Genomic DNA, 144,179 nt, shown 5'->3' with positions numbered 1-144,179 from the left:
GCACTACTTTTTGTTGTTTGAGCATCTCAACAAGCTCAGTCAATTGCGCGCTCATGAATGCTACATTCTCCTCCATCCTTGGAGAATTTGTGGCTTCAATCACAGGTGAAGAAGTTGTTGTTGTCGTTGAAGCTTTTTTGTTTCGGGTGCTCACCATAACAAAGATCCATGAACTATGGATCCTTTTATCCTAGAGAATATATGTTTCCCACAGACAACAACATTGTTATGGTGTAGGACAAAGTGCGATTTGGTTTATGCAGTGTGAACTCGGTTGAGAGAGAGAGAAAGTTAGAGAGATAAACTAGAGAGAGTTTTGGAGAGAAAGATCTTAGAATTCTTGTAGTATTGAGTTATGACGTCTCCTTCATTTATGATTATAGAATGTCAAGCTATTTATAGTGTTTGCATGCATGACGTTATCGGCCACATGTCTTATTACAAGTATGTGCGTTAATTGTCCTATTCTGAAGGTTACGTCAAACTTGTCCAAAGTTGGTTTGCCACTAGGGTACTTCTTACTTGAGTCAGCTTCTTGAGTTTGTAGCCTGCTTATAATCTTTAGGTTGATCTTGATCATATGTCTATATTTTGTGCCACATGTTCATAACATATAAAGGTTGATATTTATTGATTGTTGTTCTCGAGTTGTCTCCGAATTGATATTGTCTCAAAGAGACAATGTTGACTTATCGAGTGTAAAGTTGATATTTATTTTAAAATAACATACTTTGTATTAATATCATGGTCAATAAAAAAAACTCTCGAAAGGACTAGCCTTAATTTGAAATTAACAAAAAATATTTTAAAGGGTTATGACTCACTAATTTCACCCATTAAATAATTTAATTTTAATGCTAATTATATCAACGGTTTGAGTTATTTGTGCATCAATAAATTTTAACGAGTAAACATTGTCCGATGAATAAAAAGGTATTTAATGACGTTGCTAGCTAAAGTCTTACCAGGAAGAATGTGTATTAAGTATATCCTTCAATATAAGCCTCTGTATATTAGCTACAAGATAGTTCTCTAGAGCTGAATCCTCAATCAACAAAGACATTGGTTGGAGAAAGTGACAGCAACACAAAAGAGTGAAAAGACAAAGATCACCAGTAAGGATGCAAATTGAAAGTTGGCTTGAGAATCTTGCAAGGAATGGAGCCTCAACATAAGTAACATAACTTACTAATAAGGTAGGTTTTTAATTTTATGATATATTATTTATTTTAACCATTACACTATTTATATTTTTATTTTAACATTATATACTTCAATATATTTTAACTATTGCACAAAATATAATAAAAAATATGACATATACTTAAGTAAGTATATTTTATTTTTACAACCAACAACAATTAGTAACAATTAGTATAAGTAGTAACGATGTGTATCCCTTTATCAAAAGGCACAAATACGTTATTTTAAACTTGATTTAAAATATTTTAAGATATAATATAAATAAGTTAGCAGTAGAATACACAATACGAAATAACAAAATAAAATTAAAATAATTAATTTAAAATAAAAAATTGTAAGAGTTTAAAATTAATTTAAAAGGTAAAATTATAAATACTTTGAACATATATTTATTAATAAAATTAAATTAAAATTTATAAACAATTTTTACATAAACGTGTTTATTCTATTTTATATTTATTAATAACTCTAACAAATAAATTTACCAAAATACTTAATAATCAATAACTATCAACTACATTCTCTAACTCTAATAAAAAAAAAAGCTATTTTTTCAAATTTCAATTAGTTTTTCGTGTTTTTGTAAGGGTGAGAGGCGGTTAAATACTGTTGTACGTAAAAAGTTCCATTGATTTGTGAGTCTTTTTACCCAAAAATACAAAAAAAAAAAAAAAAAAGTTACATAACTAATACATATACTAAAATATTTACATACAAATCAATATTCTACGAGAGAAATCGGTCATCCCCAAATTCGTGTTTGCTTTCAATGAAAAATCGGTTTTGCATGCACCGATTTTTCAACATATTTTTTTTTTCATTTCATTTTTTTAATTCTATATTTTTTTTATTTTAATTTTTTTTTACATTAGTTTTCCAACGTGCCATTTATATTTTTTTTATTTTTTTAATTTAATTGTATATATTTTATTTTTTTCATTTTTTCTCATTATTTTCTAGAGTGGATTTTCATATTTTAAAAATATTTTAATATTTCTCTAAAAAATTAAAATTAATTTGTTAATAAAATTTGTATTTAATTCACAACTTTAATTCAGATTAAAAAAGATTTGCTGTTGTGTTTGTGCAATGACTCTGTTAGCTATCAGAAAGATTTGTTGTTGTGTTTGCATAATGACTAACTTTTTAAGTGTCTTATAAACAAATATACAATCTCAGCTCTTAGTCTATTTTCTCAAAATGTTTAACGTGTTTTGAGAGTTTTCTAAGATTTACAAAATTTTACAGATAATTCTTTACATAAAGAATTTCAATAAATGTGTGTAAGGTTTGTGACTCATTTTTTCAAAGCTTATGATATTTATAGGCCTTCATCTTAAAGTGTTCATTGTCTTACAACAAATGAATTTCTTTACTTAAGCATTTGTCTGATATGTATGGTCATTGGAGTATTTAAATGCATGTTCTTCCTCATGTAGTGAAACCACTCTGATTGATTTTTGTGTAGAACACTTCAAAAGAAAATCACTTCCCTTTAACCAAACCAGGTCTGCACAGCAAAGCGCGCCTATTGATGACAATGGGCAACTTTCAAATCTTGAATTTCATTTATTTTTCATAGAATTCGACATATCTTAAGAGAATGTCTCTTCAAAACAAATCTTAACACAAAGTATTAAATAAAGTCTTAATTGTCATCTTTTAAATGTTGTATCAAATAATGTCTTTAACTAACTATTATCTGATACCTGAGACGCAGACTCACGAAACATGTTATGATATCACTTAAAACATAACTTTTAACATTTGTACATATATATTTACATTTAATCAAAATATTAGTAGTACTAGTTCGTCTTAAGATATAAATATCTTTTGACTTAATAATGTTGTTGGTTTGAGCTTGCGTTTTTAACAAGGTAGGACATTTGTTTTTAGAATGGCATGGATTGTGCGACATATGAAACATCTTTTTGGCTAATCTAGTTCCTTCATATTCATTTCGATGAATATATAGGATGATCTTTAGTTTTTTTTTTTTTTTTTGCATTTTTAAACATAATTTTGAAGCATTAATATTTTGATTCAATATGTTAAACTTGTACCATCGGATTCATGTACTTGAAATTTATGGGACTAAACTATTGTTTGACCCATAAAACATCATAAACATAGATAAAATGACACAAATAGTCACCGGCCTCCATGAAAAGTTTAAAGGAATTAACTAATTTCTAAAATTAATATTTTTTTAAAAGAAAATTAAATCATAAAATTGGAAATTAAAAAGAAATAAAAAGCTCTGAAAAGAAGAAAAAAATTTCAAAAACAAAATAAAGAAATATACAATTAAAAAAAATGCAATGGCACATTGAAAAATCAGTTTGTAGGTAATCGGTTTTTTCCAATGTTGTGAAGCAAAAAGTTAAAGGTGGGACAATGAGAAATGCGATTGGGGGGGCACTGAATTTTCAAAGGCAACACTAATTTGTATATCACTTTGATAAATAATTCGATGCTTATATTATTTGTGTAATTTTTTTATTTGTTTTGTATTTTTGGGATAAAAAACTCTTGATTTGTTAGCTAGCTCATGCATATCTTATGCAGGGTTGATATATATTAATAAATTGTATCTTTGTAGATAACGAAAAAACTAAACATATATATTGCTTACATCTAGAACTTTAGAGAACTAAATTGAGGTTTTCTACCATTTTCAATTTTACATGATATCACTATCATCTGGTATGATCGGATTCTTCACATTACTCTAATTTTGGTTAGGACATCTGCAAATTTTAACCTTGTTAAATTAATCAAAAGACTTTGAACAATGAAACTAACTTTACTAAAATGTTATAGGAATATCATTGCTGGCTACTCATTATTTTTATAAAAATAATAATGACTGAAATATTCATTGATCGATAATTGAAATAAATATGTTTTTGTTATGAAATGAATATTCAAGTTTTGTTCTAAAAAAAAATATATTCAAGTTTTGTAGTTTTCTTAATATTAATTTCAGAAAGGCATTACTTGAAAAATATTTTAATTTAATCAAATACATGACTTGGTATTCATAATTATTTATTTCAAATGCAGAAAAAAATGCTTAAAGAATCCACTAACTCAATTTTATATAAGTAATATTGGGTCTATGTATTAAAAGGGTCTTAGTTAGTTGATTACTTAATTAGTTGAGTTGTGTCCAGTGTATGAATTATTGTAGTTACTTTGTATTGAAATTTTGAATTAAAAAAAATATTAGGTATATGTGAAAATGTAATCTATTAACCCAATTTCTCAATTGGGTGTATCTTTATATATATATACCCAATTGATTAGCTAGTTATGTTAATTATGCCAAGAAAAAAAAATCCTCCTAATTTGCCTATATATGCTGTGTCACTCAATTAGCATTATAAATTGAGAATTTCTTACTTATATATTCGGGGAAGTTTTTCCCTCCGAGAAATACATCATATTATTCAATTTCATATTTAGCTTTTAAAAATTGTATAAATCCCGTATATGTACATCTAATGGTAATCATGATTCTTAGGAGAATAAATTCTTCCTCTAAAAAAATACAAAAAGAATTTATTAGAATTGAATCAATGAGCCAGGAATAAAGACTTTTGGGAATTGATTTGTAAATTGCTTGTGTACATAGTGTTTTTTCCATTTTTTTTCAAAATTATCCTTGGGCAAATTTATGGATCCGTAATCTGTATGGACCCATTACGAATTCGTAATTCATATGGACCCATACGGATTGATAAAGCAGGATTCAAACCTGAAAGTCACATGTTCAAATCTTGCATGCATGGATTATTAATTTTAAATTAATTCGTAACACATATTTTTTTAATTCACATATAACCTGAAAAATTAATTCATGTTAATAACCTAAAAGTCACTAGTTGGAATCCTGTTTTTTCAATCTATATGGGTTCATAGGGACTGTGAATCCATAATGGGTTCATACAGATTACGGATCCATAAATTTGTTAGGGGTAATTTTGGAAAAACTCAAAACGTGTTAGGTGCACAAACAATTTGTTAGGTGTGCAAAGCAATTTTCAAGACTTTTTTGCTCCCCTGGCATGTGCCTGAGTTCACTCACCGGGCTTTAATTTTGGGCATATCATTTGTCTCGTCAATCAATCAAAACTAGGAATTTTCTTCCTTATGCCTAAGACCCATATTCTGCATTCAATTAAAATATATTTTATAAGATAATTTAAAATTAATAATTCATGTAAACTTTTGTGTTATTAATACCATATTGTAGTCAATCAAACTAATAAGTTAATTGTATTAAAAAATAATTAATATTATTATATATAACACTAAAATTTCTAATATATATATATAAGTTTACATAATAAATTTTGATATAATAATATATTTTTTATATATATAAATTTTAAATTTTATAAAAATTTATATATATATAAAATATATTATTAAATTAAAATTAATTATTATAAAATTTATTATATAAATTTATATGTATACATTAAAAAAATTTAATGTTATATATGTAAAAAGAAAATCTCTGAAAACTAAAGTGACCAAGTCATTGTGATGGAAGGGTGGCCCATTAGTTTTTGAGAGTGAATGAACATCATTTCCACACATTTTGTCGCCCAGTGAACAATGCTTTGGATTTGTTGTGTTCGTGTGTGATTCAAAGATACTCCTCTAATATAAGAAAAAACACAGTTTTGATAATTGATTTATAAATATTCTCAAATGAAATAATTTTTTGTTGGAAGTCATGTAAATTTTGAAATAAAATAATTCATACGTACTTTTTGTTAGAAAACCTTGAATGTATTTTTCATACTTACAAAACATTTACTTTTTATTTTAGTTAATTTTTATACAACTTTTTACTTAGGGATATATTGGTTTATATTATAAGAATTTAAAGGATTTGAAATAATTTTATAGATTTATAAGATGGGAAAGGACTCTATGAATTTTTAAAAATACATTAAAATTACATTAGTTAGTAAAAAAATAAAAAAAAAATGATGAGATTTAAATGAAAAAAGTAAAATCAATATAATTTTTTTAATTTTTTAATAGCTATATTGATCCTAGTTTTATGTCTTCTTATACTAACCTTTCTTTCAATAACATCTTCTCATTCTCACTTTTGATTTTTTTAATTACTAAAACTATTTCATGATAAATCTAATGACATGTTTAAATGGGCTGAAATAATAAACATATACTAGAAGGGAGTAATAAGGGTGAAAATTGGTATAAGAATTACAAAGTTACGTGAATAACGAAATTAAGGGTGATAATCGGCAAAAACACCAAAAAGGGTCACTTTTACATTTTATTTACCAAATAGGGGCTGTTTTGCAATTATTTACCTGGGGGGTCTATTTTTTTATTACAAAGCGCACCCCAGGAAGGCGCTTCCATGGAGCACGCGACACGTGGCACAGCGCGGCGCACGAGGCAGCAGCAGGGTAGCGCCCCTGACGCGGGCGCGTCTGGTAGCGCCCTGCCGCTGGGCGCGACTAGTAGTGCCCAGCGCGTGGGCGCGACTGGTAGTGCCCCTGACGCGGGCACGACCCAGACGCCTATGTATTTTTAAAATATATTTTAATAAATTAAGCTGATTAACGATTAAATAATTTAAAAAAATATTTGACATGTACATAATAAATAAATAGTTATCACTTAAGGTTTATAGAATACTTATGTCCACATTTAAAATTGATCACAAAAATTAAAATTGTTGATTTTTTAAAAGTAAAAAATAAAATATCTCCATTAAAAAATAATGGGACTAAAAGTACAAATATAAGAGAATAGAGGAACAAAAATTGTATTTTAACAAAATTAAACATTTAAATTAAAAAAAAAAATACACGCCCCCCTTCCCAGTTCCGTTGAGTCTGGGAGAAAATGTATTTTTTTAGTGTGTCTAAATCTAATTTCTTTTTTTTTTAATGTTAAGAGACGTTTAAACTCAACCAACGTACTGAATCAGTGTTTTACTTATCAATTCAATGAGTCATCTGTTATATGCTATAAAGTTCCAAAAGATCATAACTTTTTTTTTTTTTGAAGAAACAAAAGATCATAACCTGGAAATTTCATATTTTATAAAGTTATAAAATTCATATTATACCATAGAAAACTTAATTAAATGACAATTTAATTGAGTTTCGTCGTAAATTAGAAAACTTAATTAAATGACAAATATTTTTTAAAATTATTTAATCGTTAATCAGCTTAATTTATTAAAATATATTTAAAAAATACATAGGCGTCTGGGTCGTGCCCGCGTCAGGGGCACTACCAGTCGCGCCCACGCGCTGGGCACTACCAGTCGCGCCCAGCGGCAGGGCACTACCAGACGTGCCCGCGTCAGGGTCGCTACCCTGCCGCTGCCTCGTGCGCCGCACTGTGCCACGTGTCGCGTGCTCCATGGAAGCGCCTTCCTGGGGGGCGCTTTGTAATAAAAAAACAGACCCCCAGGTAAATAATTGCAAAACAGCCCCTATTTGATAAATAAAATGTAAAAGTGACCCTTTTTGGTGTTTTTGCCGGTGATAATCAGGAAAATATTGCATTGAACAGGTGATGGACATAGTCAGTATAAAGAAAACATGATTAAATTTAATACATAAGACAAATATTAACTTAATTTAGAAAACATATGGAAAAGTGCATAGGGGAAGAGTACATTTGACATTTTTTTTTATTCTAAAAGGATAAGAGAAATATATATGACACACACATCTTAAAGATTATTAAAGAGAAAAGAGAATATGCGTGATGAGAAAAAAGAAAATCTCATAACCAATAGAAAAAGAAAGAAAAAAATATAGTAAGATCTCAGGACTTGAGTGAAATTTTGATTAAATATCATTTTTTATATATAAAATAAATATTTTAAGATCCTAATCCAATTCGCCTTGTTAAATAATTCTCTTTGAAGGAACTTTTTACTTAAATTCTTAATTTTGTTGAAATTTATTTTTTAGTTTTTAGCATTAAATTTATTCTGCTAAGTAATCTCAGGATAATAAAATTATATGCCAATGACATTAAATTAACGGAACTTATCTATCAACAGGATTTAAAATTGCGTATTTCATTAAAATTAGTGATCAAATGGAAAAATTAAAGGACTAAAATAAAAATATTTTTTTAAGGATTATTTTTTTTTAATTTTATGCCTTCTAAAAAAAATACAAGTATATATATAAGAGTTAATCAATGAAATACTAAATGTAAATTTGAACAGATATTAATGTCACAAACAAGTGAATCAATCTACAAATGCACTATTTTACAAATTAAGCGCATAAATTTAGTTGGAATTAATTCAAGAAAAATAGTCACTTCTTTTTAGGAAGTTGATAAAAATACTATTTCTCCGAAACAAGATTAATCATACACGTACCAAACTAATTAAAACCTATTATGGAAATTTAGTACGCGTGCTCAGTTTTGCATGAGAAAGGGAAACATTTGGTATCTTTTCCATGTCAATATGTTGCCTATTCTTTACTTCTCTAGTCCCTCTCTCCCAAACTCTTCTCCTGTTTTCTTTCCCCGTGTATTTCTACCGCCAATTCTACCCGATAGACAAATAATTCTCCTCAATTTTTCAAGGGTCTTACTCAATCAATTAAGTAGGATGTATGAGTGTTAACTCCTAATATCATATTCAATTTCTATAAATAAAAAAATTCCAAACATAATTCTCAAAGGCAAGATAGATACCTATTGTAAATTCCAAAGTAATCCCACGAATATAGAAATAGAACCAAGCGTTTGTATCAAATCTAAATTCCTATGCAACTGAGAAGATTTAACTCATCATAATGTGAGAGTTATTATAAATTTTTCGTTATTTATCTTCAATTTCTATATATATATATATAAAATTCAACAAAAGTGTAACCTTAGTTTATTGATAACAGTTGGGGTGAAATTAATGATAAAATGTTCTTGTAGAACAAAAAGATTAATGTCAAATTAATTATGATGTGAGGGAATACCCAAAGGAAGTAAATATGAGACATGAGCACATTGTCATCATAGTTCTATTGGGTCAAGAGAGATCAATTTGTGGTGGGGGAAAATGAGTTGAAGAGAAAGGACAAGTATAATCCTTCAAAGGCGAATTCTCAGGCATGCATAAAGCTTAACTTTCTCTTCTTGTTCCCTAATTTAAATCAATGCATTTTGGAGACATGTGCAAAACTAAAAGGTTTTGAGTATGCAGTTACCGCTTTCTCTTTAATTGACAGTAAAAGTTGACATGAATCATTTTTCCTTTTCTTATTTTAAGAAATAAATAGGGAAAAGTGGATGCATGTCGTGCTTAATTTATTTTAAACATTTACAAAGCACAGCACTTACATTTATCTTGTCTCAATAAATATTTAAAGCCTGAAACTTCCAACCTATCAGGGGGTGTGATCATATCTTTTTATGTTCTGCTAATTCGGAATAATAATTTTGAAGATAGAAAAAAAAAGATGACTTTATAAACTGTAATACATTCCTGGCGAAAAATATAATATATGTTTTCAAAAATGGATATCTATCTACTTATATCAGAAACAAGTGCAGTAAAATTCATTATATTTAACAAACTTTCATGAATATAAAATCTCACTAGTTTAACTGTTAGATGAAAAGTTTTTATTAAATAAATTAAGTCTAAAATTTAAAAATAATTAATACTTCATCACAATTTATTTTAATAAATACTATATTTTTAAAATATTAGTAAATGTTAGTGTTAGTTATAAAATTATAAAAATAAACAATTGTTTTTAATTTTAAACAAAAATGTGAAAATTTTCTTCATTGTTATAAGGTGACTAAATGTTACTATAGGCACCAAAAATATTACTAAATGCTAATATATATATATATATATATATATATATATATATATATATATATATATATATATATATATATACTATTTTAACAAAATGCAAATAAAAGGAAAAATTACTAATTAACTTCTAGGCAATTAAAATTAGGAGTAAACATTTTCTTTGTAAAAAGTAGGTATGTCATATCATTCTCCCTCCTAATATAATTAATGTAGCTACGTGCCTTTTTTAATCTTTTACTGGTGATGTTTTCTGTCCTTTTATAATCCTATTTAAAATACATTTTTTGTCTTTTTTATATTATACATGTTGGAACAGACTAAAGCCATGCATGCATATTGATAAGTTAGATTTAATTTAAGAATTGAAAGTTGTAATACAAGTCACTACTACAAAAAGTCATATACTAAGACGTACTAACAAGGACGGTCTATAGAAAACGGCATAGAATCTTTAGATTGGAAGTTCAAGGATGGTTATTTTGAAAATCGATCTTTGAATTGTTATATTTTTTTATCTCTCTTATCTTATCTTCTCGGATACACTGCTGACCCTTCATTTTTCACTGACCTTTCATTTTCCTCTCTCATTGTTGCCTTGTATTTCCCTTTCTTTTTGTCATTTTCTCTCTTTGGCAGAGGACGACATGGGTGGATGTGGACCACGAGCTTTACTCCAATGACCTCACCACCTCACGTGCCATCGTCTGAGTGTCATCTCTCTCATCTTCGTGAGCAGCTCTGGGTGCAATTCGAGCAACACCACCGCCCACACAAGCGACGAAGTGGATGCGTCCTGCGCCGTGAAGAGGAAGTCGAAGAGGTAGCCACTGATCTCGGCGTCAGTGGAGATCGGCTGCGGCGTGTCTCCGACGAGCTTGGCCTCCTTGATTTCACTGAGCGTGTCTTGCTCCCCAGGCAGTCGAGCCTCCAATTCTCCAATGAAGCGAGACACTGGTGCCGGCGGCGACGATTCCTCCCCTCTCATTCCCGACAACCACCTCGCCGACGACGAAGAGCACGATCGACACTCATCCAATGAGAGAGGAATCGTCGTCGACGAGGTGGTTGTTGGGAATGAGAGGGGAGGAATCGTCGCCGCCGGCACCAGTGTCTCGCTTCATTGGAGAATTGGAGGCTCGACTGCCTAGGGAGCAAGACACGCTCAGTGAAATCAAGGAGGCCAAGCTCGCCGGAGACACGCCGCAGCCGATCTCCATCGACGCCGAGATCAGTGGCTACCTCTTTGACTTCCTCTTCGCGACGCAGGACGCATCCACTTCGTCGCTTGTGTGGGCGGTGGTGTTGCTCGAATTGCACCCAGAGCTGCTCGCGAAGATGAGGGAGATGACACTCAGACGGTGGCACGTGAGGTGGTGAGGTCATTGGAGTGAAGCTCGTGGTCCACATCCACCCATGTCGTCCTCTGCCAAAGAGAGAAAATGACAAAAAGAAAGGGAAATACAAGGCAACAATGAGAGAGGAAAATGAAGGGTCAATGAAAAATGAAGGGTCAACAGTGTATCCGAGAAGATAAGATAAAAGAGATAAAAAAATATAACAATTCAAAGACGGATTTTCAAAATAACCGTCCTTGAACTTCCAATCTAAAGATTCTATGCCGTTTTCTGTGGACCGTCCTTGTTAGCACGTCGTAGTATATAACTTTTGTAGTAGTGTCAACATTCAATTACCTAACTTCGTATAATGTTATATGGAATTTTCATTGTATTATTTCATTCCAGCACTGGTGACCTACTTTTGACTAAATAATAGAAGAATTAGTATATATGTGTCCGAACATATTGATCCTAACCACAGAAGGTTGCAAACACATTCACAAAATTAAAATTAAAGACAAAGGTACAGAACACAAAAGCCATTATTAATTAGAATTTAGAACGAGATAATAAAGGCCCCAGAAAACCCACCAAAAGGATAGTGAATCTCAATCTTTACTTTTAATTTATTTATTTTTTGTATTTATATGAATGCATATCTTAATATCAGGAAGCTAGCTAGTATATATAGAAAGATGAAGATATATGCATTCATTTGTTAAAGTAATTAATAATGCTACGTACCTCCATATATATAATTAGTATAGTTTCTGCTACCAATGAATTGAACCTATCACTTATAAGTTATTAAACTTGATTAGCAAATGGGGTGGTGAATTGCAATCCACAAGTTCGTATATATAACTGCACAAGAATGAATGGTTGAAGGGAATTATTAACACAAAGGTGTTATATATATAGTTTAGGCTATAGAGCAGAAGAATGAATAGGGTTATTAATGTGATCCAGAAGACTGAGCAATAACTAGAATATTATTATTCGCATGGCTCAGCGCGAGAGAAGGGGGTGAAGAAAATGCCCCGTTTTATCCGCATCATGCATATTTACTTGTCTAAAGGTTCAATGTATTATGTACCCTTATGATCACATGTCATTGAACAGAACAATCCCTTTGGTGTGGGAATATATATCCTCCATCCCTAGGCACCAGTACCAGTACCACTTATGCTTGATACTCATCATAATCATAATGTTCTAATGAAGAGAGGACATGGAAATGCAATCACGGAAACATCACAAATAATAATAATATTTTAATGTCTATGGATAGTTTAAAACAGTTTTATATTATTATTTAATCATAAATCATCTTTAAATTATTTTAAAATAATTATTTAAAAGTTAATAAATTTATCATATATAATGAATTATAATTATATATAACTGCATAAAACTTTCCCCTATCAGTGTATATCTCATTTTCTCTAATAATAATATATATTCTTTCTTCATGTAACAAATACAATAATCAATCAAAATGCATAAACCATAAAGTCAACAAATTAACAGTTTCCAGTCCTCTTCCTATGACCATCATCACATATGTTGGAGGGAGAATTATACGCTGAAAAAAATGCCATAGCCCTCTCCCATTTGCTCACATTAATAAGGCTTTTTTTAACTTATGATGAATTGAAAAAGTGAAGCACACCGGGATAAGAGGTAATCTGTCTTCTCTTTTTGGCGATTTGAACTGCGTGCTATTATTACACAGCTATTATAAATAGATAATTGAACATCAAAAGTAACGCGTTACGTATGTTTGTGAAGATAGCTTGGTGTTTTGCAAAGGCCGTTCTCAGATCATGGCCTTCTCAACTCTCAAGTCCTTATGCACCGAGTAATATATATTACTCCATAATATCTAAGTGATAGTACATAGAAAGAGGAAGTTCATGCGAAAAGGTAGGTTCCAACTAGTTTTTTTTATTATTATTATATATAGAAGATCCAAATGAATAGTTTTTTTTGTTTTTGTTTTCTACAGTATTAATCTTCTTCGAAATTAAGCATGTTTGAAATATGGTCGGAAAATAAAAATGAATATTTTTCAAACGAAAATTTAATTAAATTTGATTTATCATATTATAAAGGGGTTAATTTCTTCTGTTAGACCCTACCCAGTTGGTATCAAAATACTTGACTAATTTTAGTAAAAAAAAAATAGACCAATAATATGATTTTGTTTAGCTACCAATTTCTTACAATTTATAATGATAGTCAGTTTGGAGTGCTATACGTGGGGGCCACTTCGAATATCTTTATTAGTTAGGTTTCTTATCAAAAAGAAAAGGGAAAAAATATAGTGGGAATTTGGTGGTCTCAAAGATGAGCATATATATAATTAATATATGTGTTGCAAAGTAATTCGGAATTCGGAAATAGTAAAACATTTTAATCGTTTATTTCTTTTTTCTATTTGGATGTTACAGGGTAAATTTTATGTTGTCTTGATTCGAGCATATTGTTTTTATAGTATTTGTATGGAGATTGATCCAATATTTGTAAGAATGACTTATTATTATTGTTAGAGCTTAAGGAGTAGTACGTGTAACACAATATTATATATAAGTATGTTATATGTTTGTGACATGAGAAAATCATTTATTAATATGAACAAATACAATTTCCCTTCCTACGAGAAATCACCAGACAATTGAGTTTTGTTATGAAACGAAATTTTCATTTATGAGACTGCTAATTAGAGACGTACAAGTTCAGTTACATTTATAACAAGAGACACTTCATTTTATGAAATATGAAGGGCACCCTCACAATTACTACACACAATATTTATTCACATCCCCCCCGACCCACCACACTATGACTATACCACCCCTTCATCTCAAATACTATACAATAATTAAGAAACCCTAAAGGGATATATTTATAACTCCTTAACTAATAGTAGGATAAATTTCATTTCATACTTAACAAGGTTGAAATTAAAATCACATATATACTATATTATATATTGTCACCTCTGTGATAACCATCTCCAAGTGTATCATTGTTCCAAGGAGAAGGGTAATAGTAACCAGAAGATTGACCAAGAGAAGAACCACCCCCTTCACCAATAATCCTTCTACCATCTTGAGTAGTAGTTGGCATTTCATTGCAAGTATAACGAATCAAATCAGCACTTGTGGCATCAAGTTCCTTCTGGAGCCTAATCACTTGCCTTTGGAGCACTGAGATTGCCCCAACACACCCATAAACTGGATCCTTTATCCTTGCCTCGGCTTCATAGGCCAGAGAATTCACTGCATCCTCTCTCTGATGAGGCTGCACCTCATTCAGAAGCTTGCTCACGTTGCTTGCACCGAATATCTTGTGCACATTGGCGAATTTCTGAGGCTCTTCTGGTGGGAAATATGGCGCGAAAATGCAATCCGGCATGCATTTCCTTCTCAGGAACTTGCAGGCAGCACAGGGAGAGTTAGAGTAGCTAGATGAGGCCATGATCTTCACTGCAGTAATGCCAATTAAGAATCAAACACGTACAACTAAAATAAGTATTTTTTTTCAATAAATATTTAAATAAATTGACGCGATACTCTCAGAAACGTTGGAATAAGTACTTATGATTGATTATAGTCTTTAATTTTTATAGCAGCAACTAGGAAATAATTCATTGGATCGAGAGTTAGAGTAGCTAGATGAGGCCATGATCTTCACTGCACTTATACCAATTAAGAATCAAACACGTACAATAAAATCAAAAGTGGCCTCTTTTATTAAAATAAATATTTTTTTTTCAACAAATAAGTTTAAACAAATTGGTGAGATACTCTCAGATATTGGAATAAGTACTTATGATTGATTATAGTCTTTAATTTTTGTATCAGCAACAAGGAAATAATTCATTGAAGAGAGTACGAAAGTTACTTTAATTAGTTCATGAGTACAAAATGTTTAAGCTAACATGTAAATCAAGATACAGTACAATATAATTGATTACGTTCTGAATATTGTAAAAAAGAGAATCCTGTAGATATTATGCACCTCATGAATATAAGTTTAAATTGGAAGTAAATAAAACTATGAAGAAAAAACACCAAAAGACCAGTATATCCATTTCTTGAGAATGGTTTAAAGCTAAGCGGGCTTAATTAATTGTATAGTGGTCATATGGAATCTGAATTTAATCTCCAGACTAGGATGAACATTTATAAAAACTAGGGTTAGGGAGACTTTAGTTGCCTAAAACACATCCTGCTACTTCCTTTTTTGGTAACAACATTTTCTACCACTGTTCAAACTTCTCTAACTTTTTTATCCCTAAGCCGTCTTTATGTTGAATCAAAGTCCACTATTGAACGAGTGGATCGGGAAAATAAAGAAAAGAAGAGCTCCTATTTATAGATTTTTCTGACTATACTACCCAGAACCCTTTTTTTTCTCAATTTTATTTTCCTGACACAGAAGGATGGGGGAGAAAATAAAGCAAAATATATAAATATAGCATATGTTTCTACATGTGAAACGACAGTATTATTAATTGTGGTATATGCTTGATTTCTTGATCATCTCAGACTAATAAATTTCTTCCCTGAATTTCTCTCCCTGTCTCTCATCTCTCCTTAGGTCTAGCCTTCTGTGATTTTCAGTTGGAGGGGGCTAAAAGAAAAGGTGCACACCTACCAGGAATCTTTTTGAGTTTATTGGTGGATATGACATGTGGAAAATTTTTCTCAATTTTCAACTCTTTCAGTAGCACGATACATCATTCACACCCAGAATTTCATTCCAAAAACAACCAAAACCCTGGATCAAGCCTTATGAACATAAATTTATTAGGCAAACAAACATGCAAACACTACCAATCAAAAAGAAGAAAAAGAAACACATAATTGTGGGAAAAAAAAACTCACTATACCTTGTACAGCTAGCTAGGTTTAATTGAACAAACGATATTGTAATTTAGATCAATACCTTTTATTTTATTTTTTCCTCTCTTGCAGAAGGGTCTTTCAAGATCTATTCTTTAATAATGGTGGTGAAAAAGAAGTCTACAAGCACCGGGATAGAAGTCTTGGGAATTCACTATTGGATGTGAGAGTTCAGAGAGAAAACGGAAAACCCTAGTTACTTGCAGGACAAGTTGAGAAAAACCCGCAAATACAATGACAACTAGATAAGCAACAACAAAGAGTAGTATAGGAGGAAAAAGAGCATTTTCCAGTGAGAGAGTGGAAAAGAAAGCGAAAGACAAGTGCAATAAATGGGGCTACAAGTGAAAAGGATTGACTATGACACAACCTTTACAATAATATACCCAACACTGTAGCCAAGGTTAACTGTAATAATCTGTCCCGCTAACAAGTCTATAAATTCTTGGATATCATATATAGCTATGTATTTAGAACCAGTTTATTTGTGGCAGTTGAATGCAAACCAGATTCTCCCTCTCCTTAAGCAACGGTTTATGTTTTGATCACCGCATTAATTTAAGTAGTTCCTCATATATATTTATTTGCCATTAAAGTTGAGGAATCGGAGAGAAAGTGAGCCACCGTATAAAAGAAAAGAGTAGTAGCAGGATTTGTTACGCAGGTGTAATATACAATAGAAGGTTAGTTTTATTTTGATCTCTTCAATATTCTACTTTGTTGTTTTTGGTTGTATTTTAAATAAAGCATAAAAAACGCATATCTTACCTTACTTTTCATTCTAGTATGTCTGTTAAATATTAATTTAACTCGGCTTTTGTATTCCCTTAATTAATATTGAAAAATGAATAGTTTGTTTCTCCATACATCCTTTAAAAAAATATAATTAAGAAGCATATATATATAAATTGTGTGCCTTATGAGTTATGACCAATAATATGCCACATATATTGTTCAAATTAAGGATTATCATGACCAAAAGTTGTTATAATAAAGAAGCCTAAACCTAAACAAAATAAAACTATAAATAGTACATCTTAGAAACTAAAATCTTAAAAAAAAGAATATTAGGTTAAAAATAATTTTTTTAAATATAAAAACTAAACTTAATTATATTTAAATCTTAATATATATATATATATAATAATGTATATATGGGTATATACGTAAAATCCATCTTATTCATATAAAATTCAAAGTCATAAAACTCAGGCGTACACATTAGTACGTAATTGAGAAAATTGACAAAGCTTTTACTTAAAAGTGTAACATAGTACGAGGGAGTGAATTAAAATCGCATGTCTCTTTTCTAATTCTTTTAAATTAGAAATATAATTTCGGAAAAAAAGTATTTTTTTCCCTCCTTTACAGGAGAATGTTTTTATTGTAATTGTTAATTCTTTGTTGATGTATTGTTTTTAATTAAAAACGAAAAAAATGGCTAAATTATTGGTATAAATTGTATGTGAGGTTTTGGATGCCATCAATATCAAATGGAGGTGTCAAATCAATGCATATGAAATACTCGAAAAACTCATTTAGTTAAATATTTAGAAATACACAGAAACCCATTTCATTTAGTAGTAGATGTCGCATTAAAAATGACCTTACAATAGTAATTATTAAATATCATGGCAAAAGATTAGAAGAAAATAAAATTACTCATAATTTTCATTTCTTACAAGATTATTTGGTTACTTTCTTCGTGATTAAAAATGTTTGCATACATTGGGGCCTAGCCCCTTTTGTTCACAAAAAAAAAAAGTTTGGATACCAACTTTTACTTTATCAAGACTTTGTCAATTGTTTATCGAACTCTTCCTTTTTATTACTTTCTTATGATTTTTTTTAATGAATTAAGCATAAAGCTTTTAATGAAGTGCATTTACAATTTATTTAACCTATGAGGTAGTGTTATATTACAGATTTAACTTCCTAAATTGCATGAAATAATGTTTAAAATATGAAATTGAAGGTATATTTACCACTAATTTTAAGGAAATTAAGTTTGTAAGATATTTTAATTTAGACTAATGATAAATATATCGCTGTTTTTATTTTATATATATCGATTCCTTGTTTTAGAAGGGTCACACACACATATATATATATATATATTAAATGCAATTATTTTTTGTCTTAACAATTATTGCTCAAATTTAGGCCAATGAAAGGTTTGTAAGAAAAATAATTCCAAAAATAGCATACTTTTATATGAATTTACAACACCGATTAAAGTTACTTGTTGAAGACAATTGTATGTACATAATTGTTTGCATTGTACGGATCCTTGAAATGGAAAATTAAGGGGGAGTTTGGTTTGATTTTTTTTTGTTTTCATTTTCAGTGAAAACAAAAAATAGTGATAAAAATGTGTTTGGTTGGATTTTTGAAAACATTTTCAATGAAAATAAAAACAGGATACAATCAGAAAATAAAAATAATAAAATTTCGTTTTCAGTTCAAAACAAAAACTTCATTTTGAGTAAAATGAAAATGCGATGACAAGGAATGTAATTTTAAGCAAATCTAAAAATATAAAAAAGACAAAAAGTTAATATATCATAAATTTTTAGTATTTTTATTTCCTAGAAACAGAAAACAAGAAGTCAAACCAAATTTGTTTTCAGAATTCTAATCTTTTGAAAATGAAAATAGTTTTCAGAAAATGAAAATGCAAATCAAATACACCCTAAATTTTTCTTCACCTAATCACATGATCTAGATATTAGGGTTTTCAATGGACGAAACCCTAAAGAGCAATTGAAATATTATGATGGCAAAGGAAATCTAGCTAATCAGGTTATTTATTAATCCTACACACCTCCCATTATGAGTTTAATAGCTAGATCCATGTTGTCTCCTACACTAACTAGTATTAATTGTCTAAAGCTCATTATCATTAATTATATTATTAGTAGACTTAAATATCATCAAATGAATCATCATATTATCCCTTTTTTATAAAATAAAATATATTAATTAATTATAGGCCACAAGAATTTATAGAAAAATTCTAGGTTAAATTAATTTTTTAATCCTCTAATTTATTTTTTATACTTAATTTGGTCCTTTGATTTTTTTTTTTTTAAATTTAGTCCTCTAAATTTTTAAATCGATTCAATTTAGACTTTTCATCTAAATTGTAAGAAATCGCATTTTGTGGTAATTCAAAACTGTCACTAAGTGATTTTAAATCATCACAAAATGCACATTTCTCAGAAAAATAAATCGATTTTAAAAATTAGAGGACCAAAATGAATAAAAAAATTGAGGACTAAACTAAACCTAAATAATAAATTAGATGACTAAAAAATAATTTAACCAAAATTCTATCATATTTGACTTTGCAATCATTCTTTTAAGCAAATTCATTAAATAAAGTACAAGAAATACTCTAACATATTTATATTAAACCTTCAACATGAATGGTACAAAGAAGCACAACTTAGATATAAGAAGACAACTCTTCCTTTGGACAACATCCTAAAAACTAGCTGGCTAACACACACACACCTGCACACACACACGGATTGCATAGGCCCATACAGGGGTCAAACTTGTGATCTTTGCACTATTAGTACAACGCTCTAACTAACAGAACTAAATAATAAATGAATTATATTAAAAAATAATTAATGTCACTATATGTAACACTAAAAATAATTTTTTTACATAGTTAATTTTGTAATAATTAATTTTGATCTAATAATGTATTTTTTTACATAATTTTTTTATTAAAAATATGATTTTTATTTAAACATATCATTTTTATTTAAAATTTATATATATAAAAAAATACATTATTAAATTAAAATTAATTGTTAACAAATTTATTATGTAAATTTATATGTGTTTTAAATTTACATTAGAAATTTTGGTATTACATATAACGACGTTAATTATTTGTTAACATAATTGACCTATTAACTCGGTAAATATTATGCTACTAATGGGAAGATCACATATTTGATACCTCTAGAAACTGAGAGATGAAGAAATAAAGTCTCTATAATAAATCAAAGCCAAATTAGAAAAAACTATAAAAAAATTTCAGATTATATTATTTGAGAAAATATATTGTACTTTTATTTTTTATTTCTATTTTAATTATAAAACAGAAAATAATTAAAATATATCTATAGTGTAAATGTTTTTTGCACTGTCATTGTCCAATCATAAGTTTGGTAGTTTAATTATAATAAATTATAATTTAAAAGATTTATGTATTAAATATTTTTTAATTTATAAATTTTGATCATTTTAAAAAAATAATAACTATTGACTAATGATACATAGAAAATAATGTTAATATAATTAACTAAATTAAGCAAGTTGATTGGTAATTTATTATCTTGTCTATAAATAAAGGGTCATGAATTTTATTTTTATTAAGACACTTTTTATTTTTAAGTTTATTTAATATTTTTTCAGATAAGAATTATGTCAATAGTCTACATAAGTTTTGCGTCAGCATCAATATGACACATCATAATCATTGCTTGATTATTCTGAAAAATAAAAGGATTAAATGTCTTGATTTAGAAATAGGGTAACCAAAATTGTAATTTAATATTGTCTTTATTAATAGTTATAGATGATAATTATTTTAAAAAGTATTTGTAGAGTGATTTATAATTAATTGATAGTAGAGAAAATAAACTTTTATAAAAATGCCACGTTGTTTTTAACTTATTTATGGTTCTTTTTAAAGTTTGGACATAAAATAGTAAAAATATTTTTTTTTTCATTTTGCAGTTTATAGTTTTCAATATAAGCTTTTAAAAAAATAGAATATAAAGTAAAAATAAGGGTAAGTAGCCACTTTTGTCCTTGAATGTGTAATTCGTTGATAAATATGTCTCTGAAAGATGAAAATACAAAATTTAGTTCACAATAATGTAAAAAGTACGATAAATATATCCGGCTGTTAATAAAAATGAATTGTCACTGAAATGATTGTTAATGTGATCATTTCTAATTGTCAACATAGGGGCATATTTGTCATATAGTATTTTCTTGACTTTTCGTCTTCTCACTTCATTGACAAATACGTCCATGACAGATAAAAATACAAAATTTAGTTTCCGAAAGTATAAAAAGTGCAACAAATATATCCAGACGTTAACTTTTGTTCATCACCGTTAATAAAATAGTCAAGATTCGAAGAAGTGAAATATAAGATATATTTATCTTTTATTTATAGTAGATTGTGACTAATTATTATAATTTGAAAAAATTTGTAATAATTAGTGCATTGTTACAATGTTTATTTTGATAAACTGATACAATATTTATTTTGGATATTTTTTATTGTGATAGACAAATTATGGTTAATAATTAATATTATCATTATATATTATTATGTTTGTTTTAAATTATGTTTGTCAATATATTTTTTTAAGTGATTAATGTAATGTTATGTTAGTAAGGATAAAAAAAATGGCAAAATTTTGTCTTAAAATTATATTTTACCCTTCAATGAAATGAAATTTTGGGTCTAACAAATTGGTTCAATAGAAACATACTAATATTTAGGTTCAATAAAAAATGACTGACATTTTCGTCCAATAATGATAACTTATTGACATTTTGATTCAATGGAACGTATTGACATTTAGGTCCAAAATAAATTACTGATATTTTTTTCCAATAAAAAATATTGACATTTTTTTATCCAACAAAAATTACTTACATTTATGTCCAAAAATGATATCTTACTAATATTTTCATCCAATCTAATCAGCATGAGTTGTCAATCATTTCAGTAATAAATTCGTCCATCTGTGTCACGTAGATTATTTTATTAATGATAACCAACGAAAGTTAGCAGCCAAATATATTTATTGTGCTTTCTACATTTTCGGGGATTAAATTTTATATTTTTATCTTTCAGGGATGCATTTATCAATAATTACACATTAAGGGATAAAAATGACTATTTTTTTTTAAAAAATAAGGTGAAACTTTCGTAATTAAAAGTAAAAGTAAAAAATAATAATATAAACGGTTTTGTAAAATTTAAAAATGTTCTGACATTTTAAAAGAATTACTATGATTATATTAGTACTAATAATGAGAGTATAAGTAATTTACATGCAGTATTTGGCTCAAATTAAACTTCATTGTCATCATTGTAAAAAAATACCGAGACTTGATGCCTTACGTAATGCTCTTATGTGCCCGAATTCGATTTATTCTCTCATATTTGCTTTCATAATCATGCACGGGACCCATCGATAAGGCCGGAGTTATCATGAGAATCTATGGTAAGCAACTTTATATATCTATAAGTTAGTCCAAATTTATTTAAGATATATTTCGGTAAATAGTTAATTAAACAACTATATTTAATAAGAGTTTATCATCAAGGAGCATATGTCATAAATACTTAGAATCCGTTTGGAGTGATTAAGAGTTTTTTTTTTTCGTTTTGAAATGTAATTTTCAAAATTTAAATTAATTTTAATAGGATAGGAAAGTTTTAAAACAATTTTATTTTAAAACTAAAAATTAGTGAAAAATTAAAACTAATTTTTAAAAATTAATTGTTGTTTTTAAAAGTTTTGAAATTTACTTCTAAAAATCATCCCAAAAAGGACCTTAATATAACAAGTTTATTTTGATAAAATAAGCTGAAAAGGGAAATATCATATAGATAATTAATTTTATAAGTTTATTTTTATATAAAATAATCAAAGATATTATAAGTTAGCCACTGTAGTTAGTTTCATAAATTTAACTAAACACTTAATTTTTTAAAGTAGTAGTGTTTATATATTAAGATAGGTTTAAATTAGTTTTGAACTCCTAAAAATATTAAAACTAAACCCTATATATGCAAATTTTATTTCTTTGTAGTCTTTTTAAAATTACAACAATTACGTACTGTTTTGTTATATTTATGTACAAAAATAAATTAAATTTAAATACGAACTAAATTAAAAATAACATTTTTATAAATTAAAAATATATTCAAGTTAATAAGATAAGGCCAAATAAATTTTGAAAAATTTCTCGTAAACTCTATTTAAACGACAGACTTTACCTTAAGGAAGTTACAAAATAACAAACAAATCATCACTACTTCAATTAAAAAGTAAATACAGTCTCTTGGGATATAAAATCATTGGCTAAAACATGTTACATATATGAGTAATGGGATCATTAGGATATCATTAAACTCTCGGGTTAATTTTAAAACTTTTAAGATTTTGTGAGTTTACTTAGATAAAATGACTCAATTCTCTAATAATATTTTTTTGGATAAACTCAATAAATTCTCATGAACTCACATAAATTCTCAAGTCAAGTCAAGTGAGGTTAAAGAGTTTAAAATCAACTATAATTTTTATTCTTGATAGATCTCACGATAATATTCTATTATGACTCAAAAATTTGAAAAAATCAATTCATTTTTAAAATATTTTCATTTTAATAACTTATATGTTATTACTAATTTATGTCTAATTTAATCATTTATATATTTTGATCTTATTTTTAGTATTAATGTGTTATTACATTTTATTATTGTGATTTACCATTTGGTTTTATTATAAGTTAAAATATTAAATTATTGTTGTGTTAAGAGTATTTTGTTGATGGTGTACATAATTAATAAGTTTTTTAATATTTTTTTATTATGTAACAAATTTATGTAATTTTTTGAGTTTGATAATCTTTTATTAGTGAAACAAAATAGAAATTATTTGTAACATATGTGTATATAATGGTACGAGTCTTGCATTCCCATTGTACATACCTACTATGCAAAACATGAAGCCATAGTTCTCCACTGCAACCATAACAAGGACTGATGGAAATCCAAGCAAACATGACATGCAAAACATGACAGAAGAAGAATAAAGAACAATTATAATTATTTTATGAGATTGTAGCTAGCGTGGCAGATACTCGATTAGGTTTTCACCTTCTCCGTTCCATCTTTTTGTAGGGCACGCATTTAAGGATTCATATTCATTTCGTAAAGATATGATAAGATATCCCATGCAAATAAATCTCCGTCCTTACTGTTAACCTCAATAATTGAGTTGAATTGGTGAACTTATTAAAGAAAGCTTTACTGTTTGGTTTCTATTATTGATGATCACTTGCTCATTTATTGGCAAGCAGAATCCTTGACACAACACCGACGCAATAATATATTTAGGTTTAAAGTAAACTTTGATATATGTATTTTTTTAAATAATTAAAACTATTTAAAATTATTATAATTTTACTTAAAACTAATTTTATAGCTTATTAAGTTGTAAAATAATTGATGAAGTTATTATAGTTGATTTTAGTTAATACTTATTTAATACTAATTTTTAATACTAATACTAATTTTAGTTAATACTTATTTAATACTAATTTTTAAGTGATAATAAAATCAACTTAATTATTTAATTTTTATTGAGATATTATTTATTTTAAGCAATATTTTATTAATTTAGTTTTAGATATCTTTTTATCCCTGAAGCAACATAAATCATGCCACCACCCTGATCACCATCACCATCGATTGCCACCACCTTCGTCGTTATTATCGTTGCTATGATCATCACCACCATGTTGTGTCTAAATAATCTTTAATTTTCTTCATTGTGAGCTTACATATGAAGATGTATCTGGTGGTGCATTCAATGCGAGTATTAGATGCACATCCAATCCATGTTAAAATACCACTCTTTTTAGCTTTCTTGAGTCACACACTTTAGCAAAGGTCAAGCTGATTTTTCTCAAAGTAGGTTTTGCCCACAAGTGTAACATGCATGTCTTTTAAGAAAGAGAAAAAGGTTGATCTTTTGATTGTTTTCTTACTTCTTTGGCCTTAGACATATCATATGAGACAATCCAAGACATTCTCTGCAAAATAAATCTCAAACATAAAACATTAAACAAAGTTGTAAATGCTTACCAAAACTTAGCATATGTTTGCTTCCATTTAAACTATCATATACAAATACAAATTTGATGACATATAAGATACAACTTTTAAACTTTGTAATTATTTTCATTTAATCAATATTATTGAAGGTTTTAATTCATCTTATGACTCAACATCCTCAAACCCAATGAATATTGTACAAAAATAAGACCAGGGAATTATCAAGAAAAACTTAATGAATAACTCAAGAGAAACGGAAAAAGGGAAAGCACTCATACTTGGAGTCTTGGATCTAAACTTCAAACATTAGGTCTCTCATCTCTACTTTATTTCTCTCATCTTCCTCTTCTTCCTTCTTCCCCTCCTTCTTCCTATCTTCCTTTCTATCTTCCTTTCTTTCTTGTTCTCTCTCTCTATCATATAATCATATTCTTGTCAAATCTTAATAAAAGACAACTTTTTATTAATAATGCAACATGATATCCTTTAACCATTGAATATAAAGACTATTCCCTAAAATGAGTCTCTGTATTATTTATTACAATGTCCATAAATTTGGAATATTACATCTTCAACATAAAGAATTATCAATAAACTCATCAAATAATTAATTTTACATAAAATATAAATACATGACATCAATCAAGTCTTCCAAAAAATATTCATTCCTAACTATCAAATAGCCAATTTTTCCTCATCAAAACAAGATAAAAAATTTCTAATGTTTTTCCAAAAAAAAAAAAAAGCAATCAAATATACATTAACCATAGTACATTTAAGGTCAAAATGAACTGTACTAGAAATGGATGACAGGTGTTGAATTTTGGCGATCACAGTGGCAAAGGCAATGGCGGTGAGGGAGAAGCCTTCAAACCGAGACTGAAAAATAAGAGAATTAAAAAGAACAAAATGACCAAGAAAATGAAAAAATAAAAATGGCACACGTGGTTGAATTGTATGTACCACTTTTGGCTTTGTTTTTTAAAAGTTGCTTTACCCCCTATACGAAGGTCCCTACCTTTAGCTACCTCTGGATTTTTTCCATTCAAGTTACGCACACGTGGTTGAATTGCATGCACCACTTTTGGGTCATCTTTGGCCACGTTGGATGGATGCTTCGATGTCCCCATATCCTTCTTAGGATAATCTTTTCCAATTCCATTCCCATATATTATTTACATGAGGTCCCCCACGTTCTTTATGCTCAAACTTGGATCCAATATTTGTTCCAATGAGAGTATTTTTGTCTGATATCGTAACATAAATACTATTATTGATTTTCATTTTATTTGCTGCAGATATATCCTCCTTAACTTTGCCAGTAACTGCCTTTTTCCCCCTATTGTTATGTTGGACAATCATCCACCTACCATAATGGTCATGATCATCATTATTCCCATTATTGTGGCTTTTCGTAATTGATGGTGCATTAATTGTATGGCTAAACTAACATCAGCCCTTGATCCAATATTGGCCTCTAGTTGAACTGTCTCCGTTGCTACTACGGTTGTCGGCAATAACTCCCCCTATGCATCCTTTGGAATGCTCATAAGTTTTGAGCATTGATCTCGCTTGTGACCAACTCTGCCACATCTAAAGGAAATAGAATGGAGCCCTTCATACTCCATGTTCAACTTGTAACTCCTCACATAGGTATGAGATATAAGAGGCTTTTCTAGTTCTATTTCAACACATATCCTGACAAATTTTCCACTAGAGTGAATAGATGTCAGCTTATCCACCTTAAGGAATATTCTTTATAAGAAGATATCATTATAAATTTCAATTGGGAGACGCTGAATTCTGATCCAAACTGCTATCTTCTTAGTTTTTTTCGCATGCATTAGGAAGAAAGGCCGCAATCGTTGGACATGCAATCAAGTAGTGATCCGCCACCATCCATGATTACTAAACACCACTTGATAGAATCCTTCATGTAAATCAATGATTTGTATCGACCTATTCCGTGTCCAGCTTCGCTGCAGTTTCGCTTCCAAGGTTCGAAAGCTCACTCACTTATTCAACACATTCATCACCAAAGTGTTAAGCCATGGTGATGCCCATCTCAGTGATTCTACATCAGATAACGAGATTACTAGCCCGTCCATCTGCTTGTCCTTCAGATTTGTATCCTCCTTCGGTACTTCTTCCATATATAACTCCATTAATTAGTCAGCACATCCTCCATTTGATTATTAATCCCTATATCACCCATTATAGGTTTCATGTGGAGGAACGCCATATAAGAGAATATAGTTTTAAAATGAATTAACTATTAAAGGATTAAAAATTGAATTGATTTTATTTTTCTTCATCCAAACTTTATATTTTGTTTGTTAAAATTTGAATGTTTTTTAAAAATTGATAGGTGCTTTCAAATCTTATAATCCATAGTCTTTACAAATTTTATGAATTTATGTTATAAATCCATTAAAATTTAAATTATCAAGTCTTAATCATAAAATCTTTTAAAGAATCTTAAACATTATTATATTCTTACAAAATGCTTGGTAGAGAGAAAAACAAAAAAAACTCAAAATTTTGAAATAAAAATGTGGGTTCTACAAATTTTTACTGTTTATTTTACTCATTCTTCTTCATCTTTCTCTCTATTGAAGGAGAATTAAAATTTACATAATTTTTTATATTAAAATAATTTTTTAAAATCTTAATAGAACCTATCCATAACTCTTTAAGTCTTTAAATAAATAAAAATTCTAAATAAAATTCACAAATTTTTATTATTTATTTCACTCAATTTTTATCATCTTTCTCTCTCTTTTAAAGGAACATTAAAATTCACATAATTTTTTTTATTTTTTTATGTTAAAATATTCTTATAATCTATCCATAACTCTCTGGCCTTTAAATAATAATAATAAAAAAAAAACGAAAAACACATTCATACGCCACCTTCATTGGCGCCAGCGAAAACCCTCGCATTTCCTGCCCTGCCCTTGACCCACCATTGATTCGCATAGGCTAAAAAGTGTTGCACGTGCACGTAGTGTCCTGTCCTGGCTCAGGTATATACACTTCATTTCTTCAATCCTCGCTTTTCCTTTTGATTCTCGATAAAGCCAAGTTCGAACTGGAATTTCGTCGCTTTTCTTTGTTCTTTCCATGGATTTTTGGTGTATAATGATTCATTTCATGTGTCCCTATAGCAATGACTATCTCATTATTCTTGTCTTCAAACCGTTGTTACTACAAACTTGAAATTACTTTACTTTACCCTTTCCCTATGTTTTCAATCACCAACTACTTGTGCTTATGTCTATAACAATTTCATTAAAACAAAGAGAATATGAATACATTACACTGAGTTAGGAGAATAATAGACCCCCCTTAAGATAAATTTTCATAACAAACCAAGCAATACATCAATGAAACAAATCAATCCAATTCCTCAACAAAAGAAACAAGCCCTCCAAAAAGCTCAAGCATCTGTGTATTCTATCTATTTACAAAAGCAGCATGTATGTAGTTGTCTAATGGGTCACTTTTTTTTTATTTTGATGATGGTGGTGTCTTGGGGTGTGAAGACTTGCCTGTAATGGCCTTCTTCACTTTGGAAATTGAGTGCTTCACCTTTGACCCTACACCTGATAGGATGCCATGAGATTTTTTGTGTGAAACTTTCGTGTCGGTGTCTTGAGAGTCTCTGGATATCACACTCACACTAGATGATGGGCTTATTTTTTCGAATTCGTCTCCTGCTTCGTCTTCTTTTGTGATGCCTGGTTGAGTGATTTCGGCCTCTGGAGTTTCCGGTTTTCCTGTGTCTGTTTGCTCTGTGGTATCTGCAGATACTGATTCAGAGATACCTGTGGTGACTTTATGTTCCTTTTCAGGTTCTTTAGTATCATTTCTTGGACTTATTTCTGCAGTCTCCAGCAAATTTTGATGCTCGATAATGATCTCCCGGCTCTTTGCTTCAGACTGGACTTCTGCTTTCATTTCATTTTCCAGAGTGGTGTTGCCTTGCGCTTTGTGTAAATCAAATCCCTAATTTAACATAAACTGCATCAGAACTCAAAGATATTGTACATTGGGAGAATGAATATTTGGTTGCCTACACAGACACGGAATTAAGATGTGCAAGTGTGAATATGCAATGTGGTATATATCATTATGTAGTTTATTTTGTGGTAGTGCAGGCAAACCTCGAGAACTTCCATGTTCTTTACAAAATCATTTCCTGGTCTCTGCTCCTCTTTGGTATCGATCACTTCTGATTCAGCTTCCTTTTGTATTACTTCTTGAATGCTTTCCTCAACTATCTCAGGCAAAGTTGAGATGGCTTTATCCTCAGGTGCATCTGTCATTATACGGATAAAATGTTAAATTCAATCTTCCACACCAGATTGGCTAATATAGTTTATGCTTTAAGTATATTTATATGTTTTCTTCAAACTCAAACTTTCACTGCTAAAGAAGCCGCTTTTGAGGCCAAACTATGACTGTCTACATGCTATCTACCCCATAAACTTGGCTCAAGTAATTCCTTTCTTCAGAACACAAAAGTTTCCTAAAGTTAGACTTGGCCAAAGAACTCAGTTAAGTCAGTTTCAAATGATTCACAATACCAATTAGAATATGTTTTTTTTTTTGGGAACCTTAATTTTAGTATATTTGTTTCTCGGATGAAATATTAAATTGGGTAAAGATAAAACTGAAAGTTGCTGAATTATCAACATTACTTTCTATTTCAGGCTTCTGTAACTCCATACCAGTGGCTTCTTTCATATTAGATGCTTCCTCTGACAAGATTTTTCTACCATCCTTCATTTCTGAATTTTCTATGGAGTTTGAGTCTAGAACCTTTTCCAGTTCTTCCACATTATAACTTGATTTTGTACTGTTTTCTGTTGTTACCATTCCTTCTGAATTGATATGCTTTGTAATTACATTCTCCATGCTAGACTGTTCAGAATGGCGGTTGGCATGTTCTTCATTTTCAGTGCTGACCTTGGCCATGGATTCATGTTGATCAATTGTCTGTTTTAACATATGCAGTATCAGAATCAAAATTGTAATAGAAATGAAGAAAATAAATAATTGATTGTTTGTGCTAGAGTTTGTGTGTTCTAGTTTCTGTTTTGTGCTTATTGGGCCTTGCCCACTTATGTTTTTGTACTATATCTATTAGCAAATCAATGAGATGTTATTTTTCGTACATAACAACAGTTTGCATGGATGCCTAAGCATGACCAATTTATGAGTGTGAAATGCCATGAAATTATGTACACAGTTATCTTCTTTTTTAACTTCATTACTGACTAACCTCAACAACATTAGCCATTCCCTCAAGTTTATTTTCTGGTCTGCCACTATTGTTATCTATTGCTGCTGATTTCTCTTCCTCGAGTGTTTGTTCCTGAACAATTCCTTCAACTGTCTCACCTTTAACAATTGTTGATGTTGGCAGGGTTGTCTGGACTTCATCTTCTGGTACACCTGTTATTAGACATGTAAGATATTTCTTTGCTATCATCCTCCTAAAATTGGCTACATTAGTTCTTCGGTAGTATGTCTAATAAATAATTATATATCCTGTTGTGCAAACCAACTGCCTACTGCCACAACATGCCACTGCTAAAGACTAAGTTATTAATAATAGTTTATAATGCTTTCATTCACATACAGTAATGATGTTTAGTTTAAGTTCTTTCTTTTCTTTAGAAATTGAAAAGTCTCAATGTGATTTTATTGTTATTAAAGTTTTTTATTTTAAGGGCTTTGAAAAATTAATGAACTTCTAATTTAGGAAACATATAGTTGGGTTTCTAAGGCCAAATCGAAATTCACTAAAAGTAATAAGATGTTGGTGAATTATGAAAACATACTTTCTGTTGCAGTTTTAAGCAACTGCCTTTCAGTTTCTTTTTCCATCTCTTTTTCTTCCTCTTGTATGAAATTCCCATCATCGTTGATCTCTAATTTCTCTCCGGTGTGTGATGCTGGTACCTGTTCATGTTCTTCAGTTTCACTTGTTGGGTTTATCTCTATGCTCTCTCCTTCCAAATTTGGATGCTTTGTAACTATAGTTTCCTGGCTCCGCTCTTCAGATAGGAATTCAGCTTTCAGTTCATTTTCTGCACCGGTCTGGCATGCCACTTTGTGCAGATCAAAAGCCTTTTTTAACATATACTGCATCAGAACATAAAGATGTAAGCCAAGAGAATAACATTTTAATGTCAGGAACACATAACTAACACATGCAAGTGTGAAAGTGCAAGGAGATATCTTTTGTTTTCTAGTTAATTTTGTTTGTAGTATGCTCAAACCTCAGAAACTTCCTTTTTTGCCTCAGACTCATTTTCTGATATCTGCCCCTCTTTGGTATCTGTCACTGCTAATTCTGTTTCTGTATGTATCTCTTGAATGCTTTTCTCAACTTCAATACGGACAGATGCTGTACTGGGTAATGTTTGCAGGGCCTTATCTTCATACACACCTATCATATAATTATACAAATGAAATAGTGAATGCGATCACTGACACAAGGTTGTCTATGCTACTGCTTATTTGTACATCTATGAGTTTTATTGAAAATTATAGAAGTCCCACTGCCACAACAAGCTACTTTATGTGGCCAAAGAATTATTCTTTACATGCTATCATCATTCATCCACATATTAGCTGAATCAACTTGTTTGTTTCAAACAAACACAATTTTTAGTTTAAATGTATACAACTGAATATGTTTCAAAAGATTTAAGAAATTACTATTTGTAATCATCCACGTGTATAAGTGAATAAAACTGTTTATTCCATCTAAAAACACTATTTTTTTTTTATGTGTATAAAAAGATTGTTCTTCCATCTAAAGTGTTGTGTTTTTTCTAGGATATCAAGTAAAAATGATGCTAAAATTTCAAAACTTAATTACTTTCGGTTTCTGATTTTTGTATCTCCTCATCAGTCAATTGTTTGGCATCTGTTGCTTCCTCTGCTGTGATTTCACTTGCATCCTTGATTTCTAAATTCTCTACTGACGCGTCTACTGTCTTCTGTTCATTCATAAAACTTAATTTTGTACTGCTTTCTGATGCCAGATGTCCTTCTGCTGTTATATAGTTTGTAATCACACTCTGCATGCTTGATACTTGTGATTGGTTGTCTGCTTGTTCTTCTTTTACTATGCCAGCATTGGCCTTGGTTTCAGGTTGATCAGATTCCTGTTTAAACATTACAATATAAGTGTAAACTTTGTATACCCAGTTAAGAAGATAAACGTTCTTCCTTTTTTTTTGGTATACTGCAAGTGGATATATGTGTAATTATTTACATGTTTACTTCACTACTGCCTAACCTCATAGGAACAAGATTGTTTTCTCAAATGAAAGATTCAACGGCCAAAAGCTGATGATGATGCAATATTTTTTTGTTGGATATGGTTCAAGAATATGGAAAAAGGATTTGATATCCCTTTCCACTCATGGGCTAGCAATATAAGGGTCGGGTTTTGTAATGATGAGGGGATTAATCTATAGGTTCTTTTTGTGGAGGGTTGTCTACTTTAATCTAGACCTATGGATGCTTAATTCTTTCAATACAGCTTGTATTAGGACTCCATAGGTCTTTACAAAGTATGAAAACAATGTATATATATCAGTACCACTTGTACTAATTTTGTTATTATAATACAAATTAATTTTGCTCATCAAAAAAAAAAAAAAAAACTACTGCCTAACCTCAACAGCAATGAACTTTCTGTCAAGTTCATTTTCTGGTATGCAGCTCTTTTCCTTATCAATTGCTTCTGATTCATCATTGTGAAGTGTTTGTTGTTGCATGATTTGCTTTGTGTCACGTTGGACAATTGCAGGAGTGGGCAATATTTCCTGGACTTCTTCCTCTGTTAGGCCTGTAATTATATATGTGAGATGTTTCTATAGCTAATGTATTTCCTTTTTTTAGTGATTCCAATTGACATATTTTGCTGAAAACATAATTTCTACAGTACTGCCATGTCATTCTACTAGTTAGGACAAAGTTGTTACAGTAACCATTAATGCCTTATCATGCTGCCCCCAACATACAGTATTTTTGCTTACTGTAAGTTATTTCTTCCGTTCCAAAATTTTAACCCCAAATGCCGTTTCTCAGTAAAAAGTGTTAACTTGAGGTTATTTGAGTAAACAATGAACTTTTGAAATGGAAGCCTAAAGTTTACTGGGTCAAAATGAAACTGACTAAAAAGTAATAAAAAATCGTGAATTTTGAGCACATACTCTCTGTTGCAGTATTTAGTAACAGTGTTTTTGTTGCTTCTTCGATCCCTTTTGCTTCTTCTTGATTGAATTTACCATCATCCTCAATCACTAGTTTCTCCTTGGCATGATTTGCTGGAATCTTTTCTACCTCAATACCATTAGTGGGGTTCATTTCTGCAGTCTCTCCATCCTGATACGGATGATTTATGAATGTAGTCCCCTTGTTCTGTGCTACTGGTTGGGATTCTAATTTCTGTTCGTTTTCTGCATTGAGATGGCATGTATCGTCCTTTTCCCCATATGCCTGTTTCAGCAAATACTATGTCAGAGCTTAAAGATGTTGAATTCTGTGACAATTTTTTGTGTGCCAGTGTGGATGGACACATAATTCACTTGCGCAAGTGTGAAAATGAAAGGTATTATTTGTCTTATTTTTTTCTAGTTTAGTTTCTTGTAGTCTGCTCAAACCTCAGGAATGCCATTTTTTGCGTCAAACTCATATTGTGTTGTCTGCATCTTTTTTGTAAATGTCACTGAAAATTCTGCATCTCGTTGTATCTCTTCTTGCTTACTATCGTGAACTTCTTCGACTCTGACCAATGCTATGTTGGGTAATGTTTGCATGGCGTTATTTTCAGGCACACCTATAGTTATAGATGAGTTATTGAAAGCAATCATTTACCCAAAGAGGCATATATTACTATTTTAGTACATCTATATGCTCCCTGTAAGATTGAAAAAGTCCCAGTGCCACAACAAGCTGCTTATGGAGCCACAGAATTACTATTTATAATTCGACTTGAAATTCATACCAGGAAAAGAAAAATTCTTTATTCCACATAAAAAACTAGGGTCTTTAGATTACACGAAAAGTTTTATTCACATATAACGTATAAATAGTAATTATGTGGCCCCATAAGCATTGTGCTTGTTTCTTGTTTATGGTTATCAAGTTGAATTCAATGCTAAAATTTCACAACATAATTACCATCGGTTTCTAATTTTTGTATCTCAACATCAGTCAATTGTTTGGCATCTGTTGCTTCCTCTGTGGTGATTTTACTTGCATCCTTGTTCTCTAAATTCTCTTCTGACTGTGAGTCTACTATCTTCTGTTCATTCACATCATAATTTAATTTTGTATTGCTTTCTGATGCCAGATGTCCTTCTGCTGTTATATAATTTGCAATCATATTTTGCATGCTTGATCCTTGCGATTGGTTGTCTGATTGTTCTTCTTTTACTATGCCAACATTGGCATTGGTTTCAGGTTCCTGTTTGCATATATACAATATAAGTTTTGTATAACAAGTTAAGAAAATAAATTATTTTTTCTTTTCACAGCATCTTTTCCTGTCTGATTCATATGTAACTATTTACTTGTTTACTTCACTACTGCCTAACCTCAACAACAGTGGACATTCTATCAAGTTCTTTTTCTGGTATGCATCTCTTGGCATTATTGATTGCTTCTGATTCATCATCATCAAGTGTTTGTTGCTGTAAGTTTTGATCAGATTCACCTTGTACAGTTACAGCAGGCAATTTTGAATGGACTTCTTCCTCTTGTGGACCTGTCATTATTCATGTGAGATTTTTCTACAGCTAAAATATTTCTGGTTTTAGAGATTCTGACAGGCATCTTGTCTGGAAAACAAAATTTGAGGCTAAAATTTCAAAACATAATTACCTTCTGTTTCTGAACTTTGTATCTCTGCATCAGTCAATTGTTTGGAATATGTTCCTTCTACTCTGATATGACCTGCATCCTTGTTCTCTAAAAACTCAACCAAGCCTGATTCTACACTCTTCTGTTGATTGACGTTGACATCATCTCTTAATTTTGTGCTGCTTTCTGATATCACATGTCCTTCTGCTGTTATATAATTTGTAATCAGACTCTCCACACTTGATTCTTCTGATTGATGGTCTGCTTCTTCTTCTATTGGTATGCCGGTGTTGGTCTTGGTTTCAGGTTGTTCAGGTTCCTGGTTCAATATATACTATATAAGTATAAAATTTGTATCACCAGTTAAGAAAATCAATGATATTTTTTTTAATAGCAAGCTGATATATATATATATATATATATATATGTAATGCTTTACTTGTTTACTTTATTACTGCCTAACCTCAACAGCAGTAGATTTTCTGTCGGGTTCAATTTCTGATATGCAGCTCTTGGCATTATCAATCGCTTCCGATTCATCATCATGCAATGTTTGTTGCTGCGAAATTTGATCAATATCACCTTCGACAGAGGCAACGGTGGGCAATGTTGTCTGGACTAATTCCTCCAGTAACTGCATTTTTGTTGCTTCTTCAATCCCTTTTGCTTCTTCTTGATAGAATATGCCATCATCCTCAATCCCTAGTTTCTCCTTGGTGTGAGATGCCTGAACCTTTTCTTGTTTCTCAGTATCATTAGTGGCATTTATTTCTGAAGTCTCCTCAGTATCATATGGTGTTGTCTGCACCTCTTCGTTAAACTTTTCTGTAAATTTTGGTTCTGGCTGTCTCGCCTCTTGACGGCTCTGATCAACTGCTTCATTTCCATCCGTTACATCGTCAAGTATTGTTTGCAAGGCTTTATCTTCAGGCACACCTGTTGTTATAGAAATAAGATATTGTAAGTTATCATTTACACAAGTTTGTGTATCTTACTAATTTAATACATCATTATGTTCTTTTGAAAATTAAAATAGTCCCAGTGACACAGCAAGCTGCTTTATTGGGCCCCAGAATTACTATGTATATGTTATCATCCATGTATAGCAGTGAATAAAAATGTTTTTCTCATCTAAAGGCGCTAATTTTTTAATTTTTATGTGGATTAAATAATTTTTTATTCACAGAAAGTCACGTATCTTCCTTTTCCTGCCATGAATATATCCATTGTGTTTATTTCTTGGTTTTGGTTTTTAAGTCAAATTCGATTCTAAAATTTCAAAACTTAATTACCTTTGGTTTCTGACTTTGGAATCTCCCCATCAGTCGATTGTTTGGTATGTCTTACTTGCTCTGCTGTAATTTCACTTGCATCCCTGTTCTCTAAATCCTCTATTGAGCGTGCGTTTATTGTTTTCTGTTCATAGATGTTGACATCATCAGTTAATTTTGTGGTGCTTTCTGATGTGACGTGTCCCTCTGCTGTTGTATAACTTGTAATGACAGTCTGCATGCTTGATTCTTGTGATTGGTGGTTTGCTTGTTCTTCTTTTACTATGCCGATGTCCTTGGTTTCAGGTTGTTCAGGTTCCTGGTTGAATATATACACACACACACACAATATAAGTATAAAATTCTTTAACAAGTTATGAAAATAAATATATTCTTTGTTTACAGCAAGTTGTTATATATGTAATTTTTAACTTGTTTACTTCACTACTGCCTAACCTCAACCACAATGAACTTTCGGTCGAGTTCAATTTCTGGTGTGTAGATGTTCTGAGCAATATCAATAACTTCTGATTCATCATGGTGCAGTGTTTGTTGCTTCGGTTTTTGATCAGTATCACCTTGGACAAAGGAATCAGTGGGCAATGTTGTCTCTACTTCTTCAACTGGTAACTGCTTTATTGTTGCTTCTTCAATCCCTTTGGCTTCTTCTTGATTGAATTTGCTATCGTCCTCGACCCCTACATTTTCCTTTGCATTAGATGCAGGAACCTCTTCCTGTTTCTCAGTAGCATTGGTGGTGTTTATTTCTGCAGTCTCCTTAATATCATATTGTGGTGTCTGCCCCTCTTCGTTAAACTTCTCTGTAAATTCTGCTTCTAGCTGTCTATCCTCTGGACTACTTTCATCAACTGCTTCATTTTTGACCAATGCTTCATCAAGTATTGTTTGCAAGGCTTTATCTTCAAGCACACCTGTTGTTATAGAAATGAAATATTTAAAGCAATCATTTACACAAGGCTGCGTATCTTACTAACTTAATATATCTATATGTTCTCATGAAAATTAAAATAGTTCAAGTACCACTATATGATGCTTTATTGGGCCACAGAATTACTATGTATATGTTATCATCCACATATGCTGGTGAATACAATTTTGTGTCATCTAAAGATGCTAATTTTTTAATTTTTATGTGGATTAATGAATTTTTCTTTCATTGAAAGTCATATGTTTCTCTTTTCCTGACATGAATTTATGAACTGTGCTTCTTGGTTTTTGATTTTGGAGTCAAATGTGATTATAAAATTTCAAAACCTAATTACCTTCAGTTTCTGACTTAGGTATCTCCGCATCAGTAGATTGTTTGGCATCTATTGCTTGCTTTGCTGAAATTTCACTTGTATCCTTGTTCTCTAAATTCTTTTTAGAGCATGAGTCTACAGTTTTCTGTTGATCGACATTGACATCATCAGTTAATTTTGTGCTGCTTTTTGATTTAACATGTCCTTCTGCTGTTGCATAATTTGTAATGACACTTGGCACACTTGATTGTACTGATTGGTGGTCTGCTTGTTGTTTTAATATGCCGATGTTGTCCTTGGTTTCAGGTTGTTCACATTGCTGGTTGAATATATTCAATATAAGTATAACATTTGTATAAGTTAAGAAAATTAATGATTTTTTTTGTTCATTGCAAGCTGATTAATATGTAACTTTTTACTTGTTTACTTCACTACTGCCTAACCTCATCAACAGTTGACTTTTCGTCTAGTTCAATTTCTGGTGTGCATATGTTCTTGGCAATGTTAATCGCTTCTGATTCATCATCATGCAGAGTTTGTTGCTGCGGTATTTGATCAGCATCACCTTGGACAAAGGCAGCAGTGGGCAATGTTGTCTGCACCTTTTCCTCTGGTAACTGCATTTTTGTTGCTTCTTCAATCCCTTTTGCTTCTTCTTGATCAAGTTTCCCATCATGCTCAATCCCTAGTTTCTCCTTGCCTTCAGATGCAGGAACCCCTTCTTGTTTCTCAGTATCAATGGTGGTGTTTATTTCTGCAGTCTCCTCAGTATCATATTTTGGTGTCTGCACTTCTTCGTTAAACTTCTCTGTAAATTCTGCTTCTGACTGTCTCTCCACTTGACTACTCTCGTCAAGTGCTTTGTTTCCGATAGATGCTGTGTCAGGTATTGCTTGCAGGGCTTTATCTTCTGGCACACCTGTTGTTATAGAAATAAGAAATTCTAAGCTATCATTTACACGAGGCTGTTAATCTTACTAATTTAATACTATCTCCGTTTCTTTTTATGTGTTGTTTAAGGTTTTTTGTTGAAACCAAGAAACGTAATAAATTTTCTTAATTTTAATAAAATAATTGTGGAATTTCTTATCAACCCCAAAAGCTAGTTCATAGGGTGAGGGTTACCCCCCACTTATATATTCTATCTTTGCCTCATCTCTAACCAATGTGGGACGTGGGTTTTTCCCAATACCACTCCACAATAAATACATGTGTAAATTAATTAAATATAAGAAAACAAATAAGGGTATAATTGATAAAAGAATAATCATTGTGATCTTGAACGTTGCAAATGATGGATAAATAGGAACAAAATTTTTCCAAAAATCCGACAATTATAAAGAAACTGTGGGAGTATATCTATATGTTCAGTTGAAAATTAAAGTAGTCCCAGTGCCACAAAATGCTGCTTTAGTACACCATAGAATTACTATGTATAATGTATATATTATCACATGTAGTAGTAAATAAAGCTGTTTGTCATTAAAATACACTAATTTTTTATTTTTATCTGCATGTTTTATTTCATGTAAAGTCGAGTTTATTTCTCTTTTCCTGGTCTGAATATACTCATTTTATTTTCTTATAATTTGGGTTTGGGCCTAACTCAATTCCACAAAGCCAACTTATAAGGTGCTCGTCGCCCTGCTCCCCACTTATATACACTATTTATCACGAGTCGTTTTGGGACTTGGACTTTTCCCAATTTGTTTGTTTCTTGCTTTTGGTTTTCTTGTCAAATTCCATTCTAAAATTTCAAAACTTAATTACCTCCGATTTCTTTCTTTGGTATCTCCACATCAATTGATTGATATCCATCTGTTGCTTTCCCTGCTGTGATTTCACATGCATCCTTGTTCTCTAAGTTCTCTTCTAAGCATGTGTCTACTATTGTCCGTTCATCGACATCGACATCACCAGTTGATTTTGTGCTGCTTTCTGATGTGACGTGTCCTTCCGGTATTGTATAATTTGTACTTCCATTCGACATGCTCATTTGTTCTGATTGGTTGTCTGCTTGTTCTTCTTTCACCACGCCGATGTTGTCTTTGTTTTCGGGTTGTTTAGGTTCCTGTTTGAATATATATAAGTATAAAATTTTTAAACAACTTAAGAAAATAATTTCTTTTATTGTTCTCAGCAGGTAAATATATATGTTATGTTTTACTTGTTTACTTCACTACTGCCTAACCTCAACGATAGTGGACCTTCTGCCAAGTTCATTTTCTAGTGTGTGTATGTTCTTTGCAATGTCAATCGCTTCTGATTCATCATCATGCAGTGTTTGTCGGTGCTGTATTTGGTCAGTATCGCCTTGGACAAAGGCAGTAGTGGGCAATGTTGTCTTGACTTCTTCCTCTAGGAACTGCGGTTTTGTTGCTTCTTCAATCCCTTTTGCTTCTTCTTGATCTAATTTGCCATCATTCTCAATCCCTAGTTTCTCCTCAGCGTGAGATGCTGGATCCTCTTCCTGTTTCTCAGGGTCATTGGTGTTTATTTCTGCAGTCTCCTCGGTATCATTTTGTGGAGTCTTCACCTCTTCGTTAAACTTTTCTGTAAGTTCCTCTTCTGTCTGTCTCTCATCTTGACTACTCTCAGCAATTGTTTCGTTTCCGATCGATGCTTCATCAAGTGTTGGTTGCAGGGAATTATCTTCATGCATGCCTGTAGTAGAAATGGGATATAGTAGGCTATCATTTACAGAAGGCTGTGTGTCTTATTAATTTAATACATCTATTTGTTCTCTAGAAAATTAGAAAGAGTCTCAGTGCCTGAATAATATTCTTTTGTGCGCTGCATAATTACTATGTATATGCTACATCCACATATACTAGTGACTAAATCGTTGTGGGTCATCTAAAGATGCTAATGTTTTAATTTTTACCTGGATAAAAGAATTTTCCTTTCATCGAAAGTCATGTGTTTTGCCTTTCCAGGTATGAATTAATGCACTGTGTATGTTTCTTGGTTTAGTTTTCAAATTCAATTTGAAAATTTCAAAACCTAATTACCTTCGGTTTCTGTCTTTGGTATCTCCACATCAGTCGATTGATTTGCATCTGTTTCTTTCTCTGCTGTAGTTTCTCTTGTGTCCTTGTTCTCTAAATTCTCTTCTGAGCGTGTGTCTACTATTGTTTGTTCATCGGCGTTGACATCACCAGTTAATTTTGTGCTGCTTTCTGATGTGGCGTGTCCTTCCGGTATTGTATAATTTGTACTGACATTCGAAATGCTCGATTGTTCTGATTGGTGGTCTGCTTGTTCTTCTTCCAACACGCCAACGTTGTCCTTGTTTTCAGATTGTTGAGGTTCCTGGTGGAATATAGACAAGTTTTAAATTTTTTAAACAAGTTAAGAATATAATTTTTTTATTTGTTCACAACTAGTGGATATATATGTTATGTTTTACTTGTTTACTTCACTACTGCCTAACCTCAACAACAGTGGACCTTCTGTCAAGTTCAATTTCTGGAGTGTCGATTTTCTTTGCAATATCAATCGCTTCTGATTCATCATTGTGCAGTGTTTGTTGCTGCGGTATTTGATCAGTATCGCCTTGGACAAAGGCAGCAGTGGGCAATGTTATCTTGACTTCTTCCTCTGGGAACTGTGGTTCTGTTGCTTCTTTAATCCCTTTTTCTTCTTCTTGATATAATTGTCCCTCATCCTCAATCCCTAGTTTCTCCTTGGCGTGTGATGCTTGATCCTCTTCCTGTTTCTCAGTATCATTGGTGTTTATTTCTCCAGTCTCCTCGGTATCATTTTGTGGAATCTTCACCTCTTCATTTAACTTTTCTGTGAATTCCTCTTCTTCCTCTCTCTCATCTTGACTACTCTCAACAACTATTTCGTTTCCAATAGATGTTTCGTCAAGTGTTGGTTGGAGGGATTTATCTTCATGTACACCTGTTATAGAAATGAGATATATGAAGCTATCATTTACAGAAGGCTGTGTATCTTGCTAATTCAGTATATCTATTTGTTCTCTTGAAAATTAAAAAAAGTCTCAATGCCACAATAATCTGATCTACTGTGCTACATAATTACTATCTATATGTTATCATCCACATATACTAGTGAATAAAGTTGTGTGTGACATCTAAAGATGCTAATGTTTTTAATTTTTGTGTGGATTAAAGAATTTTTCTTTCAATGAAAGTCATGTTTTTCTTTCCAGGCCTGACTTAATGCACTGTGTATGTTTCTTGGTTTGGTTTTCAAATTCAATTTGAAAATTTCAAAACTTATTTACCTTCGGTTTCTGTCTTTGGTATCTCCACATCGGTCAATTGATTTGCATCTGTTTCTTTCTCTGCTGTAATTTCGCTTGCATACTTGTTCTCTAAATTCCCTTCTGAGCACGTGTCTACTATTATCTGTTCATCGATGTCCACATCACCAGTTGAGTTTTTGCTGCTTTCTGATGTGATGTGTCCTCCCGGTGTTGTATAATTTGTACTTCCATTCAACACGTTAGATTCTTCAAATTGGTGGTCTGCTTTTACATCTTTCACCACGCCGATGTTGTCGGTTTTTTCGGGTTGTTCGGGTTCCTGGTTGAATATATACAAGTATAAAATTTGTAAACAAGTTTAGAAAATAGTTTCTTTTATTATTCTCGACAAGCGAATATATATGTTATGTTTTACTTGTTTACTTCACTACTGGCTAACCTCCACAACAGTGGACCATCCGCCAAGTTCAATTTCTGGAGTGTCAATGTTCTTTGCAATATCAATCACTTCTGAATCATCATCATGCAGTGTTTGCTGCTGTGGTATTTGATCAGTATCGCCTTGGACAAAGGCAGTAGTGGGCAATGTTGTCTTGACTTCTTTCTCTGGTAACTGTGTTTTTGTTTCTTGTTCAATCTGTTTTGCATCTTCTTGATCAAATTTGCCATCATCCTCAATCCCTAGTTTCTCCTCGGTGTGAGATGCAGGAATCTCTTTCTGTTTCTCAGTATCATTTTTGTTTATTTCTGCAGTCTCCTCAGTATCATTTAGTGGAGACTTCACGTCTTCGTTAATCTTCTCTGTAAGTTCTGCTTCTGGCTGTCTCTCATCTCGACTACTCTCAGCAACTGTTTCGTTTCCGATTGATGCTTCGTCATGTGTTGGTTGCAGGGATTTATCTTTATGCACACCTGTTGTTGTAGAAATGAGATATAGTAAGCTATCATTTACAGAATGCCTGTGTATCTGACTTATTTAATACATCTATTTGTTCTCTAGAAAATTTAAAAAAAAAAGTCGCAGTGCCACAATAGCTGCTTTAGTGCACTACATAAGTACTATGTATACGTAATCATCCACATATACTAGTGAATAAATCTGTGTTGGTCATCTGAAGATGCTAATGTTTAAATTTTTATCTGGATTAAAAAAATTTCCTTTTATCGAAAGTCATGTGTTTTGTCTTTCCAGGAATGAATTAATGCACTGTGTATGTTTCTTGGTTTGGTTTTCAAATTCGATTTGAAAATTTCAAAACTTAATTACCTTCGGTTTGTGTCTTTGGTATATCCACATCAGTTGATTGATTTGCATCTGTTTCTTTCTCTGCTGTAATTTCGCAATCATCCTTGTTGTCTAAAGTCTCTTCTGAGTGCGTGACCACTATTGTCCGTCCATCGACATCGACATCACCAGTTAATTTTGTGTTGCTTTCTGATGTGATGTGTCCTTCCGGTGTTGTATAATTTGTACTGACATTCGACACACTCAATTCTTCTGATTGGTGGCCTGCTTGTTCTTCTTTCACCTCACCGACGTTGTCCACATTTTCGGGTTGTTCAGGTTCCTGGTTGAATATAGACAAGTATAAAATTTGGAAACAAGTTCTCAAAATATTATTTTTTATTATTCTTCGCAACTGAATTTGTATGTTATGTTTTACTTGTTTACTTCACTACTGCCTAACCTCAACAACAGTGGACCTTCCGCCAAGTTCAATTTCTGGAGTGTCGATGCTCTTTGCAATATCAATCACTTCTGAATAATCATCTTGCAGTGTTTGCTGCTGCGGTATTTCATCAGTATCGCCTTGGACACAGGCAGCAGTGGGCAATGTTGTGTTGACTTCTTCCTCTGGTAACTGTGTTTGTGTTCCTTCTTCAATCCCTTTTGCTTCTTCTGGATCGAATTTGCTATCATCCTCAATCCCTCGTTTCTCCTCAGCGTGAGATGCTGGAACCTCTTCCTGTTTCTCAGTATCATTTTTATTTATTTCTGCAGTCTCCAAAGTATCGTTTTGTGGAGTCTTCACCTCATCGTTAATCTTCTCTGTAAATTCTGCTTCTGGCTGTCTCTCATCTTGATCACTCTCAGCAACTGTTTCGTTGCTAATCAATGTTTCATCAGGTATTGGTTGCACGGATCTATCTTCATGCACACCTGGTGTTGTAAAAATGAGATATAGAAAGCTATCATTTACAGAAGGCTGTGTATCTTATTAATTTAATACATCTATATGTTTTCTTGAAAATTAAAAAGTCTCAGTGCCTAAATAAGCTGCTTTAGTGCACTACATAATTACTATGTATAGGCTATCATCCACATATAATAGTGAATAAATCTGTCTGGGTCATCTGAAGATTCTAATGTTTAAATTTTTATCTGGATTAAAGAATTTTCCTTTCATTGAAAGTCATGTCTTTTGCCTTTCCAGGAATGAATTAATGCACTGCGGATGTTTCTTGGTTTGGTTTTCAAATTCGATTTGAAAATTTCAAAACTTCATTACCTTTGGTTTCTGTCTTTGGTATCTCCACATCGGTTGGTTGATTTGCATCTGTTTTTTTCTTTGCTGTAATTTCACATGCATCCTTGTTCTCTAAATTCTCTTTTGAACGTGTGACTACTATTGTCCATCCATCGACGTCAACATCACCAGTTAATTTTGTGCTGCTTTCTGATGTGATGTGTCCTTCCAGTATTGTATAATTTGTAATGACATTTGAAATGCTCAATTGTTCTGACTGGTGGTCTACTTGTTCTTCTTTCACCACACCAACATTGTCCTTTGTTTCGGATTGTTCAGGTTCCTGGTTGAATATAGACAGGTTTAAATTTTTTAAACAAGTTAAGAATATATATTTTTTTATTTGTTCACAGCAAGCGAATATATATGTTATGTTTTACTTGTTTACTTCAGTACTGCCTAACCTCAACAACAGTGGACCTTCCACCAAGTTCAATTTCTGGTGTGTCGATGTTCTTTGCAATATCCATCACTTCTGAATCATCATCATCCAGTGTTTGCTGCTGTGGTATTTGATCAGTATCGCCGTGGACAGAGGCAGCAGTGGGCAATGTTTTCTTGACTTCTTCCTCTGGTAACCGTGTTTTTGTTGCTTCTTCAATCTGTTTTGCATCTTCTTGGTCAAATTTTCCATCATCCTCAATCCCTAGTTTCTCCTCGGCCTGAGATGCTGGAATCTCTTCCTGTTTCTCAGTACCATTTGTGTTTATTTCTGCAGTTTCCTCCTTATCATTTTGTGGAGGCTTCACCTCTTCATTAATCTTCTCTGTAAATTCTGCTTCTGGCTGTCTGTCATCTCGACTACTCTCAGCAACTGTTTCGTTTCCAATCAATGCTTCGTCAAGTGTTGGTTGCAGGGATTTATCTTCATATACACCTGTTGGAGAAATGAGATATAGTAAGCTATCATTTACTGAAGGCCTGTGTATCTGACTTATTTAATACATCTATTTGTGCTCTAGAAAATGAGAAAAAAAAATTCTCAGTGCCACAATAAGCTGCTCTAGTGCGCTACGTAACTACTACGTATATGTAATCATCCACATATAATAGTGAATAAATCCATGTGGGTCATCTGAAAATGCTAATGTTTAAATTTTTATCTGGATTACAGAATTTTCCTTTTAACTAAAGTCACGTGTTTTGCCTTTCCAGGAATGAATTTATGCACTCTGTATGTTTCTTGCTTTGGTTTTCAAATTCAATTTGAAAATTTCAAAACTTAATTACCTTTGGCTTCTGTCTTTGGTATCTCCACATCAGTTGATTGATTTGCATCTGTTTCTTTCTCTGAAGTAATTTCACATGCATCCTTGTTCTCTAAATTTTCTTCCGAGCACGTGACTACTATTGTCCGTCCATCGACATCGACATCACCTGTTAATTTTGTGCTGCATTCTGATGTGACATGTCCTTCCGGTGTTATATAATTTGTACTGACATTCGACACGCTCAATTCTTCTGACTGGTGGTCTGCTTGTTCTTCTTTCACCTCGCCAATGTTGTCCTTGTTTTCAGGTTGTTCAGGTTTCTGGTTGAATATATACAAGTATAAAATTTGTAGAAAGTTAAGAGAATATTTTTTTATTGTTCTCGGCAAGTGAATTTATATGTTATGTTTTACTTGTTTACTTTACTACTTCCTAACCTCAACAATGTTGGACCTTCCAGCAAGTTCAGTTTCTGAAGTGTCGATTTTCAGGGCAATATCAATCACTTCTGAATCATCATCCTGCAGTGTTTGCTGCTGTGGTATTTGATCAGTATCGCCTTGGACAAAGGCAGTAATGGGCAATGTTGTGTTGACTTCTTCCTCTGGTAACTGTGCTTTTGTTGCTTCTTCAATCCCTTTCGCTTCTTCTAGATCGAATTTGCCATCATCCTCAATCCCTTGTTTCTCGTCGGCGTGAGATGCTGGAACCTCTTCCTGTTTCTCAGTATCATTTGTGTTTATTTCCACAGTCTCCTCAATATCATTTTGTGGAGTCTTCACCTCTTCGTTAATTTTCTCTTTAAATTCTGCTTCTGGTTGTCTCTTATCTCGACTAGTCTCAGCAACTGTTTCGTTTCCGATCGATGTTTCATCATGTGTTGGTTGCAGGGATTTATCTTCATGCACACCTGTAGTAGAAATGGGATATAGTAGGCTATCATTTACAGAAGGCTGTGTGTCTTATTAATTTAATACATCTAATTGTTCTCTAGAAAATTAGAAAGAGTCTCAGTGCCTGAATAATATTCTTTTGTGTGCTACATAATTACTATGTATATGCTATCATCCACATATACTAGTGACTAAATCGTTGTGGTTTTTTAAATTCGATTTGAAAATTTCAAAACATAATTTTGCCTTTCATCGGAAGTCATGAGATTTTCCTTGCCAGGCATCAAATAATGCACTGTGTATGTTTCTTTTTTTGGTTTTGAAATTCGATTTGAAAATTTCAAAACTTAATTACCTTCGTTGTCTGTCTTTTGAGTCTTCACATCGGTCGATTGATTTGCATCTGTTTCTTTCTCTGCTTTAATTTCACTTGCATTCTTGTTCTCTAAATTCTCTTCTGAGCGCGTGTCTACTATTGTGTGTTCATCACCATTGAAATCACCAGTTAATTTTGTGCTGCTTTCTGATGTGTCGTGTCCTTCCGCTGTTGTGTGTTTTGTACTGACATTCGACACGCTCGATTCTTCCGATTGGTGGTCTGCTTGTTCTTCTTTCACCACGCTGATGTTGTCCATGTTTTCGGGTTGTTCAGGTTCCTGGTTGAATATAGACAAGTATAAAATTTGAAAACAAGTTAAGAAAATATTTTATTTTTTTATTTTTCTTGGCAAGTGAATTTATATGTTATGTTTTACTTGTTTACTTCTCTAGTGCCTAACCTCAACAACAGTGGACCTTCCGCCAATTTCAATTTCTGGAGTGTCGATGTTCTTCGCAATACCAATCACTTCTGAATCATCATCCGGCAGTGTTTGCTGCTGTGGTATTTGATCAGTATCGCCTTGGACAAAGGCAGCAGTGGGCAATGCTGTCTTGACTTCTTCCTCTGGTAACTGTTCTTTTGTTGCTTCTTCAATCCCTTTCGCTTTTTCTTGATCGAATTTTCCATCATCCTCAATCCCTTGTTTCTCAGTATCATTGGTGTTTGTTTCTGCAGTCTCCTCGGTATCATTTTGTGGAGTCTTCAACTTTTCATTAAACTTTTCTGTAAATTCCTCTTCTTGCTGTCTCTCATCTTGACTACTCTCAACAACTATTTCGTTTCCGATGGATGCTTCGTCAAGTGTTGGTTGCAGGGATTCATCTCCATGCACACCTGTTGTAGAAATGTGATATTGTAAGCCTATCATTTACAGAAAGCTGTGTATCTTACTAATTTAATACATCTATTTGTTCTCTTGAAAATTAAAAAAAGTCTCAGTGCTCCAATAGGCAGCTTTAGTGCGCTACTAAATTATTATGTATATGTAATCATCCACATGTACTAGTTATTAAATCTGTGTCATCTAAAGATGCTAATTTTTAATTTTTCTTTCATCGGAAGTCATGAGATTTTCCTTACCTGGCATCAAATAATGCACTGTGTATGTTTCCTTTTTTGGTTTTGAAATTCGATTTGAAAATTTCAAGACTTAATTACCTTCGTTGTCTGTCTTTTGAGTCTTCACATCGGTCGATTGATTTGCATCTGTTTCTTTCTCTGCTTTAATTTCACTTGCATTCTTGTTCTCTAAATTCTCTTCTGAGCGCGTGTCTACTATTGTGTGTTCATCACCATTGAAATCACCAGTTAATTTTGTGCTGCTTTCTGATGTGTCGTGTCCTTCCACTGTTGTGTGTTTTGTACTGACATTCGACACGCTCGATTCTTCCGATTGGTGGTCTGCTTGTTCTTCTTTCACCACGCCGATGTTGTCCATGTTTTCGGGTTGTTCAGGTTCCTGGTTGAATATAGACAAGTATAAAATTTGAAAACAAGTTAAGAAAATATTTTATTTTTTTTATTTTTCTTGGCAAGTGAATTTATATGTTATGTTTTACTTGTTTACTTCTCTATTGCCTAACCTCAACAACAGTGGACCTTCCGCCACTTTCAATTTCTGGAGTGTCGATGTTCTTCGCAATACCAATCACTTCTGAATCATCATCCTGCAGTGTTTGCTGCTGTGGTATTTGATCAGTATCGCCTTGGACAAAGGCAGCAGTGGGCAATGCTGTCTTGACTTCTTCCTCTGGTAACTGTGCTTTTATTGCTTCTTCAATCCCTTTTGCTTCTTCTTGATTGAATTTGCCGTCATCCTCAATCCCTATTTTCTCTTTGGCCTGAGATGCTGGAACCTCTTCCTGTTTCTCAGTATCATTGGTATTTATTTCTGCCGTCTCCTTGGTATCATTTTGTGGAGTCTTCATCTCTAGGTTAATCTTCTCTTTAAATTCTGCTTCTGGCTGTCTTTCATCTTGACTTCTCTCAACAACTGTATTGTCTCCGATCGATGCTTCGTCAAGTGTTGGTTGCAGGGATTTATCTTCATACGCACCTGTTGTGTTAGAAATGAGATATAGTAAGCTATCATTTACAGAAGGCTGTGTATTTTATTAATATAATACATCAATGTGTTCTTTTATAAATAAAGATGTTCCAGTACCTGAAAATGCTGCTTTATTGGGCTCCAGATTTATTATGTGTATTTTATCATCCACATATAGTAGTGGGTAAAACTGTTTGTCATCTAAAAACTCTAATTTTTTAAATTTTATGTGGATAAAAGTATTTTTCTTTCGTCTAAAGTCATGTGTTTATCTTTCTTTTCCTGCCATGAGTATATGTATTGTGTTTGTTTTTTGGTGTAGGTTTTCTAGTGAAATTTGTGTCTAAAATTTCATTACTTAATTACCTTCGGTTTCTAATTGAGTTGTCTCCACATCAGTTGATTGTTTTGCATCTGTTGCTTCCTCTGCTGCGATTTCAGTTGCATCCTGGTTGTATAAGTTCTCCACTGAGCATGATTCTACTGTCTTCTGTTCATTGGGGTCAACATTATCTGTTAATTTTGTGCTGCTTTCTAATGTGAGATGTCCTTCTGCTGTTATACAATTTGTATTGATACTCTGCACGCTTGATTCTTCAGATTGGTGGCTTGCTGGTTCTTCTTTTACTATGCCGATGTTGTCCTTGGTTTCAGGTTGTTCAGGTTCCTGGTTTAATATACCGTTTAAGTATAAAATCGTATAACAAGATAATAAATTATGCTGTTTTTTTGTTTGCAGCAAGCTGATATATATGTAATTTTTTATGGTTTACTATCTTTAGTCCCTATACTTTTTAGGATTCCTATTTTTAGTCCTTGAAGTTCTTTTGACTGGTTTTAGTCTCTTAACTCTTTTTTCTGTCCTTACTTTTAGTCTCTGTTAAAGGACTAAAAGTAATGTTGCAAAAAAGTTAAGGGACATTGATGAGTCAAAAAAATATTCAGGGACTAAAAAAAGAAATAAAAAGTTTAGGGACAAAAAAGATAGGAAATCCCATTTTTTTACTCATTTACTTCACTACAGCCTTACCTCAACAAAAGTATAATTTCTGTCATGTTCAATTTCTGGAATGGAACTCTTGGCATTATCAATCGCTTCTGATTCATCATCGTGCAGTGTTTGTGGCTGTGAAATTTGATCAGTATCACCTTCGACAAAGGCAGGAGTGGGCAATGTTGTCCGGACTTCTTCCTCTGGTAATTGCATTTTTGTTGCTTCTTCAATACCTTTTGCTTCTTGATTGAATTTGCCACCATCCTCGACCCCTAGTTTTTCCTTTGCATGAGATGCTGGAACCTTTTGTTCCTCAGTATCATAGTGTGGCGCCTGCAACTCTTTGTTAAATTTCTCTGTAAATTCTGCTTCTGGCTGTCTCTCTTCTTGACTACTGTCATCAATTGCTTCATTTCCGACTGATGTTGTGTTGGGTATTGTTTGCAGGGCTTTATCTTCAGGCATGTCTATTGTTATAGAAATGAGATATTGAAAGCAATCATTTACTTAAGGCTTCATATCTTACTATTTTAATACATTTTAATGTATATGTTATTATCCATATATAGTAGTGAATGAAACTGTTTTCTTTCATCTAAAGTCATGTTTATTTTTCTTTTCCTGGCATATATATGCATTGTGTTTGTTTCTTGGTTTAGGTTTTTGGGTGAAATTCTATTCTAAATTTCAAGACTTAGTTACCTTTGGTTTCTGACTTTGGTATATCCACATCAGTTGATTGTTTGGCATCTGTTGCTTCCTCTGCTATAATTTCTCTTGCATCCTTGTTTTGTAAATTGTTTGCCGAGCATGATTCTACTGTCTTCTGTTCATCATTGTCAGCATCATCGCTTAATTTTGTGATGCTTTGTGATGTGACAGGTCCTTCTGCGGTGATATAATTTGTAATGACACTCTGCAGGCTTGACTCTTCTGATTGGTGGTCTGCTTTTTCTTCTTGTGCTATGCTGACATTGTCCTTGGTTTCAGGTTGTTCAGGTTCCTGCTTGAATCTTTACAATATAAGTATAAAATTTTGTATAACAAGTTATAATAAATTATTGTTTTTTTGTTCACTGCAAGCTTATGTGTTTGTGTATGTGTGTTCGCACAGGCTTCACTACTGCGGTACTGCCTTACCTCAGCAACAGTGTACTCTCTGTCATGTTCAATTTCAGGTATGCAGCCCTTGCCATTAACAATCGCTTTGGATTCATCATTATGCAGTGATTGTTGCTGTGAAATTTGATCAGTATCAACTTGGACAAAGGCAGGAGTGGGTAATGTTGTCTTGACTTCTTCATTCAGTAACTGTATTTTTGTTGCTTCTTGTTGATCAAAATTGCCACCATCCTCTATTCCTTGTTGCAATGTTGTCTTGTCAGTGTCAATCACTACTGTTTCATCATTTTTATATGTTTGTTGCTGTGAGATTTCCTCAGTTTCACCTTTGACAATTTCAGAAGTGGGCACTGTTGACTGGACATTATCCTCAGGTGGACCTATTATCAACATTTGAGATATTTCTTATCACCCATGCAAAGTTAGCTAAAGTAGCTCCTATATAGTCATTCTGATAGATATCATGTCCTGAAAAATTAAAATTTCTACTGGCATTTTCATGCTACAAATAAGGTCAAAGTTAATAATTTATAATGCTCCCCTTGGCATACTGGCATACAGCATTTCCTTTTAATGCAAGTTATTCCTTTTATTTAGCAAGTCATTTCTCAGTGAAAAATTGATTGTTTGGGGTGGTTTGAAAAGTAATCAGCTTTTATATTTGGAAGCAAATGTTTCTTTTATGTTTTTTCTAGGGTCAATATTTATTTGACTAAAGTAACAAAATGTTGGTAAATTTTGAACACATACTGTCTGTTGCAGTTTTTAATAACTGCATTTCGGTTGCTTCTTCTGTCTCTTTTGCTTTCTTTTGTTTGTATTTCCCATCATCCTCATTCTCTATCTCTTCTCGAGTGTGTGACACTGGAACCTTTTCTTGTTCTTTGGTGTCATTAGTTGGGTTTATTTCTGTAGTCTCTCCTTCCAAATTTGGATGCTTTATATTTGTGTTCTCCTGGTTCTTCACTTCAATCAGGGTTTCAGCTGGCTGCACATTTTCTACACTTGTTTGGTCTGTCACTTGGTGTTGACCAAATGCCTATTATAACAAATAGTGTCAGAGCTCAAAGATGTTGAATGCAATGAAAATAATATTTTATCAGGGGAACATAATTAACTTGTTCAAGTTTGAAAATGCAAGATAGCATCTATGTTTTTCTTTTAGTTTATTTTTTTTATTTCCTCTCAAACCTTGGGAACTTTATTTTCTGGTATCTGCCCCTCTTTGGTAGTTGTCACAACCAATGGATATTTAGAATTTACATCATTTCCAAATTTTTGTAGAAATTTTATTTCTTCACATCCAATATTTGTAACTGACTTAACTAATGGGACACTCTGCAGAAAGGAAGGCTATCAGCTCATAACTTTTAATTTAAACAAAACAACCTTATTATAACATCAATACGAATAACTTATCTAAATTAAATACGGTCTCATGCAAAGTTGAAAATTTTCCATATTATTTAAACAAAGTGCATCATTACTAATTTTAAAAAAAGAAAAAATTATCACTCCTATTAGGCATCAAACTTGATTCATTTTTCTCTTCTTTTTCTACATTCCTGTCTCAGGATGTCTTTTGTCTCCAATGCTCTTTTCTGCTTTTTTGCTTGAAGCTTCCCCTTCAGTCTTTTCTGGAATCAGAATTACATGTTCTCTATGTTTTTCTTTTTCTTTTTTCTGCCATGAATCTGTTGTCTCTATCATGTTTTTCTGAATAAGTTTTGATTTTTTTTCAATAGTCTCTGAGCCCCATTTGAGTTGTTTCCTCCTCTTCCATATACATTTTGCCCCACTAAAATTTATTTTTGTCCACCCCATCAACTTGTGGAAATGCTTCTTCAGATATCTTTCAGAGTTTCTACTTTCTCAATTGCAACCACTTTTTCTCTTGCTCCTGCTGTTCTCAATGGGTTTTCTTTCAAACTCAAACTTATCTCATCCATTTTTCCAAGGTAGCTTCACCATCACTATTTTCTCCAACATATATTGTGAGGAGTCTTCAGTTTTAGCAAACATGTATATACTAGTTGCTGGACCTCACCTGATTGACTCAGGCCTTCCATTCACGCTCCTGTACTGATGACATCTCTGCTTTTTCTTTCAGTACTTCTGTTTGGCTTCTTTCTTTAATCTCGTCCTCTGCAAATGATACTGTTACAGTTAGGCTAGTCTGTGGTCTCCTTATCTTTTAAGCATGGCTTTGTTACTCTTTCATCATCCTTGCTTGGGTTCATGGTTTCCAAGTCAAGGTTAGAAGTTTAAACATTGTTGATCAGACTGTTACTATTATTCTTGTTCTCCATGTCTTCCTTACCTTACACATGGCATTGTCATTTTTTCGTCATCGTTGCCAAGGTTTTTGGTTTCCAACCAGGGTTAGAAATTAAAACTTTATTGATCAGACCCCACATTACATTGGAAAAGCTTGTAGCTTGTTCGTTGTATTGTAGATCAACATCTTTTTTTCCATTGGTATTGTGTTATCATTTGTCTGGGATTATCATCTGCTTTTCTGTAGTCTCTGAGATAACTTCAATAGATGCATGTTAACTTGAAACTACTTCAAAATGCCAATCAAGGTACTTGTCACTGTAACCTTTGGAAAATTCCCCTGGATGAATTGACGTTTGGTTCTTCAACACATGCTGCCTGTCATGAACCAACTATCCCCAAAACTTAAGCTTTTGGATGAAGACACGTGAATGGTTTTATATTATATCTCTAAGACGTCCCTCACACGAGAACACTTTGGACTTGAAGCATGGATAATGTACTTGCTCACCTTTGTGTCAAAATTCAACTTTTCGTTAGAAGAATGAAGGTGGAAAGGATTGAACGTTCGACCACTTAGTCATAGAGGCTCTAATATCATGTCAAAAACCAAATTATACCGTGAAATTATTTTGCTATATTGCCTATGTCGTGGTCGTATTCTTCTGTGTTTGTGTCATTGTTAACTTGAATTTTGTCATTCTCTGTTTCAATGTTCTGTTTCATTCTCAGTTATCTGCTTTAGTGTTTGATTCAATATTTGAGCAACCTGACAATATCCCAATTTACGTACATTTTCAGTTGATGGAATTGTCAGGTTAGGATGATGGCACAGAACTTTTATCTTTGAGTCCAAGTGAAGGTGATAGTTATATTTGTTGTTTTATCTCCATGTTGTTTTCCTTCTGCCTTTGCTATGTATTCAAGACATGAAGGATTTTGATTTAACTTACAACTGGGTTTGATGGACCCTGCTGGAGGATATTAATTTGGAATATTATCAAACTGGGCCAACATTGAGTATTTACTTCAGGTGCTGTTTTCTGCAAGTCATACCGTTACCTAATTCTCTATATAAATGTTCTTTTGATGCCAAGTTTCTCTATAAATTCAATGAATAGGATAATTTTGAAACTTTATTGTTTAGGGATCTCTGTTTCCTGTCATGCTATTCTAATATTATTTTTCCTTAATGTCTAGTAGATTTCAGTCACCATATTAGTATGCCCATGATAGCAACACTTATTTCGTGACAAAACCATGTTGCTCCTATTTTAGGAAGTTTTATATTTTATCCCTGCTGTATTTTTATTCTGTATCTGTTCTGCATCTTGCTATTAATACTAGGTGCGTATATTAGGAAGCAATCCCATAATCACAGGGATTTGTCCCCTAGAATTAACTGTCCCTATTTCCTAAAATAGCCAACATGCTTGTGTATATATAGGCACCTGATGTACCTCATAAAAAAACATACAATAATATTATTCCTTCTAAATCTGAGATTTCACATAGACTGGTCATGGCCTTTATTAGAATTGAGAATGTATCTTGCCTAACTCAACCTAGGTGGGGTACTTTGTTTACTTACTCTACCAAAGTATTGTCTTAAGACCCCTACGGTAGACGTCCCAAGACATTACGAGTTTGTAGTTGACAGGATTAGACATCTACAAGTTACCCAACAGCAGGAGTAGAATAGCAGTTCTTGCCCAATAAAAAAAAATTCACTGAGTTGTTTAAAATCAACCCTAAGGGTTGATGTTAACAAAACTTATTTATTAATCACTCTTCATTTGTAATCCTTGTGTTTAAATTGTGAACTTTTCTATTTCAGAGTGGGGGAATATTCAGTAGATGACTGCAATATTTCAGTGATCCTGAAAATCCTAACTGTACCTTCCACTATGTATGCATCTCACACATACAGTGAAATAATTGTGATGATAAAGAAATCTCAACCATCTATTTTTCTGTCTAAATATCACATAACCATAGACCGGAAGAAATATTACAGCATAACCAAATATACAAGGAGCATCAAGCAGAAACAAACATAAGACTTTGGACAGAGATAACTAATCAAAGTATTTACTTCAGCTAAATACATGTAATAGCAAGCGAAGTCTGCATGAATCCAGTCATTAAAAACTTTGGTAGAAAGACATACCATAGCAGATGCATCTTCTGGAGAATTGGTTTCAGCTTCCATGTTGCACGCGTGACCTACTCGGTAGAGGGTGAAATTGCATAAAGAATATTGGTGAATTCAACAAGAAATAAATATCTTGTGTAGTTTTGCTTCAATTTTCGTGTCCTAAATCTTAGATAGCTAGCTCAATTCTGTAAGCTCTGCCAGAGCTTTGTGAAATCTAATCAAAACTAAGCCTTAGTGTATATATATATATGTGTGCATGTGTGTATTAATATACTTGGATAGAAAATATTACTAAATTGCCATAGAAGTGACAGTACCACTTGTAATATGCTAAATACATATCAAGAGCAGTCCACAAATGCAATGGTCCTACTGATTGATCATTCACATGCCCATCTTATAATATTCAACTTTATGTGATCAACTAATCCATTTCTATTATTATTCTGAGCTGTAGTATTCGAACAGTTCTATTCGCACAGGGAAAGCAAGCATAATTGTTTATCCTTATGAGGTTGGATTTTGTGGAGTTAAGGATCCTGCTTTGAATGTTACTGGTTGGTCTGCCAAACTTTTCAATCTGTTTCTGTCTTTTGTGACTAAAAAGTATGTCCTACGGACCAATCTTCCCAACCGTTAAAAAGTAAATTTTAGAAGCGATAGTTCCTTAGTTTCAAATGAAGTTGGCAAGTGAAGGAGAATTATCATCTCTAAATACAGTTTACTGTTGTAAATAGTGTCTCATGCAAGCATTGCACATATATTTGTAAACATACATGAAAAAATATATAAGATGGTTTCACTGCTCTTAAAAAATATAAATTATTTGAAAAATTAAAGAATTGTTTAATTAATAAAAACATAATTTAATTATTTGCAAACGTTTCATTAAAACTAATTGAAGATATTTAAGAAATTATTAAAATAGCTAATTGAAGAAAATATTAATTTAATTTGATTTGAATGAGTTCATAGGATGTGCTACAATATAAAAAGACATGTAGGTAAGATAGGAATTTATAAGATGGAGGTGAATCGAATTGCAAAAGTCTTTTTCAATTTCGTTTTTCATTACATGTAGTGTAAGTCTTTTATCAGGTAATCTGGACAGGAATTTTTGAGTGACGATCGCTTTTTTCATTGGTATATCCTTAAACTAGGTAAATAAATTGTTTCATGTCCCATCTTAGTTGTCAAAAGCAATTATATGAGTAGAACATTCATTAAGGCATACTGTTTATAATTGCTTTGTTTGGAATATGTCCAAAGATTATATACTCATTAATTGTGATAGCCTTAGATATAATCATATAGTAAGCGTCACAGAATGGTTTTAAGTTCTGGATCACGTGGATTTGCATAATAGGGTTAGAATTTATCACATTAGTGGCGTCTCAAATTTGATTTGTGAAACGGGATTTCAACTGAAAGGCATGCTGCAATTTTGACCGTATTTAAACCATGATGCGAACCGTTCTAGACTATATTCAAGAATTTCAACAGAAAAAAGTATTGTGTTTTTTAAATTTAAAATAATTATTTTCTCTTTCAATTAATACTTTCTGTCTTATGTAATTAAAAGAATAATAGATTTGTTAAGAGAACGTATAAATATGATAAAGTCCTGTGTAAAAGCGTAAAAGTATTTGCGTTTTTTCATGCATATATATTTGTTAATTTGTACTTGCATCCCAGTTGGCTCACTCTGGAGAGATGTATTGCGAAAACTTTTCATAATCTAGTAAGTGTATATTCTTACTCATATTTTCGTTGAAAATTATGTATGGTGGCATATCCACCATTCAAAATCTAATTCAGAATTATAAAATTGTGCATATTATGAAATATTTTACAGTAAATTTATTGCTAAATGTGTAAGGCTCATCGTGAACCCAAATCTAATCAACACTACTCTTACGTTTAAATACTGCTAAAGGGAAAATGGAAAGAAAAAAAAACTTATGGTTTCTCTGTCATTTATTGATTTTCTCAAACAATATAATTTTGACGAGCAAGTTCTTAATTTAACCAATATTGAAATTTATTTTATACTGTGGAGTTTCAATAACTATCGTTTTGCATCAAGATTCATATTCTTTTAATGCATAAGGAGACAAATAATAATAAAAAATCCCTCAGCTTTTAATTTATTAAACCACTTGAACTAAGTTTCGTTGTTTTAATAGTTCGACTTTTGTCTCTTAAAAAAAATATTCCGACTTTTGTGGCTAAAACTAATGGAATTAGAAAACACCTTATGATAAATTTAAAGAGAAGCAATACACACGCAATAATTTATACAAGAAATTATCTAACATCTTTTTTTGTATTTATCTCTATCAATCCATTCATTACTTTTTAGATCTCCCTCTCTCTTTTCATTGTATACTTTATTGTACAATTTATTATACAATTATCATTTCTTAAATTTATTTATTCAAGACTAAATTTTACATTAATAATGATTGACACAAATAATAACAACTTATATCTCTTATTTAATCAAGTAATTTAAAACTTGAATTTTGATTGATTATTAAATATGAAATAAATTATGTTGAAAAAAGAATATTCAACTTATAAGAACTCTAAGTTTCTAACAAAAATTACTCACTATTTTTAATCGGACTATTTCGTAATAATACTGTAATAATAAAAAAATTTAAAATTAAATCTTACAGTTTTTCCCTAGATTCACAGCCTACAAACTTTAATCCCGTTAGCTTTATGATTTGATTCGGTTTGATTATTTTGTAAAGGCTGATGTGGACGGTGGAGGTCGGTCATCGTCAGCCACACCAAGCTGCCCCACAGATGAGGTGTACTCCAAGCTGGATAAGTTTTTTTCCAATATAAACTTTAAGGAATCGGCTTGTCTGGTCTATTATCCAACATAAAGAACTGCTTCATTGAGGCCACTAATAGGAAAAAGTATCAAGATTGATATAATTTTATCAACTCATTTAAGATTTGAATCTTGATTGATTTTCAGTTATAAAATAAATTATGTTTGAGATTTTGAAAGAAGATTAATCATTATTTTCTACAGAATTATTTTGTACCAATACTATATTAAAAAAAAACAAATAAAAAAAGTGATTCCCTCTTGCCAATGAACTCATTTTTTGGTGCAACTTATTGTCATTTTGTGATCATTTGCATGCCCTATTACATTAAACAAAAAGTTTCAAAACAAAGAAACAATCATTTTCAGACCGACCACAGCTGAATTATTAGGACCTTCCTCGCCGCCCCATACGTCAAAGGTTGGAATGTTATTACAAGTGGGTTTATGCATTTACTCTACTAATAAATTATTATTGGTTGTCACAGGCCAGAGCATAAATGAGTTGCGTTTCTTACTAAAAATGTGTTTCGTTTTTGGATAAACAGAGTTAGGATTCTGGAACAAGCCGTGTCACTCGTGACATAGATAGGTTCATGACTACTCTAACTTCTTTTGTATTAAGTGTGAAATGTGTCTAAAAATTTGAATAAATAGTCATTTTAGTTATTGAAAGTGAGGCATTGATATTGTATTTTCTGAAAAATAAAAAAAATATGAAAGTATTTGAAAGTGTAAACATGAGTGTCAATTTAGTCTGGTCATTAAGCTAAGTTTGTTACCATTAAACGTCCATGCTTACATGACATGTTTTGACACACATGGATGGCATTTGGCAATTGACGATTGTCACGTGTCATTCACGGGGTTGTCCCATGTTTGAAAGTTATTTTTCAATTTAGCTTATGAAGTTAATCACTTATTGTTATTTTTGTCCTTCAACTTAAACACTTATTAACATTTTTATCTTAAACTCAATTATTTACTGTCATTTTAGTCCTTGAAAATACATTTGAATTATCAATTAGGTTTCATATTGCATGTAAATTATTAACAAATATCACAATATCCCTTTACTTTCATTTCTTATTTCTCATATTTTTCATCTTTCTCTTCCGCAGTTTGTAGTTCATCTTAACTTTCACCTTTACCATTTGCATGACAAGTTCACCATTTATTCAACTAAAACATCAAATTCTAATAGGAAAATAACACAAAAAATCTAATAAACTATTTAATTCTTTCCTTAACAAACAATGCCTAGCTTCTTTAAGAAGTTACATTTTATTCAATATAAAAAATTTCAAATAGCTTCTTTAGCACTCTCAAGTAACCACTATATTCAAAATCCTCTCATGTCTATATATACCTTGGGGTAGTAGTTCATGAAAACAACTATAGTTGTTTATATTTTTTGTTCAACTTGATCATCTTACTTTGAAAATCAATCATATGCCTAATGATCGCATGGATCATGTGCTACCGCTTTCGCTTACACCTCTTTCATCCTCAAATTTTCACTAGCTACATTTCAAACGTGACCAAAAGAATGGAAAATGACATGTGTTTCACGTGCCACAAGAGGGTCATTGGTCCACGCACTACCCACTCAAGTCCTCTAATACCAAACCCTTAAACAACAATTTAAAAACCGAAAAGACTGAAAAAAAGGATAAATAACCACTTTTGTCCCTGAATGTATAATTTGCTGACAAATGTGTTTCTGAAAGATGAAAATACAAAATTTAGTTTCCGAAAGTGTAAAAAGTGTGACAAATATATCCAACCGTTAACTTTCGCCCGTCATCATTAATAAAATAGTCTACATGGCACAAAGGGACAAATTTGCCACTAAAATTATTGTCAACATGGTCATCTCTAATTGTCAACATAGGGGCATATTTGTCATATAATATTTTTTTGACTTTTCGTCTTCCCATTCCGCTGACAAATGCGTCCCTGAAAAATGAAAATGCAAAATTTAGTTTTCGAAAATGTAAAAAGTGTGACAAATATATCCAGGCGTTAATAATAGATTGTGACTAATTATTATAATTTTAAAAAAATTATAATGATTGTGACAAAGTGTAAAAAGTGTTGCTAGATCTGAATTCCATGCTTCATATACAACCTCAAATACTGCTCATACTTCTTATTTCAATGCAACTAAGACTTAACAAAAGCAATCTAATCGTAATTCCTTATGTAAGAGATCCTAATTTCTAAAATAAATCTCTAATTCCTTAGGTGATCTAATTTTATAAATTGGAAAACAATCAGAAATCTCATTAATGCATAAACCTACTTTATTCATAGCAATAGATTCATACACAATTTACTCTAGATCAGAGATTTGAACTTGTTTTCACACAATTCAAATCTCTAAAAGCTAGGTTGATCATTCTCAAGCATGAAAATTAAGAGAAAAAGTATAAAAGATTGCATAAACCAAAAGTTGAACAATAAATGAATCTCATATGTTGGAGACCCACTTCATTTAAATCAGCAATGAGAATCTATTTACAAAAATCCATGGAGAAATCCATGGTAAAAGTCAAAAATCACAAGAATCTAAAATGGAGAAGATGAGGGAGAGAAAATTGCCCCCAGAGCTTCTCCCAAAAACGAGGAAAAAAATTGATCCAATATTCAAATATTGAACTAATGAGCAAAAAGCTACCTAAACTATCACATGATAACTATTTATACATTTTAATTTCTGCAGAATACTCGCTATAGTGAGCCTTCATGTCTTCACTTGATCTATCTACCCTTGAGTTTATGTACTTGAAGTAGCACTTTCTCGATGTGGCAAGGCTAGTACTCGTTGTAGTGAACTAGTGTTCTAGTCTTTAACTTCAAACTCTCATCTTGTTGTGACAAAAATAAAATTCTTTAAGGCGAATGAGCTTTCTCAAACCTCTAATTCTATTCTAAATTCACTACAAATGACATCCATAATTGTTTTCCCTACAACATCAAGCGACATTTGCTCACTTATTATGCTGACAATCCGTATAAGTTAAACAAATTTTAAAAAATTATTTTTAATGTAATTTTTTTATAAATTTAGTTATATTTATTAATATATTTGTATAAATATTATTACATTAAATAGTTTATTCAAGTGTATAAAATATGAAAATTGAGATATAAATTATATATATATATATATATGCTTATCAATTTCAATGTAATATATTAGTATATGTAGTAAAAAAATAATAAAATTGTCTCATAGTATATGTTAAAAAATATATTTATTGATATATCAACATAAATGTTTTTGTCTAGTGTAGAAGATTTTAAAATAAATTTCAACATTGAATTTTTTAAAATAAATAGATTTATTTATAAATAATTAGAAATAATTAAAAGTAATAACAATTCATATATTTTATTAAGACATAAATTATTATTATATGTATATAGAGGTATGAATTATTATATGTCAATTCGTATAGGCTATACGTATAAAATTTCATTAGTTGTCGTTATGAACATTTGAATGTGTACTTGTCATTGTAATAGGTGTTTCTAAAGGATGGTAGTCTCATGTCGCCGACAATTTTGTTATGGTCAACACATTGTCATTATCAAACAAAACAGTGACCTACTCCTTATATTAGTCGAGTGCACCAATATACTAATTACATGAGGTTGACCATCCAACATGTTGATTTAGGATAACATTGAACCATTTGTTATTGTTTACTTGTTTGTAACTTACATAGTTGTAATGTCATGGATAATGCATGTAACACTTTCTAATCATATTTGTGTAATGAACATAGTGTTTGTTTTCGATCGAACATAATAGTCAAATACAAAATAAACACAAATGTTAATCATAGTCATATACATAATTAATCAATTAATACAAATATTAAACAGTGCTTAGTCATAGTGCATACAAATATTAAATAGGACTCAGTCAATCCCAACTATCACAATCATCGTCCACCGTCATCTCTGTCCTGTGTATCCCTCATTTGTCTTTAGCGAACATAAACATTTCCTTGCTTAGTGACACCCCTGGCTAATCTTAAACAGTGCTCAGTCAGAGAGTATGCATCAGTCCTAGCAGTGACCATCCTCATATTTATCATGTGTTCCAAGTTTTTTGTTATCTTTTGGCAAGCAACCTACGACATTGAGAACAACGTCAATAATAAATATTGGAAGCATGTAAGAAAAAAAATTTATTAGTCTAATTATAAATATATTATACCACTGCTTGTCAAGGCATGTCTGCATCAACAGTTGCAGGTGCAGGTGGTTGTGTTATAATTGTTGTAAGAACAAGCAACACAGGTGGGTCTAGCATAATTGATGTATGATCATGCACCATGGTGGATGTCTAGGAGGCTCCCCCACCTATGGCAAACTCATGAATGGGTGGGATATCATATAAAACCACTTCATATAGCCAGCAACACACTGACCAAGAAAAGTACAAAAGTCTCTAACTAGTTCAAGGCATTAAGAAAATTAAAGTCATTTATCATCAATCTCTTCTATCGATAGAGATGTAGACGTAGAAGTATGGAGTGCAGGAATGGACTGAACATAACCAAACTTCCGTAATACCCTCTCTGGTAGGTGTCTAACAATAGATGAACCCCATTTGATATGTCCAAAAAACAGTGAAATAAGCTCAAATTCTTTGAAACCACGGTGATCATCATAAGGTATCCAACAAACAGCATCTGGCATCAACCTATCTAACTGCTTACGATAGGTGGTCACTAATAATGTCTTTCCACACTTCCAACGACAAGCACGTGGTTTTCTCTCATGGTAATCCTCATCAGCAATAATATTTGCAATTCAAGGGAAAAGATCATTGATCCAAAACTACACATATTAAAAAATTCCAATAAGAATTCTAATCAATAGTACATATAAAACTTAAAACAAATAACAATGATAAAAAAAACAATATAACTACCTGCAAAAGAGTGATATATCCTACAAGATGTTTAGTCGAATGCTTGGATGCAACATTTAGATTCTCATGCATATGTATAGGTGTAGTTGTTCCCCATGAATACCCTTCAGATTGATTAAGGTCACGAAATGCATCCAAGAATACCACACTAATATGTGTGGCACTCTTGTTAGCAAATAGTGTGCAACCTACAAGATGTAACAAATATGATCGAGCTGCTAGTGTCCATTGTCTTGCGTCACATTTGCTACGATAAACGTCTTGCAGCCAGACTAGGTGAACATATGTCCCTCTACATTGCTTAGTCTCATCTTTTGCGTCTTGTCTACTGACTTCAAGCAACTCAACTAACAAGTCAACAACTTGTTCTACATCAATTGCATCAAAGGTATGGAAGACACTTGTAATGGGTAGATGTAATAAGGATGTCACATCATCGAGGGTTATAGTCAACTCTTCTATGGGTAGATGGAAACTACTAATTTCCTTGTGTCACTTCTTCACAAAAGCAGATAAAAGTCCCTTGTCACCTGTCTCCAACGAATATGTAATTAGAGAACTTAATCCTGAAGCACCCATTATGCATTTAATCTCAAGTGCAAGCCATCAAAATTTCTCCACCTTCCTCCCAAGAGAGCCCAACTTCAACTCAGTACGTTCCTGAAAATAACTAAAATTATTTACGTAAATTAAAATGATAAATACTTATTTAAATAAGTTTTAATTAAACAAATAACTACCTCTCCTGCCCATACTTTGGATGCCACATGATAAGCATAATCCGTCAACATTGATGTATCTTGGGGTCCACCTGGAAAACCCTGTGAATCACCAGCTACATCCTCTATAACTGGGTCATGAGGCTCGTTAGCAGCATTATCCACATTCTCAACAACCTCTGCAACAACTGTAGTTGTCTGTTGTCTATGTGCCGATGATGTCGGACCTCGACGCTGAAGGGCTTCTTCCTCATCACCTTTAACCTGTCTATCTAAGGCTCTTCCTAAAACTCTACCTAAAACTCAATGCAATCTTCTGGTTATAACCATAATCTAAAAATTTAAATAGTCATATCAATTAATGTTATCATTCAAATAATAGTTGAGTTTCAATTATATAACAAAAATGTTTTCATTCTATTACTCAAAAACTAACTAAAAAAGTAACTAATAAATCTTTTAAAGTCTGACTATATTATTAAATGTAGTATATTTTAACAAATGTAATAAATAATATTTAAATTAACAAATAAATGATTAATCTATCAAACTAAAATATATCATCAAAATCAAACTGTAATTTTATTTTAAATATTTTATAAATCACTATTTAATAATTCATAAATAAGTATTTAATTAATTTATAAATAACTATTTTAAAACTTTTATATATTCATAAATCAATGTAAAAATTTATTTTTTAAATTTTTATACTTTAAATCACTATTTCTAGCAAACTAAAAGATATGATCAAAATCAAAATACAATATTTTTAATTTTTTATAAATAACTATTTAATTATTTTAGAATAACTATTTTAATACTTTTATATATTTATAAATGAATGAAGAAATTCATTTTTATATTTTTATACTTCAAACAACTATTTATGTAAATATTTAATAGTATTAATATAATAATATTTATACAAATATATTAATAAATAACATTTTCTTATACAATATTACCTATTTTGTTTAAATAAATTTTAAAATAAATACATTATAAAAATTTGGAATTTTTGTTATTTAATTATTTTATAAATAACTATTTTAAATATTCAAAAGTATTAAAATAGTTATTTATAAATTAATTAAATAACAACAAAATTTATACATTGATTTTTAAATAAATGAAATTATTAAATAATTTATTTATTTAAAATTAACAAACATATTGGTAATCTGTATGGATTGACAATCCATATGGATCATACGGATTGTCCAATTTGTATTATGTATATGGAGTCCAAAAAGTAAAAACTCATCGTCGACGACACAGTGCTACTCAACGGTGGAGGAGAGGAGACTCACAAAGGAGAAAAGACTCGCGGAGGAGAAACCACATACGCAGAGGAGCCACTAATTCAAAACACACCACGGGTGGAGGAGAGCTTCGCGGAGGAGGAGAAGGAGGAAAGATTCATGAAAAATACCAATGAACAATGCACTTGGATGGTGTATTTGAGCTTTTAAGTAAAGGACAAACTGGTATTTGACTGGGTGTAGAAGAAAATTACATGGTGCAGAAAGAATATCCCATAAATTTGTCACATTATATCAAACCATTTTCAATAGTTGGGCATTGCTACGTGCACCCAACAAACCCCGCATTTTCACGCTTTTTCCATTTTGCACCTTCTGTAAAAGTATACGAATCAGCTAATCCATAGGCCTCGTATGGATTAGCTAATCCGTATGAGGCCCAATCCATTTTTTTTAATTTTTTTTTCAAAAATATATTTTACGAATTAATTTAAAATTAATGGTCCAAACAAAAGTCAAAGTAACTTTCATATTATTAGCACGATGCTCTAATCAACTAAGCTAATAACATAATTATGTTATAAAATAACTAATGTTGTTATATATAACACTAAAATTTTCTAATGTATATTTAATGTACATATAAATTTAAATAATAAATTTTGTGACAACTAATTTTGATATAACTCATACGAATTATTTAATTTGTATATTTTTTTATAAATAAAAAAATATTTATTATTAAAAAAATTAATTTATTAAAAAGTTAAAAAAAAAACACTTACTAATCACGTAATCCATATGAGTTTAACTCATACGGATTACATAATTCGTATAGGTGATTGAGCTTATACGGATTAACTAATCTGTATGAGATTTACGAATTAACTGAATCATATCCCTTTTACGAAAGGGTAAAATGGGAAAATTATAAAATTACTGGGTGTACCAGCAATTTCACTGGATGCACGTAACCATGCTCGAAACTGACCAAGTGCTCAAAAAGATGTTGCATTGATCTCTTCTCTTTTTTTTTGGTATTTATCTCATTTTCGTACCTAAATATACAGTTTTTTATTCGATATATCCCACAAAATGGGATGAAAATTCCTAATACATAAATTGATATGAAAATCCAATGAGCATAAACTACTCTTCATATTTCAAACACAAATTACAGAAACAGAATATAATAAAATAAAATAAATACAGTGACCAGGAGTGTGAATTGTGAGGTATGCCTGTTTATTTGAAATATCAGAAATTAACATAACACTTGCTTTGCTTCTTGCAACTTCCATCAAGTTTCTAGATAAACATAAATATTGCTTTATTTGGTTGATCCCACAAAGTAAGATTAGAATCCTTATTTTACATATTTGATATTCCAAACATAACTTACAGAAACGTGAATACATAAATACAATGATCAGAAGTCTACGATAAAGCCAAGACTGCCACGTATCCTAGAAGCCACATGAGTGCCAGAATTTACTCCAATCTTCCTGAACCTGATGATCCAAATCACAGAACCCAAAAAAGGTTGAAGCTTTAATATGATATGGAAAGAGTATGACTTTACACGATTATCCCCCTCCAGCAGCTATTCATCTTAGATTTTCATTATCCATCCCATGAAGTAGACATACACAAAGCCAGGTTAGACATCCATTGAGCAAAAGAAAAGTTGAAACTTGATACGCATGAATATTCTGCATAACCAGCTTCCTGTCAAAAACAGATTCCGTGAAACCACATTTATTTCTTACCCACCAAACGTACCATATAACTGTGCACCAAACTACCACCCACATTTCTGCTTCTTTTTTCAAAACTTTATGTAAATGCTGCCAAAATGGTTCAATCGGGGTTGTTTCCTCAAATTGTCCGCAAAAAGCGCAAAACACATCCTGTGAAGCATCCATAATGTTCCTATTCCTTAGATTGTCCTTAGTTGGCAATCAATCCAAGAATACTCTCTCCACACAAGGCATATAACTTTCTTCGGGACCTTCAATTTCCAAATCATTGAAAACGCCTCTGTTGGTTGACTTCCCATAAGTAAATTATGCAAGACCCTATACCCATATTTTACTGAGTATATTCCAGTGTTGTCATCAAGCCACCACCAACTATCACGACCCTGTTTCTGAATTCTAACATTTGCTAACATGTGATTTATGGTTGTAACCAAAAATGTCTCCCATTCGAACCATCTCCTTCTCCACTTGAAATCCCACATCCAAGTATCTCCCACCCAAAAAACCCTACACTTGTGAAATATACATTGATCAGGAGTTTTAAGTATACCTGTTTATTCAAAACTTGAGAAATATACACTTGCTTCTTTCACCTTTCACCAAGCCAATTACTTGACGCCCAAATTTTTGCAGCACCAGAGCTTGCTCCCCTCAACCTTCATTCTCCTCAAATGAGAAGAATTCTTAACAAGCAACTCAACAGCCTTGGAGTCTATCCCAAAATAGTGCATAATATCCACATTTACAAGGCATTTGCAGCTCCTGAGCAAAGAAACCATAGCAACACAAGTGTCCCTTACGATGGAGAATTGTGCCAAATTATAAATTGTGCCAACCATTTTAAAATCTATAAGAGAATTGCACCAATTATCTACGATGGAGTTGTTTAACCCTTTTTTACTTGGAGTAAGTTAAAAAATTTCATCTTAAAAATAAATTAGGAGAACAGCCCAGAGCTACTTATGAGCCTACAAGATAATTAAACCAATTAAACTCTGGTCACATCAAAACAGAAATTAAATAAAAATCTGAAAGAGAAGCAAACAGAAAGTTTACAGTTCATCCTGCATACATACTCACAATCTCCCACCAAACATCAAACTGCGGTGATTTAGTTCCCTTAAGGTTGAAAGAAATAGATAAATCAAGAGGAAAATCAATCCTTGACACCAAAATGTGAAGAACTGTTGCTCTCTTCCATGGATGTACCAAAGCTAACCATATTTTATTTGAAAAATCCAAGTTAACAGCTATTATATTTACATGCTTATAAATTATTTAGAATATAAGTCAATAAAAATCTGCAAAACATGTTCAGGTATGTATGCACACCTGAGGAATGGGTTGCCAGCAACAACCATGGCATGGCTTGCCCAAAGTCTTCACCTCCAGTTCTTATTGCAGAAAATCCCGTACAATTAGGTATGAATTCACCTGTTCAACATTATAATACATAAGAATTGTGATAAATAATTAAATTCAGCAGCATTATTGGCCAGAAAGCATTCAGGACAATTTTGTCTCCAACATGTCCTTGGACGGTGGAGAAACAGCATTCTGTGAAGCATTTACTCCTTGACCAAGTAAGCTACCTACAACATCACAAGGTGTACCAAGTGGTTGATGGTTAAAGAGAGCCATGAAGTTCCCACTGTTAAACTGTGGTTCTTGATCAATGGGGGATTGAGAAGACAAATAGTTTTCACTCTGTGATAGCTTTCCTTTGAAGGTTGGAGAGCTGTGTGCAAAGGAATAGGTGCCATAGATCTTTGTTCATAGATCTGGTTCATATGTCACCTTGCGATTGAGGGAACATGCCTGAATCTCCTTGAATCAGAGAACCAGCCTGGAAGGGGATCCAATGCACCAGATATATACGACCACCTGACTGTGAAGATTAATCAACATGAGCTGGAAAGGGTTGTTGTGCATGTTGACTAAGCAGCAATAAGGGTTCTTATCATGTACCATGTTTCTTTTCATTGTTATACCTTAATTAGTACTGCCAAACAATGTACATCAATATCTTCTGGGACCAAATCCCCTATTTAATTCATCCCTAACACTCCTCTAGACAATTGTGTGCAATAATTCTGAAGATCTCCTCTGCCTGCATGAATAAATCTAACTGTTTAACAAAGCAGGAGCATACAAGTAGTACTTTGTAAATTGAAGTAATGATCAAGTCTGTATAGAATGGTGAATTATAAAGCAGAAGTGTCATTTCTCTTTTTGACATTTTTTAAATTGAGTCCAGTTGTTAAGTTAAATGTCATGAGAAAATGTTACAAGGAGAAGCAAAGCTGAGAGTAATCTAGGTGATCAACCTGAAACCCTCAAAGTGTGTACAAGTGCCTTTGCATTAGAAGCAGTACGGTTGGCAAACTGTTCCCTCTTGTGTCATGTGATAACTGCATGGATTCTGTTGAAACTCCATAAACATGTGAAAAACAAAACAAAAAGAAGCCAACAAAAATCAAACTAGTTATTTCCATCATGAATCATGAGAAAGACAAGTACCATCTTTATGCAAAAACAAATACAGCTAACTACATATATCATACAAGGTTGAAAGAGCATTCAAATTTTCAAAAGAAAACTAATACAAATGAAACACTTACAAAATCCCATTGGCGATATTTCAAAACTACCTACCTGTTTGATTGGACCATATGACTCAAAATCCCTCTGCTCCCAGTGGTCTCTGTTAGAAGCAAAATACTAGCAAGTGAACAACAGAAATCAATTCCCCTACCTACAATACTACAAAGCATGCATGAACATATATCATATCATGGACCATCAAGTAGAAGATACAAACAAACCGGCTTCTTGATCATTGTCCAAACCCAACCCTGCAAAAAAAAGAAGGTAAAATATGTGTTTTTCATCCCCATAAATATGAAAGTATTGGGAATTCGTTCCTCTGAACATTTTCATATTTATGAGGATAAAAAAATCACCTCATGGACATCAAAGTACGCACTCGCTTGTGACTATATCTATCTCCTTGGCACTCGGGGTGTTCCTGAGTATCTGCATTTGTTCTAGCACCGCCTCTCAACTTTGTCGATAGAATATTCAGTAGTCTTTTCCGTCGATCCGATTCTTCTTCCGGCAGGTTGGAAAATTCTAACACAAACCTGGACACTTTGACACCAGGATGTGTTATTTCACGAACCTTAACGCCAACTGTTTTGGGAGAATCAAACAATGCTCGCAAGAGAGAACGAGATTGTGGAGAACCCAACAGTATCCGAGTGGCAAAACGAGATTGAGAAGAACTAGACATGATTATTCAACGGTGTTTAAGCGATTGAGATTGAGAGAAGAAAAAGATTAGGAGATTGAGATTGAGAGAAGATAAAGATTACGAGATTCACAATTTGATCATTTCTCCGATCAAAATTAATTTTTTGTATCAATAATGGACAAACGACCATTTGCCAGCAATTTTTTTTCAAATTTATCCCGGCTATTAATTTAAATTTTATCCCAAGTGATAAATTTGAAAAAAAAAATTGCCCCCAAAAGATCATTTGGCCATCATTAATAGCTACTTAGGTCTGAATAATCAAAATCGACACTAATTACGGATATAAACATTCATATTCCTTAACAAAACCCACAAACCTTACACTAAAAATAAAATACATACAAAGTTAGATTAACTAACATAGCCGATATGCTATGATTCTCTCTCCGATCAAAATTAATAACCATATCAGTAATAGCTACTTAGTTATGAGTAATTAAAATCGGCAATAGTTAATTACAGACATAAATGATGTATTTAAGTATAGCCTAATAAAAACATCTAAATGATTTATCAAAAATAGTATAAAAATAAAAACATCTAATTTTTGGCGGAGTGACCAATCAATTATGTGTAAAAAAACAAAAACAAAAACAAAACAATTATTTACTTAAAATAATAACAAAGCGTGGCAAAGAGAGAGAGTTATAGAAGACGTTGGTCGGACCTCGCTTGCGGTCGCGGTTCTTGCCGGAGTCGATCGGAGCTGCGTCGGCGGCGGAGGCGTATCCGGCGGCGTCGCGAGGGAGCTTGTACTGCGAGAGGTTGTTCATACTCACACTCTTCCTCATGGAGTCCACCACGACTCTGACGCCGAACAGCATGATCTCGCCGGAGACGGCGGAGTTGGCGGCGGCGGCGGAAGAGGAGGAGGAGGAGGATAGAGGCATTTGTAATTCATTGAAGAAGGGTCGCACCATAGAGATCTTTAACAGCTTTGAGCTATTCTACCATCTTTCTACATATTCTCTCAATTTTTCCTTCCTAGATAAGAAGTAAGAATTTTGTTTAGTTTTCCTTTCTTAAAAAATTTTAGAATTGGATTTGACTTTGATCTAACAATAATGTTGTTTGATTTATAATTTTCAGCCTAACTTTGTTCTTACAACAAGCATACTTGAACGGTTCATGCTCTCTTTGATTATTTCTACCAATAAAAGTACCTATACTATACCTGCATAATTTCAGTGCTTATGTGGTGGTGATGGAGGATATCCTTTGCAACAGTTTAAGTTGCTATTGCATAACTTTGTGAGTAATTTGTTCTTAAATATATTCAGATAAATCAAATCATGAAAACTTTAACGGAGATATTAACTATCTTGACTTTGAGGGAATTTAAGCTTTATAAAATTTATAATTGTGGAGCATACTTTTTAATATTTGGAAACTCAAAGGAGAAGTAAACTTTTACAAAATAGAAATAGATCATTTTTTTTCCTAAGTTTGAGATTAATCTTACTCGCAATACATGATTATGATTAACCTAAGAAAATTTTATTCACGATAAGAATCAAACACAGATTTTTCTGTTAAATACATCATCCTCGTTCATGTAAATGCGGTGGGATCTTATCGCGTCTATCCTTTGGAATGAAATAGATCATTGATACAATGTAAATTAGGATAAGGTTAAATATACCTGCTACTTCCACTTGACACATAATAAAAAGAATAAGTTTAGGTGAGGGCAGTAATTTTAATTATGTAGGGAGATTGTGGTAAAGATGGAAGCACGGCAGGACAACAATCTTTTTGGATCAACGATGAGAGGTAGAACAACAAATGAAGGAACCGTTATCCATTATGATTGAAAATAATTGGTGAATGAAATTATTATCGTCATTAAATGATTAAACTTAATAATAATAATAATGATAATAATAATAATAATATGAGAATGAGGATTGTTGTTTAAGGTTTCAAATCTATTTTTTCTTCAATTACTTAGTGATTTTTAATTTTTTAAATAAAAAAGAATAATAATCATTTTTAGTCATCATTATGTTAACTTAACTATTTTAAAATTTAAAACACTAATGTTTCTAACGAAAATTTGAAAAAAAATGACCAAAATAATATATTTCAAAAATACAAAGGACAATAATAAAACTTTTAATACATAATATATCAAAGCGAAACAATTATGAAATATAATGAACCAAAACATAATGAACAGAACACTAACATTTTTAACGAATAAACAAAATGATACATTTTAAAAACTTTAAAAACCAAAATAAAACTTATAAAACTTAATATATCAAAATAAAAGAGTAAAGTACCAAATTTGTCCCTCACTTTTGGAGGCGCTGTCAATTTGGTCCCTGAGATTTAAAAAATGTTAAAATGATCATCGACTTTACATTTCGTTTGCCACGTTAGTCTCTGCCGATAGTAGTCTCTTGACACCGTTAGTAAATGTGTGATTTAAGTGTCACCTGGACGCACACGTGGAACTTCCACATTATCTTCTACTTGCCACGTAAGGAGTGACTAAATTGACATTAAAGGGACTAAAATGACATAATTTAGGTGATGTCTTTTTCCCCAAAATCTTAAAACCCTAACGGCTACTTTAACATTCACGCTTTCATTTCATTTTTCCTCCTACTCATACTCTCATCCAATTCTTATTATTCTCATATTCATCTTTCTCCATCTTTGTAGTTCTTTTTCTATTATTTTAAGGTCTATCATGTCTGTTAATTCAAGCACAAGGGAGAATGTCACGTCAAATCGTCTTTTCTATTGTTGTAGAAGAGCTATCATTCGAACAGCAAGGACGACAAGGAATAATGGGAGACTGTTTTATACTTGTCCATTACCACAAGTAAGTAATGTTAATGGTGTTTTTTGTATTCTAATTTTTGTGCAAGATTTAACATGAGTATTTTGTGGGTTGATGAAGACATTGGTTGATGAAGACATTGATGTTGGTGCAACTGAAATAGGTAGAAGATCAAATGCAGTGAAAAACAAAACCCTTACCTCTATTGGAAAGCACTGATTGCGTCAATCAACACTGGAGAGTGACGATGATCGACGTGGAACACACAAAAGCACTGATTGCGTCAATGAACAGTGAAGGGCGACGAAGAATGGCAACCACCACCACTGGGAGAGCGATGATCAACGTGGACCTAGCACACGAATGTTATCCTTCAACCATAGGAGGGAGAAAATGATGAGATAAAATTCATCACGTTTTCAATTAGACTGAAAACTATTAGGGATCAATCTGACACTATATACAAAAATTAGGTCATATTAGTCCCTATGACGTGACATTGCTTATTTTCCAATTACGCTTATCATGTGTGCGTCCAGGTGGCACATAACGTGTCACATCACATAATGTTAGGAGACTACTAACGACAGGGACTAACGTGACAAACGAAATGTAAAGTCAATAATCATTTTAATATTTTTTAAATCTCAGGGACCAAATTGACAACGCATTCAAAAGTAAGGGACTAATTTGATACTTTACTCCAAAATAAAATAACTACTACACATAATAAACAAAAAATGATATTAAACCAAAAGTTAACACAACTAAGCACGGATTGCACATGAAATCCAAAAAAATAAACTAATTGTCAAGCATTGATTTCCACCGCCAAATATCCATACTTCCTTGTTACAATTTCGTGCAAGTTATCAATCATACCAAAGTAGCATGTCAATTCCTCCCCTATCAAACAGCAAAGTTTAATGTCTCACGAAGAATTTTGCTGGATTCCCACTCCTCATTAGATTACAGTTGGGATTTACCATCGTCCTTTAATTAAAGTTGTCCTTTAACTTTATGATGCCTCATCCCCTATTAAGCTGGATGCAGGTTTCCATGCTAGTGGGCCTAGTCAAATCCTTAAATGAGTCCAGAAAAGTCAATTTGATGGACCACACACTCACCAACTTGTTCTTGTACACACAAAATGAAGCACATAAACAGTGTTTGTCACATTATATCAAACCATTTCTAACAGAAACTGAGCAAGTGCTCAGAAAGATGTTGCATTTATCTCATTTCCGCACATAAATATAAAGTTTTTTATCCGATATATGCCACAAAATGGTATGCAAATTCTTTGTACATTTATATGAAAATCCATTTAGCAGAATCTACTCTACACGTTTCAAACATAATATAAACTTATGACTTAACACTTGTTTTGCTTCTTTCAGCTTGCACCAAGTTCGTAGATAAAATATAGTTCTTTATTTGATTGATCTCACAAAATGAGATTAATTCGAAGCCTTATTTACATATTGGGGAAAATTGTTTTTCCTCCGAAAAAAAATGAAAATATTTAAAATTTAAATTTTTAATATGTTTTTTATTCTTATTAGATGTAATCTAAACCTATTAATTAGGCATATAATCGATATAAAAAGTAACATTTTTTTCTTTAATTATACACATAATTAATGTAAAAAAAGTAAGTAGATTGAGATGTTCTAATCTTTCATAAAAAAACAATACATTTCAATTTCATGATAATAAAAGTATAATAAAAAATTTACAAAAACAAATTACCAACATTTTCATATCAGGAAAACATATTTTATTCTTACATATATTTAATAAGATTTCCAAGCATAAAATACAGAAATGAATGGATAAACACATCAATCAGGTGTGCGAACTGTGAAGTATACGTGTTTATTCAAAACTAGAGAGAAAATATACACTTGCTTCATTCACCATCCATTCCAACTACACAACAACAACTTCAATAAACTTACTCGCCGCCCACATTTTCGCAGCATCAGAGAGCTTGCTCCCCTCAACCTCCATTCTTCTCAAACGACAACAATTCTTAACAAACAACTCAACAGCCTCAGAGTGAATCCCGGAGCAGTTGACAACATCCACATTCTGGAGCTGCTTGCAGCTCCTGAGAATGGAAGCCATGGCAAAACTGGTGAGCCCCTTGCATCCTCTCACCTTCAAGTCAATCAAATGAACGCACGAAACCGTCATCGAAACGAACTCCTTGTCGTGCAGCATTTCGTTGTGCGACAAGTCGAGCATCTTCAATTTCCTCAAATGCTGCCCCAATGTGGCAAGCAGACCCGGTTCTGTTTCAACCACGTCACAGTTAACAAGCGCCAATTCTTCCAGGCCTTTCAACGCTGCGGCGAGGGCCTTCAAGCCCTCGCCGCTAACGAGGCAACAGCTCTGAAGCCTAACGCTCGTTAGCCCCTCGAAATTCCTCGCCATCTCTGAGAGATGGTGGTTGTTGAGGTCTAGAGGCAAACGAAGATCGATTTTTCGTACATTACACCTACACTGAGTAAAGAACTGGAGTAATCCCTCTTTGCTTCCACCATCATGAACTAAGAGGGAACTCAAGGAGGTACAATGCTCCACAAGTTCTAAGAGAACAGCATAAACCACAGTCCTGCAAGTTCTCAGCTCAATTTCCTCGAGACCTTGCAAGGACTTGAGAAAAGACGAATAAGACCCTCCTATCCCCTGGCAACTCTGAAGCCTTAGTTTCTTAAGCTTTCTACATCTTCTCCATAACCAACCCACACCCCAATCGTCGCTGCGAATCCCCACCAAACAAATACTCTCCAACCCCAACCCCAATTCAAAATCAGAATCGGAATCAAAATCATGACTTTCTTCATCATCAGAAGAGAAAGTAATTGACAATTCCTTGAGGCAGGGGAAGGAGAGGAGCCAGTTGAGAAAAACAGGTCTCGGGAGGGTGATGCGGAGGGAATTTAAGCGGGGGCAGGAGGCGGAGAGAGAGAGTAGGGAGGAGAGAGAAACGGGTGCGGGGGTGAGAGAGAGCGAGAGGAGGTTGGAAAAGGGAGAGATGATGAGCGAGAGGAGGTGTGGGGAGAGAGAGAAGAGGGGTGGGGAGAGGGAGAGAGAGAGGGAGGAGAGGAAAGGGTGGTGGGAGAGGAAGGAGGAGAGAGAAGGGATGAGAGAGAAGTGAGGGGTTGTGAGGCGGAGAGAGAGGGAGGTTGTGGAGGAACGGTGGAGGCGGAGCCACCGCTTGCAGACGAGGGAGACGGAGGACGAGGATGATGAGGGAAGTTTCTGGAAGATTTCTTGCAGTAGTTCATCGTATAAACTGTTCTCCATCTCTCTCTCTGTGTTTGTGCTCGTGTGGAGGAGAACGAAGAACAGAACTGAACGGGTTGTTGTTCTAGCAAGGTCTGGTTTTTGACGAGAGAGAAGGTTGATTAGGTGAGAATTGAGAAGAGGAGAAGTGAATTTTTTATAAAGGCACCTTGCTTACACGCAGGTGAAGAGGACGTGGAACTCACGTCCTTACATTAAAAAGTAATAAATAAACAAAAACAGACAAACAAACAAACCAAAGTTGATACCTTACATTAGACAAAAGAAACTAAGAGGATAAGTGTCACTTAAAAAATATGAAAAGAAAAAAAAGTAATTAGTGTTTCTTATTGATATCCAAAATAGAATGAATTTGGTGAAGCCACTTTTTTTTTTTTTTGGTTTTTAATGTAGTTTTCTAAATTAGATTTTGGTTTTTAATGTAGTTTTCTAAATTAGATTTTTTTCGATTTGGCTGACTTACTTTACATATCAATATTGTGATTTGCTAATTAATAACTGAACAAGCAAAATCATCATTTCTTTTATCCTTAGAGTGTGTTTGGATGAGGGAAAATTTTAAATATTTTAATTGAAATTCTTTTATTTTTAAAATTTTGTGTTCAAATAAAAAAATTAAAAATGGTGAGGGTGAAATAAAATGAATGCAAAGAGAAGATAATTATCGACGTGAGGGAAGAGTCGTCGCGAATTCAAAAACAGGATTTCGAAAACTTTGAGTTGGAAGAGAGGATTAAAGTTATAAAGAAAATATGTGAATGTTTTGAAAGATTTTTCTATCAAGAATAAAATTTTAATTTCTCACATTTTAAGGGAAAATTAAAATTACACATTTTTAATCGTTTAAAATTCTGTTTTAAAATTTAAAAGATTTAAATTTTTCATAAAAAACATCCAAACAATAAATTTTAGATTAAAAAAATTTAAATTTTCTGATAAATTACTTTTCTCAATTAAAATTCTCCATATAAATTTCATACTTTTTAACGTGAACAACCAAGCCTAGTTTTACTCACATGATTTATCAAATTAAGTAAAAAAAAATATTTTCTATATTAATTATAATTATAGTCAATATATAAAATAATTTATATATCAATTATATTTATAATCGATATAAAAATATTTTTTACATTAATTATAATTATAACTCATCAAAAATTAAAATCACCCACACATCTTTCATTTCACATAATTTTATGAAACTATCTAATTTGATAATATAAAAAAAAGTCTAGAATTTACTTGATGATATTATTTCTTTAATTTTGGTAAGATAATTCCACAATTATATTTTTATTTTTTTAAATAACTGCACATCATAAAATCAAGGCATTTTGTGTTATCATCCTTTCCTTTCAAACATTAGTTGGTTGACTTTTATAGTTGAAACTAATTAAAAGAGTTTTACAAACTAATACTTTAATCAATCTAAAAAAATTTAAATTTGTATCCTAGAATAAAAAATGATTACTATTTCTAAAGGATTAATTTGACGCAAATTTAGCTTAAAGAATCGGTGCAACAATGTAAGGCTTTCACTATCTTAATATGTACAAAAATAATCTATATGTGGAAAAACTTATGTTTGATTCCCATCATGCATAAAATTTCATTAGAACAACAACAATACCTAAAAAAATAATATTTGAGCCGGTGAATTAGAAGATATTCGTGGTTTCTGATTTAGGATAAAAAAAATTTGATACAAATTTTAAAATAAAATCTAAAATAAACTTTTGAAAATAAAAGATCCAAATAAATCTGAAAATAAAATAAAATACTAAAAATATAATATACCCTTCATTCTATCTCAAAATTCATATCATGAACATATTTTGAGCAAATTATATTAAGATTTCCTGAAATTTTATATAATTACATAAGTATTTCCTTTTTTTTAAGTGATTACTTTCGCATCGGTTATACCCTACGTTAGTGTAATATTTCAAACATATAAAGGAGATTATTGTAGGAAAATAAAAAGGAATAAAATTATATGAAAAGTCTGGGGATTGGGTAGCTGCTTCGAGAGGAGATGGAGAATTCAAAGTTACTCATCTTCATTCTAGCGAGAAATTTGTAATTGATATAAACAAATAGAGTTGTTTGTGTAACTTCTGGGGATTGGTTGGAATGCCTTGCAGACATGCAGTGGCTACCATACAATTCAGAAATTTTAAGGTTGTGGATTATATGAATAATTATTATTCAAAGGAAACATATGACGCTTATTATGGCCATAAGGTGGCATCAATCAATGGTATGGATATATGGCCATCTACATTGTTTGAAGACATTTAACCACTAAAATACAAAAAAGGTCCTGATAGATCAAAGAAATTGAGAAGGAGGGAGCCTGATGAGGACCCTAATAGGACTAGACTAAAAAAGGACCTAGTTCCATATAAATGCACCAAATGTTGGAGAACGGGTCATAATTTGAGGAGGTGTCCATTGCCACCTCTAATAGTACCTGAAGAACAAAATCTAGAACCTAGTAAAGCTTAGTGTGCAAATCAAGATACAGGTGAGGGTGCAACTCAAGGTGTAGCTCAGGGTGCAAATCAAGGTGCAGGTGAGGGTGAAGGTCCACCTGCTGGAGGTCAAGGAGCAACTGAGGGTGGAAATGAGGGTATACCTACTGGAAGGTAGACTTAGGAAGTCAATATTGTTTATGGTACACTTACTGGAGTTCAACCTAGGCAATTGAATGTTGTTTTGGGTGCATTTGCTGGAGCTTAGACTCAGAATAAAAAATAAGGACATCACACAAATCAATAAGGTAAACTTTTCACAAATGCATAACATACCACATGAAAATTCATATAAATTAATTTGGTAATTTATTTTTGTAGGGAAAAAGTGTACAATAGTTTGTAAGAAAATTTATTGGTCCTCAACAACATCATTAGGCCAAACCTACAAATAGACATACGACAATACTCACTGTTTTTTTGTACTAACTGCATTAATTTCACAAATTTAATTTTTATAGGGGCATTGTGGGCACAATACTGCTTTAAATGAAAAAGTACATAAACTTCTTTCTAAACGCAAGGCACCAACAACAACCAAGGCACCAACAAGCAAAAAACTTAAAGGTTCTCAACTAACAACTATTGATAGGAACATTGAGCTGGGAAGTGGACTTTTTGACACTCAGACCAAGCCATGTGCATCAGTTAAAGATAGAAATTGACAAAAATAAGACAATGTGAAATACTTTTTGTTGTGGGGGTGTGGAAATGTTGCTTGCTTCATTTTTTACTTTTTGTAGTGGAATGTGGGAATCATGTGCATAGTTTACTGCACCTTTTATGTATTTGTTCTAGACAATGAGCACATTAACTATTACTTTAGGCCTTTTGGGACCATGTCGCTTATATCAAACAATTCTCACTTATGAATATATTGATATCTCTTTTGTTATATTTATACTATCACATTAACTCCATGAATGAAATCTTCATTTTACTGCAAATTAACAAATATACATTTCACTACCCCAAATTAATTTTTTTAATATCGTAGTACCTATAAAATGAAACATTTTCATTTTGATACTAAATTTTTTTATCTATTAAAAAAAAAGTACCTACAAAACAAACCATTTTATCATAACTAGCTCAAATTTGATTCATATTATTGCCACAAATTCTTTTTGGTACCAATAAACCACCTAAAACATGACCTTGTTGCCCTTGTTAAGCCAATAATAAAGATGACATTAACACATCATAAACTAATTTCATCAGAAACATCCAACCACATCAAATACAACATAATTACTTTCCAAGTACCAACCTACCAAATTTAACAAACACAACTATCGAAAGAAATGAACAAATTTAGCTACAACTCAATTTCTTCTATGACCACTAACATTCGTTGCAACTACAATACTTAGTAAATAAATGAACACCCAAAGCACTACAAATAAAAAACCTAACAGCTTCACCCTATTTCTTTCAACAATAACATTTTTCTTTTTCCTTCCAATTTTACTTTTCAAGTGCGCAACTTTAGTTTAGGATGCACAACATTCTTCTTCATGTGCAACAATTTTTACCCTCAAATATACTATTTCTTCTATATTTGCTTTAGCTTCCTCCATCAATGACGCAAGTTTTAGCTTCACTTCTTCATTTTCGTGAACATAATGGATTAAATCACTCATTTCTGTGGAAACATTATTGCCAGCCTTAGTATCATCAACCTATTGAAAAAATCTGCAAGAACTGGATTCCTACAATACAATACCAATTAAACAGAGTAAAATCTAAAACAAAACACAAAATTGACATTTCCTTACATTCCAATGTGGGCATCTCCAAAACCTTATCCCCGGATGGTTCACACTACGCGACGTGAACATAATAGCGGATACCTCACATTTGCACTTAACCATCATAGGAGATGATGGCGACGATTACGACAACCCACCCTTTCCCTTCATCCTTTCACCCATCAACCAAACAACCTCCGTTAGGGTTCCAAAATAGCCTTAGGTTCCAAAATTCTAAATGCCTCCCTTAAACGAGAGGACGTCAGAGGGGTAGTCGACAATGTAGAAGATGACGTCAGAGCGGGTGGCGACGATGTGGGGGTTAAGAAGTGGTCTTCGAGGTCAAGGAGTAGTTGGGCCTTTGAAGGGGTGTCGTTGAAGATGGTGAGGGGTTTAGTTTGATTTTAATTTCATTTTTTAAATATTTAAAAACAAAAATTAATGACATGAATTACGTGGTTAGTGACTATGCATGATGATGTGACATTTCGTTAGTCATGTCATCACTTAATGAATGTAACCTAACGACAGGTAATAAAATAAAATGCAATTTTTTTTAAGTATCTGGAGAAAAAAATAAATGCTAGTTAATTTTTTAAAAATGAACTATATTCCAAATATAAAAAATTTAATTAAACCTAAAAAAAAGCACGGTCAACCAAATGTTTTGCTCATTCTCTACCTTAGTTTCATATATGTTGAAAAAAAAAACAAGTATAATTTTTAAATTGTAAAAGTTTTAGATAATGAGACGTGTTAGTTTTTTTTTATTTTTTATAGTTTGACATTAACTTTGCTCGGAATTTTTATTTTCGTACAGAAACACAAAATACTTAATTTAAACGGTGATGATTGAATTTCTGAAAAGGCAAAATATGCTTAAAAGAACATTTAGTGGTGGAATGGAATCCAAGTTGAAAACAAGAAAGGAATCTGAATAAATAGGAGGTGAGTGGACATGGGGGATTAATGGGTGGGGTCATCTTCTAGTTAAAGAGTAAGAAAAGAGGATGAGAATGTTCTATATATATATTCCAGAAGAAAAATGTGAAATTTCATAAATTTATGGGTTTAATTTATATGAAGATATTAAAAAATATTTTAAAAAGAAGGTAAAATATTTTTTTATAAAAAGAATTTATGCATCTCTATTTCAGGAGAAACTAGCTAAATGAAAAGAGCTATTATAAATAATATTTTAACTTGTAAAAGAATTTTTTGTTACTTTTACGTTTTGCTTTACAATTATTTTTTGAAAAATTATCTAAACTAATTCACCTATAATTAATTTATATTTTCAATTTTTATTGTTTGAATACAATGACTTTAAATTTTTTTGTATATATATCTTTGATTGTTTAAATTTTATTGTTCGAGTATAATTACTTCATTTTTTCATATTTATCTTTGACTATTTTTTTCCTCCATAGATATTTTTCTTTAAAAACAATTTTATTTAAGGTACTGATAGAGGCTAAATATGAATATTCAATGGCTTAAAATATTTTGCTAGTCTTATTTATAGGGCAATATTATAAGTTTTGCAAAAATATTTCAACAAAATCAAGTACGAATGAATAACAGGTTTCTCAAAATCGGTTATCAAATAAGTGGCTTGTTTCTTGTTGATGAAAAATTAAATAAAAAAGGGACTTGAAAAAAAACCACAGGTATCAATATTTTACAATTTCGTCATTTCATGTAAAACAAATTGTACCATTAAGCAGTTTCTGTTTTGCCAATAAAAAAATATTTAATGGTATAAATTTGTTTTCCATGACAAATGCATCTCAACAAAAAATTGTAAACCGTTTATACTCTCACCATAAAATTGATTAATAATATGATGTATATCAAGTCACTCTTTTTTCTTTCTTTTTGTTCATTTTTTACCGATAAAAAACAAACTTTGTTTCATAACCAATTGTGAGAATCATCAATTATGTGTTCATTCATACTAAATCTCTTACAAATTGTTTAACATGTCTTCTTTTTTTTCTCTTTTAAATTGTAATTTTGATATTTGAGTTTCTCAAATTCATGATTTTGATATTTTTGTAATTTAATTATAATATTTGATTCCTAATTTTATAAATTGGTGATTTTTATTCTCCTCATATATTATTATGATTAATTAAATTATTAAGTTAATTATAAATTATTCAAAATTATTAATTATTAAAAAGTTGAATAAAAATTATTAATGTTAATTTTTTTGCAACACTATATTCATCCTCTTCTCCATAAATATTATTTCCATACTTATTATCGCAAGCAACTTCACCAATCATAACATCACATTAGAGTTATTAGTCTTTTATTAAAGTTTTTAATGATTAATAATTTTTATTTAATTTATAATAATTTAATATCTTTAATAATCATAATTTTTTAATTAATAATCTATCAGGAGATTAAAGTTATAAATTTATAAAATTAGAAGGACTAAATGTTATAATTAAAAATTAAGAACAAAATTATGGATTTAGAAAATTAAAAGGAATAAAATTATAATTTATCCGAAGTGTTAAATATTTAAAAATTATAAAAATATATGCATATAATAGGGGAAAACATGTGTTGTCTTTGGGAAAGTAGTAACAGCGTCGCATAAGAGCCGCTACGGCAGGTATACCTTCCGTCTCAAGAAAATTGACATGTGACGTTAGTGTTGTTTTCGGACTCTTCTCAGTCATGTTCAGTTTGTCTGCTTCGTCTTTCACTTCTATTTTTAGTTAAACCAGTTATTCCTGCACGTCATTTAAAAAAACTAATCGGGTAATCCGTATGATGGACGAACCATTCTTAAATTATTGACTATTTTAATTAAATTTTTGAATTATTTTTAGCTTATCCTAACTACAATATTCATTATGAGAATATTTTGCTTCTTAAAAAAATAATTAATGAAAATTCCAATAATCAAAATTAACAAAATGTTATAATATAAATATGTAGTGAGGTTTTATATCGAAAAGAAAAAGTTGAGTAACATGAGTATAAGATTTATAAATATGACTTTTAAGGTTTTGAGTTAAAACGTGATATTATATTTATTTATGTAATTGTTTATGATTTATTGATGTAAATCTGTATCGTGTTTAACCCCTTAAATTTCACGATATAAACATATAAATGAATGATTTTTAATTTATTAATAGTTATTTTAATTAATAGAAAAAATGTGTATTCATCTTATAGTAGTAGTTACAAATGAAAAAGATACATGTTATTGCTAAACATTTTGTGGTTGATGTCAACTAATTAGATTTATATATTTTATAGATATATTTATCAATAAGTTGGATCTTTGAAGAATGAAAATGTTAATAACTTGTTAAATATAAAAAAACATTTGTCATTAATTTTAATTCTTATGTTCATGCAAACATCAATTTTGTGACATTTTCATCTATGTATATCATATAAATGAGTTTTCTAACATTAATAGATAAAAAATAATGATAATATAAATTTATCTCATTTTTTATATTTTTTGAGATTAAATTTTATTTTTTCATGAGACAGATTTATCAATAGACAAGAATAAAAATAATTATTTATTTATTTTTAATTTAGGATAAGAAAGTGGAGAAAAAAGGATTATTGATACTAATCACTTTTTGGTATGAAAATGCAATCCTTGAAAGCACCGCCACAACAGTGGATTCCAAGAGCATCAATCAATAATAATATTTAAAATCCTATTTTTATCATTGTTTAATAGTGTAAAATAGTTTTATAATATTATTTAATTATAAATTATTGTTTAAATTATTTTAAAATAACTATATTAAAAATTAATATATTTATCATACTTAATATATAAATCATAATTGAACGTGTAAATTTTTTTACATTATTAATATATAATTTTTTTCTCATTCTATATTGTGGGTTACAAGAATGATAATATGCTTTTTGTTCATGCATTTGGCTTGTGTTTCAGCTACCGAATATGGAAACATTAGATAAATATTTTATTGCTTTTCGAATAGTCATTACTCTCTTCGATGCTTTTTAATTGTTGGATTATTTTTATAAAAAAATTATTCTTATTTATTTGTTGTTTATAAAGTTCAATATAACATTAATTACTTTTTCATCAATTATACTCTTATTTTTTATCTTTAATTAATCTATACATACATTTATTTGGAATGAAAATAGAAAGAATATGACTAACTAATATGTTTAGGACATTGATTAAAGTAAGAAACTTAAAGAAAAAATATTTAAAGTGGAGGACATATCAGAGCATAACAACAATAATGAGCAATACAATTTTATGCATTCAAATAAAAATCTTTTTCATTTTAGTTTCGTAATTAATTTCTCACTGATTATCATTTGTCAAAGAGAAAAATGATGAAATAAGAAATTCAACGATTATTTTATTAGAATAATTTTTTTTAATTATTCTACCATTTAAAAGAACTACAAAGATAAACATAAATTGAGATATTTCATTCGTTGGTAATAATAGGTGAAGAGGGGTACATTTAAATAGTCCTACGAATGTCAATCAACTGATAATGACTAGTGTCAATATCATATTATTCTAAAACAAGTAAAATAAAACTATAATTATAAATACATATTTAACTCCAACCAATAAAATTCTTAAACTATTTTATTTTCTTTCTTTTGGGTCTTATTTGGTCCATCCTATCACTCTTGTAGTTATGTTCTTTGTGATTGCTTTTTGGCACTTGATTTGAATGTAATAGAACCATGTTTAGGTAAAATTTTAATACCTTCAATTGAAAAAAAAGAAGGAAAAAATGATGAGAAAGGTTTAGAGAGCAATGGGATAGAATACAGAGAATAGGGTTTATATACACACTCCCCTTTTATAATATATAAGAATATTTTGGTCACAGGGAATATTTATGGTAGTACAAGAAAACGGGAGTGTAATTAGAAAGAAGGGGAGTGGAAATAGCATTTTCCATAATGCGATTTAATTTAATCTCTCCCGCTTAGTGAGTGCTATCTATCATCTGCCTAAACCCCGCCGCCGCCTCTTTCTGGTCTCCTCAGTGAAAGCGTAATAGATTGCGACGGATTCCAATCCAAAGCTTTGCTCTGCAACAAATTTCAGTGTAAAACTTTCTCTCACATCTCGGCAATAACATCACTTACTCAATCTCCGTCTATTTATAATTATTATTATTGGGAACAATGTGTTTGTATCCTCCATACTTTCCCTTTCGGCGAGTGAATGTACTCTCTAACTATAACTTCCACCAAACCTTCCTTCTCTCCCTCTATTCAATTCCCTCTTTGCTTTCAAATTTTAAATCTACACGATTTTAGGGGAACTCAACTCTCGCTTCGTTGTTCCAGAATCTCTTCTTCTGCTTTTGATTTGAACTTGTGGTGGTAGTTAGCTATGAAGCACACACCGGACACAACACCGACACAGACCCTTTGACACGACTAATGTCTAGACAGGGGGACACCGCATGCACACCGAAAGAGAGATTCTAATTAAATGAAATATGGATAATATAATAAAATATCTAAATCAATCATATATTTATTTTTTTAAAATCGGCCTTCTATGTTTTTTCATGTGTATTAGATGTGTGTGAAGGTGACAGCTTAAGTTTTCTAGCCAACCAAAAGTAATTTTTGAATCGGATAACTAATAAGAAGTGTCGAACAAGTGTTTAAGTGGGTCAGTGTTGGAAACGACAACACTTCGAAAGAGAGGTGTTTGTGCTTCAAGTTATTTTTAGAGGTTATTGGGATTTGGGATTTTAGTAACTTGATCTTTTTTAATCCCAATAGTTGTAGTTGAATACATTGGTTAAACTATTGTATTCCATGATATGTCTTTGCAGTTCCCACTTTTGCATCTAGGTGATAAAGAATTTGTTCATTTGAGTTGTACAGCTCTACCAGTACCAACACCATTAGGCTCTACTAACCTGGCAGGTATGCTTTTGTTCTTTTCATTATTGTTGTTGGAGACAAGTGACTTGGTTATCTCTATTCTCTGGTTAGTTAGGCAATGTGGGAATCTGTGAGTTAGGGATTGAGAAATTTTCTATGATAAATACACATGTCAAATTCACTAGTTTTGGTTTGCCTGGTATGTTTCCTAAAGACAAATGATACTATTAAACCAAACAGATAGGAGCCTTGCTTAAGTATATTTCGCTTACAACATCTCTATATGCCCTGCTTAGTTCCTTTTGGACTATGGTGGTGTAAATTCAATTCTGATTGGACCGTCCAATTAGGCCAAGGGTTTTATTTATGCTTTACAGCATAATTTGTATCTGTACAATGTGAAGTTGTAAACTAATGGTTTTGTTTTTTTTTTTTTGCTTAGTTTTTTACCATGGTTACTGAGGGAACCAAAAAACCTCAAGTTTCAGTACCACCACCACCACCACCTCGAAAAATCAATGTGCAGAAATATGCTGAATCACGTGCTCTCGAGCTCCAGAGTCTTCAACATATCATAGAAAATAGAGTAAACAGTGATTATAGGTCTCAAAGGAACAAGAGAAGAAGGACAACTGCGTTTAATAACCAAATTGCAAGAAAGGGGTGCAGAAGAAAGAGGCAGAAACTGGGAATAATTGATAAAGCCCTTGCTGAATCAGGTTTGGAGGAGGATCAACTAAAGAAGCTTTCTCGGCGTGTTCGTCGGAGATATGAACTAAAGAAAAACCCAGAGAATGGTTTTTGCACTTCTGGGGATGGAACCAAGAGGCTGAGAACTCATGTTTGGCATGCAAAGCGGTTTGCTATGACCAAGCTTTGGGGTTACCACCTTCCTTTGTGTCTTCAAGGAAGGTAGGTCTTTTTGAGTTAAATTAAAGCTTGTGAAAGAGTCTATGGGGGAACTTGAGACTAAATTAATTTCATGGTGTAGGGTTGTTTGATACTTTGATTTTGTTGGAATGTGTTTGAATTGGATTATGGAAACTTGATGCAACAAGCTTGTGAGTGTTTTAACATTCCCTTGGAAACACTAACAAGAGATTGTGCATGTGCTTATGCAGGGGTAAAGGTTCGAGGGCGCTCCTGAAAAGGCTCAAACAAGGGGTGCTTGTACATGATGCAAGCTATTATACTGCTGTCCAATTGGAGGGTCCAGAGGTAGTTTATTTTAGTTTTAATTTTAGCTTTAGCTTTTATGTTGGAATTTTCTTCTTTTTCATTGTTATACATCTGAGTCTAAAAGACACACTAAACTGTTGTTCTGATTCAAACATATCAAATAACTATTGTGGGCTCTCAGCCCGAAAAAGTAATGGTTTAATTTTCTTGGTTTTATTTAAGGCTGATTCTTGTATACAGGATTCATTAATGTCAGTATTAAGAATGGTGCTGGAACCCTATCTGGCAACAGCAACACATCCTGGAAATCATGATGACTCTGTTCTTTCCAGTGTAACCTATGGAAGTGCAATGGTAGGTGACCTGTTGCTGACTCCAGTAACTGCCTGGTTGGTTTGGTTAAACTAAATTAATTTTTTTCTTGACAGCTGCATCAATATGGAACACCAGATTCTCAGCCAATTGCTCCTGTAACCTACATGTGGCAACCAAGTTCCCAACAAAATATGAGTACTGAGCTAGATGGAAGAAATGATTATACTTCTTTTCGACAGTATGATATTGGTAATGATTTAAACAAACATGGTGTGGAATTATGTGAAAAATCAGGCAAAACGAAGCACGGTTCTTCATTAAGACGCCTATGGGTGTGGATACATGCTTCTGCCTTTGAAGAAGGATATGATAATCTAAAAATTGCCTGCCAGAAAGAGGTTCACTTTCTTTAGCTTCTTCTATGGACCTTCCAATTGTATTTTTTTTCATTGTCTGGGTTATAAAGCCAAAATCAGAGTCTGAAATTTTAGATAGAAAGGACTGAGAAATCATTTGTGTCAATAACGGAAGTACAAACAAGAGGATTCTCCTTCCAAATGAAGCTAATTTTCTTTTCCTAAATGCTAAGTGACAATGCAGAACGAGTGATCTTATACTTCCTTTCTACTATTTAAGCTAGACACCAAACTAATTCAGTAACTAATTACTGTTAAACCAACCCTAACTAATTCTATATCTACTCTAACTACTTTGGCTTATTTTCCTTTATTTTTTTGCTGTGGCCTTCATGATTCTATCAATATGTGTACTTGATAAACATAAAAACAGGGAGAAATTTGTGAACCCAATTCTCCTATAGGTTTATGTTACAAATAATCTCATACTGTGGCATTCTCTTCCATTGTCCATTTGAAAGGATTTCATGTCAGTGGCACATTTCATTACAACAATGAGCATGGGTGGGTGGTGGGACCTAATATGGATTTATATCTAAGCTGACAGTGTAAAGATTCAGATGATCATAGGTCCTTCTGTCTCACTAGCTTGTCCTTTTTTCTTTAACGATGTAACTTAATATGAAAAGTTTTTTGTCTGAAATCTCAATTAGTATTAATCCTGCTAGAAAACTGCTTAAATGTTAAAGTTGAGAAAATGTTATTATTCAGATAAAAATTCTTGTCAGTGAATCATCACTAATTTGGTTGGTGTTGCTTGGCCAAGGTTTTAATTTCCCTGCCAAAGTTGAAGAATAGAACTGTAAACTATATATAAACTCACTCACAATATATGCTTTGTTTTATTCAGATGGAGAAGGGGGGCATCTCAATTAATTGCTTTTCCCTTGAGGGTCAACTTGCAAAATTAGAATTAATTGGATTAGGGACATTTCAACTTCTTCAAAAAGTATTGCATGCTGTTGGAAGGTTTGTTATTTAAATTAGACAAAACATTTCCCCCTTTTTTTTGAATTAATGATCTGAAATGGCTTATTTTTCTTCTTGGCATTATAGTATTTCAGAGAATTATTGGCAATTAAAGAAACATGTCCCTATTGAAGAAGAGTCTGTTTCTCAGAACCAAAATTCATCCATACTGAAAAGTGAGGATTATTTTTCTTCTTGTGCTATGTTATCTCTTAATGTCAAGGATCCTCGAGAATTGCCATGGAAGAAGACTGTTGTTCCACTGGAGTCCCTTTCAACTAAGACTCCAAGTGATGCACAAGAAACTAAATACAAAGAGCTTGCTGAATTGGGAGGAATATTGGAAGAGAATAAAGATTTATCTTCATTATCAAGGTCAAAACTTGAAGACAGCCAGTTTGATATTGACGATCTATGGTATGCTACCACCAGAGGGTTGAGGCCCCCAGTGGAAGACAATGTCCTTTCCAAGGAGAAATACCATGAACGTATGGTTAATTTCTTCCTTGATGATATAGATTCTGGAGAGATCAACTCTTCAACTAAGGTGCAGTGCTCGAGATCTTGCCCTATTCTTCTTTTAAAAAATGATATGAAGGAATTGATTATAGGGTAACTTCTTTAATCTATTTTTCCTTTTAATTTGTTTGAAATGACTGAGGTTGTTTATGAACTCTATCTAGTACTATTGCTTAGCTTGTATTCTTGAAAACAAATGATAGGTATTTGTGATCACCTGCTTAAGATATACAAGAACAATAATAATCATAATTTTTGTTTTAATTCCCTGCTGAGATTGAGCATGATTCCTTGCAATACATGAAGTATTTATGTCAAAATCCTCCTTATTATGTACTATGTGATAAATTCTTCTGAGATTGTCTTCTAGATGGTCTGTTATACTTCCCTTAAGTTGGGTCAAAGCCTTCTGGATTCCGCTCATCTCTAATGGGGCACATGCAATAGGTTTGCAAGAGAAGAACTGGATTTCATGTGAAGTAAGTATTTGCATCCTATACTGCATGAAAATGCATTTTTTTTGCTACTTATGTAACTAATGAATCTTGCACAAAAACCTTTTTTCTGTTTATCCAGATGGGGCTACCATTTTTCCCTTCAGATTTCCCAGATTGTAAGGCATACTCTTGCTTAATGGAAGCCAAAGCTGCTGCATTTAATAAAAAAGCAGAACTCTGTCCTCTTGTGACAAGGCATTTAAGAGTTCCCATACTGCCTCCATGGGGTATTGTTCGCATTACTTTTGACAAAGTGATTAATGCAATGGAGACTCCTGATCTTTCAACTAGGGAAGATTTGATCAATGCTAATTCATTACCAAACCCTTGCCATGGAAACTTTGAAATTTCAAAATCTGACTCTGGGAGTAATTCGTTTGATGGAACTGTAGTGAGGACAGGTTGTATGCTGACTACTTTCCTCAACGAAACCAAAACTTGTCAATTGTTATTGTTTCCTTATGCAGCAGATGGAAAGGCTAGAATATCTAAGTTTATTAATGGTGAACTAAAGCTTGATCCAAGACATAGAAGCTCTGACATTTATGACCATAAGCAATGTTTTGTAAGAGTTCATCTGAATCCATTCAAGGAAGGATGTTTTGAAGAGGGTGCAGTTATTTGTGCACCATATCCTTCTGATATATCTTTATGGACTTCAAGGTAATTAACATTGAAATTACAAATTCCTTTTCTTATTACTAATAATTTCCTCTCTTGGTTGGATATGGTCCATTATTCTCATAAATTTTGTTTTTGATTTGGATTTTGGCTAACACCTATGTTTTGTCGGGGTACATGGTAATAGAATATGATGTGTAACTATTTTTTGTGTAAAAGTTATTCTTTTATGAATTTCTTAATTAAATGTAGGCTAGAATGTGGGGAAGGATAGCAGCTAGCAAAGCAGCATAGATTCTTCTACTGTTGCTTGGAGTAGATACTAAATTTAAAAGCTATAATGCAGAATAATATCAATATCTTAGATATAATTATATATGTTGTCATTGCAGTTGTGAGAAAAGAGAAGAGGGACTTCAAATGTCTCAATCTGCTATGCGGTTATACTTCAAAGAACATTCCTCTGGTAAATGGGGAATGCAGATACCAGATGATTCAATTGCTAGAATGTCTCACCGGTGGCCTATTGGCTTTGTCACAACAGCTTCTGTTCAAGGAAGGTTGTGAAATCTTATCCATTTTTTACTTTAATATATAATATAAATGTCTCATTGTGGAGAATCTTACTCAGTGCAATGACATTGCAGCAAAAGTCTAGTAGCAGAGGGCTTTTGCGAGGCTGTTTTACTATCTAATTTGAGAGAAGAACAGTGGAAGGAGATGCCTATGAAGAAGAGGAGGGAAATATACGTACTTGTCAGGAATTTAAGATCTACAGCATATAGACTTGCTCTTGCCTCTATTGTTCTTGAATATCAGGAAAATGACATTGAGTTCTTGTAAAGTGGTTTTATGCTGGACCAAACTATGCAAGTTGCTACAGAGTCATATAGGCAAAATTTCCTACAAGAAAAAAAAGGAAAGCAACAGGAAAGAAGAAAATACCTTACTCATTTATGTATAACAACTCAACATTTAGCCCTTTAACTTATTCGTTAATTTTAGTAAATGCTACTGATGTTATGTCGTTATGTTTGTTTTGTTGCTCTAATGCTTGATGACATGTAAATTTTGAGAGGCTCATGGCTGTTGTTTAATTTGAATGGGTTCTTTTGGGAAGCGTCTGTAAATTTGTCTGTTGGTAAAAAATAATGCTAAACTAAACACTAAGGTATGAATGCTGATGTTAGCACCATTGAGGCTTGCATAAAACCAACAAGGTTGAATTATTATGAATGTTTTCTTGCCCACCAAATGCTTGCAGATTGCTCACATGTTGATTGCATCTGTAATTGCTCTTAATCTAGTTGAGTTGACTCTTTTACTTGTGATAAATTCGATGTTGATTAATAATTACATTATTTTTCATGGAATTATTATGTTTCCTACATTGAAGCAAAAGAATTTACAAACTCAATGTTGGTCAGATATCACCTTAAAATGTGGGAGATCCTCTTCAAAGGGTGCTTTTACTAAAATTAAGTAAATCGCTTGGTCAAAATAGATGCGCCTTTCGAAGTATTTTAGGGATGCGAAATAACGTTCTGGGATATAAGCCATTCACTTTTTAAAACAAAAGGTAGAGTCACAAAAATAGCATAAGCTTTAGATTATTGATTACACAAAAGAGGGCATAATATATAAAGAGTATTGAGTTTGAAAAGGACAGATACATTCGAGTGAAAATACAACTCAAAGTACACGCAATGAAAATTGACGACTGAATATATAAGCAAAATGTCTGAAACCTAAGCCTACCCATACATATACATAAAACAGAAATACCTAATCTCAGAGCAGTCACCACTAACCCAAACCTATGACAAGGAACTACATAAAAATTATAGTCATAAAGTCACTCATAGGGAAGTCCCATCAGTAGGATCCCTATGAGGAATTATCAGATCCCTCTACCAACTCCATGTCCCCCTCCATGTCCTCCTCCGACTCAGAATCCTCCTCTAACCCCGCTAGTGATAATGCCTCCACTCTAGTCTTGGCCCCAGTCAAAGACAATGCTCGAGGTCAGGGCTAGAAGGATGAGTTCGTACTGCTAACACCATAGCTAACAGAGAGTCAAAGACTAACACAATACACTCATAGTCATCAAAACACTTTGTTGGTCCATCGGAAGAAAATGATTATGACAAGGACAAAGACGATGAAGATGAATGAGGACCACTCCTCCCACACCTGGTGGAGCGAAACCCGTCAATCAACCACCATCTTGCAAGCTCTAACAAATTCTAGCATGACATCCCGACACAACTTTTTCAAATTACATCTCAACATCCCACCGCGTATTTGGGTTTGCTTGCTCGTCTCTTAAGCACCCTATTTTTACTAGAATAAAATCCTAGTCACACAGGTACTCGTGTTCGAATCCTTGTGAACTAACACACAAACGATGCATGTCTTTTGAGATGTATCATGCCTACTAGAACAAAGTTCTAGCTAGTAGGGGTGTTCAAATTCAAACAATCCAAAATAAAATCTAATAACCGCTATAAAAAAAAATCAAAAAACCGATCGATTCTTTTTGGATTTGTTTGGATGATTTTTTTCTCAAACCAATAAGTTTGGTTCAGTTTGTGGTTTATATTTTTAAAACTGAATCAAACCACAACACTTATACTAACATTTATATTACTTAAGTGTTATTCGTTTTATATGTATATCACTTGAGTTTCACAATGTTTTGTAATGTTATGTACATGAATTTATACAAATATTTTCTTTTTCAGACAACTTTTTAAAGATTTGTTGATTTAAAATTGATGAAAATTTGACATATTTTTATTGTAGAATTAATAAGTTTAGTAGATTGTTATTAATAACTTTTTTTGTAATGTAATTTAATTTAAAAGTTGAAAATAAAGTATATAAATTTTAATGAATTAATATTTTAATAAAAATCACAAAAATCGGACCGAATCAAACCACAAAATATTGGTTTGGTTCAAATTTTATTTTACATGAACATCAAACCCCATATGTTAAAAAGTTAGGATCTAGTGATTTTTTGATGAAAAATCGAACTAAACTAAGCCGCAAACACTTCTAAACACCAGGACTCGTGTCTAAGTCTTTGTAACTATCACACAACAAAGTCTAACACACAAAATAATCACAGTCCCCAATTGTAAATCAACCAAGTTACACACAAAAATCACTAGCAATTCAGTACTTGAGATCACACCTCTCGGTCTCCAAGTAAAACAACACATACCATAGTTATAACTGTCCGAGATTCAGATACTCCAGGTCTTTCATACTGATCAAAACATACACAACAAACATATCAACAAGCAAATCAAACATGCCAACACTTAGTAAAAAAAATAGGCAATTTAACATATCAATATAACAAGCATAAAAAACCTAACCCTAGAAAACATGGTAGATTCAAGGCTCAGTGAATTTTAGCAAATGATTTTATCCAGAGAATTTTTTTTTTACAGAGACTTGAAGATAATTCTCTAAGCTTTCTAACAAAGTAAACCAATTGAATAGCAAAAATCTACACAAAAATCCTAGAAATTTCACAAGGCAGCAAGACAAAGTGCATTCCAATTTTGACATAGTTCAAAGATTTGTAAATTTCTTCCTCTTCTGAAAACCAATTTGAGTTCTACTTTTTACAGTTTAAATCTAACAAAAACCTCTTTTCCACAAGGTAAAAATTGTACAAAAATTCATTCTATGTCATTCCCAATAAATTTTTCATCCAAACATTTTTCCAGACTTCACAAAGTCCTCCTAGCAACCACTTTGTATTGCCTTAGCCTTTAAAATTTGAAGTTGACATATATAAATTTTCTAACACACATGGTTGAAAAGAATTTTCTCTTTAGTTTAATAAACTACAAACATAATTTCAAATTGATAACCGTTGAGACTAAAAATTAAAAAAATCACACACTGTCATACCTAACTTACAAAATAAGGCAATCACCTTACATGTAAAAAATGAGTCTCAATTCGACCTCATCTCTCAATGGATCCAACATAAAAGTTGTTGAAAATTCTGCCTAGTTTAGAACAAGACCCATTTCATGAAAAACCAATAGGTAGATTTTAATATACGATTGGATTATTGAGACCGGTCCAAAAAACTAAATCTTTTGGGTAACCTCACCTTTCTCATGGAAAAAAAATCACACCCTGTCATACCTAACTTACAAAATAAGGCAATCACCTTACATGTAAAAAATGAGTCTCAATTCGACCTCATCTCTCAATGGATCCAACATAAAAGTTGTTGAAAATTCTGCCTAGTTTAGAACAAGACCCATTTCATGAAAAACCAATTGGTAGATTTTAATATAGGATTGGATTATTGAGACTGGTCCAAAAAATTAAATCTTTTGGGTAACCTCACCTTTCTCATGGCCCAAATTTTTGGAATAACTTAGAATTGAAGTAATTTAATCAACTGTCAAACAAAACAGTTAAATCACACTTGAAAACAAATTATGTAAGAATAACTCTACAAGATACTCACAAACAATTATTCTAATAGAATTAAATATCTACGCACACAATAAATAAATTATCATTGTGATTTTTAATCAAATCACACTCTACAAACAATTCAATCACAAACAAATTTAATCACAACTCATTTCTAAAGAAATTAATCTGGGGAAATATAACTCTGATATTGTAAACTCTTCAACTTAACCATTATTAAAATGAGAGTTATCATCAATGTTAATGGGATAAATATAACAGTGACTTATCATCAATGTTAATGTAAAATATTTTTGTTGTAGATGCATCACACGCTTTCATATATTGTTGATCTAATTAATCATGGTGGTCTAGTGGTAAGTTGATCCACTAAATAATTTTCAATTCTTATGTGTGCCATTTTTGTAATTGTAACACCCTAAGGGTATTATCGTAACTAAGCTTAAGATTTTTTAAGACGTAAAAATGAAAAGCATTCATATGATGTCATCATGCAAAAGCTAACGAGTAAACTTATAAAATTACAACTTGATTCCATCTATTATACAAAATACAACTCATCTCATATGCATGATACAACATAAAAGGAAATACATAGAGATATAAAACAACATCTTCCAAGACAAGATTCCATGCTCCAATGACACATATTGTCACTTGTTTTCTTGAAAAAGAAGGGAACTTAAAAGGGGTGAGACATAATGTTTCAGTGAGTGCTCTAGGAACTCTAAGTTTGGGTTAGACTTCTCTACTAGAACAACCCAATCATTTGTTTCTCATGGTTTTATCCCCTCTAGGTCTCTATCAAACTCTATCATTTATATAGTAGGGTTTACATCCATTGATCATAAACACTTTCCTATGACTTAACCCTTGTAATCGCTTACTACACTAGTTTATCTTCTCTAATATCTTAAGATTCATTCTTTAAACAATAAGTTACTTAATTTTATAACTCTCTCTTGTGGTAACTCTACTTTTCTTACACAAGTTTTACTCCCAAACAATCACCATACATCAATCTATGGTTAAAGGAAATATTCATTCTAGCATATAGTCACATAGTGTCATTCTAGATACATCTCACCATGCCCTTAAAGAGCCACATCCCATCCCATTAGAAGTCACCACAACAGTTTAACATATAGATACATATATATTATTACAACTATGAATAGAATCATTCACATATAACATAAGTACAAACACATGACATCCATTTCATAAACTCACAAGTTAAACAATTCACAAAAATGCACATATGCAATGTGATGTTGCCTTCTCTTTTCTCATATGCATGTGGTACCAGAAAGAGATTTGCGAAAGAAACTTAGGAGGACATGTAGTAACGAACCCACATAATTTCATTACTACACTCTCACTTAGACAGGACTATCAACAACACATCAGTTTTACCGAGTCTTGCCAGGATACTCCAACACATGGTATCAACATGAGCCATACGAAGATTCCAAACTGGATACCCCCTAAGGACAAAGTCATACTTTAACTTATTCATCCCCTCCCCGGTAAGCTCAGCCACATCATCCGTCTTAAAAACTTATGCACTTTTATGATGCATGTCCCAAATATTCATACATAAGTGGTTCCATTCAACCTCACATCAAATATAGTAGCCCATTTTTGCCCCACATAGGTTTGGTAACTCACGGTCAAAATACCATTAAGGTTCATTCTCGCCTCACATAGGCTATGCCACCCATCTCAATGACATCTAACCATAATTGATCATAACATGGTGGTCCCTACTCCACATGAACTCGGGCCGCATATAAATCTTTTCAAAACATTATCATGACATCACTTGATTCACCGTTTACAAATGAATATCATACATTACAATTCACACTTTAGTGATAAAGCAAAACATTCAATGATTTCAAAACACTTATAAATCACCATTCAAGTTATAGTATCAACACATGTGTTCAATATCATAATTCAATCAAGTCATGTACATCTTAACTCAATGCCACACATCAATTATATAATCTACCTAGCTTGTGTTATGATTGGTACAACATCCTTTAAGTTTTGAGTATTACTTCTATCATTTTTTGTTGTCAGTTTATGACCTCTCTGAGGTGTAACCACTATATTTATATTTTCACTAATCCCATCAAGTTTCACTTTATCTTTTTTTAAAGCTAAGATAATTATCTATAATTTCCATGTTTATCTCAAAAGCTAGTTCAAACCTCTACTATGCCTAAAATTAGGAAGAACATGAACTGATTGCACAATCCTGACAGTTAAGCCTAATTCGGTCATATTCATAGCTTGTTTTTCACATTAAGTACACGTTTCTGGTTACTCTATTCACATCTTTTGATTTTCATTTCATTCTCCTAAATTAAGATTATCTAGTTCATAAGATAAGATAAGTTACTTACAGGGGGAAACGCTCACTAGAAAAGCATAAAGACGAACTTCGACTAACCTGCATGAACTTGGTGGCGTTGTCCACCACAATTTGCACAACTCTTACTAGGGCTAAAACATAGGTGTGATATAAAACACGAACCCAAGCTGCCTATATTTTCTAAGTTAGGATTTTCATCATAGAACTAACACTAGACTAACAGTTCTTCAAGCATTCTAACTATAAGAACATAATCTAACATTCCTCTAAAACCAAATATAATAACTACAATACTAACATGATTGTATAACACACTAAACATAGATAATAATAATAATATAACACTTACACCAATAATGCCATCACAAATAACAATAATAACGACAAGGACAATAATAAAAATACACATGACATACTCATAGAAACATATAAAAAATCATTTTTTTTAATTTAGGATAATTTTAATTATTAAGATGAAAATGAAATAGTTTTAAAAAGAGATGTCTCTGTATTAAAGAGACATTTAGCTCATTTGGATCTAAAAAATAAAGAGTAATTAAATCAAGCTTAAAAATGGTAGAAGTAATGAGATCATGGCTTATATAACCAAAAAAAAAAAAAAAAAGACGATGGCTTACACTTCATAGAATTGATAGCTTGTGAAGACAACACAAGCAACAATGATGTCCCCTGATCCAAATTTCCTTCATTCCACCCTTGGCTTATCCCAGATTCCCAGATGGAACATCTTCTTCCCCTGCAACTCCACCAAATCCCAAACCCACCATTTTTCCTCCCTCACCCATTCGGGTCGCTCCGAAATCTTCCGGGTTTCCGGCCCGGAAACCCGGTCCCAAGTCGGGTTTCCGTTCGCAAAACGGGTTGGGTCTTCGACATCCATTCTCCCCAGCGGAAGCTGGTGGGCCTTGCCGGAGCTCCGGGAAGACGGCGCGGAGCCGACGGCGGCGATGCTCGCTCTCCGGCGAATGTGGGAGTTGGTCGCCGATGAGAGACTGGTCGCGTTTGTGGCGGCTGGGTCCCTTGTAATCGCTGCTGTGAGTGTGAATTGCAACAGTTACTAATTACCATTCTCAAACAAAGGAAGGTTCTTTTTTTTTTTTGTTAATGCATGCTTAGGGTAACACATTCAACACAAGAGGCGTTTATTGAGCACAATTTAGTCACGAAAGAAGTTGCTTAGAGCATCTCTAATGCAGGTGCTTCATGAGTGGCTTAACGAAAATTTACCATTGGAGTAAATGACTTGACAGTGAATTCCTTATATAAGCAACCTGCAACCGTTGCTTAATTCATTCTTACCAATTAAAGAATCATTTTCAATCACAGAATTTAATGTGGCTCAAGTTAAGCATTCACTCTAGTAACTTTAACATTGAAGTAAATTTTTTAGTAAAGTTTCTAAATCTATGTGGCATTTTAGGGCTCACAAATTTTAGATAACAACTCATTTAAGCAATCATACATTGTAGATGCTCTTATGTTGCTTTGGTTCTAACAAGTTGATAACTTTGGTGGCATGCTGAACTTCTTAACCAGTTAATTAATTTTATGGAACTAAAGCAATACGAGCAATATCTTTCAGATGCCGGATTATGTATTTATTTGGGGTTTGTTTCTTCTCGTGAAGTCTGGTTGGTGAAATTTGGAACACACTAGTTACTCTGGACACCAAGTTTGTGAAATGTTATATATTCATTTCTTGAGTTTAATCTTTCATGCGCTGTCAACTAATTAAAAATCATCCTGGACATGCCTTTTAAAATAATTATTATGTAACTTTTTAATTGTTATGTAACTTTTTTATTGCAAAGAAAATCTAAGACTTAATTTCAAGGAAGATCCTAGAAACAGCCTCCCGGACCTAAGATCTTAGTGCACTCTGTTGCCTCTTCTTTTAAGATCTAAGATCTCCTGTGAAGGGTGAGGATAGGCTATAGTTCATGCAAAGTGGCCTCGATTATATGTGATATCTGGATCAAGCAAGCTGTCCGCTTTCCCCAGAAAGACTTATGGTTCTTGTACTAAGTTTTATTTTATTAAGTGATGGTAAAGGCACTACGGTCCTAAAATAACTAGTGCCACTTGATATTTGTGCAGCACTGTAGCTTTATAATTTAATTATAATGTTTTTCCCCTATCTATGTTAATTCTAAATATTTATTCTGCTGCTGCAGCTTTCAGAAATCACCATGCCGAGTATATTGGCTGCATCAATATTTTCGGCACAGAGTGGTGAGACTGTGGCATTCTCTAGGAATGCACTGTTTTTGCTTGTTCTGTGTTTAACTTCAGGGATATGCAGGTGATTCTTACAGAGCTTTATTTCTGTGTAACCAATTTTTTTAGTCACTCTTCCCTATATCTCTACAATGATTAGTAAAATGGTTACCCAAGTTACTGCTGGTCCAACTTAATGCACCCTAAAATAATCAGGGAGCTTGTCCTCAATAACCAGGACCACTTCATATTGTAAAAATAGGAGGCTACTGATCCCTGAACTCTGAAAACACATGACCTAATTGTTAAAACCTTTTGTGAAGTGCTCAATGCATTATTGTATGTGTTAATTCTGCTACTATTCAAACAAGGAACACTTTGACTCACTTTATTGCCTTGTCTTGATATGAGCTATTTGTCATATGTCTTAATATATAAGATTGAGTAGGTCATGATTTTGTTCTCCCATTTGAGTTTCAGTGGTCTGCGAAGCGGCTGCTTTGGAATTTTGAATGTAACCTTGGTAAGTGTTTATTGATCTCAGTCCTTTCTCAATTAGCTTTTTGGATGGATCAAATTTCATATGTAGAACTTTTTTCTTCATTTGTCCATCCTGCTCCTGACTGTACTATTGCTATGAATCATTGTGAATTTTGTGCCTGATGATACAGTCAGTGGAGCTCATCTAGGGAAATTCTTAGGCCAATGTTTGACAGTAGATAAGAGTTTGTTTAATAAAGAAGTATTGGAAAAGATACATGCAACTTCAGGCATTCTTGTTCTTGCTATTTGTGGGTTTACATGATATTAATGCTTGTTGGCCAAGTATATAAATGGAAATTCTTTTGAGCTTTTAGTGTTGGTCTAGTAATAGGCATCTAGTTTCCTTATCTTTTGAGCTTTTAGTGTTCTATCTTGGCTAATGGCTACTTAGAAAAATAAACATAAAAGAAGCTCTTATCTCCTAAATATTCCTTATAACCAGTGATATTCTGGAAATTCTGGGAAAGTTAAAACAGCCAGAAAGAAGAAAAAGGAAGGCCTTAGGAATAGGAACAGCCAACCCTAGCCTCAGGAACGGCCAACCCAATGAAATCACTTTGTATAGTATTTTTCCCCCTCCTCTTCACCACTACTCTGTGATCCTTTTATGCTCCACACCCATTCGGTTAGGATTCCCTATTTCCACTTTCTTCCAGCTCAGCATTCTCATCATTCTCCTCACCATTCCCTGTCTGGACCATGACTAAACTAACTCCTCTTTTGGTCCATTATCCATCACCTGAGCCTCTTGTTGCAATGTTGCCTCCTTCTAGAATAAACATAAGATATGGGCCTTATACATTCATTCATTACATTTTTTGCATGGTTATACTTTTGGGTAAGGATGTTGTTGCATTGGTCTTTTCACCAATGTCCTAGGTATGAAAATGGTGTAAAAGGAACTTCAAAGTTTAGCTAGCAAAGGAAATTATGGAAGACCTAAAGGAAATAAAAGGCTTAATTGATAAAATTAACTTTTAAGTTGGGTTCAGTCTTGAAGGTTAAGGGAGAGTTATTTTGAACTTATTTTTAGTTTAGAATCTTCCCTTTTGTGCAGAAGTTATGGAGGTTTACAGTAAGGGCGTTTTTGTTTTTTTTTGTGGTGGCTTGCTTTTAATGTTAACTTTATGGATTGGGACTCTTTTAGGTTTCTTGTGTGGGTTTTCCCAGTTTATTCTCTCTCAGCTTTGTGGGTTCCGTTGAAGCACTTCTTATCCTTTCTTGTACTTTTTCCCTTCAATTGTAATAAATTTATTTTTATCCGTAAAAAATGATGCTACAATAATTTTTTGGTTTTGTCTTAAGGAAAATTTTCAAGCTAGGAAATGCCATGATGAATGTTGGACCCAGACAAAATACTTAATAATGAATGGTTAAACTGCTTGTTAACACAATTAACAACTTTTTTATTATTCATTCCTCTCTTGTTCCAACATTTCCACCAAGACATCCAACTTGGGAATTTTCCTTTGCCATTTTAATAAAGAAATTCAATTTCAGTAGTCATTATTTCTTTACTACAATTTCAATTTTCTACATTGACTGAATCATTTATTCCATGCATATAACTGCTTGGGATTGCCTTCTTCTCTTTGTTCTTATGGCTATTGTAGAACATTTCCCCCCTCTCCAATGTTATGCTTTTTTCTTTAATGTACTGTTGATGTCCAAGATTCGGAGCACACATCAGCATCCAATGTTCCATGCATCATTTTTCAGGTAAAGCGTCTACGAGAAAACTTATATACAGCAATTCTTTTTCAGGTATGCATTTTACAAAGTGGAAATATACAGTGCTAATGGGTGTTCTTTAGATTTTTTTTCTTTTTGATTTTTCGTTTCTTTCTTTTCTTCTGGTTGACCAATGGCTTATGCTTGTATTATCTGTAATGTGATGTAGGACATCTCCTATTTTGATAAAGAAAGAGTTGGTGACTTGACAAGCAGACTTGCAGCAGATTGTCAACGACTATCCCATGTTATAGGAAATGATCTTCAGCTGATATTACGCAACTCTTGTCAGGTCTTAGTTCATACATTACATATTAATCTGTTATTTTAATTTGATGACTTTATCTTTCCCTCTGGTTTTATCTATTCTTTTATTTTATATCTAGGGAACTGGAGCAATAATTAATTTGATGGCTTTATCTTGGCCTCTGGCATTATCTGCCTTGGTGATTTGTTCTATTTTATCTGCAATTTTCCTGGTTTATGGCCAGTAAGCATCGGTTACATCTTCCCCTTTATGTTAAACATGTAGCTTTACTTCATTATTATTGTCTTTGGGTTCTCTTTGGTTTTGTATTTTTTTATAAGGTCTCTTTTGATTATATTTATTTTTACAGAGATACATATACATCATGTAGAGTAATTATACTATTTAAATATATTCTGATCCATGCTTGATTTGATTATGGTTTCCTTCCCTATGATTGGCATCCTAGTTTTTATTTTTTATTTTAAAGGGTTACATTGTATATCCTTTCTTATTATTTTCTGAATTTATATAAATTTAGAAGTACAATTTTATTGCATAATCTTCTAGTATAGTGAAGTTATGCCAGTAAATTGCTGCTGACATACACATTATCATGTTTCTCTCAGTTGTTTTTACTCTTCTAGTTCTATTTTGTCTTAATTTTGTATAGGATAGTTTGGCTAACGAACATTATGTAATTTTAGGGCCCATTTGGGGTTGTTTTTAATTTTAAGTTTCAAAATTATTAAAAATAACAACCAGTTTTTAGTTTTAGTTTTAGTTTTATTTTTTTAAACTAGTTTTAAAAATATGATTAGTTTCAAATAAACTCCTTTTGAAAGTTTCATATTATATTCAAATTATTTTAAGAGTGCTTTTGTGTGTGGTGACGATAATGATGATGGTGGTGATGTCAACAATTGCAGCGGTGGTCATGGTGGCGGTGGTGGTGGTATTGGTGGAGGTGACATTGGTGGTAGTGGCAATACATATAGTGGTGGCAGTGATAATGTGGTGGTGGCAGTCAATAGTGACGATGTTGGTGATTGTGGTGGTGACGTTGGTGGTAGCAATGTCGGTGGTGTTGGTGGCGATGGTGGTGGCAGTGACAGTGGTGGTAGAGGTGTTGGTGATGGCAGCAAGTGGTGACAATGTGGTGGTGGTGACAGAGGTGGTTTGTTGGTAGTGATAGTGGTGACAATGATGGTGGTAGTGAGATTGATGGTGGTGGTTGTGGTAGCAATTCCGGTGGTGATGGTGATGTCAGTGGCAGATGGTGGCAGTGATGGTGGTGGCACCAGGCAGTGGAGGTGGTGGTGATGTCGGTGGCGGTGGTGATAGCGGTGCTGGTGGTGACAGCAAGCTATGCCGGTGACAATGATGGTGATGGTGGAAATGACGGAGGTGGTATTGGTGACGGCGGCAGTGGTGATGGTGGTGGTGGCGGTAGTGGCGACGACAGCAAAAAAATGTCATTGTCAAATTTTGGAAATATGTAAATTTTTTTAAAACTAAAAATCAAATTCACAAAATATTTTTTCTTATTTTTGAAAACAAGTGTAAAAATGTTTCGAAAATGATTTAAAAACCATTTCAGCTCCATTTTTTGCCAAACATGTTTTGTTTTAAAAATTGCATTTAAAACCCAAAAACCAAAAACTTACAACCACAGCAAACGGGCCCTTAAGTTTTTCTATAAATCATCTTATATAAGATGAAGGGTTCTTTGGGGTATTTAAAGAGGAAATATATGTTCTAAGGTGATAATGCATGTGCTTAAATGTTTACAGGTTTAAATTAACCATACATATTAGGCCTCTGATTTTATTTACACCTTTGCAGTGCTGATGGTCTGAAGCATGTATTTTGTTGTTTTAATAGGTATCAAAGAAAGGCAGCAAAGTTAATCCAAGATTTCACAGCTTGTGCCAATGACGTATACACATTATACTGGTAGATATTGTTTCTGAAATAGTGAGCAGAATCTTATTTTAATTATTAATACTTTTTCTATTGCAGGTTGCTCAGGAGACACTTTCTTCAATAAGAATTGTCCGAGCTTATGGAACAGGGAAAAAAGAATTTGGAAGGTGCTTTATTTTGTTTTTGCTGGTACTGAATTTTCTTGCTGAAAATTTTTATTTTCACTTGATTGTTACTGTTTGAATATCTCATAATATCAATATTATAAATTTTAGAATATTTGAGTATCTAGAAATTATCTCTCAAGATTAGTTTCCCTAATTCCTTCATTTTTATGTTTTCTAATAATTTATGATTTGTTTTTGTATTTAGTTTCTATTGTTGTTAATATAAACAGGGAGTGCTTTAGATTTCATCATATTACATATATAACATAATGTAATACATCGCACTACACAAGTGAATACTTCAGAGTCTCCTTATTCTATTCTTTCCCTCTATGCCGAAAACTTCCTAATTATAACAGTTACTCAAGTAGCATGATAAAATGCCCTCTTAATATCAATTCATCATTCATCACCATCCTGAAGCTTTTAATTGGTATTAGATAGGAACCTAACCATTTATGCCAAGTTCAAGGCTCGTACAGTCTTACCCTCTTCATTTAATGTTCTCTTGAACCACAATTAAACAAACTAGACCAGTGTGCCTGCTCTGCACGGGCAGCAGAAACAAAACAGTGGCCCGTGTTTTAAAACTGCAAAAGAAAAAAGGTTAGATTGCACGTGTAGCTTTGTTTGGCGGCTGGACAGTTTTATAAATACTATTGATTACAGGTCAGAACTGCACGAAAGCCATACTGATTCAATTGCAATTGCTATAAAGGATTTGCCTTAATAAGAATTGATACGAGAATTCTTTCCATGTTCTTAGGCTATTCATTCTCATATCAAGAATGATGAACTCTTTTAGGTAGCACAATATAATAGTGTTAAATTACTAACCATGAGATATCTTGAAAGCTTGATAGGAAATGGAATCATGTATGCATCCTGTGTGTTATTGTTAGAGTATATATTTGCTCTAATAGTTATACTATTCTAGATTGTCTACACAAGTATATCAAACATTTTTGTAAATGGTTGTACGTGTTCCAATAATACTGATATCCATAATAACCATTATATATTTATTCAGGTACAAGCAATTGCTACAGAGCTTAGCATTTATAAACGTTCGAGAGAGTGTGGCTTCTGGGTTCTGGAACCTGATCTTTAACACCTTATACCGTTCAACTCAGGTTTTGTTTATTTAACCTTGTAAAAAGATACAAAACCAATAATTGCATGCTGCAATTCCTTCATGCTACATATTTAAAAAGAAATAAGGAAATATGGGTATACCATATTTGACATATGAATGCAACTATTAAATAACCAGTTGACCAACCCCACCACTATCCCCTTGTATTAAATACATCCCTGAAATCAATGCAATAAGCAACCTACAGAATTACCAAACAAAACCATTAACACCTATGCACAATATTTTCGATCAAAGATCCACCTTGGAACCCTCCAGAAGCCTGCAAAACGCAGCGGTAGACTCTCCCACAAATCACCCTCGAAATCAAGCCACTCGAGATACTGTCCACCCCTGATGCCTGCAGAAAAGTTAGAGACCCACTGCACAAAAGACACCAAAATCCTTCTCAAATTCTTTAATCCAGGACCAAGAGTGTAACGTCCTCATTAATATCTCCATCATTTTGTAATTCATTCCAAATATTTAAACTTAGAAACTTGTGGTATGAAATCATATCCCATTTTGTAATTCATTCCAAATATTTAAACTTAGAAACTTGTGGTATGATCTCTTATTCCTTTTGTCTCTTGTTAAAATTGCAATGCATATATTCTGTCTTACTTTTATTTAAGTGAAATCCTTTTGCTTCCAAAGTTCTAGATTAATGTTAATTGCTTCCATATTGATTCTTCAATCAGATCTATATCTGCAAAAAACATGAAATTAGGGATAATCTTTTGTATGTCCTTGGTAAGCACGTCCAAGACTTAGATTATATTAGTAAGGACTTAAGGTTGAGTCTTGATGTAATCCTATCGCTGTAGGAAAGTCCTTAGTCTTGTCTCATGGAGTTCTCACACTAGTAATTATCCTTCCATACATGTCTTGTATAGACCAAATATAAGCCACGGACACCTTTTTTCTCGAAAGTCTTCCATATTATTACTCGAACACTTTTTTAAATATTTTTATACTTTTCCCATTTTTCAAGGGATATTATATAATAGAAAAATGTCAAATTAATTATTTTTTAAATTACTACTTGCAGATATTTGCAGTGGTGTTAGTAGGTATGTCTGTTCTCAGATGTCACGTAACTGTGGAACAACTTACCAAGTATGTACTATACTGCGAGTGGTTGATTTATGCTACTTGGAGGGTGACAAACAGCTTAACATCATTACTGCAGTCCATTGGAGCATCTGAACAAATTTTCCAACTGATGAATCTTTTGCCCAGTGACCAATTCTTAGCCAAAGGCAAGTAACTGTTTATCTACTGCTCCCCTTACTCCTCAAGTATGGAGTTATCTACTTTTTGATTGGATTTCTCACCAAATACAGGAGTGAAGTTGGAGAGGTTAGTGGGGCATATTCAGTTTGCAAATGTATCATTTCATTATCCTGCAAGGAGTATGGTATGTATTTGTTTATGTTATATTGAGTGTCTGTTGCTCTATTTGTTATAAGAAACATGTTTAGGTTACTCATTTCAGCTTGAAAATCAAAATGCATATTATTTGCAGTTTCTAGGGCATCTGAACTTTAATTGCAAGCTAGTTTTATGTGGATTTAATTACTTTCTGAAGCAATGAATAAAAAAAATAATCACTGCCATTTGACTATTTAAATGCTACATATGGTGATTATTGTCAGCTTATTGTGATGCTTTGCCTTTTGTATGCCATTCATTTAGTTGCCTTGAGCTTGAGCACCATCCAAATGATTCCATTACGAGTTCACTACTAATGACTGGCATGCTTTCTACCGTAAGCACCTGTCAATGGGACTCACATCCAGTGCCAATCGTCCACTCCAAATTCCTGCAAGAAAACAGTCCTTATTTCATTTGTTGATATTTCATGTAGTGCATGACACCTGCCAATAGTATGGCCTACTTTGAGACAATGGCTGCTCCTAGAATTTGGGCTTAGGGTCTAACTCAACCTCACAAAACTGGTATGTAAGGTGAGAACTGCCAAAGCTTTATAAGATCTATTTTAGCCATTTCTCTAGTCGATGTGGAACTAAATCACCACCCTGGTACATGGTTTGCCTGGTTTGAGGGACTCGCCATGGTCATCTCTTTGAGAGACCAACGTGGAGGAATCAACTGGGGAAAGACCCATGTGACCAGGCAAAGTTAATAGTGGGTACTGTGCTAGAGCCCAAAATCTGATCCCGAACTATGTAATACTCAACAGGTAACCCATACAACATAAAGAATTTCTGTCACCATTCCAATTCCTCGACAGGGATGTTGGCAAGGGGCAAGAGTTCATTGAAGTCATGAAGAACACCACTCACTTTTCCCAAACCATCATGGAGAACATCCAGCCTGCATGGTGTAATGACATTCATGTGGCTTTGCAGACTTGCACATCTCATGAGAACAAAAAGTCTGCATTATAGAGGGATGAATAGTGGATAGGATTGACACTACAAGGCTGCGTTTGAATCTTACTCTGCTCAGAACAGTCATCTTCCATATATTCCTCCTTCATGCTAAGATGGTCAACATGATCTTTTGGCCCTTAAGCAATAGTTTGTTGTTGGAGGCCCAAGAATCATAATTCTCCCTTCCAACTTGTCAATAGAGAGCATCACAGTGACGACATGGAAATGGGAGGGATAGAACTTGCCATGGGTCAGCACAGAAGAGAGAAAATCTATAAATGGTACCAAAAATGCCAAACAGTGAGGTACAGAACTGCAAATGGACAAAGTGAGCATAGATTGGGCATGAAAATACTGGGACAAGTTGAGTGGCGGTGACAGTGGCCAGAACTGGCTGCTCATGTGCCACACCATATGCAAAGGAGTGGTACAAGGAGAGAAAAATGCAAGACACGTGTGCAAAGGAGTGGTACAAGGAGAGAAAAATGTGACACTGTTTTCTGCGCGACCCATCCTCCAACAACCTCCCCATCATGCTTTTTCTTCTTCGGCGAACCTGTTTTGGTTTCGTTTGTTTCGGTACGCATTTGTTTGGCACTGTTTGGTTGCTTTGGCTATTGTATCTACACACCCAGTATCCAAACAGCTGTGGACACCTTTTCCGGTGTGACCCACCGTCCGGCTACTGTGCCATCCTCCTCCTCTTCCTTCAGCGACCCTATTTTGCTGTTGTTTGGTTCTGTTTTGCTGCTGTTTGGCTGACCCCCAGTCCAGCGACCGCACCATCGTGCTTCATCTCTTTCCAGCGACCTTTTTAAGCTTTTTCGGGATGCCCATTCTGCAGAGCTGAGGAGGAGAGCGCAGGTCATCTATTCTTTCAGTGCAGCAAGATAATTCCAGTATGGTGGGAGTCCTTGTCTTGGGTGAACTTGTCGGGTGTCTTTCCAAATCATCCAAGGCAACACTTTCTCCAACACATATATGGAGTGACAGAGGGAATGAGGTCTAGTAGATGGAAATGGTGGTGGTTGGCACTGACATGGACCATTTGGAAGCACAGAAATGATATTATCTTCTCAAATGGTACATTCAATGCCAACAGAATCCTAGATGATGCAGTTTTCTTATTATGGACGTGGCTCACAAATTTGGAGAAGGATTTCAACACTCACTACAATTACTGGTCTTCTAACATTAGAGCAGGGTTTCTCAATAGAGCAGGATAGAACATTAGAGCAAATGTCTGTAATAACCTAAATTATACCTCAGATTCTGGTTCAATGAAAACCATATGTCTTGGGACCAAATCTGGATTGTAATATGTATTTCCAGTACCTCTGGTACTCAATTAATATATGATATTATGTTTGCTGATAAAAAAAAAATGCCATCTTTGGCTCCTGGAATCATAGGATGAACATTTTCTGGTCTAACAAGAAGATGCTGTGGTGAATTCTGTGATTCAGTTGCAGGTGATTAAGGGTGATCATCAGACTGAACAGTACCAGAATTTGCAGTAGCAGTAGAAGCTACTGTATCAGTAATAGGAGACTGCAAGATCAGGAGTAGACACTATGTTATGAGCAGAGGGCTGTGGGACAGAAATACCTGAACTATGAGACTCAATAGAGGATGGTGAAACATGACTTTGAGGCTGAGCAGAATTAAAAGGTGTAGATTCAGGGCCTATTTGGGTAAGCTTCTCTAGAAGTATTTCTAGGAGAAGAAAATAAGAAGAAAAAAAAGGAAATGAGATTCTCCATAAGCTAAAATGAACTCTCCATTAGCAAACTATTAGCTAATTTTTAGATGTCCTCTCATCTTTTAGAGAATTTATATGACAAAGCTTCTACAAATTAGCTAATGAGGAGCTAATGGAAAACTCATTTTAGCTTATGGAGAAGCTCATTTTCGTTCTCTTTTTTTTTTCTCTTAGAAGTGCTTTTAGAAAGAGGGCGAGCCCTGGTGCAGCGGTAAAGTTGTGCCTTGGTGACTTGTTGGTCATGGGTTCGAATCCGGAAACAGCCTCTTTGCATATGCAAGGGTAAGGCTGCGTACAATATCCCTCCCCCATACCTTCACATAACGAAGAGCCTCTGGGCAATGGGGTACGAAGTTTTTTTAGAAGTGCTTTTAGAAAAATGTATCCAAACAGGCCTTTAATAACATGTAAGTTATTGGAAAAAGATGCAGTAGAAATAGGATTAGAGGTAGAACAAAGTTTAGGATAAGGAAAATGAGTTCCTTAAAAATGACATCTTTTGAATAAAAATTCTACCAGAAGAAGACATGCACTTATAGCCTTTGTGACTGGGTGAGTATCCCAAAAACACACATTCAGTGGATCTGAATTCAAGTTTGTGAGAGTGATAAGCATGCAAAAAGTGACAACAAGAACATCCAAACACTTTTAAGAACTGATAATGAGGATCAGTTTGAAAAAGAACATGGTAAGGGGTATCAAACTTTAGAGGAGCTGAGGGCAATCTGTTTATAAGATACACTCCTGTTAGGAAGGCATGATCCCAAAAAGATAGAGGAAGGGAAGCATGACTAAGAAGGGACAGACCTAACTCAACTATGTGACGATGTTTTCTTTCCACAACACCATTTTGATGGTGTGTGTGGACAAGACAGTCTGTGAATGATACCCAACTAAGACAAAAATGAAGAAAAAGTGAGAAATTCACCTCCCCAATCTGTTTGGACAGCTTTAATCCGTTTGTCAAATTGCAATTCAACAAGTGACTTCAATTGTTTAAAAACAGTCAAAAAATCAGATTTGTTCTTTAGAAAATATATCCAAGTAAATCTTGAATAGGCATCAACAAAAGACATATAATAACGAAAGAGACAATGAGAAAACCAAACAGGCCCATAAGTAAGAGAGAGTGATGAGAGAGAGTGAGAGAGAGCCTGAGAGAGCGATAGCTCCAGCGAGGGATGAGGACCAAGAGTGGACTACGGTGAGGCGAGGGAGAGGTAAACAGAGGGTGGGAGTGAGATCGAGAGAGGATCCCGAAACGCACTACACTAGCGAAAGGCATGGACAAACTCGAAGGTACCAAAAGGCAAATTGGAGGGAAAAAGCAAACGTTACTACTTTCTACTTCACAAGGTTCCTTGACTACATAACAGAGAAGGATTTATGGGTTCAGTTCAAGAGATGGGGGGATGTAAGGGAGGTCTTTATACCCAATCACCGGAATAAGGATGGCAGAAGATACGGCTTCGTTAGATTCACAGGCGTAGCTGATGAACGAAAACTTGAGAGACAGCTTGATAACATTGTGCTGGGGGGACTTAAGTTGTACGTCAACATTCCTAGGTACGGGAGACGAAACAAGAGGATCGAAGAGCAGATAGACAAAAACGGTATCACGCAGGAAGGGCATAGCATAACAGAGAACAAAGGGCGCCTTGCAGGAACTCGATACAGGAACCCCTCTATGACCTACGCCAAGGTGCTGTCTGCCAACAATTGCGATGCAGAACTACGCAGGAAATACCAACACCCACACCCTAGAGCCATGGAGTCCCACTCATCTATCCATCTCGATGTATCACAAGGGGAAAAGGAAAAATACACTGATACATGGGTAGGCCGTTTAAAAAACTTGGGAAGCTTCGAGACAATTGAAGATGATCTCCCATGGGAGTTAGGCATGAACGTCGTGCTGAAATACATAGGCGACGACATGGTACTCCTTCTCGGACTTTCGGACTCAGAGGCAGAGGAGATTTCAGCAACTGAACTCCAACACGGCACAACTCCCTTCTCCGTGCTTCAAAAATGGAACCCGACGATGAGGCCGGGGCACAGAATCGTATGGGTCCAATGTTGGGGTGTTCCCCTTGAAGTTTGGGACATTGGGCATCTTCGAAAACTGGTGGCGGCTGTCGGAGACCTAATTGAGGTTGATGATGATGTAGAAGAGCTAAGAAGAATGGATAGGGCGCGTATTCTGATCAAAACTCCACGGAAACCTTTTCTCCAGCATTCTGTGGTAGCCCACATCGGAGGCGAAACTCACCTGGTGCATATTGTAGAAGAAGGATGGAGTGGTAAAGGGACACGCTCCCCCAGCCGCAGATGTGCCATTGACTCGTCGGAAGAGATAGACTCTGACGACGAGGTCAGCGAAGCTTGGCGCGAGGCGGTGGACCTATCTGCATGTCCCCAACTCACGCTGAATGACTTCGACGGAGGACGGCCCGTCGACAACGAAGACGACCAGCCCTACCTGCTTCCCGACGGTCCACGCCATGCGGTTTACCCAGTGGGTATTACCCATGACAGTCGGGTTCTCCTACCCAACCTCGATACCCGCACGATGCCGCAAAAGGAAACTGAAAAGCAGCAGCACCCCGTGGTCCAGTCTGAAATTAACCCAAAGGTGAATATTGGGGAAGTCAACACATGCAAGTCATCAAAATGGAAAGAAATGGGCAGCAGTGCATGCTTGGCAGGTTCAGCAAGCATAGAGAAGGAAGGTGCCGTTGCTCAAAAGGGAGAAACTCCCGATATCCTCAACGGGGTAGTTATACCCCCAATTGGGCCTAACATGCTTGAACATGGCCCAACGACGGACCTGGGCTCACCTAATCACACCCCACCCTTTCCCCTTCACACCTCAACCTTTCCTATTCACACCCTGCACACCCCACCCTTCCCGCCCCACACCCAACACACCTCTCCCATCCCTATACACACCCCTATCTCAACACCTACGTCTCCACACACACCCAACTTCAGCCCACCTTCCCATGTAACCCCCATAATGCCCTCAGTGTCCCACAAAAGACCTAATGACTGCCATGCCCCTGGGCCTGAACAACATAACCAATCTGGCCCTTCTAACCATATCCTACCTAATAGCTCTATACAATACCCTGGTAGCCCACCCCATCTTTTAGCAGAAAAAGAAAAGGGATGGAAAGTATATGTCAGGTCTAGGGGGTGCAACAAGAAGAGGGCCTGCAGTGTTAAAAAGCATATCACACAGGACGTTGAGAATCCCTGCAACTTATCGGGGGAAATGCAGGCAGCAAAGGATCTGGGACACCCACACATGGTTATAAACAACACTAACCAGGGTATGGAGAAGATTTCTGGGTTACCTACACCAGGGGAAGAAAAACATGCAGACCACACCCATGAGGCTTCATCCCAATGGGAGCTTGCAAAAATCCTGGGAGTGCACTGCGACTCAGATCAGGACACAATTATCAACAAAATTTCAGTCATGGAGGCTAGAGATAGGAAACAGGCTGAGAGAATGGGAGAACTAAACCGTCAACCATGAATGTTCTATCCTACAATGTTAGAGGGCTCGGGAGAGGGGTTAAATGGGCGGCGATTAGAAGGCTGGTCAACAAATTCCATGTAGATGTATTATGCATTCAAGAAACAAAGAAGGATCAAATCGATGATCGCTTGTGTAAGGCACTGTGGGGAGCCTCGGATGTTAGTTGGGATTTTCAGCCAGCAGTAAACACAGCTGGTGGGTTATTATGTTTGTGGAATGATCATTCTTTCAGAGTTGATAGCAGGGCAAGAGGTAGAGGCTACATCATGCTGAAGGGAGAGTGGATCCTGGAAAATCAGAAAATAACGATTGTAAATGTTTATTCCCCCTGTGACATCACTAATAAAAGGGAGCTATGGGAAACTTTGAGGCAGCTGAGGCAACATGATCCTGAGGGCCTTTGGTGTTTCCTAGGAGATTTTAACAACATCAGACATCGGTCCGAGAGAGAGGGGGTGGCCCACAGGGGCATGGAAGCACTCACTATCAGTGAATTCAATCAGTGGCTAGCTGACATGGAAGTGGAGGAAATTCCTAGTGTGGGAAAAAGATTCACATGGTTCAAACCCAATGGGACCGCAATGAGTAAGCTAGATAGATTTTTTGTTTCTCATGAATGGCTGAACAAGTGGCCAAGCTGCACCCAATTCACCTTGGATAGGAACTTCTCGGACCATTGTCCCATCCTGATGAGGGTTAAAAACACAGATTGGGGGCCAAAACCATTTAGAGTATTTGATTGTTGGCTTAAAGATAGATCCTTCGACCGGACTGTTTCAGAGTGCTGGACAAACACTCAACCAACAGGCTGGGGTGGGTATGCACTTAAGGTAAAAATTAAAAAGCTAAAAGAGGTTTTGAAGGTGTGGAATAGAGAGCAGTTTGGCGATACTCTTAAAAAGCTTCAGAGGTTAGAGGCTGATCTAAATACCCTGGAGGATGTAAGCACAATTAGACAGCTTACCCCTTCTGAACTGGTGGCCCGAAGAAAACTGCAAGAGGACCTTTGGCTGGCAGCTCAATCTCATGAATCTCTGATGAGACAAAAGGCAAGAGTAAAATGGGTCAAAGAGGGTGACTGCAATTCGCGATTTTTCCATCTGCTGATGAATTCTAAACGTAGACATAATGACATCAAAGGAGTCTACATTGGTGACTCATGGGTTGAGGACCCAACAAGGGTGAAACAGGAGGTATGCAGATTTTTTGCCCACAGATTTAAAGAAGTTGACCAGTGCAAACCAGTTTTGAGGGGAGTCCGTTTTGGTAGCCTAGAGATGCATCAAAACGATATGTTGGTGGGCCAATTTCTAGAGGAGGAAATAAGGACAGCAGTGTGGGATTGTGGCAGTGATAAAAGCCCAGGCCCGGATGGGCTGAACTTTAAATTCATCAAGCATTTTTGGGAGCTTATCAAGCCTGACATCAACAGATTCATAGCAGAATTTCACGCAAACGGGATATTCCCAAGGGGAGGAAATGCATCCTTTATTGCTTTGATCCCAAAGAAGAACAATCCACAAAACCTTAATGAGTACATGCCAATATCACTGATTGGATGTATTTATAAAATAGTGGCTAAGCTATTGGCTAATAGGTTAAAGAAGGTGCTGCCACATATCATTGATGAACGACAATCAGCATTTATAAGCGGAAGGCAACTGCTCCATAGCGTGTTGATAGCCAATGAGGCAGTGGATGAAGCAAAGAGATGTAAAAAACCTTGTTTGGTGTTCAAAGTGGATTATGAAAGAGCCTATGACTCCATTTCATGGGAGTTCTTGTCATACATGATGAAGAGGCTTGGTTTTTGCCACAAGTGGATCTCTTGGATTGAGGGCTGCCTCAAATCTGCTTCAATTTCTGTCTTAGTAAATGGCAGCCCCACTAATGAGTTCAGCCCTCAAAGAGGCCTTAGACAAGGTGATCCTTTAGCCCCCCTTCTCTTCAATATCGCTGCAGAAGGTTTAACAGGCCTTATGAGGGAAGCCTTGAATAAGAACCTCTTCAATAGCTTTCTAGTGGGAAAAATCAAAGAACCTGTTAACATTCTGCAGTACGCCGACGATACCATCTTCTTTGGTGAAGCTACTATGAAGAACGTGAAGACAATCAAGGCCATAATGAGAAGTTTCGAACTTGCATCTGGCCTAAAGATAAACTTTGCTAAAAGTAGCTTCGGGTCAATTGGGAAATCTACTCAATGGGTGAAGGAGGCAGCTGATTTCCTACACTGCAGTACCTTGTCTATGCCTTTCCTATATTTGGGAATCCCCATTGGGGCTAACATGAGAAGTAGTGTTTTTTGGGATCCTATAATTGGAAAATGTGAGAGAAGGCTAGCCACTTGGAAACATAAACACGTATCCTTCAGGGGGAGAGTGACCCTTATTAATGCTGTCCTTACATCTATTCCTATCTACTTTTTTTCCTTTTTCAGGGTTCCATCAAAAATTATAGCCAAATTGAAAAGCATTCAGCGAAGATTTCTATGGGGAGGGGGAACGGAGCATAGGAAGATCGCTTGGGTAAACTGGAAAACAGTTTGCATGCCTAAACTCAAAGGTGGACTTGGCGTTAAAGACCTTAGAACCTTTAATTCAGCACTGATGGGTAAGTGGAGATGGGACATGCTCCACAGACAAATGGAACCTTGGGCCAGAATATTGAATTCTAAGTATGGTGGCTGGAGGGTGCTGGAGGAAAGGATCAAAGGCTGCAACGATTCGACTTGGTGGAAGGACCTTGTGACAGTTCAGCATTTACAGCAGCATGCTCCTCTCAAAAGACAAACTGAATGGAGAGTGGGTAGGGGCGACAAATTCAGATTTTGGGAGGATTGCTGGATCAACAACGGATTATCTCTAAGAGACAAATTTCCGAGGCTGTACCAGATTTCCTGCCATCAAAAGCAAACTATACAGCAGTTGCGAACATACACAAACAATGGGTGGGAATGGCAGCTCAACTGGAGGAGAAACCTTTTTGATTCTGAAATGACAATGGCGGACACCTTTCTCGGGGACATATCACAGCAGCAACTCCATCCAGAACGGGAGGATACTTGGGTCTGGAAATTGGAACCTGCAGGCCACTACTCAACAAAAAGTGGATATGAATTGCTATGGGGGGAATTGATGGAAGAAAGACAGGAACATGATTTTGGGGAAATATGGAAACTCAAAATACCCTTAAAGACAGCAGTTTTCACTTGGAGGCTAATTCGGGATAGATTACCAACCAAGACAAACCTTCGAAGGAGACAAATAGAAGTAGATGACATGCTGTGCCCTTTTTGCAGAATTAAGGAAGAGGGGGCGGATCACTTGTTTTTCAATTGTATCAAAACCCTCCCCTTATGGTGGGAATCGATGTCATGGGTCAATCTCACCAGTGCATTACCACAAAATCCTAGGGACCATTTCTTACAACATGGAACTGAGCTAGCAGAGGGAGTTAAGTCTAAAAGATGGAAATGCTGGTGGATTGCCTTAACCTGGACAATATGGCAGCATAGAAATAAGGTGGTGTTCCAAAATGCAACATTTCACGGTTCTAAGCTACTGGACGATGCTCTACTCCTACTATGGTCATGGATCAGAGCAATGGACAAGGATTTCACTCTTCACTTTAACCAATGGTCCTCTAATTTGAAGGAAGGGTTATGTAATTAGGGGGGCAGGTGTGGGTGAATTCTTGTAACACTTCATTGTGTCTCCAGCTCTTTCCCAATATTCTGGAAAAGCAGGATTCACATTTATTCCTATGTACTTTCAGTACCACTGGTACTAGCCTATAAATATATTAAATATTTTTTGCTGAGCAAAAAAAAAAAAAAAAGAGACAATGAGAATTCATAGGAGCAGGACCCCACAAATCACTGTATATTAATTCCAAAGGAGAACTATACACAGTTTGAGAAAGCTTAGAAGGAAAACGATGAATCTTGCCCATACAACAAGTAGAAAAGATTTCAGATCTATGCAAAAGCAAAATAAAAGAGATAGGGAAGAAGAGTGCATCGATATTTTTATATTAGTTCACCCCAACCTTGGGTTACATTCAGTCATGTCCCTTCAACATGAGATTTTCACTAACACAACTAGTTCACAATTGGACCAGCAACCACTAGATTTCATAACCTTGCCAGTTCCCCCATTGAACTTCAAACCTAGTCTCTGCTAGACCAGCTAAACCACAAGATTTCACTCTTGTCAAACATTTTTGGACTTTATAGAAATTGGGTCTGTGATTCTACTGCACATAGAACGGATCTTCTCCTCACAAGAGGGATTCCACTCAGGAATATAATCTCACAGTTCTAACTAGGATTATTACAAGTTATTGAACACAATACAAAAGTGGGTCACTCTCACAGAGAGGGTTGAAGCTAGAACACAAATTTCTCACAAAGAATTTGTTCAAGATGTTGCAGATTTGGAATGCTTCAACTTAGTTTTTCATTGCCTTCAAAAATGTCTCATAAAGCAACCAAACAGACCGTTGGAGTGGGCTCCACACAGCTGATGCACTTTTGGAGCAAGCAGGTTCACTTTCCAGCTGTCATGATGTGATAGCTAACCAAACCATTCTGAGGAACCTTTTTGAGGTTCCCATTCTGAGGAACCTTTCTGAGGGACATTCAGAAGAACCATCAGAATAGCCATTCTTATGTTTGCTGAAACTAAATCCATTCTTTATTGAATTCCTTTGATGAAGTTCAGATTGATATTTCATTCTGATGTAGTGCAGCTTCATCATTTCTTAACACTTCTTCTCAGCTTCATGCATTCTGAATTCTAACTACTTCAGAAAGACTTTAGCAGAAGTTTGTTGCTGGTGTGTTCCTGTTCTGTCCATGGTTAGACTGAATTGCTTTCTTCAGTCCTTCAATCTAATGCTTATCATCAGTGCTTCTCATGGACAACTTCATCTTTCAATTTGATGCAGTCAGTTCTTCCTTTCTGTAGTGCCCATAGTGATTGTGGCAAAGTGAAGAATTGTTCAGACTTTAGTCTATTCTAATGTTCAAAAACTCAGAGTCTTGGTCTTCATCATTCTGATGTAGACTTTGCATAGCTTCATTCTGAACCATGATGTTCTTCATATAGCCTTTGATGAATCTTCAATGTAAAGCCTTGTTGTTCAATATTTCGCCAAGAACTCTCAAAGGGTAGCAAACTTCATCTTTCTAATGAGCTTCAAGAATTCTTCTGAGTTCTCAACTCTGACAGCAGTTCTCTGAACCTTTCTGAGTACCTTAGAATGAAAGAACACTTCTGCTTCTTAAAGGAATAAGCACTGAAACACTTAAGGAGAAAGTTAACCATCACTTATTTCCATCATCCTTTAATTTGCACTGCTAATGATTTGCCATAGTTAAAATTAGGGATGTGGATTCAACACAATCATCAAAGGAAACCGTGTTTATACAATAAGGACCAGTAGTTGGACAAGAAATAGCTGAGCATAATTGAAGATTAGGGAACTGATATAAGCCAGCAGATCAAACATCTCCTTGGAGAAGGATTTTATGGGAATCCTAAGATTTAACAAAGCAATGATTAGCATGGAATTCAAAGAAAACATGGTTATCTTTGGCAAATTTGCTCACATTAATTAGGTTCTTAGTGATTTGTAGAACAAGAAGCATGATTTTAAGAACAAGTTTTATATCAGGACTAAAAGGAGAAATAAAATTGGAATAACCAGAGGCTGAAATATTCAAACCTTGTCCATTACCAATGAAGATCTGGTCTGGACCTCAAAAGGTGAGTTTTGCTGAATATTCTGAGAATTATTGGTCACATGGAATGATGCTCCAGAGTCTGGAAACCAAGTAAATGATGCAGTGGAGTCAGAATTTGCCACTATGACTTGTGGAGGCCTAGAACCAGAGTTCTGAGATTGCCACTGAGGAGGTGCAGAGTTTTGGTTCTGATTCTGATTTTACTGTGAGTTCTAATTGGAAGCAGAGGAATTGAATCTATTGGAAGCTTGATACTGAGGATTGAATTTATTGTAGCAAGTAAGAGCCGTGTGGTTTCACTTAACACTGACCTGAGCTTCGACCACCATGGCCACCACCACAGTTGAAAACCTCTTTCTCCGTGGCCATTACGGCCACCAGTGCCTCTAGAATCTGAGGAATACTGATTTGTATACACAACATTAGTGTCTGAGTATGAATTCAAGCTATCATTTTCAGTAGAATGCGAAGAACTTGCTTGAGTAAGATTCACAGTAGGCGCGAAAGAATTACTCGAAGAATCAAGCTTGTTGTATTTTCTAAGTCTTAGTTCTTGTGGAAGGATAAAACCTTCAGCTTCTTCAGTTGTGATGTGCGGAAGATGGCTCTCAATGAAAGCAATTATAGAATCGAAATCCCTAGGAAGACCTTCAAGAATCGAATCCATGTGTTCGCGATGGTAGCTGCATTGCCAATTAAAGCAAGTGCATTGATAAGCACTTTGATGCAAGAAAGAAAATCCGTAACCGGATGATTGTCAAGTGTAGTGTGACGGAGCTCCGATCGAAGCTGTCACGCTTTCGTGCGAGTTTGGTGATGAAAATAAGCGTGAATCTTATCCCATACCTGATACGAATGAGTCGATCCAAGAACTCGAGCAAGCATCGAGCTCGAAAGCATGGATTGAAGCCAAACAAGCATAGATCTTGCTTTTGCCACATCAAAAACAGAGGATTAACGCGATCAAGATCGTGATCTTCATCAGAGAGATATCACAGAGGGATTTGAGTATTTGCAAAGAAACGATTGAGTCCAAGCGCAGTGATGTCTGGCTCGATTTGCTGTCACCACAGCAAAAAGTTCTTATCATCTTTTCTGTTGAAAAATGTGTCATAGGGAACGACAAAGTATGAATGTCTTGATTCATCGGAACAGAATTGACCGGAATCGCACCGGAGTTGGTTGGAATTGCACCACTGAAGTTGTTTGGAATCACACCACCGGAGTTTGTTGGAGTCGTGCCGCAAAAATTAGTTGGAACCGCACCGGTGTTAACCAGAATTGCACCGGAGTTTGTGGAAGCCATGAAAGGGATCAGAGAGCTCTGAATATCATGTAGAAAAGATAAAAGAGAGAAAAAGGTTCTATGTATTGATTTAGAAAGATATTGCAAAACCACTGTAATCTCTTACAAGAGCAGTACTTATACCGCAGAGATTCAGTTGTAACTGAAAGTGCAGCTATCATCTAACCAATGACAACTGTCAACTAAGTACAGTTTATAAAGCTAACCCGAGTTATTTACTCATACACTTACAATACTCAGTTCATTTGATTTTGGCTAGCAGTCTCTGCATCATATGCACTGGACTTGTCACAACAGTTTTTTTTAATCCAGTTACTGAATTTGTAATTTGTAATATTCAATAAATTTCTTACCTTGCATCCCTTCTACTACTCAATCCTGAGACATGGGTGTATTTGTAGCTGATTAATTGTTAAATTTCATTTGTTTCGTACATTTGATCAGATGCCAGTTCTAGAATGCTTGAAATTCTCCATAGAAGCAAATCAAGTCATTGCCATTGTAAGATTTCTCTTCATTCCTACTGATTTAATGTTGGTGATGCTCAAAGATTAACTGGACATCTCTACCTTGCCAAGGTTGGTCTGAGTGGTAGTGGAAAGAGCACATTACTTAACCTTCTACTTCGTCTCTATGAGCCTAGTAGTGGTCAGGTAAACAATTTATATCTTTTAAACCTGGTAAATAGGAGATTTAATTCATATAAAGAAAGAGTTGCATGCTCATCATCCACTACTCGATTAGTTGTTTGTTTTAATCATGTTTACGATGCTTCCACACCTATAAATGTTTATGCACATTTATGTTGTAACAAAGAGCAAAATATGCTACAACTACACAAACTCTTTCCTAACTTCTTGGCACAAGTTATCAGCTTCTTGTATTCTGATTACTAAAAGCAAGTCCAGTGAAGTCATGATCTCGTTAAATGATTGCTCCTGAATTGAAAACCTTTGTTTTTAATATTCTGCACCATTGAGATAGTGACTCCTACGGACTAAAATGGCACATTTCCAAACGTATGAGCTCATTTAGCTATATAATTAATTACCGGAAGTTATGATAATAGATTCAAAAAAGATGTGCATTCTATGTTATGTTTACCGTGTCTAAAGCTCACAATTTTGACAAATAGACTGACTCAGATGGTTGAACTTGAATGTGACATATTTCACTTGTTATTTATTGTTGATATTTCATTTTTTCTTGCCATATTCCATCTCTCTACATATGTGAGTGAGAAACATGAGACATTATTTTTCTTTAAATTCTTAGAAAGGAGGAGTGAAAATACAAGTTGAAGTCCATAGTAGATCCTCCTAAAGAGGGAAATAATAATAATGAAACAGAAACAAATAGGCTATGTAATACTGCTATGTAACCAATTTTGTTGTGGCATAAACTAGAATTTCTCTTGAAACAACTGCAAGTAAACAGGCAAAGAGATTATCTCAGAACAAGTATAACTTTTAAAAATACAAGTTTTCCTCTCCCACTAAATAAATCAGAAAAGTGCATGATTTTTACATTGCCATAAGACCTTCGCCTCTTGATCTTGACCTATTACTGATTTCAAATGTGATGTCACTATCAATAATGTTTATATACATAAACACTTAATCATTTCTTATGTAATCTACATCTACATTTTTATACAGATATATATCGATGGGTTTCCTCTTAACGAATTGGATATCAGGTGGCTGCGGGAGCACATTGGATATGTTGCACAGGTTAGACAACTAAACTGTAGCTCGTACGTAATTAAGACTTGGAAATTCATTTTCTAAAATTATGTTTCAAACAGGAACCCCATCTCTTTCACATGGACATCAAGTCAAACATAAAGTATGGTTGCCCCACGAACATAAAACAAGCAGATATTGAACGAGCAGCGAAAAAGGCCAATGCCCATGACTTTATTTCTTCACTTCCTAATGGATATGAAACCCTTGTTGATGACAATGCACTTAGTGGTGGACAAAAGCAGCGAATTGCTATCGCCAGAGCCATTCTTAGGGACCCTGTTATTATGATACTTGATGAAGCAACCAGTGCTCTAGATTCCGAGAGTGAGCATTATATCAAGGTATATTTCTCAAATTCTAGTTTTTGAAAGTTATATCTAATTTCCATTTTTTGGTCAATCTAACTTCCATATTTATCTAAGAAAATACGTGCCTGCAGCTGTTTACGTGTTATGTAATTCTTATTTCAGGAGGTGCTGTATGCATTAAAAGATGAATCTAAAACGAGAACCATCATTATCATAGCACATAGGTGCATAAGCATCTTTTTTTTTTTTTTTTTTCTCTTTTATATATAAGATTAGTTGCACTATAATCACTGAATTTTCACAGGCTTTCTACTATAAAAGCTGCCGATAAGATCTTTGTTATGGATGATGGTCGCATCATTGAGGTGATTTCTAATTGAACTTAGTTATTATACCTTATAATTTAGTCCAAAAATTGTCATTTTATCGTCAATACATGGAAAACAGTAATTGAATTATATGGGTGGGGAAGCTCCATGTCCAAAAGTAAATGACATGGTTAATGCCAATTTGGCACCGTTCATTCAGTTCTTGGAGTGAGCAATTGCAAAATTGATTTTGAATGAAATTTGATTGTGTAAAATTAATTTTGAATAAAATTGGTTTTGGAGTGAAGTGATATGTTTGGATGTTTTTATTTGAAAAGCAAGTTAGTAGTAAAATTTTGTATAACTTTTTTTTTTCTAACACAAGCTAGCTTCAACTCAATAAATTTTGGACTCAATCAAATATCTTAATGAGATCAAACATGTCAATATCTTAATGAGACCAAACATGTGAACATTTCAATATGCAAATAAATGGCTTAACGCCAATGCACAACCAATTTATTTTTATTTATTTTCTTTTTTTGCAGATGGGAGATCATGAAGAGCTTATGCGCAACGATGGACTTTATGCAAAATTAACTAAAATTCAAGCAGATATTTTGACTTGATAAAGAGGACTTTGCAATTTAAAGTTAACGAGTGGAAGACTGGAAGCCAAATGTTGAAGCAGAAGTGCTAGGAATACTCTATTTCTCTTATTGTTGAAATTTATTTAATGACTATCTTTTTTTATTTTGTAGTTTTTAATTAATTTTAACCAATAAAAGAGTGTGTGTTTAAAGGATTGTGATTGAGTCTATTTCTAGCACTCTTTGTGTCGAAGAAAACACAAACACTTAACTTCTACAAGTAGACGTGGTAATGAGATTCGCACTTGTGGACACCTGCCTGAATTCACCCCGACTTTAACAGGAAAAAATTGAGTTGATTGGGTTTGGGTTTTTTCCAGTTCTTAAATTCGTGGGCGGGGATGGTTTTAGTAATGCTGATATCTGCCCCACTCTTGTCCCTATTAAATCACAAAACTATCCTTTATATATATATATATATATATATATATATATATATATATATATATATATATATATATATTGTAAGTGTATATATGTTATTGTTGTCCAAAATTGTATTTATGTTATAATTGTTGTTTATATATGAATTTTTACAGGATATTTTATGTGTATTTTAGGGGTGGGAAAAATCGACCCCCGTCGGGTACAGGGTCAGGGGGCAAATTTCTAGTCCCGTCAGTTTTCAGGGGTGGGAGCGAGGGTGGTTATGAGATTCGGGGGCGGGGTAAGCAAAAATTGTCCCCGACCATCCTCGTTGCCATGCCTATCTACAAAAAAAATGGAAAACCTTTGATTTTTTGGAAGTAGATGTGAAAGTGGAAGCGGTATGTTATGATATGCTCTTGAGCTAATAGTCACTAGATTTGGTCTAGTGGAGGTCCAGGAGGAAGAGGAAAGAGAAAGTTATAAGTTTTAGGTTTAAACATTATTGATGTTTATTGTAAAATCAAAATTAGTTACTTTCCATCTATCTCAAGTTCACAAAAACCACCGCACATGGCCTTAATCAAAGTGTGTGTTATTAATGCTAGGGTACAATGTTTGAAGAGAGTACAAATTTCAAGGGAACCTAATAAAATCATTCCTAACTTGCAAAAAGGTGAGGGATGGGAGAGAAATAAGTTTTAATTATTTTTTTTTAAAAATAAAATGTGAAATTACCTTCTCATTCCCCAACACAGGTACACATGTATATATATGAAATATCTTATACGAAAATGAGAATTAAATTTGGACTACATAATCATATATATATATATATATGAAAAATGATCAAATTATATCGGTATAATTTAAACAATTATTATACTGGTATAACTTAAGCAATTATTATACCATTTTATAATTTGATATAAAATGTGATTTTTATCGATTCAATCATTGAATTATATCTACATATTACCAAGATTATTTGTGTGAAATTTGGTCAAAATTGAACAAAAATAGACCAAATTTCACACAAATAAGATGATAATCAAACGATCCATATTTTAATATATTTTAAAAAGTTTATATTCCATCAATTTTAATTTGTATGCATGAGATAGTAAATAATTTTAGATTAATATAAAATTTTGTATATATGATCTAAGTGAAAGGAACTTTTAATTCAATGGTGGATTTATGAAAACTATCTAATTGAAAGTTATTGAATGATATAATAGTTGATCAAAGTTATATCAGTGTAATTTGATTCTTCCTCATAAACTTTTGTTTGACTGGTTAATGTCCCTCAACTTTTTTCCATTAAGGTCTTTAGTCTATAAACTTTTGAAAAATAATCAAATTTTAGTCCTTGAAATCATATTAAATAAATAAAAATTGAAATTTCTAAAAGTTTAGGCACCTTGACCAGTCAAAGAAAAGTTTAGAGATTAAAAACTTTAATGAAAAAATGTTAAGGAACCTTAACCAGACAAACAGAAGTTTAGGAACTAAAAATTTAATTAACCCTAGTTTTAATTTGTAACTAATCTTAACTATTAAATTTTAAGGAAATAAGTGGTGAGGATGAAGAAAAACTTGACTCCTCCTCAAATTGAATTTCAAAAAAATTCTTAAAAAAAATATCAATAGTTTATAATATTCTTATCTCACAATAAATAGAGTAGTGAAGATGAGACTTGAGTTTTACATGAAAAAATATTATCATTAATTTTACATAGTAGTTTATGTGATTTTAATAAAAATACAAATGATTAGTTTTTTATGAATTATATATATGGTTAGCTATTAAGTAAAATTAATATTGCTTCCAAACTTCAATTTAAAGTAAAATGAAAAAAATCAAGTATAGTTCAGTTAATTGAACAAGATGTGTAAATAATATAAACTCTCTGGTGTCATATTCAATTCCTACAAATCTAAAAAATATCTTGTTTTTGGTTAAAATATTAAATTTACATAATTTTTTTAATAATATAAACACATTCAAATATAAATTGTTGAAAAAGTATCTTGTTTTTGGTTAAAATATTAAATTTACATCAAACTTTTTTTTAGAATATAAACACTCAAATAGAAATTATTTTCCTTAAGAACCAACTTTAACCAAAATCAACTTTTATTCAAAATCAATTTCATACTCACCCCCCAAATACCTTAAATTGTGTCTCTTTCCTTTAAAAACTATTTTCACTAACATGTTGACAATTTTTTTTTCTTGTTCCGGAAAACATTTTTTAGAAATAGAAATTATATTATAAAATAGTTTTGGGAAACAACAAAAAACACAATGGCTAAGCAACTCTGTCCACCTTGACCTAGAGGCAAGGGAACTGTAGTTATTCTCTCTTACACTGAACATTATTTGAGGGCATATCAATCAAAGCAGCAGCTTAGCACTCCTAACATTTTGCCACATAATACAACAGGGGCAACTTAGAATCTCATAATTATGCATTGGGAGTCTCATGAAAAGTATACATTTGACAATTACATGTTATACCGCTCAAGTCATATATGATGTTTCCAAATAGAATAAAAAAAACACCTTCCAGGTGTGGTGAGAACAAAATATGCAACTGGCTTTGATCTAAAGAACTCAACATCATCACACCTGTATACATGTTTGACTCAAAAAATTTACACTTCCAACTGGCTTTGATCTGGAACCTTGATTTCCCGGACCTATAAATTGAATGACAAGCATCAATTTCACATACGATAATTGAATCAACAGCCTAAAGAGCATAATCAGAATGAGCATAAGTACATAGGAGATAATCTAAATGCCTTGGACAGCAAATTAAACAACATACTCTCAGCAAATGCAAATATCACAATATAATCCATTCTCAAAGGGACTGAAGTTATATACTATTAAACCTGCTTCCTCCAATTTTTTTATCACATCTTGCATAGCATATATTGTCATCTTCTTCACCTGTTTCAAAAGCAGCAATCAAGGTGAACAGTTACATAAAATCACAGCACAAAACTGTTGACAAGACAATAAATACTATAATACAACTGTGTGCAGATTGCAAGTTCGCCTCTTACTGCATTTCAATAAAGCAGAAACCACACCCCATCATAGGATGAGGAAAATAGATCACAATTTGGACTCTTCTAACCACATGCCTTAAGCTAAGGTGTAAATACCCATCTCCGCTCCCCAAAATAGTCCTTCAAGACCAATATGAAAGACCAACTAGGCACCAAAAGTAGACTGTACCAAAAAGAAAATACTTATATTTTTTAAGGATCAAAATGGGTTCTATAAAACCAGTTATTAGAGCTTTGCAGGGAAATTAGTTAGCCAGTGGTAAAAAAGTTTTAAGTGGGCAGAAGAAAGTTTATACATTTGCATTGACCATGCATTTGAGTTCTTCTGACTTTAACCACCTGCCCATTAATGAAATGTCTTTCCCCAGTAGAATCCGTGTCAAATTCAGTGCTTTGAAAGAAAACTATAAACTAGGCAGGGAGGACAGAACCGTTCAAAATGGGAAAAGGTTATAAATCAAGGCTTCAAAAATCTAAACCAGGACTTAACCTGGATAAAAATAAATTCAGTTAATATTAAAGCCTTTTGAATTACATAAATACTAATTATACTAGCAAAATGAAAATTGAAGTTCCAAAGCCATTCTTAAAGTTTTCAGAGTTTTTATTTTTTTGAATAAACAACCAGATAAAAGAATATAATGTTAAGAAGCTATGAATTATATTAAAAAATATTTATAGTCATTTGTATGCCTTTTCTCTTAATTATAGTCCTTTATCTCCCACCTATTCTCTTTTGTCTCTTCTTTGGTTTCTGTGTCTATCTTAAGTCTAATGGTGAAGCCATGACTGATCCACGCTAGCAACAGACAATGATGGAGGAAATGGATGCTTTAGACGCCAGCGCCAACGATTCTTGGGAACTTGTCCCTTTATCTACTAGCTAGACCACTGTGGGCTTTCATTGGATCTATACAGTGAAGATCAGACCAGATGACAGTATTGATCGCTATAAGGTTTGCTAGGTGGCCAAAGGATATACTCAGAATTTTGGTCTTGACAACGGGGACACCTTTTCCCAAATGGCCAAAATTTCATTTGTGCATCTCTTTCTTGTTATAGCGGCCATTCAACATTGGCCTCACCAGCTCAACATAAAAATGCCTTCTTGCATGGTGAGTTGCAAGAAGTTTATATGAATTAGCCTTTCGGCCTTACAGTTTCAGGTGACTCTTGGTTGGTCTGTGGACTCCGTCATTCTCTTTATGGTTTGAAGTAGTCTCCTCGTGCATGGTTTGGTAGTTTTAGCTCTGCCCTACTCCAGTTTGGAATGAACTATTGCGAGGTTGATCACTCAGTGTTTTTTCATCCATTCTTCATCTAGTCGTTGCATCTAACTTGTTGTCTAATAGTTAGTCTGTTAGTTAGGACGACTGTGTTACAGCTATCACTAACTAACTCAGGTTAGTTGACAATTACAGTTGTGTAACTGCTACATGTATTAAACTGTAATCAATTTTCAGTTGGACTAAATTTCCTCAATATAAAATCTCTTACAATTTCTTTCTTCTCTATAGATCTTTCAAAACCAAATTATTAGTTAACCAATGAGTTAGAGTATAGATCTTTCTCCTACAAAATAAGTCCAGGTCCATGCTATACTCTCGCCACCCCTTGGTAGAATACTAGAATCATTGCAGATAAAACCAGAAGGTACCAAACAATACGACATGGTGGTGGGAGATTAACACGGTGGAAAATCAAGGGGTGTGCAAACTGCAAACAATTTGTGCTATAACTACCCAATCTTCAGGTAATTCAGGACTTTCATATGTTTGAATTGAGTTGAGTTAATGTTATACTTAGATGAGGGGTTAAAGAGTCTCCAGGACGTGCAGGCTGTAAGGTGGAAATTCCAAGGAAAGAAGGTAGTAAGTGCTAAATGGGTGTTCAGAAACAAGCTGGATGAGACAGTTAAGGTTGTGAGAAACATGACAAAGTTAGTTGTTAAAGGTTACTCATAATAGGAAGATATAGATTATACAAAAACTTATGCTCCTTTTCCTCATATGGAGGCAATTTGTATTTTAGTGTCATTGGTTGCTCACACTAAAAGGAGACTATATCAAATAGACGTAAAAAATGCATTCTTTAATAAACTAATACAAAAGGAAGTCTATGTAGAACAACCTCCTGGGTTTGAGAGTAACACTTTTCCATACCATGTAATTAAACTCAATAAAGCTCTGTATGTGCTAAAGCAAGCTCCTTAAGCTTGGTAGAAACGTCTTAGTTCATTTCTTTTGAAAAATGATTTTGAAAGAGGAAAAGTGAATACAACTCTGTTTCACAAAAACTACGGCTCCTAATTTATATTATTAGAAATCTATGTGGGCGACTTCATATTTGGTGCTACTAATGAACCTTTATGTGAGGATTTCTCTAAGTTAATGCAGGCTAAATTTGAAATGAGCATGATGGGAGAACTAAAGTTCTTCTTAGGACTACAGATCAAACAAACCAGCAATTCATCAAACGAAATATGTCAAAGAACTTCTTAAGAAGTTCAAATTGGAAGATGCAAAAGAGATGAAAAATCCCACGCATCCAACAACATCACTTGGACTGGATGAGGAATCCAACAAAGTGGAGAACTCCCAATAAAGAGCAATCATTGGCTCACTACTATATCTAATTTCATCTAGGCCTGATATATTGTTTAGTGTTAGATTATTGTTGACTCGTTGGCAAGTGTACCAAATTGTCACAAGTAGTAAAGTGCTCGGAAGTTCGAGTGTCGAATCCACAGGGACTTTGTTTGTACTTAGACTAATACAAACTCAATTTACAAGCAAGAGATAATAAATTTAAAATAAAAAATAAAAAAAGATAGAAGATAAGAAAAAATAAAATTAGAAGATAAAAGAAAAGATAAAAGAATTAAAGATAAAATTAAAAGATAAAGAAAAAGGTAGAAGATTAGAAAAGTGAAAGATAAGAAAGATAAAAGATTTAGATAAAAAAAAAAGAAGATAAATTCAAGATAAGATAATGTTGGGAACTGATTTGCCTAGCCTGCCTAGGATGTATGAGTTTATGCTTTTTTCTTTACCAATTCAGGTGATTTTATCCCACCCACATATATTCATTTACTTGCCCCTGATGCCTCACGATGACAAGCCTATTTTACCTATCTATCTCCCAAATGCTTTTGCAAAGACTCAATAGATAAAATGCATGAAGTTCTAATTCTAGATGTTTGCTTTGACGCATGGGCATAATGCAATTGCTCTATGCCTAGCAACGATTTTATTATGATATCTTTTCTTCTTGTTCTATTAGAAATTATCCTCTCCCGAGCGTCTAACCCCTAAAACTAATGCATACATATCTTCTTTAAATCTTATTTAGAAAGTTACCCTCTCCCGAGCATCTAACCCCTAACAGAATATAAAGATGAGTATGCAAGATAAAAACAGAAAAGGAAATAGAAAAGAAAAACCTGGTATTGCATTGATAAATAGTGAAGAGTACATAATATTGGCTTCTAGGCCTCTCAGACCCTAGCTAAGGGTTTAACCACTCATGACCATTGAGGGCTTTACAATGAGAGGGGAGTGAAAGAAAGGAAGGGAGTGAATGAAACCCCTAGGAGAGGGGTTCTGTCGTGGTGTCCCCTTATAGTTGTTGAAGTGGGCTTTGGGCCTTCGTAGGCGCGCTCAGCGCGTGTAGATTGCGCGCTTAGCGCGCATGTTGCAGGCTTAGCGCGCTTTTGTTGGATTGCAGGCTTAGCACGCGCTTCTGTTGGATCACGGGCTTAGCGCGTGACGCGTGCGTATTGGGCTGGACCTGCTTCAGATTTTCTTCTTTTCTTCAATTTTTCTGGCCTTTTTGCTTGTTACACCTCCAGGTTTTATATTTGCAGCCAAAATTCAACAAAACATCAATTCTTTAATATTTAAGCGCAAATAACTGCTAAATAATTATTTTTAAAGACAATTTTGTCTTATTTTCTATTATCAAAATACAATTATTTAGCAGTTATCAATTAAGTGCCAGATTCCAACAAGATCCAAGGGAAGGGAAGTTCACTTAACTACTGTTAAAAAACCTTTAGATGTCTAATTGAAACCCCTAATCTTGGTCTTTACTTTAAGCACATAAAAGAATTTAGGTTGATTAGTTAATGTGATGCTAACTATGCTGGTGACAAAATTGAAAGAAGAAACACTAGTGGAAGTTGCTATCTCATTAGTGGTAATCTAGTCACATGGATTAGCAAGAAGCAAGGATCAGTAGCATCATCCATTACAGAAGCAAAATATATATCAACAATGAGTTGTTGTACTCAACTGATCTGGATCAAGAATCAACCAACTAGAAGACTACAATATTATTGAAGGCAACATTCCAATCTTTTGTGACAACAAGGATGCAATAAGTATCTCTAAAAATCCTACCTTACACTTTCGAGCTAAGCACATAGAAGTTAAATATCACTTTCTTAGAGATCATGTTCAGAAAGGATAATGGAACTATAGTTTGTACCTACTGGTGATCAGCTTGTTGACATTTTTACAAATCTCTTTACTGAAGAAAGACCAATTCTGTTAAAGAATCAATCAACTCAGAATGGACTATGTAAAGGAATGATTAATATCTAAATGCTTGTACATTAATATTTTGCATCCAATGGACACATCGTTCAATGGTCATACATCATTACATGCATGGCTGGGATGCCCACTAATGGACGAGGCATAAAAGCAAACACAACACTTAGTAAACGTTGCGTTTTAACTTGTGACTAAGTTGTCATTAAGTAGCGGGCCTATTAATTACCTTTCAAAAGCCTAGACAAACCACCCACATTCCATCTATAACACCTACAATCTTTCATCAAGAAACAACCATCATCATTGTCATACCCTAATTTCTTATAGGGACTACCGTTCGTTAATCTTTTGATCCTTGCTAGTCGACTTATGGCGTTGAACACCATTTACAGTGTGAAACATATGATCATTCAGTATTTTGATCAAGAATGCGAAAAATACCAAAAAAAAGGGACAAAAGGGTCTTTTCCTTGGTTTTCCTGGACCCTAGCTCGCCCAAGCTAGCCTCTGGTTCGCCTGGGCCACCAAATAGCTTCATGGTGAAGAAACCAACTCACCTAGGTGAGCTCCAGCTTTCTTGGGCGAGCTCATTGCTTCAACACTAAGTTTCCAAGGGTCAGAAGTGGCCATTTGCCTATAAATAGGTGTCCTAGGGGTGCTTTAAAGGGTTCCTAGGGTCAGAAGTGGAGAGAATTGAGAAAGAAGAGGAAGTGAAGCCGAGGCGCGATCGAATTATGACAGCTTATTTCCTACGCCGTTTTCTTGTTCGGTGTTCTTCATGCGATCATCGGTTAGTATGGTTCTTAAGATTTGAATGTGATCTATGTACCCTTAGAGGTTTCCCTTGTTATTATGTGCACATCCATCTTCTCCATCTATCATCGGTGATCTCATTTTTCTTTGTAAAGTTCAATCTTAACCGATCACTAGTGTTATAAAGTTGTCTTTAAAGAGATTGAAAGTTAATAAACAAAACCAAGGTAAAATCAATTCATAACTAACTTCTTTTTATCAAATATCACTTGAGATCGTTTCAAGGTCCAACGCCTTAAACGACTTTTTGTTCGCAATTAATATGAATCTTTCAATAACATAAAAAATCAATTTAACACACAAACATTCAGACTTAAAGAACTACGTATGTCTGAATTTCTTATTGCACCTGAGGCTACGTAGGTGTAAGGGCAACACCCTTGTCAACCCAAAAAAATAAAGAAACATAAAAAGGGAAAATAAATAATATTGAAGTCACGTTTTGCACACTCGATTAAAGGTTGTCATCCCTTGTGACGGGTGCGTGGGATGCTAGTACCTTCCTCTTTTTGATTTTTTCTAACGTTTTTGTTAACTCGTTGGCAAGTGTACCAAATCGTTACAAGTAGTAAAGTTCTCGGAAGTTCGAGTGTCGAATCCACAGGGACTTTGTTTGTACTTAGATTAATGCAAACCCAATTTAAAAGCAAAAGATAAGAATTTAAAATAAAAGATAAAGAAAGATAAGAGATAAGGTAAAAAAGAGATAAGATATTTAAAGATAAAATTATAAGATAAAAGAAAAGATAAGATATTAAAAGATAAAATTTGAAGATAAAAGAAAAAGATAAAAGATTGAAAGATCAAAATAGAAGATGCAATATTTAAATTGAGATATGATAAAGATAAGAATAATTACTTCTAAGAAACCCAACAGTAAAATAAGGAATAACCACTTCTAAGAAAAGAAATTTCAAACAATAAAATAAGGAATAGAATCTATATAGTAAAATTGCTAAAGCCTAACAAGTCTAATCAGCTTAGATATATGGATTCAGGATTTGGCTGTTATCAATACCAGCGAACTAATTCTGCCTCACATCTATCCATCTACTTGCCCCTGATGCCTCACGATGACAAGCCTACCTTAATTACCTATCTTCCAAATTCCCTTTACGAAGACTCAATAACTAAGATGCCTTAAGATTACATTCTAGATGTTTGCTAAAGCATGAGCATTGAGGCATTAAGTCATGCTAACCCAATGATTTCTTTCTTTAATTGTTCTATTAAGCGTTACCCTCTCCCGAGTGGCCTAAAGACTAACAGAAAACAAAGTTCGAGATGTAGAATAAGCAAGAAAGAAGAGTAGATAAAAGAAACGGGAAGAAAAACCCTCTAAAAGATAACCCGATAATTTCCTCCTTTTAGTGTTCTCTTAAGTGTTACCCTCTCCCGAGTGGTCTAACCCTTAAAACAGATTCAAGTATTCATTCCTTACCCCTAATTAGGCTTTACTCTCTTCCGAGTGGACTAAACCCTAACAGAAAGCAAGCTCAGAGATACAGGATGTAAAAAGAAAGAACGGTAAATAAATAAAAAATCTGGAGGGAATTCCTCTTGTTATTGATAACTCTTGAAATGCTCCATACATCATTGGCTTTTTAGGCCTGCCAGGCCCTAGCTAGGGGGATTAGCCACTCATGGTCATGAGGGCTTTACAATGAGAGAAGGGGTGAAAGAAAGAAAGGGAGTAAATGAAACCCCTAGGAGAGGGGGGTCTGTGGTGGTCTACTCTGTCCCTTGGACTGGCTCTCTATTTATAGCTGCTGAAGTGGGCTTTGGGCCTTCGTAGGCGCGCTTAGCACGACACCCCGCGCTTAGCGCGTGTACTTCCTAGCCCGCTTAGCCCGTGACGCGCGCTGAGCGCGCATATTGGGTTGGGCCTTCTTCAAATTTTCTTCTTTTCTTCAATTTTTCTGCCATTTTTGCTTGTTACACCTCCAATTTTTATATATGCACCCAACAATTCAATTTAATTAATTTTCTAACTTTTAATCACAAATAACTGCTAAATAATTAATTTCTGGCCAATATTTGACTAATTTTCTACTATCAAAATACAATTATTTAGCAGTTATCAGTTTTTCTTAAATAAACGTTGGTGGTGACTCCCACCCATTTTCTTTTTAGAAGACGCACCTTTACATTTTGCCTCGCCCTCCCGTTGAAGGGTAGGTTGCGACAATCATCAATCTTTCAAATCCTTTTTATCTTTTTCAAGAAACAACATCCAGAAAACCTAAAATACCATGTCAAGCCTCAATGACAACAATGCTCCAGTAATGACCATCATCACAACTGATGCCACCACTTTCCACACAGAAGGAGAACCCATCATTCACATAAAGCACTTCTTTGACATTGAAGTATTAAAAGGGTTAGGACTCGACACACAAGAGACCCTGCTCTACTGTGGTATCCATGGCTACTTCAACGTTCCACAACTAATATACTCAGAACTTGTCAGAATGTCCTGGAGGAGCGCTCGATTCAAGGATTGAAAGACCATTGTTTCCAGTGTTCTTGGAAAAAGGTAGTACTTTCCATGGACTCTATCGCACAAGTCACATGGTGCATTAGAGAAGGAAGCACATACTGAAAAGATTGACAGAAGACATATGAGAGTCATGTCCCAAAAGTTCTATACGGGAACCACCTCAAGGAAATTGATGGAAAGAAGAAAGTACAATACAACCTTATGTGCGACATGGCTAAGGTCTGGTCCACATCATCTAGAAAAGCTTCATGCACAAGGTTGGGTGAAAGGACTCAGTTTCTTACCTTCACAAATTCGTGTTCTTCCATCTAATGAACGAGATCCCTTTCACATTAAATTCAAAATTATTAGGATTATGCCTTTTAATTCATTATTGAAATAATAGTTTTAATATAATTGTGTTTTGATTAAATTACAATGACTCCCTTTGAGATTTGTCTAAATTACACCTCCCACTTCTTCATTTTGGATCCTTATAATAAACTCCTCAAGTTTTGCTTGTTTGTTGCATTGACCACCCTTAGACATTTTGGATGTCAGGAACTTTACCATAGAAAGGTCAATACTTGGCACATGAGTTTTAACAAAATTTTTTTACCGAAATGCCCTCATCTCCTTCTTTTAACAATGCACTGATTCCATGGGAAAAGGAAAAACCTTGGCACAAAATGAGGATTATTTCCAGTAAATTTCAAGAACACCAAAAATCCTATCAATCTCAAATTTGTCTACTAGTGTTTTTGCTTTTAGACTTGCATATACTACCATTATATTATAATGCATCATTTTTGGTTAATTCATTCATACCAGCCATCCAATGCATCATTTTGGTTAATTCAATCATCATAAAAAATAGTACTTGATTTATTTCTTAGCTTAATTCCTCGAATGAACATTTTAACATTGTCACATTTTTTTTTTGCCTTCGATCAAGAATTATCATCTCATGATGACAATACAAATTTTCTAGAATTAAAACTCTTAAGCACAAATTAACATAGAATCACATGGATCAAACTAAGAATTTCCAAAATTATATATGAACAATTGATAACAACTATGAACAAATGAATGCAACTTTATCAAAACAACATAGAAAGAAAACCCAGAAACATGAGGGTACAAAAAAAACCCATTTACAACACATGTGCCCTTAAACACCAACCTAGAGTACAACAAAACAACAATATGTAACACCCATTTTCCTATCACATAATAATCCATCAAGAAAGCAAACCCACCAAACAAAAAAACAAAACAAAACTTTCACAAAGCAATTATTTTCCCACGTGTTCACCAACAACGATCAAAATATAGGGCTCTGAAGGTGTTCACGATTAAGACCTAGAAGGCACAACCTCAACCATTGACGAGTACATGAGTGAAGGTATATTAGTCTGGCACGAACAACGACATTAGCGGTGTAGGTCTTGGAACCTGAAGCAACGTCGCACAATGACAAAATCCATGGCAGCAATGTTGTTAGTGATGTTGTCAATGGAGTTGAAGCGATAAGTGTGGTGGCATGAGTTGAAACTAGATCTGAGTGATGACGTGTTTTAGATATGAGCTTTTGATATCTAGTTTCAAATTTGAGTGTAGCGGCGTTGAATCCAGAAGAAGGTTAAATTGTTGAAGGAAATGTTGGATTTTGGTGGTTGGTTGTTCACTTCTCTGACTGTCGATGGGGAGAAAATGACAGAGGTTGGGCAGTGAGGGTAACCCAGGAGGCCAGGAGGTGGATGCAGTTTGTAGAGTGTAAGGGTTGGGGTTATAGAATGAAGAAAAGGAAAGTGAAATGAGGGAGGGTATTGAGGGAAGTTTCTCTGACAGGGAATAAAGAAAAAGGGTAAAAAGGGGAACTTGATTTAGTTTATTCTTGTTTATGTTTTTATAAACGAAAACTTAACATCATATCTAACAAGGAGCTAAAAGTAATGCTGAAAAAAAAATAGGGGTACTAGGTGTGAAATAAAGGAAAACCTTAGGGGGTGTCTATATATTTTACTTATGTATTTTTTATATGAATTTGCAAATGAATAAAGATAATATTCAAAACCACTTTTTTACACATCATTATTCATTTTTAAATTTATTATCTTATTATTTATGTAAATTATTGAAGGTTTTCTTTTATATGAGCAAATTTAATTTTTCTTCTATACATTGATACACACACCCACACCTACACCCACACACAAGAACAAATGATGAATTTTGACCACAATGTAATGTTCTAGCTTAATCTTAGGTCTTAGGTTCGAGTCCACACACACACAAAATATTAAATTAGCAGCATCAAATGTATATTACTAATATTCTTTTCAAAAAATTTAATTAATTACATAAATGATGAATTTTGACAACAATGAAATGTTCTAGCTTAATCAAGTCTTAGGTTCGAGTCCAAGGTATGCAAGCTATGTTACTTGGAAGGAGAATTTTCTTGTTTATAGTGATCCTATCCAACTCGAACATGAGGATACATGTGATTTAGATAAAAAATGATGATTTTTTTTATTATATAAACTATATATATATACTAGTTTAAATTGATGTATAATATACTGATAAAAAAATTAATGTATATAATGACTAAATGCACTCAAAAGATCAAATAGTGACAATATTTAATTAATAGAATTAATGATTTCAATGAGAATATGATATCTCTTAGGTATAAATAAATTATTGTATTGGCATGAGAAAATATGAACAAAATCAACATAGGAATAAAAACAACTTATAAAAGAAAAAAATCATGAGTAGTTTAATTTAATAATTCAATAAATGATGTGAGCAAAAAATTAATGTGTTTTGTATTTAATAATTAATTTATATATAATAATAAATTTAATTATATGATTTGGATTGAGTCGGATTGAAAAAAAATCATTATCTAATTGTATATGATTCGAATTTTAATTGAATTGAATTCAATCCAAACATTTTAAAAATCAAATTTAATATAATTGGGTCAAATTGAATCAATAATTGACTCAAACTTGTAAACATTCTTAGAGATGCAAATCTTCTTAAGAAAAAACGGCAACTCATAATGTTTTTACTTATCATGAGATACATGAACTCTAGAAAAAAGAATGATGAATTTTGATTATATAAATTGAATAAATTAAATATATGCTAGTTTAAATTGATGAATAATATATTGATAAAAAAATTGATGCATATATAACAACTTTTTATTTTAACATGTAAGAACCTAAAACCCAAAGTAAAATAAAAATCTAGGGTTACATACATTACATTCATTACTAACCTGTCCGCGTTCTCTCTCTCTCTCTCTCTCTGTTGCAAAATCCGTTCCCCTATCTTTCTGCGTTTCGAGTTGTTGCTAAAGAGTGATGGACTCACCGCCCAGTAATCACCACGCCGTCGACGGAGACGCCAACGACCTCGTTAGACCCTTTTCCCACCGCGACGACGACGGCAAACCCCAACCCCTCACCGGCGACGGCGCCAGTCCCGGGTCGGTAACTAACTTCGTATAAAACATTCAACTTTATCTTCTTTTTTTCTTTTTCTTAATTGTATTCTCGAAATTTCTTAGATTTGGTTCTGTCTAATTACACGGACCCGTTGACTGCAGAAAGATATTCATAGGGGGTTTAGCGAGAGAAACGACGATTGGTGAGTGTTTTCTATTTGTTTTGCGTTGGTTTCTTTTCTTTCAGGGTTTACCAATGAGCAAGCATTCGTGTAATTAACTGTTTTTTTTAAAAAAAAAATTGTGCAGCGCAATTCATCAAGCACTTTGGTAAATACGGTGAGATAACGGATTCCGTTATCATGAAGGACCGGAAGACCGGGCAGCCTCGCGGTTTCGGCTTCATAACTTACGCCGATCCCTCTGTGGTTGATACAGTGATTGAGGACACTCACATTATCAATGGCAAGCAGGTAATAATTGACACTTGCTTTTGAATTTTGAACCTTTTTGAGTATTGTTGATTGTTAAAGGAAGGAATAGAACAAAGAAGAAATGGAAGCTGATGCAGTGAATGGTTTTGTTTGTAGGTGGAGATTAAGCGGACGATACCAAGGGGGGCTGTTGGCTCGAACTCAAAGGACTTCCGAACGAAGAAGATTTTTGTGGGTGGAATTCCTTCTACTGTGACCGAAGGTAGTGTTTCAATTGAGCTAATTTTTCACCTGTTGAAAATAGTGAGGTGTTGATGTTGTAGACGCCTTAGTGTTACAAATTTGAATATTTGAGGATTTAACATGAACAATAGGCATATATAATAATGTGTTCATGCTGAGGAGTTGTGCTATTGTATAATTCTTTATGCATCACTAAACGAATGCCTAGAAACCATGTCTACTCTAGTGCGTTGAAATTCTTCCAGAATGTAATCAATGTATCTAAGTTTCAAATTCTGAAGTTTTTTTTATTGTATGTGTATTGCTTTTAGAGTTGAGAGCTGTTGGAGGTTTTGTTCTTACATTGTACACAAAAGGAAATCCTTTGAGGTTTCAGTGCATTTTTGCTGGAGACTACAATTAGTATAAATATCTCTTATGTTCAAGCTTTCTTTGGTGATGCACATTCCACATCATTCAATATTAGGGTGGAAAATTTTGTGTTGAAATTTCTCCAAATTCCAAAGACACACATTTGCACGAATTTTTATGTTATGTCATGTGTGAACAGGTTGTGTTAAGTTAATTAACCTTGCTGGAATGATGGACTTACATGGCTGATTTCTAGAAAAGCAACTATTGACTTGGAAAGTAACTAGCTAACCATAAAAGAGATGCAGAAACTAGATCCTTTGCGGATTTTATTATTTTAATTAGAGATTCGCTTGTGCAGATGAATTTAGGGACTTCTTTACACGCTATGGAGAAGTCAAAGATCACCAAATAATGCGGGACCACTCTACTAATCGTTCACGTGGATTTGGCTTTATCACATATGACTCCGAAGAAGCTGTTGATGATCTCTTATCTGTGGGGAACAAAATTGAGTTTGCTGGAGCTCAGGTGAGTCATTTATTTATCCTAAAATAAATTACATCTCTAGCAGATAAAGGATTAGGGTAGAGGAGAACAAATAGGATTTGATGTTATAACTAATTTCCTAATCTTGGGGGTTTAAGTTCAGGTTAAAAGGGAAAGATAACAGTTGGAGTGATTTATTGTTTTATGGACACCCTGAATTTCCTTAAAATTTGTGCTTGCTTTAGCTTATGAATCATCATTAACTTAAGCTATGTAACTGTTACAAGTCAAATTGTTGTGATATCTGATTTTTCTATTGAAATCAATCCGCTGGCTGTAATGTTTTGGCGGTGACTATTGCCTTAGTATAGCGATTAGCGTGGGCTGGGCAATAACTTTAATGGACAAGTCCATGGATGATGACTTATTTGCCTTGTTCTTATTTATATAAAACTAAAACACTATAACTTCAATTATCAACTACCATTACAGTTGTAGATTTCTTTTTTAGAAATCAAAATCTCAAACATAACACCCCAAAAAAACCCTAATGTCTCCATCTCCAATCTCTATTCAGGATTTCACTACTACGGCACTATACTAAATTGCGCTGCTATGGAAGCCAGGGAGTAAGAGGGCGAGCCCTGGTGCAGCGGTAAAGTTGTGCCTTGGTGACTTGTTGGTCATGGGTTCGAATCCGGAAACAGCCTCTTTGCATATGCAAGGGTAAGGATGCGTACAACATCCCTCCCCCATACCTTCGCATAGCGAAGAGCCTCTGGGCAATGGGGTACGAAGTTTTTATGGAAGCCAGGGAGTGGGCAGGGGAATTTAGTGTAGTGCCGTAGTAGTGAAATCCTGAATAGAGATTGGAGATGGAGACATTAGGGTTTTTTTGGGGTGTTATGTTTAAGATTTTGATTTCTAAAAAAGAAATCTACAACTGTAATGGTAGTTGATAATTGATAATTCCTATCTAGGAAACTTGTATTTGACTTTTGTTAGTTCTTACTTGTATGTTTTGTTCAAGACACTTGTTACTTTTTATTGTTAATTTATGAATGTGATTAATTGAGTAACTTTTATCATTTTTTAGAATGTATATAAACTAGATAAAATTTCAAAATAGCTGCTATCCTTTTATAGTGTTTTGGGGGCTGGCTGCAATACGCCGATATTCGAAATTTGAAACATTGCGTAGGAGTTAGGTGTTTACTGTAATTTGTTTCTTACAAGTTATGTAGTAAACTACTTTAGAAAGAAGGGTATGAGGGCATTGTGTGTTTGTGTTGATTTTTCCAGACATGACACCCTTTTTGCTTCAGTTAATTCAATTACTCCTGTAGCTTGATCTTAGAACATCTAGGAGGTTCTTGACACTCATATCTTCATCATACAAGTTACAACATCAAGGAGGCATTTTTTAGGTCTTACTATTTGATCTACCATTGTGGATGATATAAAGTATATGCTCGTTATGAATCATAAATTCACAATCATTTTTACATTAAACATAAATATATTTCCAATCTTCTATCATGTGGAAGATCAAGACAATTGAATTGTTTCACTTTTATTTATTTATTTATTTTCATTAAATGACTTATCATTTAAAGAGCATGGTTATCTTTCCTTTGTAGGTGGAAATCAAGAAGGCAGAACCCAAGAAGCCAAATCCACCAGCTCCGTCATCCAAGCGCTATAATGACTCCCGGTCTTCATATGGTGGTGGATATGGAGATGCTTATGACGGATTTGGTGGTAATTTTGGTATGGGTGGCTATAGGTCAGGTGGTGCCTATGGTGGTAGGGGAAGTGCTTATGGTGGCTTTGGAAGTGAATTTGGTGGTTATGGAGGATATGCTGGTGCCATGGGGCCATATAGAGGTGATCCTTCACTTGGGTATGCTGGTCGATATGGTGGAGGCTATGGCAGAGGCTATGATCTTGGTGGGTATGGTGGACCTAGTGAGGGTTATGGGGCATATGGTGGTGGTGGGGGTGGTGGTTCTTCTGGTAGCGCCTACGGAAGCAGCAGCTATGATGCCAGCTTAGGGGGCGGATATGGGGCCGCTGCTGGAGGCTCCTTTTATGGGACTAGAGGGGGATACGGTGGTGCAGGAACTGGTCGATATCATCCTTATGGAAGATAGAAGTGCGTCATCGAAGACCGTTTGTAGTTTGTTGTGTTTGGTTATTCAGTTCTTCAGGCTACATATTTCATTTTCTAAAAAAAATTGTCAATGATATTGTTAAGTCCCATTAGAGTTATTAGCAGCACCCTCTCGCCAGCTATAGAAGACCGAACAATTTTTTAGCTCGGCCCACTGTTGAAGTCTGATTATGGGATTGAAGTATGAGCTGCAAATTGTGCAGATGGTTGTATTCTTAGTTTTGTTAATGGCTACATTTGTCACTACTGCTCTTTATGTTTATTTAATTTTGATACACTTCAGACTTTTTAGATAGAAATTGGTTTATGCGTCTTTTTGGCTTCACTTCCTCTGTTTTTGTAGAACGTGTATTTTTACACCTTGCCTAGTTGATTCTTCCTTAAAACACCTCTTTAGTATGGACTGAATGAATTCAATTTCCTCTTCCATAGCAACCTCTATCCAGGTTTACTAAACGGCAGAAAAATAGAAATGAATTCAATTCATAACTAGTCACGAAAAATATCAAGTAACACAAGACAAGCTACTTTTTTTTTTTTATCTAACTCTATCTAATACTAAAACTAAAAGGGTATAAGTTATTAATTAAACAATTCACGACCTTTTAAATTTATGTTTTTGAGATAATTAGTTTATAAGAGCATGTGACTTTATTATTAAGAGTTAAAAAGAAAAATGAATAAAAAATTCTTGTAATATGAAATAAATAAATTTCAAAACAAATCAAGAGAGATTTAAATATTATTTATGTTTCAAGGCCTAAAGATCCTGTGCCAAAATATGTTCTAAAAAAAATGCCAAAATATGTTTTAAAAAAATGGCTATATACGGTACAAAATTTTACATCATGATCCAATCACAATTCATTATGTATGATAAGTTTATTGACTTTTATGATAATTACTTTTAAAGTGTAATATAATTGAACTCTGAAAAAACAAAAAACACTTCTGATATAATTGATGGCTCCCTACGTTTCCATTGCTATCCTTAGCAATTGCCAGAAAGAACCATATGCATCATTATACTTCTTGAAACAGATTGGAACACTCTACAATATGACGAGCAAGATTGAGAGATGAAGGTAAATTTGGAGCCTCTCCCACAGTCATGTTAAAATAGAAAGCAACCAATTTATCAACACACTAACCAGAAATTAAAAAGAGTTGGACAAAGGTAGAGTACTAGTTAAAAGAAATCAAATACAAAATATTTGCACCAAAAGAATCACCTAACGAAATGCTACGGGTTAAGAGAACCACTGAATTTGTTGGTTTCAGTATATTAATCTAACATGATTTTGAGCAAGCAAGCTGGCCTGTTTCAGTATTTGCAGATATTGGCCATCATGTTTCTGAATTTTAAGCACTGCAGAAACTTTGAAAAACCACTTAGGGAAAACAATAATCACATTCAAGGTTTGTGAAGATCATTAATCCTTCATTTTCATTAGGATCAAAGGAAAATCATCAAGGTTGAAAGCAGTAGACATTTCTGCTGCATACACTTCCTTGTCTTTGATTTTCGTATTCAGACTAATTGATTTTCCCTTGAACTTTGATCTTTCAGTATTGTGCAGTATTAGTGGACTGAAAATAGGTAATTTCACCGGTGCAAAGTGAGTCTATATCCAATTTACAATCAACATATTTAAGCTCAAGACATTTTGGTTAGGATAGATAAAAGATTCACTTTGGATTGTAAGAAACGGTCAATGGTTCTTTGGACTGAGTAATATAGAATTTAATTTGTTTCCCATTTTTAGTTAATTTAGCTGTCTCCACTCTCCAATAATTACTAAGTTCCCAGAATTAAAGTATGTGAAAAGGGCATTCAATTGAAATAATACAAAAATGACCCAAAAAGGTTTTGTAATTTTGAGCATCTTCCAATAACATGTCTTCAAAATGAAACTTCAAGAAAATGCTTAACTTTAAAAATAAAATACTTCGTGTTCG

General features: G+C 33.6%; 6 protein-coding genes and 2 long non-coding RNA genes across 28 annotated transcripts; 4 read left to right on the top strand and 4 right to left on the bottom strand.

Moving 5' to 3' along the window:
- Positions 1 to 14,279: 14,279 nt before the first annotated feature.
- LOC114390414 (LOB domain-containing protein 25-like) lies at positions 14,280 to 16,376 on the bottom strand. 2 transcript variants are annotated; one of them, XM_028351144.1, is made up of 2 exons: positions 16,304 to 16,376; positions 14,280 to 15,101 (listed from the first exon to the last, which is right to left on the bottom strand). In XM_028351144.1, exon 2 carries the CDS (start codon positions 14,884 to 14,886, stop codon positions 14,392 to 14,394), a length of 495 nt encoding a protein of 164 aa, XP_028206945.1. In that variant the 5' UTR covers positions 14,887 to 15,101; positions 16,304 to 16,376; the 3' UTR covers positions 14,280 to 14,391. The 2 variants fall into 2 exon arrangements, with proteins under 2 accessions (XP_028206945.1, XP_028206946.1); XM_028351145.1 differs by having other exon boundaries at positions 14,280 to 14,894; positions 16,304 to 16,370.
- A 12,095-nt stretch (positions 16,377 to 28,471) lies between these two features.
- Positions 28,472 to 55,699, bottom strand: LOC114391189 (microtubule-associated protein futsch). 9 transcript variants are annotated; one of them, XM_028352208.1, is made up of 40 exons: positions 55,489 to 55,699; positions 51,792 to 52,080; positions 51,060 to 51,421; positions 50,622 to 50,922; positions 49,956 to 50,386; positions 49,292 to 49,592; positions 48,462 to 48,934; positions 48,037 to 48,337; positions 47,276 to 47,712; positions 46,852 to 47,152; positions 46,041 to 46,513; positions 45,623 to 45,923; positions 44,797 to 45,269; positions 44,375 to 44,675; positions 43,553 to 44,025; positions 43,132 to 43,432; positions 42,304 to 42,776; positions 41,883 to 42,183; positions 41,064 to 41,536; positions 40,642 to 40,942; positions 39,822 to 40,294; positions 39,401 to 39,701; positions 38,074 to 38,549; positions 37,652 to 37,949; positions 36,825 to 37,300; positions 36,390 to 36,687; positions 35,561 to 36,033; positions 35,119 to 35,416; positions 34,833 to 35,002; positions 34,417 to 34,702; positions 33,897 to 34,072; positions 33,447 to 33,732; positions 32,907 to 33,079; positions 32,102 to 32,390; positions 31,497 to 31,666; positions 31,056 to 31,359; positions 30,494 to 30,666; positions 29,910 to 30,207; positions 29,373 to 29,527; positions 28,472 to 29,214 (listed from the first exon to the last, which is right to left on the bottom strand). In XM_028352208.1, exons 1-40 carry the CDS (start codon positions 55,528 to 55,530, stop codon positions 28,717 to 28,719), a joined length of 13,179 nt encoding a protein of 4,392 aa, XP_028208009.1. In that variant the 5' UTR covers positions 55,531 to 55,699; the 3' UTR covers positions 28,472 to 28,716. The 9 variants fall into 9 exon arrangements, with proteins under 9 accessions (XP_028208009.1, XP_028208010.1, XP_028208014.1 ...); XM_028352209.1 differs by having other exon boundaries at positions 29,940 to 30,207; XM_028352213.1 differs by lacking the exons at positions 39,401 to 39,701; positions 39,822 to 40,294.
- On the top strand, positions 52,080 to 55,757 carry LOC114391190. The gene is made up of 2 exons (XR_003662073.1): positions 52,080 to 54,351; positions 55,156 to 55,757. It is a non-coding gene; the product is annotated as an uncharacterized LOC114391190 (long non-coding RNA).
- A 10,723-nt stretch (positions 55,758 to 66,480) lies between these two features.
- LOC114390756 lies at positions 66,481 to 70,923 on the bottom strand. 8 transcript variants are annotated; one of them, XR_003662010.1, is made up of 5 exons: positions 69,980 to 70,923; positions 69,344 to 69,871; positions 69,008 to 69,126; positions 68,349 to 68,904; positions 66,481 to 67,778 (listed from the first exon to the last, which is right to left on the bottom strand). It is a non-coding gene; the product is annotated as an uncharacterized LOC114390756 (long non-coding RNA). The 8 variants fall into 8 exon arrangements; XR_003662013.1 differs by having other exon boundaries at positions 69,344 to 69,720; positions 70,003 to 70,923; XR_003662015.1 differs by having other exon boundaries at positions 68,349 to 68,450; positions 68,630 to 68,904; positions 69,344 to 70,920.
- A 3,965-nt stretch (positions 70,924 to 74,888) lies between these two features.
- On the bottom strand, positions 74,889 to 76,591 carry LOC114389544 (F-box/LRR-repeat protein 4-like). Its single transcript, XM_028350237.1, has one exon. The coding sequence runs from the start codon at positions 76,436 to 76,438 to the stop codon at positions 75,056 to 75,058; it is 1,383 nt and encodes a 460-aa protein (XP_028206038.1). The 5' UTR covers positions 76,439 to 76,591; the 3' UTR covers positions 74,889 to 75,055.
- Positions 76,592 to 85,670: 9,079 nt separating this feature from the next.
- Positions 85,671 to 92,273, top strand: LOC114389016. The gene is made up of 12 exons (XM_028349597.1): positions 85,671 to 85,831; positions 86,576 to 86,669; positions 87,070 to 87,539; positions 87,749 to 87,845; positions 88,047 to 88,160; positions 88,235 to 88,519; positions 89,388 to 89,506; positions 89,594 to 90,118; positions 90,396 to 90,504; positions 90,602 to 91,185; positions 91,536 to 91,703; positions 91,791 to 92,273. The coding sequence occupies exons 3-12, from the start codon at positions 87,079 to 87,081 to the stop codon at positions 91,984 to 91,986; spliced, it is 2,658 nt and encodes an 885-aa protein (XP_028205398.1). The 5' UTR covers positions 85,671 to 85,831; positions 86,576 to 86,669; positions 87,070 to 87,078; the 3' UTR covers positions 91,987 to 92,273.
- Positions 92,274 to 98,598: 6,325 nt separating this feature from the next.
- On the top strand, positions 98,599 to 124,053 carry LOC114390366 (ABC transporter B family member 26, chloroplastic-like). 4 transcript variants are annotated; one of them, XM_028351086.1, is made up of 18 exons: positions 98,599 to 99,054; positions 100,195 to 100,322; positions 100,718 to 100,760; positions 102,500 to 102,544; positions 102,681 to 102,803; positions 102,898 to 103,001; positions 104,643 to 104,697; positions 104,781 to 104,851; positions 105,882 to 105,984; positions 107,038 to 107,248; positions 107,333 to 107,406; positions 121,194 to 121,250; positions 121,328 to 121,402; positions 122,408 to 122,482; positions 122,557 to 122,838; positions 122,968 to 123,029; positions 123,110 to 123,170; positions 123,662 to 124,053. In XM_028351086.1, exons 1-18 carry the CDS (start codon positions 98,680 to 98,682, stop codon positions 123,740 to 123,742), a joined length of 2,025 nt encoding a protein of 674 aa, XP_028206887.1. In that variant the 5' UTR covers positions 98,599 to 98,679; the 3' UTR covers positions 123,743 to 124,053. The 4 variants fall into 4 exon arrangements, with proteins under 4 accessions (XP_028206887.1, XP_028206888.1, XP_028206890.1 ...); XM_028351087.1 differs by lacking the exon at positions 102,500 to 102,544; XM_028351089.1 differs by lacking the exons at positions 98,599 to 99,054; positions 102,500 to 102,544 and adding an exon at positions 102,453 to 102,499.
- A 14,261-nt stretch (positions 124,054 to 138,314) lies between these two features.
- On the top strand, positions 138,315 to 142,545 carry LOC114390840 (glycine-rich RNA-binding protein 3, mitochondrial). 2 transcript variants are annotated; one of them, XM_028351737.1, is made up of 6 exons: positions 138,315 to 138,572; positions 138,693 to 138,733; positions 138,840 to 139,003; positions 139,121 to 139,226; positions 139,920 to 140,089; positions 141,688 to 142,545. In XM_028351737.1, the coding sequence occupies exons 1-6, from the start codon at positions 138,448 to 138,450 to the stop codon at positions 142,198 to 142,200; spliced, it is 1,119 nt and encodes a 372-aa protein (XP_028207538.1). In that variant the 5' UTR covers positions 138,315 to 138,447; the 3' UTR covers positions 142,201 to 142,545. The 2 variants fall into 2 exon arrangements, with proteins under 2 accessions (XP_028207538.1, XP_028207539.1); XM_028351738.1 differs by having other exon boundaries at positions 138,433 to 138,572; positions 138,654 to 138,733.
- The last annotated feature ends 1,634 nt before the right edge of the window (positions 142,546 to 144,179 follow it).

Source organism: Glycine soja, chromosome 16 (genome assembly GCF_004193775.1).
Source record: "Glycine soja cultivar W05 chromosome 16, ASM419377v2, whole genome shotgun sequence".
Taxonomy (NCBI): domain Eukaryota; kingdom Viridiplantae; phylum Streptophyta; class Magnoliopsida; order Fabales; family Fabaceae; genus Glycine; species Glycine soja.
Note: the sequence above shows the minus strand (reverse complement) of the source record. Positions and strands in the feature narration are given on the sequence as shown.

What these genes read in the sequence shown, in the direction of transcription:
- LOC114390414 (XM_028351144.1), bottom strand. Translation starts at nt 14,886, where the DNA reads ATGGCCTCATCTAGCTACTCTAACTCTCCCTGTGCTGCCTGCAAGTTC.
- LOC114391189 (XM_028352208.1), bottom strand. Translation starts at nt 55,530, where the DNA reads ATGGAAGCTGAAACCAATTCTCCAGAAGATGCATCTGCTATG. An exon ending in TCCAAAGTCAGAAACCAAAG is followed by an intron (nt 36,034 to 36,389) that starts GTAATTAAGTTT and finishes CTATAACAACAG; the next exon opens with GTGTGCCTGAAGATAAAGCC. An exon ending in ACAAAAATCAGAAACCGAAA is followed by an intron (nt 31,667 to 32,101) that starts GTAATTAAGTTT and finishes ATTATATGATAG; the next exon opens with GTGTGTATGAAGATAAGGCC.
- LOC114389544 (XM_028350237.1), bottom strand. Translation starts at nt 76,438, where the DNA reads ATGGAGAACAGTTTATACGATGAACTACTGCAAGAAATCTTCCAGAAA.
- LOC114389016 (XM_028349597.1), top strand. Translation starts at nt 87,079, where the DNA reads ATGGTTACTGAGGGAACCAAAAAACCTCAAGTTTCAGTACCACCACCA. An exon ending in GTATTGCATGCTGTTGGAAG is followed by an intron (nt 89,507 to 89,593) that starts GTTTGTTATTTA and finishes TTGGCATTATAG; the next exon opens with TATTTCAGAGAATTATTGGC. An exon ending in ACAGCTTCTGTTCAAGGAAG is followed by an intron (nt 91,704 to 91,790) that starts GTTGTGAAATCT and finishes ATGACATTGCAG; the next exon opens with CAAAAGTCTAGTAGCAGAGG.
- LOC114390366 (XM_028351086.1), top strand. Translation starts at nt 98,680, where the DNA reads ATGATGTCCCCTGATCCAAATTTCCTTCATTCCACCCTTGGCTTATCC. An exon ending in TGACCAATTCTTAGCCAAAG is followed by an intron (nt 107,249 to 107,332) that starts GCAAGTAACTGT and finishes CACCAAATACAG; the next exon opens with GAGTGAAGTTGGAGAGGTTA. An exon ending in ACATTGGATATGTTGCACAG is followed by an intron (nt 122,483 to 122,556) that starts GTTAGACAACTA and finishes TGTTTCAAACAG; the next exon opens with GAACCCCATCTCTTTCACAT.
- LOC114390840 (XM_028351737.1), top strand. Translation starts at nt 138,448, where the DNA reads ATGGACTCACCGCCCAGTAATCACCACGCCGTCGACGGAGACGCCAAC. An exon ending in ACATTATCAATGGCAAGCAG is followed by an intron (nt 139,004 to 139,120) that starts GTAATAATTGAC and finishes TTTTGTTTGTAG; the next exon opens with GTGGAGATTAAGCGGACGAT. An exon ending in TCCTTCTACTGTGACCGAAG is followed by an intron (nt 139,227 to 139,919) that starts GTAGTGTTTCAA and finishes TCGCTTGTGCAG; the next exon opens with ATGAATTTAGGGACTTCTTT.